Below are 144,179 nucleotides of genomic sequence, written 5' to 3'. Positions count from 1 at the left end.
ATGTTCCTCTTTTAGAATGCTTCCAGATTAATACAATTAGTTTTCCAGTTAATTAATAGATTAAGATGTTAGGAGTAGTGTTAAAAGTTCACTGTATCCAAAAAGACATTGTATTGTGGCAATGACACAATGAGAAGCGAAGAATTAAGGATCTCTTGCTGAATGTGATAGAAAAGTAAAAAAGGTAAACTTCTGCAATTCAGCATGTGGTCATGTAGTTCACAGATGCATGTTCCATATGGATAATGACTAACAGCTTTCTTGCATTTTTGCTTTGTATTTTGAAATTTCTTAGGTCAGGGTCGTCAAACAGCTAATGTGGATGCTAGCAAGAATTCATATTTGTTAACAGGACTGCAGCCTAACACTGATTACCTAGTATCTGTTGCTCCACTCTATGGACAGGTAGAAGGTCCCAAGGCCTCCATTAGGAGGAGAACAGGTAGGTGCACTTGCTGATCATTGTTTTTATTACTAATGGTACTACAGTACTACTTCTGCTGTTGTTACAATAACTACCACTGCACGTAAAATATGTCCTATGGAATAATTGTTAGCATTCCATTTATAAACTAGTTTATAGCATAGCATGTTAAATATTAAGATATCGAACATGAACATTGATTTAGGGAAGTATTCAGATTCAAGTTTAAAGATGGCATTCTGTTTATTATGTATTCAAAGGAAGGGGAGAAAATGCAACAGATATTATATGGTAATTGTAGCTGGAGCAAACGGATGTCTAGGTATCCTCATGTCAATATATGAATGTTATTTATGTAGCCCAGCTAAAGTCCATCTTTACAAAAAATGCTGGGACTTCCTGTAATAGTGAATTTGGATATAGATTGTTACTTGTTTTTCTTCTTTGAATAAATTTGTCCCATAGTGATTAAGGTTTGGATCTAAAGATTGTAATAACTGAGAGGTTATTATAGCTTTTCCTGATCATTCAGAACTTTACTATTTATTTTTGTTGCTCTTAGAAATAGCCCAGATTCTTAGGACTATCGCTGTTGACCCAACATCAATTAAGGTTGCCTGGAATATCATCCCTAATGCTCAGGGGTATCGTCTGGAGTGGAGAAAAGCAACAGGTAGGATGGCTAAATTTGTGCAATGTGGTAGAGAAGTTATAGAGATTGTGGACACCTATAAATGTGGTGGGGAGAATCTGTTCCTTTCCTAGTCAGTTTCAAATATTTCTAGGATATCCTTTTGGAGAAGTTTTTATGCAGTGTATAGCTTTCCTTTTCCTTTAAGGTAAGTTTTAGAATAAGCTTCAGTGACTTGGTATCCTCCAGCATATCCTATTATAATTCCATATCTCATCTAAGAAAGACAGAAGTGTTGGGAATGTTGGCTTAAAGAGAATGGTTGTTGCAGAATTTGATGGAATTTGGTGATCTGGATCTTGGTGGTAAATGAGACTAAAGAGATTGAGTTGGACTATTTTTGTTCCATGTTATTCTCATATATTTTGTGTTCATAGTTTGTTATGTTTCATTTTGGTGGTAAATTATAACTAATATAATTTTTTTAAAAAAAAAACATCAATTGAATGTTTCTATTTTTCCTCAAAACATATATCACAATGCCTTTTGATATATTGGGGGGCAGAATGAACTATGATTATGCCTTAATGTTGAAGAAAATTGCAAGTTAAGCAATGACTTGGCATTTATGTCAAATTAGTGAGACATAGGGATAATACCTATTTGTTTTCAAATCCATAAAGATCAGTGCTAATTTCTATCTTGTATTGATTTCAAGGAGCAGTTTCTCCCAAGACTGTCTCTCTATCCACCAATGAGAACAGCTATACTCTGAGTGGCCTGCAGCCAAGCACGGAATATCATATCACCCTCTACACTTTGTATGATGGAAAAGAAGTAGCAACCCCAGTTACTATCTCAGAGACAGGTGAGTAAGAGGAAATTCATGCTCCCTTTAATTCAGCTAGTCACATTCCTGGCTGAGGCTTTTGTTTCTCACATTGTCTTTGCTGAATTAAAGTCAAAAGTTCTCTTTTAGGGGTGGCACCTTCAGTGGGAACCATCTCCAACTTGAGGATCATCGAGACTATAGGAAACAGAGTCCGGATATCATGGCTAGGAGTCCAAGGAGCCACAGGATATAAGATCGTAGTACGCAATATGCAAGGTGAGAATACTGGAGCAGCTGGTTGATAGGAGTGGCTTGATAGTGGTGGCTTGTTGAAAATCCAAAAGTATCCATTGAGAGGAGGAGATGGAAGAGCAGAAATGTACTAAAAGGAGGAGAAGAACAAAGCCTTTCCAAGCAATAAACAGAGTATAGTCTGGAGCATCTGGTCCCTTTCAACATCCCTCTTTTTTCTGCTTTTCTGGGTTGAAGAGCATGTTCTGAAGGGAGATTTTCTTGCAAGTTATAGAATCTTGATAAAACATCACCTCTAATCATTTAAGCAGTGCTTCTCAAACATTTTCCTTTATTACTCAAAACCACTTATCAAAAAGCCCTTTTTATCCAATGTAAGTAAAATATTTTAAGTCAATTTAAATGCCCCTATTGTGATTAGGGTTCATGTGTTACCTAAAGAAAAAGTACTTTTACCAAATTTAGGTATTTTACTCAGGTTTGGGAACCACTGATCTAAAGAGCTTTAAGGAACATTTTTTTAAAAAAAAAATTATTTATATGCCGCCCTTCTCCGAAGACTCAGGGTGGCTTACAATGCGTTAAGCAATGATGCAACATTGATGCAAGCACCCTCAAAACTTGTTCAAGTTATCAGCATTGGGAGTTGAGGGAATAGAATAGAATAGAATAGAATAGAATAGAATAGAATAGAATAGAATAGAATAGAATAGAATAGAATAGAATAGAATAGAACTTTATTGTCACTTTAAATGTACACTATTCAGCATACATTAAAATGAAATTTCATTGCATTCAGCTCTCAAAGGATAACCATTAGAGATGGTACCTGAGGAATAATGGAAGTAGGAACAACACTGAGGTGATTCACACCTAAGCAGAAGAGTGTAGCAAAACAAATCTTTTGTTGAAAGCTGAAGTGATTTGTTTGTGGCAAATGAAACTCTTGGTTTATTCTCCTCTCTCCTTATCCAATGTCAGATTCCTGGCTCTTTGTAGCCTGATGCTGTGACCACAAAATCATAAGATTTGTTTTTATGAAACAGGCTTTGAATTGGAAAGCCACAGTTATGAGTTCATGTTCACAACTATTGTGGTTTCTGCTGTAGATGGCACAGAGAGGGTTCGACATATCCCAGGCTCCCAGACCACAGAGGACTTAGTTGATTTGAAAGAGAACGTCTCCTACATGGTGCGTGTGTCAGCTCTTATTGGCAACCGTGAGGGTAATGCCGTTCCTCTCAACATCCAAATCCGTAAGTGTGTTAACCCTATCTCTATGCTCCACTGCCTCTTTTGCTGTCTTGTTCTCCACACGGAATCACTTTTGGAATTATTCATCTTCTGATATTCTAATAAAGAGAATATTTTTGTCATCAGATAATGTATGTAGAGCAACACTATAGGGGAGAAAACTGAGGAGACATTGTTATTGCAATTATTTGAGTGGGTATGTTAAAAAAGGAGCCAGATGTTTGTCTCTTTGTTTCAAGAACTTACTCAACTGTTCTCTCTATAAACCCAAGCCATCTATTACATTCTTCCAGTAATCCTACTTTCTGTCTATCTGTGGCAGGACCACCGTTAGTGGGCAGTGTATCAAACCTGCGCATGGTGCCAGTGGGACTGGGTCGCATTCGGCTGCTGTGGACTCCTGTTGCCAGGGCTACAGCTTATAGACTGGTGATTGTCAACACTCAGGGTAAGGACCTTCTGTATGCCTAGATAATTCTGATTCAGGAGGATTTTCAAGCTGTACAAAGCAGAAAAGGATCTAGTGAAGAAAAAAGGGGGGAGGGGAAATCATTTGGAAGTGGGAATATAGAAGAATCTGTCTGTCTGTCTGTTTGTCTATTTATCTTCCTCCTTCCATCTTTCATATCCTGCTTTACTCTGTATCACTCAATAATGCAGACCCCCACCCCTACCCCAACAGCAACTCTGTGAAACAAACTGAACTAAACAGAGTAATTGGCCCCAGGAAGAAAAGGAGTTGATAAAAGGAATTTGAAACAGGGAGTCACTTGGAGAAGAAGCAAAATGAGAAAAAACAATAGAGTTAATTGATGTTCTTTAAAGGTCTAAGAGGAGAGAAGGGAAATGAAATAAAGGTTTAGCTGAATGATTATTGGGTGTAGCTTTCATCCAGTAAGGAATGGCAAAAATGGCATTAGTGGCCACTGACCATGATGTCTGGAGCTGTGAAAACAGTGCTCACTGTTTAAGTGCTACCATTAATTATACTATAGTTATTTGTGGTTTCATACCAGCAGTAGTTATATTTAGCTTGTATATAACTGTATATATCTATTGTTTAATTAATAGTACCTGAGTGGTTTGCATTTAACACTAAGCCACAATATAATTTAGTTTTTGTTTGTTTGCTTGCTTGCTTGCTTTGGGCTTTGCAATAACAAGCCACTGTTTCTTCAGTATAAAATAACTTGGTTTCCTATTATGTAAAAAAAACACAATTTCTGACAATCTTGATACTAAGTAATTCTCACAATTTATACATTTATCCAATAAGCAAATGCAATGTGTCTCTCCATTTCCTAGTACTGTAACAGAATTTTGCGGTATGAATGTGTGTTTGCAATCATTTGAGAAAAAAGAGCAATGTCTAAGGAGATTCTCAGTCATCCAGGTCATGGTTGTCCCAAAGGTGCTTTTTCAAAAGGCAACTGGACTTTGCAACCCTTAACATTTATGAATGTGGGAGAAAATGACCTGAGGTTTGAGGGACAATGGGGTGGAGAGAAACAGGGATGAACTGGAAGTCCAAATTGAAAATGGTGGGAAATAGTAAAAGTGCTTCAAGGACACACACACACACACACACACACACACACACACACACACACACCACTTACTTTCTTACTTGAATTATGTAGCCTTGCATCTCACATTTGTGGGTGCCTTATAATTTAAACAAACAATAGCAAAAACCAAAGAATAAAAATATGGTAATAATATAATAAAATTCAAAAAAATATAATATGAAAGATCTGAAGATGAGCATGTGACCCAGTATTGAAAAATAATGTTTTTGTCTGGCTTACAAGGAGAGATGGGGTTGTGGTGCTAACTAAAGCTTCCCAAAATCCCAGGTTGATTTTGCTTCCTTTGCATCTTGTTTCAGATCGTTCAGAGGAAACAAGAAGAATTCCTGGAGACCAGAATTTCTTTGAATTGCAAGATCTGAAGGAGGGTGTCACATACTTAGTACAAATAACAACACAGTTGGGCACCCAAGAAAGCACTCCTGCCACCCTTACTTTCCAAGTTGGTGCGTTCTCTTCTGACGCCAGAGCTGCCTCCTTCTCTTGACAACTGTATTATGACTTTTTTAAAAAAACCTCTTCAGTACAGCACAGTCATTATGGCTGGTAAAGACTTAGCGGTAAATCAAGATTTGATGCAGCAGTAACAAGGCAGGAACATGCTCCTTCTAATGTCTTTTAAAACTTAGGTTGCTTCAACTAAGGCTACTCATTAAATACTCAGAACTGTGAAATACCAGTCTTTGGCACTTATTTCTATCCTTGCTCTGCAGAAAGATCAGGATGGGAGAAGCAGATAAACACAACTGAGGACTTTAGATCAGGGATGAAATCCAGCAGGTTCTGACAGGTTCTGGAGAACCAATAGTAAAAAAATTTGAATTTCACCACTGCTTTAGATAAAGTAGGATGTTTCAGCCTCAGCTCCCCACCAAGGGCTGAAAAGAATGCCTCCTTCTCTAACAAGTTGGTTGCACAGATTCTTGAGGAAATATTCAAGAACAGGAAGAACAACTCTATATTTGAAATAATTTATATTAAATAATGGTAACCATTTTATTATTTTTCAATGGTTTATACGCATCATTCTTTCTTTTATATGCTTGACCTTGTAGAACATCAATCTGTAGGCAGCATCAGCAATTTAGAGGCAGCTCCATCTGGGCCCAATCAATTGCGTGTTACCTGGAATCGGGTTCCTGGGGCCACGGGCTATAAAGTGACATGGCGATCGAGAGAGGGTGAGTTTTGACAAGTCATAAAATAAGGCATTCTAACTGCTGAATTGTACATTTTTGGATTTTATCTTACTGAGTATTGAAGTGTGGGTGGCAACATGATGTCAAGGCAATATATGGAGGGAAGAAAACAAAATGCAAATCCTGAGGTATTTGGATGCTTCCTATTGGAGAGTTATTTACCATATTTTTTCCTAACATGATTGTGCTACTTTTCCAGCTTTTCCTCCTTAGTGACTTTTTCTTGGAAAGAAAAAAATATGGAAGAAATTGGGATAAAACACTGAAAAGTAAAGTTGTCCTCATTTCATTCTATGAATGAGACAGGACTATCTTGATGAGAAAGGCCTTCTCTGAAAGCATATTCTAATGCTACAGAGTTGTTTTAATAAATACCAATTTGGTGGCAAGCAGGCCATGTGATTTTAAAGCAAATTGAAATATCCATAAAGCCCAGTCAAACTTGGTTCTGAAACTTACAGCCTTCCTACTGGATCCTTCTGAAAGTTGTATGTTTTTAATCCAGTGCTAACCTTGGGACATAATTTGACCCTAAACTGCACTTCTGTAAGGAATTCAGTGAGAATTCCCTTCAAATTGATTTTGCATCGGGGCAGAATTTGACACTTGCCTATGAACTAAAAAATATTCTACTGAGCGTTTTTCTTTTTTTGGCTTCCTGTTAAAACAAACAAACAAACAAAAAAACAGAACAGTTGCCATTGAGGCAAGTCAATGGACTCAAAAGTTTAAGCCAATAACCTTTTAAAACTTTGCCAAAACCAAATAATTTTAGAAGAGGAAACACTAGTAATCTGATAAGATGCTAGAGTTTATCTGTGTCTCTGAGCAAGCTAATCTCTTTGCAGTTCAGAACTATTTAGGCAGTTAGTTGTCAGCTTTAAGCAAAAGGCTCTTCTTAACATTAAAATATTTCATAAGCATTCATAAGCACAGACTGGATTGTTGTCCCAATGCAAAACAAGTTAAAACAGGATTAGTGGCTTTTTCCTTTGAAAAATTTTTAAGTATATAATAGATTTTATACACATACACACGGTATATATTAATATTGTGTATAAACCCATCTGAAGATAAGCCAACTCAACTCATATTTTTAATTAAAATACTGTGAAAAATGTGCCATCTGGAGATAAGCCAACCCTCAAAGTTTTCATATCGTTTTAATTGTCACAATTTTCCACAGGTGGCACAGCTGGTTAAAAATTTGAGAGCAGCGTATCTGCATATGGGCTTCTTCACAAATAGACTAGGAATATATAGATAGTACCATATATACTCACAGATGGGCCAAATCCAATTTGGAGTTATTTTTCTTGGCTTAGTGTGTGTGCAACTGTGTGTGTTCGTTCTAGAATGAGCAGGGATGCTTATATAGGACATGCCAACAATTTTTTATAGCAACTGCATCGTTTCCTTGGACAAAATAGCTTCTCTCCATAGCTGTAGGCCACCCTATGGAAGATGTTTTTGGTTTAAGGAGCTGCTAATAGGTGCTATATGCTCCAAAGCAATTTTTTCTGCTTCAGATTCAAAATACTACACAGCCTTAATATACATAAGATTAAATATATATTTTACTTTAATATGAATAATTACAAGAAAATAATAACATTTTTCTAGGAGAAACTTGCACTCCTATTAGAGAAGGCCAGCTCAATTTCAGCTTGCTACTTTTCTGAATGCCAAAATATCTGTTTCTGTTTCTTGCACAGTGTGTGGCATATTTTAACATTATCTCATTGTTTCTTAGAAGATATAAAATTGAAGGATTTCATCAGTCCCCTTCGTCCTCCTTCTTCTCCACACCCTGAGAAATAGCATCCAAGAAATTGAGATGATACATAGATAATTTTTGCTTCATCTCTGTCAGTTCTGAATAAATTGGGGGATTATAAAATGCAACAAAAACTCAGATAGAAAAATTAAATTGGATATTTTGTCCTCAAAGTTTAGTTATCCTCTAGCAATCTGTGAAATACATTTTATTATAAAGAGGCAACAGCCTTGGTATTTTAGTCCTGTAGTCTTAAACTGTACACGTTCCATTGAAGTACAATATAATAGTTTATATTCAGAGTATGTAAAAGAATATTCCCTTCTATGCCTTCTTGTCTTTACTGTAGTAGCCAACGAAGAAATGATTTTGTATCTTGATATAGTCTACCTAGTTGATATGTTTGTATCAGGTAAAATAGTTAATATTTCATTTTCAGTTGACATTTTGAAAATGAAGTTAATGTACTGATAAAAACAATCACAGAGCATTGAATCTCATGAACAAAATCTTCTAATATTGATTTCCTGTTGTGTATGATAGCAGAAAAGAAATTAAAAGTTAGGCATCTGTGTTTTGTATCTTCTTGTGATCTGATTTTCATTATTGAATCTGTCAGGACTAAAATTAATTAGCTAACAGGAAACTCTGGGGACTGGAGTATATTAGCTGTGATTTCATCTCTCAGATCAGGAAATGTATTATGTAATATACTATCCATCACCCTGTTGCTGGCCATGTGTTGATTCTTTTTTCTTTCCATTCTGCTTTTTTGTTTGCATTCCTTAAGACAGCAGCATTCCCCTCCTTGTTTCCTCTTATATGCACATGGAACTCTTTTTTGCCCAATGAGATGCTTCATCCATGAAATTTGCATCTTGCAAATTATATTGCAAACATAATTATTTACATTTAGCCTCCCATATAATGTTTTTGGAGCATGTATAGATTGCTAGTTAGATGTGAAAATCCTGGTTTCTTAGTTGCCAGATTTGAGTAAGCAGATACCCACAGTAAATATGCACCTATTTTGTTTTGTTTTTTTACAACTTTTGAATTTTTGAAGTACAAGTTTATTCTTGGCAAACATTTCAGCAAATTTTCCAGAAACATGCATGTTGCAGATATTTTCATTTCTTCAACATGCATGTTTCGTATTCCTACAAACTCAAATAAAGGAAGAAATGGGTTAATAAAGTATACATATTATTTATTTTATTTGTTATATTCCACCTATTCTTCAGAAGCTCAAGGCAGCATATAGCCAACAAATGTGAAACAATGTTTGCTATAATTTCTGCTAATCAAGGGATTTTAGTGCACATTTTCTCCACGATATTCTGATCAAATTCTGATCAAAGAATGATAGTTTAAAATGCAAAAGGGTGATTGAATTCCAGATTGTTTTTTAGCCTGGAAGCATTGGCTGATTTTGGCACCACTCTCTGGTGGTTTTAAGATGTAAGAATTCACTGTTTTCTTCCTTGTGTGAGTAATCTGTTGCCTTCATCTTGAACACACCTTTTCTCTTCCAGGTCAAGCGATCTCTCGACTCCTACCAGCTGATATAAACTCCTACACCATTGATGGTTTGAGACCTGGAACTGTCTATTTCATTGAGGTTTCAGCCTTAGTTGGTAGCAGAGAAGGGAGCTCAGCTACCACCTCAGTTACAACAGGTGAGACCAGTTGTAGTTGCGGATGAGTCAATGCTTATCTCTCTGCCCTTTGAGGGCAGATTCTCACCTTGATTCTCACCTTGAGAATCCTATTACCAATCATTCTTTTTTTGTTCTTTAACTTGAAGGCTTTGATCCAGTGGGAACAGTCACCAGCCTCAGAGTCCTTGAATCCAGGGGAAACGTGGTACGCATCTCTTGGATTGGGGTCCCAGGGGCTACAGCATATCGAGTGGTATGGAACCAGCGTAGTGGTAAGGAAGCTGCCAAAGTTTATTGATCTTCTGTTTCTGGTTTCCTCACTGTAATTGTGAGAAGTTGTGAGCCTCTTGAAGAAAATATTTGTTTGCTGTTGACCTATAGAGTCTCCTTATTTTCATAACCACTTGTAGTCCCTGGGAGAGGTTATCCATTGGTACAGCCTGATATATTGTCAGCACACTGATGATAGTTTTAATCTCAATGATGGATCAAGTGAAATATACTGTTAAAATGTCCTAAAATGGGCTTGGGAATGGAAGCAGGGAATGCTCAAGCAACTTTTTAAAAAATCTTGCAAACACATATTTTTAATATACATTAATTCATTATTACAATGACTTAATTATTACATGTTACATAATTATAAGTATTCTATATTTTATAACAAAATAATTATTATATTATCACAATTATGCAATTGGATTTAGAGGGGAAAAAATACAGTACAAGTAATGGATTTGATAGCTAATAACTGACATCACAGTTTTATTAAGAAAATGAAGATTTAAGTATTTTTTTAAAAAATCCCTATGAATGTTAAAAGCAACCTGAATACACACACACACACACACACACACACACACACACACATTCTGAATGCCTATTACAGTGCAGACTTAATTTGCGCATCTCAGTTCTAGGAGTGAAAAACAAAGCAGTCATAAATCAAAAACACAGATAATTTTGAGGCCGAAGTTGGAGATTTTCTTGTTTGCTGAAAGGAAATGTAGAATTAGGGAAAAGAGAGGCTTCTTGTTGCTGTGATCAAACTTTATACTTATTTGTGTGGGTTACAATAATCTTGCATGGCTTTGGTCATCTTTTTCACTAGCAAAGTCACATTCTCTTCTTTTAAAGGTGGACCTGAGAGCAGCAAACTGGTCATGGGAAACGTTAATTCCTTTGACTTAGAAAACCTGGAAGGAGGAGTCAGCTACACTGTAAAAGTCACAGCGCTGATTGGGAATCGTGAAGGAAATCCTGTGTCTATTACTGTCACAACACGTAAGACTTATTCATCCTTATTTGTGTGTCAGATTCTTACTAATCTTACTAATTTTAGTTGTATTATGCTTTGGTTTCTTTGCTAAGATTTGGAGGGAAATTATGTGGCACTTTCTACTGGTATTTACCACTCTACATTGTATTGTTCCTGCACTTGTCATCCTTAGAGAAGTTCTCTGAGTGCACAAACTATGAATAAAGGAGGTTCTGCCTCTGGAATGTTTTAATTTATTTATCTTTCAACACAGCATATATTAAAAATTCATTTTCATCTATCAATTGCTTCAAAGCCGGTATCTTAGCTTCCACCCATTTTTTTCATATCTCCAGCTTTTCCCCAATTTTTAAAGTTCAATTTCCCCATAATGTCAATTTAGCATGGGAAAAGGGTCAAATCTTTTTATTGGACATTCCATTCCATAACTTTTCAACTAACATAATTGTTTCCAGGCATACTAGAGTATTAGTGTGTTTAGATCCTAATACTATCCATTTAACCAATGTTGAGATAGATGATAAATGATAGATAGATAGATGATAGATAGATAGATAGATAGATAGATAGATAGATAGATAGATAGATAGATGGATGATAGATAGATAGATATTCCAAACTTGCCCAAATTGGAAAATTAACACCATTGTTTGGCTTCCAGTATTTAATATGTGACAATATATAGCTCCAGATTCAGAAAACTCAATCCTCCCTCATTAATTGATCATTATATTTTCTGTAAAGATATCCTCAGAATCAAAGAACCTCATAGAAATTTTTCTAAAGAAAGAATTTATTTTTCTGAAAATATTTTCCAGATATACATGATCCCATCACATAATTGATTATTCAGGTATTATTAGGTAATATTTCAGTGATTATTCATGAAGTGAATAATCATCTAAAGTTAAAGTGAAAAAAATGTTTTTTACCTCATACCTCAACTGAAAGTGGAAAAACAATTTTTTTTATCTCATACCAAAGACATAAATCTTATCTATGTTTCATAATGTTTCATCTTCCTAGAGCAGTGATGGCTAACCTTTTTGCCATCGCGTGCCAAAAGTGGGGGGAGCACGGAGGGGTTGTGCACATGTGTGCCCACACCCATAATTCCATGCGCCCCGCCCCTGCGCATGTGTATGCGACACCCCCCCCCATGCTTCCCCTGTTTTTGGCATGTGATGACATGGTGGGCCCAGTAGGCCCGTTTTTTTTGCCCTCCCCAGGCTCCAGAGCCTTTCTAGGAGCCTGGGCAGGATGAAAATGGCCTTCCCCATCCCCCTGGAGGCCCTCTGGTGGCCGGAAATGGCCTTTGCCAAATTCCAGTGGGCCCAGAAGGCCCTAAAATCAGGTGGCCAGCACGTGCATGTGCACCGGAGCTGAGCTTGCATGCCCACAATATGGCTCCGCGTGCCACCTGTGACACACGTGCCATAGGTTCGCCATCACGGTCCTAGAGTATCTTTTTCTCTTTGTTAAAGATCAGACTTCCTGGCTTCTTTTCCATTGTTAATCGTCATACCTTTCCTTTTAGCGGCAATCCCAATTCAACCGGTTGGAAACCTGCGTGTGACTGACTCCTCAGTAACCCGTATTCGACTAGAATGGAGCCCAGCACAGGGGAGCACAGGCTACCGGCTCACCTGGCGCCCTGCAGGTGATCAACACTTCCTATATATACCTTCCTATATATACTTTCCTATATATATATATATATATACACCTCCTCTATTATTGCCACCCATTATCCAATAAATTAACTAGCTCTCTTACATGGGACAGGTGGGCCTGAGAGGAGTCAGCTGTTGCCAGCCCATATTAACACCTATGTCATTGAAGATCTGCAGCCAGGAGGGCGCTACGACATCCGCATCACAAGTCTGAGTGGCAACCGGGAGAGCGAAGCTGTGGCCATTGTTGCCACCACTGGTAACCCAACTCTCTGTTATCCAGAGATAGAAGTCTACAGCACAAAAGTTGCTAGAGTAGCCTCTAGTTAAATATAGAATGTAAATTTCATATGTAAGAAGAATTAGAGACCAGACAGAGATAAACCAATCCTATCTGGTTTATTGGTTTTCATTAATGGCCCCTGTTGGCCTCTACTTCTGGGGAAAGCATTGTTGTGTTTTCTTGCAGCTAAGAGACCTGCTTTAGAGTTTTGTTGTTCTTTCATGCAGATTAGAGAAATTATATTTGTATTTGATATGTAATTGTAAGGATCTTCTGTAATATTGCCAAAGATCAGTAGATATTTGGATCTCTCATCTTTTGTGATATGTAATTCCATTGGCTGTTGCAGCTCCATTTTTAAACTTAAAACTAAAAAAACCCCATCCTTTAAAAACAATTTTAAAGAACAGTTTATTGTCCTTTAAAAAAAAAGTTGAAACATCACACAAAGCAAAATGTATAATCTAAAACTGAAGTGAAGCATAAATAAAAGCATGAATAGCTTTTCTAGATATTAGTCTAACCTTTTAGAAAGAAAACTCCCAAATAAGGGTGCTATGCCAGAATGTTGCTCTTAGGCTGTTTCTTCCACACTTGTCTATAGAGCATATAAGAAAGTAGTTCAAAAAGCAGATAAAGCAGATAAGAACGTACTTCAAAAAGCAGAGTTTCAACAGTGGACATTTTTTTCAACTATGACAGTATAAATTATCTCTATTTTATTGCTTTGGTTTTTATGTACAGTACTGCTTTTCTCTGTATAATATTCAAGTCAATGTGCCACAGACAATAACACTAGTTTTGCATATAGCTGTATTATATACTACTCATCTCTGGTATATAAATACCAGATCTGTAAAATGCTTATGCACTCCACCTCAGCAATCTGCTTTAAGCATCAGAAATAGTATGAACTTTCATTTATGCTTAAAACATTGGCAGGGATGTACTCAGCCTCACAAGCATCATGACAGGCCAATCTTGCTTCAAAGAAAGTGACTTCTGCACTGTGTGGGCACAAAAGACCTCTGAAGGGCCAAAGAAGCAGCTGAAGCAAAGCATTAGGTAGAGGTAGCTCTCAACTTACAACCATTAGTTTAGTAATATTTCAAAATTACAATGGCACTGAAAAAACTGGCTTGTAACCAGTTATCATATTTAAGAGATGCATAATGCATTGTAGCATCCCTTACAGTCATGTGATCAAAATTTGGGTGCTTGGCAACTAGCATGCATTTATGACGGTTGCCCTGTCCTGACTCATGCCATCACCATTTCCCAGCCAGCTTCCAGTAAACAAACTCAGTAGGGAACGCCAGAGTTACTTAACAACCATGTGATTCACTTAACAACTGCACTGATCCGTTTAACGACCATGGCAAAAAAATGGTTATAAAATCAGGTGCAACTCACTTAATAATTGCCATGCTTTGTGATGGAAATTCTGGTTCCAATTATATTTTGTAAGTCAAGGACTAGCTAAAAAATCCCAGGTTTTTTTTCTTGGAGCAGCTATTATGGGGTGACTTGGGCCATTTACTTTCAAATGAAATCATCCCATTAAACCTTGTAAGGTTACAATAGATCACAAGTGTGATCTACTCTCTGTGGTCGTCAGTGTGAGTTCCTATGAAGAGCTTCTCTAGATTTTTCTTTCAACTATCAAGGACCAAACTACCTGTCCCATATTTACCTTTATTTTTTCAGCAGCTGTGGGCCGAGTTGCCAATTTCCAGGTGACAGATTCTCAAAAGGATTCTCTAACATTGTCCTGGACTCCAGTTCCTGGGGCTTCTGGCTATCTTCTCACATGGAAATCTCCAAGAGGTTGGTCCTATATTTGATGTACATCACACCTTTCCTCCAGGAGTTCAGTCATATAGGAGCTCTGATTTCCCTTCACAACGTTTTGTGGAGTAGTGGTCAAAGTATTGGGCTAGGAATGGGGAAACCCAAATTTTAGTTTCCACTCAGTAATGGAAGCTTGTGAGGTGACTTTACACATGTCACTCTTTCTCAGCCTAATCTACCCTTAAGGATTGTTGTTATGAGGGAAAAGACCTTACCCCATGCTTAGATATAGCAATAGCACTTAGGCTTATATACTGCTTTACAATGCTTTACAACCCCCTCTAAACAGTTTACAGAGTCAGCACACTGCCCCCAACAATCTTGGTCCTCATTTTACCGACCTCGGAAGGATGGAAGTCTGAGTCAACCTTGAGCCGATGAGATTCAAACTGCCGAACTGCTGGTAGCCGGCAGTCAACTGAAGTAGCCTGCAGTATTGCACTCTAACCATTGCGCCACCACTGCTCTTAATCTTATGTGATATAAGCACGTATCAAATAAAATACTGGGTTTCTTTATTTATACAGTTTCTTTCACTTTCTCAATCCATTCAGACTCTAGGTAGTTTGCAGATATTAATATTGAATAAAGGATATTAACAAATCATACAAAAATCTCTGGTGCTAATGACTCCCTAATCAATCCCCAAAGGTCCAGAAGTGCCAGGTTTTTACCAGCTTCCAAAAGACCATGAGAATGAAGGCTCCCATAGCAGCAATGTAATAGAGCAGTATTGTGACCAATTAACGAGCGTACAAGCCAATATAGTGTGAGACACACTATCTGCATTATTAGCCCTGTGTAAAATTCTCTGTGTTAATCCTCTATCATGTTTCTCCTTTGTTTCAGAGGGAGAAGAGGCACAAAGAACATTGCCTGCATCAGAAACATCCTACCAAGTGTCTGGGTTGCATCTTGGGGAGCAATACTCCTTTATGATTCGCCCATTGTTTGGGAGCATTTCCGGTGCTGAGGTTTCTATTTCTCACCAGATAGGTGAGGTTTTGCTTTATGGAGGAATGTCTTTACCAGGGTATCCATTCAAGAGGACAAATAACAAAGCATGTGTGATCAACCAGGTGCTATAAATTACATACTTGTGTCAGAAGCTCATCCGCAAGTAAATAATAACATTTGTTGAATTCCTCACAGCATGCTATCATTTTGGCATCACAGTAGTTTGCCATGGACACCAGTGGGTCTCTAGAGCCTCTTGCTTGCAACTTGCTGGTCAATTCACTTAATATTTGGTGGGAGAAAAGGGTGAAGTCCTATTTTTGAGAGGGAGTCCTGGGGTGTTTGTTTTTAACAATGATGATCCTATTTTAGACCTTACATTTTGGATTTCCTGATTTGTATATTCCTTGGCCTGTTTACAGAGAGATTATATGGCACTCCCTTGGTTCAATGTTGTTTGAGTAGATTTAGCTAGATCTTTCAGATTCATATGGCAAGCCATTTGGAATAAATGTTTTGCAATATTTAAAAATAAAATAGAATTGATTTAGAAAGGTTCCGGTTGAGAATTACAAGCAGCTACACAGGAAGTTAAATCTCTTCAGTTATTATTTGCATTTGGGGTGGGGGTAGAGGAAGGGAAAAATCAGACCTTTAGCTTATGTTCCCAATCCATTTGATGCCATTCTGACTCTTTCTGAAACTTTCCACTCTGCAGTCTGTCCAGATGCCCAGCGTGATGTCATTTTTCTTGTACATACAACTCGAGACAAAGCCTTCAATGCAGAGGTTGTGCAGAGCTTCCTCTCCAACATTATATCCATTTTTCATCCAGGCCCTGAAACTACCCGGGTAACCTATATCATCAAGATTTTGCAGTGCTTTTGTTCTTGTTTGATTCACATGCACAAAGACATTGAGAGTTATTTTAATTGGGTGAAGTGAACCCAATTATAACCTTGTTGATTTTCATTCTATAATTGCAAATCTATAGTTTTGTCAGTAAGGTGACAAAAGATAAAATTTGATCAAGATATGTTCTGTAACCTCCATGTAGTGGTGTTTTATTTGGCCATCCAAATAGCTGTGAATCAAAATTTTGATCCTGCAGGGATATGACAGGGATGGGATCCAGTTCTGGGATGAAACGTTGGGACTCAGAGAGAAAGGAGAGAAGAATACTGAGCAATTACAAAAAAAGATACTTGAGTTTCTGGGAAGGTAGTAAGCATGAGAAAGAAGCTCAAAACCGCACCACCTTCATTGTAATAGTATAACTTGAAGTAGATTGGGGGTTTGGTGCAGGGGTGAAATCCAGCAGGTTCTGAGGGGTTCTGGAGAACCGGTAGCGGAAATTTTGAGTAGTTTGGAGAACCGGCAAATACCACTTCTGGCTGGCCCCAGAGTGGGGTGATAATGGAGATTTTGCAGTATCCTTTCTCTGCCACGCCCACTAAACCACACCATGCCCACCAAGCTACGCCCACAGAACCAGTAGTAAAAAAATTTGGATTTCACCACTGGTTTGGTGGGCTCTCACATTTCTGGTGCAGTAGCCTAATTGCATTAAAATACATTCCAAGGTTACTAGCAACTCTTGTTTCCTAATCTTGCCTATCTTAGACGGCTGAGAAGTAAATGAATATCACTCCTTGTTTCTCTCTGTTCCTAAGATGGGGAATTTGGCTGCATGCTACTTCATCTTTAGATTCTGCTTTTATCACATTTCTTTTTTCTTTTCTGCCTACTCCAGGTGGGCATTGCAATGTACAGCTACCGAGGCCTCCCTTTACTCCTGCTTAATCGTTCCAATGATTTAGCAAGTGTCCTGCAGCACATTCGCTCATTGCGCTATGAGGAACCTAGAGGCAATGCCATAGGTAAGGGGTCGCCCATTCCTTTGATCCAAGGAACAGGGAGGGAGCTGTTAGTTCCTTGTTCAAAGAACTCAGCAGGAAGAGAAAGAAGGAATCCTGTTTCTTTTTCTTTCTTTTTTTTTAATTTGATTTATATGCCGCCCTTCTCTGGAGACTCAGGGCAGCTTACAATGCGTTAAGCAATAGCCTTCATACTTTTGTATATTTTATACAAAGTCAGCTTATTGCCCCCACAAACTGGGTCCTTAATTTACCTACCTTAGAAAGGATGGAAGGCTGAGTCAACCTTGAGCCTGGTGAGATTCGAACTTACAATAATTGCAGACAGCTGGTGTTAATCACAATGCTTTTAATCTGCAGAGCCACCAGGCCCTTTTTGAAATTCTACCTGTGACCATGATGTCAATATTCACAGGAATTGCTGATGAAAACTTGAAATGAGCAATATATCACTAGTGCTCTTACTACAGTGTATGTGCTTCTCTGGATGCATATCTGTCGTTACTTTTTCTATGAAGGAGCAGCCATTAATTTTGTGAAGAGCTACATGCTGAGCCCCACTGCAGGGCGAAGATCTGGCGTTCCAGGAACCTTAGTGATATTGGCAGATGGGTCATCCAGTGATGATGCCACTGGGCCAGCCAGGGAAATCAAAGCTGCTGGTAAGTCATCTATCCCTCATGTCTGGAATGCAACAAACATAAGAGAAGCATTTTGTCAGATGTAAATGCCTTATTCTATAATGTGTAAATAATATATGAACGGGGTATCAGGGGTTAACTTATTCTTCACTTCTTAATGTATTCTTGATTCACCACTCCCACATCTAGCTCCACCCACTGTATATATAAGGAGCTGTTTGCCCCCTTTTACTTGCTTCTACCTATGAATATTCAGTGAATATAGAATGCCTATTGTAAATAAAAGGAGATATATTTAAACCTTTAACTCTTACTAAATTTATTGAGTCTGATCCTGATAAATATTGCAACAAGCTGGTAGCAGAGGATGGTTAATTGACTCAATAAAAATTAAAAATGTCTAAGAAAGATAGGCCCAACACCAGGGCATATAGCAAAGAAATAGAAACAGAACAAGAAATAATCAACGAATCCACAAATGCGATTTCGAGAGAATCTGAAGAATACACCACTGAAGACGAAGAAATAATAGATGAAAATGATGATGAGGAGGAAATCGAAATAGAGAATAACGAACTCAGGTCAGAAATATTAAAACTATTGAAAAGCCAGAAGAATGATGAAAGCCTCATCGCGAACCTCCAAGATATGCTGAAGAACAGCGGAGCAGCGAGAGAGAAGCACATCACTAATGAAAAATCAAAAGACACCAAAATAGTGAGTGATATGACTACAGAAAATATTGTTGTGAAGAAGAAAACCGGTGATCCCGCGCGAAATTTTGAATGGCAGCCATCTTGGTTTCAACAGACCTCCAGGGTGAGCGAAGCAGAGCCAATCAGAAAGCTCAATTCAAAATTTCTGGCGCGAAAAACATCAGACAACGAAAATGAAAAAGAAGACTCTAACACCTCTGAAGAATCAGAATCGGAAAGTGAAGAGGATTCAACAAACAATCAAATAAAATCAGCAATGAAAACGCTTTTTGCTGCTTTTGGACCAAAACTAAAAATAACAAAAAAACTAACGAAGAAGCGAGCGGGCAAGCCAATGCCTCAAGACCTGCCCGCTCCCATTCTGACTACGAGAGCGACGACGCCCGAACCCAGAGAGCCCTGCCGATACCGCCCCACGCCACAGACCGAAGCAAGCACCAACGCCGTCAAAGGAAGAAGAAGAGCACCCGCCATCGTCAAGACTCCCAAAATCGAGCCAGAGACAATTCGTCTGAGGAGGAGCAGAACGAGCGAGCCACAACGAGGAGAACCTCTCACGACGACTCCGTGGAAGAAATGAACAACGCGCATGCGCAAGACTACGCAGATGGTCCGGGAAGACATGAACTGGCGAGGAGACCGTGCAGGCTCGTTGCGAGCATCCCCACGCCGTTTTGTAATTTTCTGCATTTGCGGGACCACGGACTACCTCAGGTTGTAAGTAATGGACCTAATAATGTCGGAAATTTACCCAGTGACTTCCCAAAGCTAAGGGTAGATGGCATTAATTTGCAAGAATGGTATCAGCAGCTCCAGGTTGTCTTTATGAAGGAAAACTTACTGTTTTTTATCACTAGTCCCCCAAAAAGACCTTGGACTCTAAAAATAGACTGCTTACACCATAGAGCATTTTTCTTATTAATATCTAGTGTGTCTCCTGCAATGTATCATAGCATTAAGCAAAATATGACTGTGTCAGAAATTATTCAATGCATGTTCAATTTGTTTTACAGTGACAGTGTAGCTACCACCACAAGGATGTCTAAAGATTTCTTTTCATCTAGGATAAAACCAGGGGTTTCCATAAGTGAGCATTTAATATCTTTAAACAAAATAAGAGCTGAGCTGCATTTAAGGGGGGAGGTGATTTCAGATCAAACAATGAAAAGTGTTATTATCAATTCACTTGATCCATCATGGGACAATTATATGTCACATTTAGACACAATCAATCTAGGATACTTATCCATAGAAAGTCTATCCAATAAATTAATAGCAGAAGACAATTCAAGAAGGAATCGTTCTAACAATCACATAGAACACAAAACATATAGGAAAGTAGCTTTCCAAGAAAAATATAATGAAACATTTAAATGTCATAACTGTGGATCCAGGGAACACAATAGAAGGGATTGCCCCAAAATTTCAAAAGAAAGACATAGGTCAGAATATAGAAACAAATACAATTATAGACAGTCTTCCATGGATAGACATAGATACAGAAGCCCACCAAATTACAAAGACAATAGAGGGGGCAGAGATAATTCAAAGGATAGAAAATCTGGTTCATTGAATGGATTAAATAAACAAGACAACACTAACACACAGCAGAATGAAAATAGTAATTGGCTTATTGATTCTGGAGCAACTAATCACACCACTAATAACAAAGATATATTGTCTTCATTTGTAGAAGATAAATTTGTAATAAAGGTAGCTAACCAAGAAAAGGTTCAAGTATTAGGCAGAGGGAATGTAATACTGCCAGGTCTAGGAAAAATAGAGGGGGTATTGCTAATACCTGAAATACCTCATAACATACTAAGTGCCATAAAACTAAGTAGAGATTCTGATATTAACATAGTTTTTTCTAAAGGAAAGGCGACTTTAGAGAAAGGTAAAATAGATATAGGCACTGTAATAATTAAAGGAGGCCTACCTTATCTGATAACAAAGGAAAAATGGTTACACAACATTGATTCAAATATGGAAGATGATGGAAACATTAGCAACAGTGACAATGATGAATGTAAAATATCTCATGATCACAAAGATGTACACAATGAAAAAAAACCAAAAATAGGTAAGCCAATTCATGATGAGTGTGCTCACATCTTACATAGGAAGTTAGGACATGCCAGTTTTCCTGTAGTACAAAAAATGACTGAACACGCAGAAGGTGTCAAAATAAAAAATTGTGAAAACTATTTGGAATGCTCAGTATGTAAATCTACAAAACTAAAGACTAGCCCCAGACCAAGAAAATCCACCAGATCAACCAACCAAATTTTTGATTTAGTACACATGGACTTAGTTGGTCCACTAACTCCATCAATCACTTATAGAAAACGTTACTTCTTAACCATAGTAGACGATTATAGCCGTTATGGATTTGTCTATACATTAAAACACAAAGACGAAACCTTCCAAAAATTTAAAGAATTTTATAAACGCATAGAAACACAACACAATATCAGAATAAAACAAATTATGACAGATAGGGGATGTGAATTCATGTCTAAAGAATTCTCCCAATGGTTAAAGGACAGAGGAATGTTACATTACACGTCTAGTCCATTTTCTGCGTTCCAGAACGGGATTGTAGAGAGGAAGAACTCAACATTACAAACCATGATTAGATGCACATTGGAAGATGCTGGCTTAAGCAAACAATTCTGGTCAGAAGCCTTACATTATTCCAATTACACACAGAATAGAACCTGGTCCAGCATTATAAATAAAACACCATATGAAGTAATGTATAATAGAAAACCAAAATTGGCACACATGCACATATTTGGGGTCACTGCAGACGTACACATACCTAAGCAACTGAGAAGAAAGGGAGAAAACGTGTCCAGAAGACTCAGATTTATGGGATATGAGACAGGTACTAAAGGGTACAGATTCATTGATAGTAATAACAAATTTATAGTCTCCAGAACAGCTGTATTCCATGAACAGGCCAACTGGTCTAAAATACATCTTAATGAAATATTTCCAAGTGACAACAAAGATACAAAATCTCAAGAGAAAGGGACCATAGAAAAGCAAAACATCAACAAATATAAAAACAAAACCAAAACATGGACAAATAGCCAACACAAAATAAAGACAGACACACTAACTAAAAAGGAAGCAAGATATTTGCATGATAACAATAGTAAACCTGAAAAAACAATTAGAAACACCAGAAATCAGATGCCAAATAAATATAAAGACTATATAATGCATATGGATGATGAGTCAAAGACACCTAATACATATGAGGAAGTGTTAAAACTCCCTCGTGAAGAAAAAGAAAAATGGGAATTAGCAATGAAAAAAGAAATGGAAAGCTTACAAGGACTAAATGTATTTACACCTGCAATAGCACCAAAAGATAAGACAATTATTGGTACCAGGTGGATATATAAAATTAAGAACTTAGAGGGAGGCAATACCCTATACAAAGCTAGACTAGTTGCACAAGGTTATGCACAGAAATATCCGGAGGATTACACTGACACGTATTCCCCCACAGTAAGAACCGAGAGTGTCAAAACAGCTCTAGTGGTAGCATCAGCACTTAATCTCGATGTATTCCAATATGACATACAGACAGCGTACCTACACGCAAAACTAGATAAGGAAATATATGTAAGAGCACCCCACAGTCAATACACAAACAGAAATGAGACTTGGTTGTTAAACAAGAGTTTATACGGGTTAAAACAATCTGGTAAACGATGGTATGATTGCTTAGTAAAAGTACTTAAAACCATGGACTTCAATGCCACCACTGCTGATAACTGTTTTTTCGTTAAAAAGGGTAATGATTACATGGAATTTGTATTGATCTATGTGGATGACATTTTATACATAGGAAAACATAAAGAGAGAAGAGAAACCTTTGTAACTAAGCTAAATGAACATTTCTCATTGAAATCTTTAGGTAAAGTAAACAAATATCTTGGTGTTCAAATTAGTAAAACAAAAAGAGGATTCAAACTTACTCAGAGAGATAAGATCATAGAGCTTTTAAATAAATGCAATCTAAGTAATGCCAAACCTTGTGATACTCCTATGCAAACTGACTTTCTAAGAAATACTGATGAATCATCCCCTGAGTTCAAAGATAACACATTTTATAGATCAGTCATAGGTTCACTTCTTTATATATCTAATTGGACAAGACCAGATATCGCTTTACCCCTCAATTTATTATCCAGACATGTCAGCAAGCCAACAATGTACCACTGGGAAGCTGTTAAAAGAATATTAAGATATCTGAAAAGTACACTAGACTTTTGTTTAATGTTGGAACCTAACGATAATAAAGAACCAAAGCTTACATGTTATGCAGATGCAGACTGGGCTGGAGACACATCATGTAGAAAAAGTACATCTGGTTATATATTCCTATTAAATGACTGTCCAGTTTACTGGTACACTGGTAAACAAGAATTAGTGGCCACTTCAACGACAGAAGCAGAATATGTTTGTTTATCTAAAGCTGCAAATAACCTTGTATGGTTTAATGATTTGATTTCAGATGTTTGGAAAAAACCTGCTTTACCTTTTATTATGCGTGAAGATAATAAAGCAGCTATTGAAATATCCAGATCTGACGCCATTGGACAAAGGTCCAGACACATAGATATAAAATTTAAACATGTGAGACAATTATCTCAGGATGGATTTATTAAAGCTGTGCATTGTGAAACTTCAGAACAATTAGCTGACATATTGACAAAGCCTTTACCTGCCAAGCAGCATAAATACTTAACTTCTAAATTGTATGTTTTGTACTGTCCTGAATCTGAATGTAATTGGTGTTGTATAACGAATCGGCATTTAGAGGGGGATTTGTCAGATGTAAATGCCTTATTCTATAATGTGTAAATAATATATGAACGGGGTATCAGGGGTTAACTTATTCTTCACTTCTTAATGTATTCTTGATTCACCACTCCCACATCTAGCTCCACCCACTGTATATATAAGGAGCTGTTTGCCCCCTTTTACTTGCTTCTACCTATGAATATTCAGTGAATATAGAATGCCTATTGTAAATAAAAGGAGATATATTTAAACCTTTAACTCTTACTAAATTTATTGAGTCTGATCCTGATAAATATTGCAACACATTTCTTGTAGCTGCTGCTCTCTAACAAGAATCTTCCTGTAGTTTCCAGATGCTTTTCAAGATCAGGCCCTTATAGAATGCATTGCAGTAGTCCAATAGGGAGGTGACAAAGGTATGAGTGTCTATAGAGATTCTCAGTCATCCAGGTCAGGGTTGTCCCAAAGGTGCTTTTTCAAGAGGCAACTGGACTTTCTGGTTTTTCTTTGAAGATGTTTCACTTCTCATCCAAGAAGCTTCTTCAGCTCTGAAGAATTAATCAGAGCTGAAGAAGCTTCTGGGATGAGAAGCGAAACATCTTCAAAGAAAAACCAGAAAGTCCGGTTGCCTCTTGAAAAAGCAACTTTGGGTTCTAACTGAGAAGTCTGTCATTTGACTGGGCTGAAAAAATAGGATCCCCCCCTCCAGGTATCTTTTAAGTTGCTTTGGTACAGTTTGGGTAGCCCTGGCTGAAATTTTCCTTTAGAAAATCGGCTGAGCTACTTGTGTCCTTAGTTTCTTCACCTGGACTGCACAATCTCCAATGAATAATTAACATGGAGGATCTCTTCTAAGTTTCCCTTTTGTGGACCTTGCAGGAATCCAGATTCTAGCAGTGGGGATGGAAGGAGCCGATCGTGAACAACTGCGTCGCCTTGTAACCAGTGAAGAATCACGTAACGTTTTCTTTGTGCGAGACTCAAACAGCCTGTCAGAGGTGGAAATGGGGCTTGCCAGTGCCCTCTGCAGATCATCCATGGTAGATGGGGTAAGGCACTGCTCATGCAGCAGAGGAAATAATTGCCTGCAGTTTTCCTAGCAATAGATCCAGCGGTGGAGAAGGTAAATGAGACAATCGGTATGGAAAAGCAATGGCCTCTGGCATTCAGATAGCAATCATGCTATAGAAGAAATGTTGAAGGAGGAAAGCACAATGGCTTTCTATGCTTTGCATTATGTCCAGAATTTCTTCTACAGGATGAAAATAGATAGATATACAACAAGTGGAATTCCTGCTTTGTATAATAACCTTTACCTTTGATCCAGTTACTGTGCATATCAGGGGTGTCAAACTCAATTTCATTGAGGGCTGCATGAGGGTTGTGTTTGACCTCGAGAGGCCAGAGTGGGCGTGGCCAGTTTGACGTCATTTGTGTCTAGGGCACCCGAGCGCTCTGCCAGAGAAATCGGGCTCCCGAGCTTCGTTTTTGACTGCTACAGCCTCCTGCAACCCTCTGCCAGCGAAAACGGAGCTCAGGAGGGCTGCACGCGGCCCTCCCAAGGTCCATTTTCGCTGACAGAGGCACCACGGGCAAGTTTTTCACTGTTTCCAGGGCAGCCCTGTGGGCCAAATCTAAGCACCCCGTGGGCTGGAAACAGCCCCCGGGCCTTGAGTTTGACACCACTGGTGCATATCATGTCCTGCCAAAGTGTAAAAAGTACTTTACCACTGTCCTGCTCCCTGTAGTTTCTGATGAAGCAACTTTCTCTTCGCCTCTTCACAATTGCACTAAACAGGTGGCTTATCAAGGTCACTTATCAAGGCTTACTGACCACTCCAATCCACTCATCTGATCGGTCATCTTCAGATTAGCAGGGACTCCCTTTCAAAAGCAACCACAGTAGTCAGGGTGGTGGTATACCGAGACAGGATTAAAACCTCTTCTCCCCTCTCTATATACCTTACTTTTCCTTGATAAAGTTTTCTTGCCACCTATGGTAATAGGGACTTAGTTAAAATGAACTGTGCACAGAAAGGTTTTAGTCTTTTTTTTTTCTTCTAGTCCTCCTGAAGATCCATGTGTGAGAGAAAGGAAATGGATCTGGTGGATGTGTCTGTTTTGTACTGGAGCCCTTAAAGAATTCAGCAAGAGACTTTGTGGTCTTCCCTGCCCCAAAAAAACCAGTTTCTTTTATATTTCCATGAACTCCAAAATACAATATTACTTAGCGCATGACCTGAGTCTAAAGCCAAGCCTCTAACACCGTGATGGTGAACCTGTGGCACACAGACCCCATTTTGTGGGCATGCGAGCCATCGCCCCAGTTCAGTCCCATCATGCCTGTGCGCGCGCCTCCCACCGACCAGCTGGTTTTCGGATCTCTGCCGCTCCTGCGGGGGTGGCGGGTAGCAGGCAGGGGGGAGCAGGGGGGGTGCATGCATGGGGTGCAGGCAGGGGGCGTGCACACATTGCATTATGGGTGTGTGCATGCACTCACCTTTGACACGTGACAACAAAAAGGTTAGCCATCACTGCTCTAACATGTAAATGTTTGCATTGTAACTATTTTAACACTCACCTTTTTATTCTTTGGGATTTTTTTCAGTCTAGACCAGACGTCTGTACTGTGCAGTGCCCTAAGGTAAGTCGCTGACAATTATGCTTCACAAGATTTCTACTCATAAACAGTATTTGTTCTCTCAGGTGGCAAAGGAAAGATGAAGATTAAAAACCAAGAAAAAAAAAGTCAGGGTCATTTGTAAAAATGGGAGAAATTCCTCTTATGGCCAGGTTGCCCCAACTTGTTTTATTTATGCAGTATTATTAAAAGAATATTTTTAAAATATTTTTTTAAAAAGAATATTCTATGGTTAAGACTATTTATTGAACACTAACTATTTTCAATAATGTGTAAACTGCCAGGATTTTACCAGGGCAGCTTGTAATAGATTGCAATGTGACCAAATAACATTCTAAATAATTAAAATATTAAATATAGCAATTAAAGTATGACATTAAATCTATAATGTAATAAAAGTGGCAGTAAGAGAGAATATCCATTCAAAATTGACACGTGCTATTTTCCATACCTCATCCTGAAAACGCACCTGAAACAGGACCTCCAAAAATGATCTTAGGTTATGGGCAGAAATAGGAAAAAATATTCCACCAGATATTGCAATCTTGAACTATGTAAAGCTTTAGAAATTAATACCAGCACTTTGAATTCACTTTTAGGGCCACAGCATCAATAAAATCTCCAATCTGTCTCAAATTCCCAATATAAAATACAAGCACTAAACTTTTGTTCTAAAATATAGACATGCCTGAAAAGAAAAAGAACTTTTAACAGTTATTCACAATTCCTCCCCATGGTATTATTAGAAGATTACTCAAACCTCATAAACTTAAAAGTAAAGCAGAGAATAAAGTGGTCCTTGTCTTCATTAAAATCCATAATGGTTTCCCGTGAAATGCAATCCTCTATTGCATCTCCCCTTTTGGTGTCTCATTGCCTTAAAAGTGTCTCACAACATGGATGTTGACATCATCTGACCTTTAGAGGTCTTAAGGGGAGGGTGAGATGTTAATGTATTTTTCTTTATTACTGTAATTAATGTAGTGTAGTGTAGAAAGAATCCAATTCTAATAGATACTCAAAAAGAGCTAAAGGAAAACATAGCTACTCAGCCAAGGAAACTTAAATGGGCCAATCTAGATAAGAGGAAAAGAGAAGGACATCAGGGAAGATTGCTTTTCTAAATTGGTTCAGTAGCATCTTCTTTCTGTAGCATGATCGCCAAACTCTCTTTGGTAGCTGGGGAAGAGAGATATAGACTTCCCACATATTCCTATTTTAAAACAATTAATTAAATATATTTGAGGTATCTGAAGTTCATATAATCAAGCCTACTATTGTATCTTTTCCTACAGGGTGAGAAGGGTGAGCCAGGTGAGCCTGTGAGTATCTGAGATTTATTGTAGAAGGAGGTATTTCGGATTCTTTTAAGGGAAAAATATAGATCATTCCTTGGGAATTGACCATTTATCTATCAATAATTTTGCAGGGACAGAGAGGACAAGTGGGAAATCCTGGCCCTTCTGGAAATCCGGTAATGTTTGGCCTTCTTGAGAACAAGTCTAACGTGATATGGAGGAGGTTTGGTCCTGTTTCTTGAGCTCTCTTAGTTTGATTTGACTCTTTTGTCGGGGGCGACAAACATGATTAAAATCATTGGCAGAACCTCTTTCAGAATTTCAAAGAGTTTCTATTTCATTCAAATCACCAGAAGCCTTAAATAAAGTAAGTTTTTTTAAAATTTGAGATTAGTTAGATGATTTAATAATTTATTTAATCTCACTGGTTCAACATTTATCACAGAGGAAAGATTTGAAGACTCCAAAACATTACAAGATAATAAAACTGGAAAGAGCTCTTGAAATAATAGTTAGCTTTCTAGAAATTTCTGGCCTACTCCATTTCCTCAAACTCCTTTGCAGTTAATTTGTCTTTCATCAAACCATGTATAAACCAATGGCTGCAGAAGTCTTTTTTCCAAGGCTAAATGTTTCCAAATTACATGATTTTTCAAGGAGGATTTTTGAGTTGATTGTGTTGCTATCCAAGAACATATTTTTTTAGTTCCATTCCGTATCATCCTTAGGCAGAGTCTCTGTTACATTCTATTAAGAGACAATGGTATTTGTACGTTATACATTATGTATAATGTTGGTGCATTATGTTATACCATTTCTTTAAAAAAAAACACCAATTTTTTTTCATATCCATTTGCTTTTACAAATAGGACATATACATCTGATAAAATGGGATTTAACATTACCTAAAATGGAACAGTCCTGAAACATATATGAACATACCTATAGTCTCCTATAGGAAATCAATCTCTCTGTATATATGAGATAGATAGATAGATAGATAGATAGATAGATAGATAGATAGATGATAGATAGATAGATAGATAGATAGATAGATAGATAGATAGATAGATAGATAGACAGATAGACAGACAGATAGATATAGAGATACAAACACACAAACAAAACTCTCTGAAATTTCTTCTGAACAGATTGATTGGAAATTTCAGTCATGAAGTAATTAATTCTTTATCAGAATCTGTGTTCATACATTCGCCATTTGGAGTGTTAATCAGAAAATCAAAGAAATCTATGGGTATTGTATATAACCTCCCCACAACACAGGATAATCTTCCTAAATCTTAGAGGCCTGTTATGAGAGATGTGAAAAAATAATTTAATTTAGCAGTCAATAATTATGATATTTAAAATGATAGTCATTTCAATGCCAAGAAACTACAGAGCACATAGAAGAGGGATTTTGCTGTAAGAATATTGTCTCACTTATCTGATCACAAAGAAACTTAATTAATTAATTAAATTTTGGACCCCCCCCCTTCACCTTCTCCCCTTGAGATTCGTACTGCTGCTGTTCCTTCATTTTATAAAAGGATATATCCATGAAGGATATGGGGAACTAAGCAAAGGAATCCAGCTATAAGAAATAGAGTGTACCCAATTATAAAACAAAATGATTCTTTTTTCCCCCTAGGGACGCAATGGGATCCCAGGTCCTCCAGGTCCAGTGGGACCTCGGGGTCCCCCAGGTGACACTATTGAGAGGCGGGGTGAAAAAGGAGAGAGGGTGAGTTCTCACAGCACAAATGTACAGTAGCCTGAATGAAAGAGATGGATTTTACAGACTTTCCTCTTTAAAAGGAGAAACTTTCCTTGATCCTCTTCTCTATCATCCTTTATCAAATTTTGCATCAACAATCAATGAATTCCATTATATGCATTTTATCCTTTAAGCTTAAGAGTACCTCTACTGATAAATCATTTTTGAAGCTTTCTGCCTTCTCTTATAATGTGTGGTGTAGTTCTCTTGCCTGAGTCATCTGGAACTATCTCTTCTGAAATTCTCTCTCTCTTTGCTGTTCATCTGCATCTGCTTGGGGACAAAGTGGTCTGGATCTAATTGGTGGCTTGGTGAGTAGCAGTCTTCCATTATGTGAAGAGTGGCATTTTTGGTTGCAGCCATAGATTAATTTTCTTAGAGGAACTCCAGTTGCAATCAGGTTTATTTTACAGATTTGGTGTAAATCTGGGACCTGAATCAGATTGGTGTGCTATAAACTCTATGTCTTCTGTTTTTGGGTCCTAAGAACTAAACAATTATTGGAATGATAGGTGTTGGTTATGTTTGCTGCAAATCTTCTAACATATTTCTATATTTCTCTGAAACAAGAAATTTTGGATTAATGAAGATGATCCACAAACAAAACAGTTTTGAATTTACTGTATCCTAAGGCTTCGTGTCTGTGTCTTTAATACTTCCAATTACAGTTGAAGGCTTACGTGACTAAATTTACATTAACTTAAGTAAAATTTTAGAGGAAAATGAGAAGACCAAGCTGCAGCATATTTTTCTGATGTATTAACTTTCTGCTTGTAATATTGCTTTTATACAAGAAAGCCTTCAATTGTGAGTCCCTGCCCAAAGTATGAAGTTATAGCATATAGCACTGAAACAGGAGTAGCTTTATGGGAATTAGAACCCATTTGCCATGTGATAATATTATGACTTGATGACATTAAACTAAATTTGGTAAGCATATACATAAATATAAAATACATTCTACAGTAGGTTGGAGGAAAGTTATAACTCTGTAAAGATTTGTCTGTAAAGACCTGCAAGCCATTATTTGATAATGGATATGAGTCAAGTTCTGAATTGTAAACCCAATTTTCCAGCCTTCTATGGGGATGCATTGTGCAAATAATGTAAATTTCATGCTTGTAATATTTTGCATAGTGATACAAAATGGCATCAGTAAATAATTTGTGTTGTATGCTCAACTACATTGATGTAACTGACATTTTGGCATCATCATCATTTTCATTAGATATCTTTGCAACCTTCTCCTATCTGGCCCATTCTGGATTTGTTCAACTCTTATCTTCAGATCACATGATGAAGACAGTTGGAATTTAGAGAAAGCTGAAATCCTATCTGTGTTTTCATAGCTATGCTTTTGATTCTTAAATGTAAATAATTTCTGCAAAGATGTGTCCTTAATGTTTCTATTTTCTTCTAGGGATTTTCAGGAGCAGATGGAACACCAGGGAATCCTGGTCTTCCTGGCAGCCCAGGTTCTCCTGGTCAACCGGTAATTAACCTTTTTAACATTTTGCCATGTATAGTTGCATACAAACACATTCCTATATGTCCCTAATGCTTTGCTGTAATTGAGATACTATCTGCCACCATAAGTTGGAACTTTTGAAATACATACTTTTTTTACTGAACATTTTTTTCTTCATGGTCACAGTGAAGCATGCAGTTTTGTTCTTAAGCAGAAATAAAACTTTCTAGAACTGAAAGGTTTTTGTGAAGCCTTATGTTGTTAAGCATTTTGGTTTGACATAGTATTGTGACATCTCCACCAGTACAACTCTGTACTATTTTAAAGGTGGTGCAAGTGCAAAAATCCAAGCCCCATGCTCAGTCTCGTTCTGATGAACCGAGTGCCAAAAAGAAAAAAAAAAGGATATGAATCTCTGCTTGGGACAGAAAAATATACTGGTGCCGAACACAAAGGCAAGGAGCCTCTGGTTTTATGAGTGTTTCTGCCCATCTGTACATTATATTGGTCCCCCATTTGTGTAATTCCCCAAGATCACAATGTAGATCTGGTGACTTACCTATAACTGAGATACTTCATGTACCCAGTACTAAGTTCATGTTCTAACCATATTGAATGCTAGCCTATTTTATTTAGCTCTAGGATTTATTTTCAAATGTATTGCTTTATCTTACTCTTCACCTCTCTTTTCTTATTCCCACCATAGGAAAACAAGTCCTATTCAATTTTTTTCCCTTCTCTCCACTTCTCTTCATAGGGCAGCCCTGGCCTTCCTGGTCTCAGAGGAAACCAAGTAAGTAAAGATAATATTTGCCATTAAACTCCTTGTTTCCAAGTGAAGAGCCATTTACTCCTTATCTTTTGCCTTTCAGGGGGAGCGTGGGCTGATTGGGCCAAGAGGAGAGAAAGGTGAGCCGGTAAGTGGATCTTTGAGAGTTTGACTGGGAAAAGGATCATATAGAGCAATGTTGGTGAACCTTTTCAGCACCAAGTGCTGAAACGGGAGCTTGCGCGCACGCGTGCCAGAAACCAGAAGATCAGCTACCTGGTGCGCATGTGTGCGCCAGGCAGCTGCTCTTCTGGTTTCCGGCGCATACGCCCTGGCCATTGGTCTTCTGGTTTCTGGCACGCATGCATGCATGCACACACGAAAACCAGCTGGTTGTATGCATGCACGTGCTGGAAACTGGAAGAGTAGCCCCCTGGCACGCACATGCACACCGGGCGGCTGTTCTTCCAGTTTCTGGTGCTACTGCACATATGAAGACCAACTGGCCAGCGCACCGAAGAACAACGAGCGACGGCTTGCGTGCCCGGAGAATTGGCTCTGCGTGCCATTTCTGGCACCGAAATGACCCTTGCCATAGGTTTGCCATCACAGATATAGAGTTTATTTGTTGTGGTAGGATATGTAACATTTCCATATAATGTATACCCTAGCTCAGGGGTCGGCAACCTTAAACATTCAAAGAGCCATTTGGACTCGTTTCCCACAGAAAAGAAAACACCGGGAGCCACAAAATCCTTTTGACATCTAAAATGAAGATAATACTGCATATATCATTTTTTTACCTTTATTCTATGTATAAAAAAAACTATAGTGTGCTGCATTTATGAAATCAATGAACTGCTACACAGAAAACAAATTTTTATTTCTGCATGCAACAAAAACATTTTGAACTCTGAAAAAAAAAAAAGATGGGCCGAGAAACTCAATAAATCACGTGCCGGCGGGTGTCGCACATTGGCGGTTGTGATGCATATTTTGAGCAACAGAGCCACAGCAGAGGGATGAAAGAGCCACATGTGGCTCCAGAGCCACAGGTTGCAGACTCCTGCCCTAGGTCCTCTGGTCACTCCTCCTAAGCAGTACTACAGCATCAGAGTTGCTGATAGGGAATCCTAATGATAAAAAGGGAGCATCTTTGTACTATCTGTCTGAAAGTAACAGTTGTTCTGCCATCATAAATTCAGAATGGAGATAATTATCTGGCGATGATTACATTCAAATGGGAATAAATGTGGGTGAGCAGAAGAAAGAAAGGTGAGAATACTTCACACTCTCAGCTGAAATCTGCCATCAGAATGGCTTCATCAAAATGCAAATAGAAAGCTTTGCTTTTATCAACACATCTCTGTTTACAACCTGATATTTCACTGATATTGGTTTTCATACAAATTATCACATTTATTCTAAACAAAACTGTGTGACTCTGATCCCTCATTTGGGAGTTGTCTAAAACACAGAGCGCACCTATCTACTCTTAGCTCCAACCCTCTTATATTTAAAAAAAACTCATTTTTATTGTAAAGTGATTAACAGTAGCAGGCTGTTAAGAGTTTCTGCACCATCCCATTTAATTTCTCTTTTTCATGCAATTCTTCTGTTAACACTCAGCATAAGGAAAAGTCCTGGGAAATATCAACTGTGAGTCACACTTTGTGATCAGAGGTCGACCTCGAGGCACCTCGCTTGGGGGGTGCCGCAAGGGTTGGTGCTCTCGCCCCTTCTGTTCAACACTTATGTGAAGCCGCTGGGTGAGATCATCCGTGGTTTTGGGGTAAGGGTACATCAATATGCTGATGACACTCAGCTGTACATCTCCACCCCAATGATGCCCTTGACGTGATGTCCCGCTACCTGGAAGCCGTAAGGGTCTGGACAGGGAGAAATAGACTCAGACTCAACCCTTCCAAGACCAAGTGGCTGTGGCTACCGGCATCCCGGTATAGTGATAGCTGATGCCATCGCTGTCTATAGGGGGTGAATCTCTACCCACCACAGAGAGGGCTCGCAATCTGGGTGTCCTCCTGGATGCATGGCTGTCTTTAGAAGAGCATATGACGGCCGTGGCCAGGGGGACTTTATCCGGTTCGCCTGATTCGCCAGTTTCTGGACCGGGATGCCTTGCGCACAGTCACTCATGCCCTTGTCACCTCCTGTCTGGACTACTGTAATGCTCTCTACATGGGGCTCCCCTTGAAGAGCACTCAGAGGCTCCAACTGGTCCAGAATGTGGCCACACGGGTAATTATGGGTGCAACTCGTTGCGCCCATGTAACACCTCTCCTGCGCGAGCTCCCAGTCGTCTTCCGGGTGCGATTCAAGGTGTTGGTTAACACCTTTAAAGCTCTCCATGGCTCAGGACCTGGGTACTTACGAGATCGCCTCCTGCCACCGATAGCTTCCCACCTACCAGTTCGCTCCCACAGAAAGGGACTCCTCAGGGTGCCGTCGGCCAAATTATGTCAGCTGGCGACACCCAGGGGGAGAGCCTTCTCTGTGGGAGTCCCTGCCCTTTGGAATGAACTGCCCCCGGACATACGCAGGATCTCTGACCTCCGAGTTTTCCGCTGTGCTCTTAAGACCCTGCTCTTCCGACAGGCAGGGCTAGCTTCATAATTGAGTTTTAAATTCGGAGTTCTTAAATTTTTTAGGTTTTTTAGCTAATTTTGGCCTTAAATGTAATACTTTTAAGAATTTTTAAATTTAAATTGTGATATTTGTATTGTGTTTTACCTGGCTGTACACGCCCCGAGTCCCTCGGGAGAGGGGCAGTATAGAAATAAAATTATCCTTATCCTTATCTCTTCAGTTTATGCTTATAAAGATATTTCCATGCTCCCCTTGACATCCTAGATAGGTTCTTGTTTAATTCCTAAACTGTACTATGATAAGGTAACATTAAACTTTTGTCTTGGTCAGGGGGAGCCTGGAATACCATTGAATGGAGGAAGAGGCCTTCCTGGCCTAAAGGGAGAACCTGGCAATCCAGTAAGTAACACCCTACAGCAGAGGTCTCCAATCTTAGCAACTTTAAGACTTGTGGACTTCAATTCGCAGAATTCCTCAGCCAGATTTGCTTTGCTGGCTGAGGAATTCTGGCAGTTGAAGTCCACAAGTCTTAAAGTTGCCAAGATTGGAGACCCCTGCCCTACAGGCAAATAGGAGGGAGAAGGAAGAGCCTTGGTAGTACAGTGGTCTAAGGCACCCTGTTATTAAGCTGGTTATTAAGACCAGCTGCCTGCAATTACTGCAGGTTCGAATCTCGCCAAGGCTCAAGGTTGACTCAGCCTTCCATCCTTTCTAAGGTAGGTAAAATGAGGACCCAGATTGTGGGTGCAATAAGCTGACTTTGTATAAATATACAAAAGGATGAAGGCTATTGCTGAGCACATTGTAAGCCACCCTGAGTCTCCGGAGAAGGGCGGCATATAAATCAAATTTAATTAAAAAAAAAAAAGGAAGAAAAAGAAACTGAAAACAGGATTCCCACGGAAATGGATGGGTGGGGGGAGGAAGTATCTTAACCTTCATGAGGTCCTCATGTATGTGTCATTTGCCACATGGAAATATTTCTTTACAGCATCCTATGGCTATTTCACCACTTTTGGTCTCACTTTGAAACATGCACAGCAATCCTATGGATATTTACTTCGTCATAAATCCCACTGTTTTCCCTTCATGTTTCACTTCCGTAGATGTGTGTATTGAATTGCAGGCCTAACTTTATACCTGCTCCTTTGGCTGAGTACCAAAGGGAAGCCAGTTCTTACTAAGTGTCTTTTTTCATTCTGTCTGAAGGGAAGCCCAGGAATTCCAGGCCTCCGGGGTCTTGTAGGGGATCCTGGGCTACCAGGACCTCGTGGGCCAGCAGGGCCTGCTGGCATTTCTATCAAGGTACAACTTCCTCTCCTTGCAGTGATTGTCTACTTTAACAATTGAAACTATCCATGCTCATTTCTGAATATGAAGTCAAGCTATGCAGTCCCATTTGTATGCTCATAAAGTCCCTTTGTGCACCTGCCTTCAAGTCTATTAATAGTGCCCTGTTAGCAAATTGGCTAAGTAGCAAGTAACACCCTTGTCTTTAACTTTCTCCTTCTTGAACAGGTATGCAATACCTCTGGAATTGGCCTCCATACGATTCATAGAGTTACAGTGCTTATTTTTAAACAGGTGTTCTGACTTAACTGAAGGCATTTTGAAACAGGAACATTTCTCCTATGTCAGGATACTTCCAGTAAATTTAGAACTGCTTCATATGTCTCCCAATCCCATATATTGCTTTTCACTACATCCATGTCCATTATCCTCATGTGTAAGGTGATAGACAGTTGAACAACCAAGTGTCAATAATTTTGGAAACTTAAGAAAATAATAATAAACTCTAACTCTATTACATAACAAGAATAACTTGGTATAGACTATATCTGAAGCATGTCTTTTTGTCATACTTTTTGCATAAACTCTAAAATTACATATTCACTGTATATATAGTCACTATTTCCTCTTACCCAATATTTGTGCTTTCTCACAATTCGTTTCTTTGCTGAGCCTAATGGATATGCTTACATATACTATAATTTTATTTACAGGGTGCGAAGGGCGACCGAGGTGAGCGAGTAAGTGATCCTTCCTTTTCCCTGCCTGCTCTGCTTTTGCTGAGAAATCAGTCAGTAATTCAGTTGTTAAACAGCCATATGATAGACCAACAAGGACTTCCAGTCAGAATGTAACATTCATTTCTCTGTCCTGACTTCCTGGGAGGAAGTTCCCCTAAAATCTGGAAATGTTACTTCTAAGTAGATGTGACAGAACAGCGCTACTCTGAGTGAAAGTGAGTATGAAGAGTGCAGTGTGCTTCAGGAAAGCAACAAAAGGAAACAAAGAGTTGTAGTAACTTTGGTTTTGGGGTATCTGTGAGCACATTTGGAGCGATGCAAAGTTCCCAAATTAACAGCTGTGAGGGATTTGGCCAGGCACAAAATATATAAAAACCCTGTTCACAGTCCTCTTTATGTAAGTCTGTCTTCTCTTCTGGATGCTTCGCCCTTTTCACTCTGCTCCACCCTCCTTCTGCTTTTTCTATGGTTCCCTCCCTGGGTATCCCCCCCCCCACCTTCTAGTAGATTTTTCTCTCCTGCTACTTTTTTTCTCTATCCCTTTAGGATTTGGTTCCTTCTTTCTTTGCGTTCCTGTACCCTTTTAATGTGCTTTATTTCCCAATGTGAAATTGGAGAAATGCAGAGATCCAGAGCTCACCTTCACTTTCTTCCTAGGGCCCTCCTGGATCAGGAGGTGATGGGGGTGTGGTCACAGGAGAACCTGGTATTCCAGTGAGTACATTCTTTGCCATGTTTTAGCTTTGGACAACATTTAGGCAAAAGTGGGATTTATGAATGTAGATATTATTAATACTTGAGAAATTTGTTGGAGAACATTTGTAAAACTTAAAGTCTAGAAAATAATAATATGTCTGAAACAAAAGTATTGTCGTAAGAGAGGACATCTGAATCTCCTAGAAAAATGAACAAAACCAGTAAATGACTGCTTAATTGCAAAGAATTAAAATTTGGTCTTTTGTGTTTACTTCTGTTTCCTTACTCCCCAGGGTATTCCTGGAGATCCTGGGCCCAGGGGACCTCCTGGAACTCCTGGACAAAAAGGTGATAAGGTAAGATAAGGATTTGTTCACTGACTGAAAGGGTGAATGGAGCCTAGATTAACCAAATGCTCCATTTGTTTTTGTTTTGTTTTTTTGGAGGGGGAGGGGATTGAATACCATTCAAAATTCTAGATAGAAGCCTTCTACTGTATATTGCTGTTTCTGATTAGAAGTAGTCCTCAATTTACGATCAGATTTGAGCCTGGAATTGTGGTTGTAAGTTGTTGTGGTCATAAATTGAAGTATCGTGAGATCAGACCCAATTTTTTGACTTGATTTTTTTCCCACCCATTGGGTGGTTTTTTGCCCAAAACTGGAAATACATGCTAGAAACTTGCAAAGAATATTGCAAGGCAGTTCAGATGACTGTGTGACACTGCAAATGGACGTAAAGGTGAGCTGGTTGCAAAGTGCCCAAAATATGATCACATGACGATAGGGGTGTGTGGCTGTCATAACTTTGAAAACAGGTTGTAAGTAACTCTGAGGAGTCCATCGTAACTTTGAATGGCTATTAAGCATTTGGCATTAGGCAAGGACTACCTGCAGAGGTTGTGTAACTGAGTGTATGAATCCAGAATTGTGCTGATAAAATTAATTTGAGCTGGAAATTCTGTAGATTTCACTTCCTGCTTTTAACCAGCAAACTTCCTTAAGTTTATAATGAATGGTCACTGCTTTGCTTTATGTTAAAGGGAGATGGAGAAGAAGGTTTTCCTGGACTGCCTGGACGTACTGGAGACCCTGGAGATCGGGTGAGATTTTAGAGAAAAACATTCTCTCTTCATGTTCTTAAGAGCCTATCAAGCAGAAACTATTTCAACTTAAACGAGTAAACTGGGCTGGTCTTGTACTGCCTAGTTATTAATATTTATGTGAAAAATTATTGAATGTAATCAGAAACTTTGAAATCAAATTCCATCAGTATGTGCATGATGCTCAATAATATTGCTTCTTGCCATTTAAGTTCAAGAAAGCAGCTAGGGTCCTTATGGGTTATCAAAGTATATTATAATAAGCACAGACTAAGACCAGCTTAGTCTTAACAGGAAATAAAATTAAAGGATGGAAATTTAGCCCTATCCAAATGTGATTTCAAACTCTGAAAATAGGTATGCATTGTGAGAGTGCTCTTTAATCCTCAACTTGCACAATTGTACTATTCATGACTATTTCTGAACAAATTAGAATTGGCCTTAAGTATTCATGTCTCATGTCATAGATCAAGATTGAAACACTTCAAGGCATTGTAAATGGGACTATCATAAAATTTTGTGTTGTTTCATATCAGAACAATATTAAAGAACTGAATGTGTGTGGGTGCGGGGGCGTATATGTGCATGTATTCATTCATTCATTCATTCATTCATTCATTCATTCATAGTTAAATTAAGTTATTGAGTCTAATCTTTAAAATCCAAAAATATTCATGACCTAAATTACTGAGAGATATCTTTCTTGTTATGAATTTGTCCTGCTCTTAAAATCCTGCCTGAGAAGTTTTCTTAAAGATATCTTCTGCTTTCAGGAGCCCAGCTGTTTGGCTGTGTGGGAAGCTCCCTAGATAATAATAGTACATTATCATAAGATCAGTGTAGGACAACCCTTTTTTCCACATAGCCAAACCGCAGCTACTTGGAGACAAAGCAGGTTTATTCAACATGATTTTTTAAAAGGGCCGGATGGAGAGAACATCCAAGGACAGAAATTAAGATCCCGTATTCTTCCGTTCAAAATCAGTAACTTGAATGAGTTATTAATCAGTGTCTTCTAGGTGATTCTATTAGTACATATTCCGTATAGGATTGTATAACAGAAAATGATCCTGGGTTATGGATTCATATAGGTTTTGATTTGGACATGTCCTTTGCTTAATGGAATGGTCTGGTTAGCAGTGACGAGAAGGCTGAGATCATGATACATCCATATATTTCCTTTTGTACTTGCATTTGGCTCTTTAGCAAGTGCTACAAGTAGCTGATGAGTTAGAAAAGGGAGCTAGGTTTGGCAAGACTGAAGTAAGCAGAGGGAAGGGAAGACAAAAGATAAGATGGGTGGATGAGATACAGCAAATCATTGAATATTTTTGGAGATTGATTGATTGATTGATTGATTGATTGATTGATTGATTGAATATGTACCATCAAATTGACTCCTACCGGTAATGGCCACACAGATTTTCTACCCATGTGGTCTCCCAAAGGTGCTTTTTTCAAGAGGCAACTGGACTTTTTGGTTTTTCTTTGAAGACATTTCGCTTCTAATTCAAGAAGCTCTGAAGCCATGTGGTGGTTTTCTTAGTAAAAATACAGGTGTGGCTAACGTACTCCTGAGCAATATAAATTTATCTCTTTGTCATTGTCACAAAAGTGACAATGCATCTTTCTATATCACTGCTGCCCAATATAAGTGTCTGCTAAACTATGCATTCAACTGTTCTCAGATTTAATACAGATTACAAACAATGAGCAAATTTAAATTAATTTAGCCTTAATTTTAGGGTACTTCCAACTTTTGGTTGTTCTGGTAATTTTTCAACAAAAGCAATTTCCTATCTTTTAAAATATTTCTAATCCAATCAAAGATGCACTTTAATTTTTCAGCATTTTTCCATGGCTGGTAATATAGTGATGAACAACAGGAGTCATTTCCTTATGTTGCATTCATTTGTCTGCATTAATAAATATTAATTGTTTGATTATGTATTATGTTTTATCTTTTGTTTGCTGCCCAAAATTCCATTAGTGGGTAGGTGGCTATATAAACTTTAACAAATTTATTAACAAATTAAATAATAATATGGACAGTAAACCAATACCAAAACTCACTATTACTGTACATTGTTTTTCCCATTTTTTAAATAATTTAATTTATAAATGAATGGCTAAATTGGTCCCAAGAGAACAATATGCATTAAATTGCTCATAATCCCCCAAACAAAAATGTTCTTACTATTGTCTTTAGGGCCCCAGAGGACCTCCAGGTGAACCTGGGATCAAGGTAAGTGTTGCTCAAATGCCAATGCTGCATTTAGACTTGGAAGACTAAGCCCAAAACACACTTCTAAATAAGAAAGGTGACCACAACTGTTGATGTCACTAATGTTTATACTGAATGATAAGCATTGTTCACACAGATCTTCTGCCTGTATGGGCAGTGGGCAGTTATATTCATTTCGTTTTTACTTTTGATAATACACATTTCTGGGGAAATTTTCTGCAGAAGGTTCAGCCTAATGCACTGATAAGAGGAGCTGTTTGTTTCTTTGTTTCTTTCTTTCTTTCATAGGAAATTGATTTGGATGGGATTAGAGAGTCCTTACAAATAAATCTTTAATTTTACACCTATGATTTTTGTCCCTTCATGAATTATTTGTACCTGTTGATGCTTCCAATACCTGATTTTGGTATTTTTCCCCCCTGTAATAGGGAGACCGTGGTCTGCCTGGTGCACTTGGGCCATCAGCAGAGAAGGTAAGATTTGGGTGGAGCAATGCTGTGAACGAAATTCCTGTTCATGATGGAAGATTGCATGCAAGTGGTTTGGATCGAATTTTCAAATCAAGGGCTAACTTGTATGTGTGTGAATTACATAATTTGATTTTTCTAATTTCTTATATAACAATTCATGGCCTGTTAATGTAGTTACCATCATTTTACAGTGAAGTCGAATGCACTAGTGGCATCCAGACAGATTTTTATGTGTTCTCTGAAATTTTTATGAACTAGAGTGCCTAGAATGTAATTTAGGATTTCTCTTCAGATCCATCTTTAATATAAAAAACGGTTTCGTTTGTATTCAGAATTTTTCTGATGGAGCAAAATAGGAGAATATAAAGCTCAATAAAGTCATTGCTGTGGTATGTTTTTTATGGAAATAAAATGCATTTTGCCTACATTTTACCTTTTGCAAAAATTTCTTTACTCTTCTAGGGAGAACGTGGATTGCCCGGTCCTGAAGGAGAGAAGGTATATATATATTCATTCTGAATTGACCATTATATCAAAAGAAAAAGTTCCTGGGGATTTTACTCCGCTGGTCATTGCCAAATATAGGGGGTAATGCTGATCTCTGTTTCAAGGCCATTGAGCCAGTAGTGTCTATTTCGGTGGTCATGTGGCCAGCATGACGTCACAGATCACTGTTACCTTTCCAAAGTGGTACCTATTTATCTACTTGCATTTGCATGCTTTCGAACTGCTAGGTTAGCAGGAGCTGGGGCAAGGATGGGAACTTCTGGCGTCCTGATATAGCCAGCTGACGCCATCGCTGGCTATTGGGGGCGAATCACTCGCCCCCACGGAGAGGGCTCGTAACTTGGGCATCCTCCTGGACGCACGGCTGTCTTTAGAAGATCATTTGACAGCCGTGGCCAGGGGGGCTTTTTATCAGGTCCGCCTGATACGCCAGTTACGCCCCTTTCTAGATCGGGACTCCCTACGCACAGTCACTCAGTCACTCGTCACTTCCCGCCTGGACTACTGCAACGCTCTCTACATGGGGCTCCCCCTGGGGTGCACCCGGAGGCTCCAGCTGGTCCAGAACGCGGCCGCGCGGGGGATTATGGGGGCGACGAGGCGCTCCCATGTGACACCTCTCCTGCGCGAGCTGCACTGGCTCCCGGTGGTCTTCCGGGTGCGCTTCAAGGTGTTGGTGACCACCTTTAAAGCGCTCCATGGCTTAGGGCCGGGGTACTTACGAGACCGCCTTCTGCCACCAATAGCTTCCACCGGCCAGTACACTCGCACAGAGTGGGCCTCCTCAGGGTGCCGTCCGCCAGACAATGTCGGCTGGCGACTCCCAGGGGGAGAGCCTTCTCTGTGGCGGCGCCCACCCTCTGGAACAACCTCCCCCCAGAGATACGTACAATAACAGACCTCCGGATTTTTCGTCGGGCCCTGAAAACCCATTTATTTCAACTAGCTGGGCTGGCTTGAGTTAAATTTTAAATTGATTTTAAATTGGGTTGTTTTAATTTACGGCCAAATATTTAATTATTTTAAACTGCTTTTAAATTTTATATGTTCTGTTTTTTACTTTGGCTGTTCACCGCCCTGAGTCCCACTTGGAGAAGGGCAGTATAGAAATAGGAACAAATAAATAAATAAATAAATAAACTCACCCCATCATATCACATGGCATTCAGGTCTCAAACCTGGACTGCCAGCTCTCCAGCCAAACCATTGAGCCACTGCACTGTCCCATATTATATCAAGGAATAACCTAATCCAATAGTAATTTGGATAGGTTTCTCTGGAAAAAACAGTATGGCCTAATGGCTAAAAATTAAGATTTGAACTAAGAAAGTTTTGCTTCTAAGTCTAAATTATCTGTTCAGATGATAAAATTAGGAATATTTCACATAAACTACATGTTTACAGTACTTTTTCATTTTAGGGAGAACAAGGTCCCTCAGGCCGTCCTGGTCCATCTGGCAGAGATGTAAGTGTAGGAGTTTTTTTAATCTCAATATCTCATAATGCTGTAAAATCTAGACATAAGTCAGCAGTTTGTATTTCTGGGAGACAGAAGCGTTGATTGAGTTTTGGTCTTATTGGTGAAATATTGTCTGTCTGGGAACAATTCTCCTCCTCCTATCTCTCTTTTTGAGTGCAATAGTTCAAAGATGATTTGGTGAGTCCAAAAAGAAGCAACTTGAGGAAAGGTTAGAGAAAGGATAAAACATGTTGAATTGTGTCTTGAATTTTCTGTACTAAAAATTGACTTTATTCTTTGGAATGAGGGGATCTATTGGACAATTGCAAATGATGGTGAAATATCATGAGTTGTAATGGAGAAGTAAAAAACAGGCATGGTTTTTTTTCTGCACACTTATTTTTTCTCCCAGAGTCTTCAAGCATGTTTTGCCTTTTCAGAGGAAAAACATGTGGGGACCTAGAATGCCTTCCAAAAGGAATCAGTGATTGTAGGGAGGGTTGACAAATTTCCTACTTTATATTTCTCCACTTCATCCTCCTCCTTTCCCATTTGTTGCAGCTTCTCAGTAGAAATTTAGGTTTCTTGATCTAGGTTTATCTGAAACCTGAAAATCCAAGGCCAAACCAAAAAGAATTATTTCCCATCATAAGTGACACTCAAAAAGTAATCTTAATGCTGCAGTTCAGTTATGCAATAATAAAAATATATATTTTTATCACTTTGAATCCTCTCATTACTAAGGTACACTTTTTCCTGCCTGTGTAATCCTCCAAAATAAGGACTCTTCTTAATGTTGGCCAATAATTCACTTTTATTCCCATAACTGACTTCGAGAACTCCTCCTGTTACTGCTGCCTAGCATGAGATCCATGGTTATTCTGAATAACTCTCCCCCACCCCTTTTTTTTTAAAAAAAAAAAAAATAGGGCTTACAAGGACCACCTGGGCCTCGAGGAGAACAAGTAAGGATTCTTAGACCTACGGCAAATGCTCTACTTTATATTGGAAATATGCTTACACAGCAGGGCTCTTGAATCTGAAAGGAATTAGTAATGTAACCTGCCATTCCCATTTATGTAAGAACAATATTAATAGTTGAATCCTTGCATTGCTTTTGACTGTTTCTCCTTACATTAATACTAATTTCCAGTTCTTACTACTATGAAATTGGCTCAGATTTGATCATTTGGAATATTGGAAAACTTATCTGGTGAGCCACAAATTTGTGTAGGTCTGACCTATAGAGCTCTGAATGGCTGGCGTGTATCTCTGGTGAAAACAGTTGACAATGCATTCATGTATCCAGAGCTTACTGAAATGCAAATTAACATGAGAAATGGCCTGTTCCCACACAACAATAGCATATACAATGGGCTGAATGAAATTTTACTCTCAGATTCTTAGGAGTCCAGTTTATTGATCATAACTCCCAGTAAAACTAAGATGTGGTCTTATAATGAGCGAAGGGAGTGAAGATGCAGTGCTTTGCCTGATGATTATGAGGTTATAAAGTTATCAGTGGAGATCAATAGTGGTAAATCCTTATGATAAGACTTAAACAATTTGGGCTGCCCTAACATGTTTCCTGTGTCATTTTCTGCCATAGGGAGAGAGAGGAGAGCCTGGTATACCCGGTCTGCCAGTAAGTACCCCATTGTAATCAGCCATCATAAATATCATAAACAGTTAGAGTGGGTAAAACACCTTTCATCTTCATCCTAGTTTTCTCTTTTTCTTTTTCTTTTTCTTTCTCTGGTTGCTTAATGCCTGGTCTAGAAAAGACTGTATTTCTTCTTCATCTGACCAAGTCAGCTATGGAGAATTTCATTATCCATCTGTCCTGGCATAGTTACGTTCATAATTGTATAAATGTTCATGCAATCCTATCCATTAGGAAGTGCCTTTTTGCAAGTTTGCATTTCTGGAATATGATCTGAAAAGGTCTCAGCAGTTATCTTTTTTATATTTCTTCTAGGCATCCAGCATTTCTGGAATCAAAGGAGATAAGGTAAACTGCACAGGAACAAATCTCTTGTTACAGATGTAAGAAATATACAGTGTAGTGTATTTTATTTTAATTTATATTAGTTGTAGCAGGGAAGTTGGCTTAAAGAAACTATTTCACGAGACTATTGTGGCTCTCTTTTTCCAGTAGTTTCATTTTGTAATTTGATTTAATAACAAAAAGCAATGCTCAACTTAAATGTATCACATGGGAAGTAGGAATACTGTCATGCCAATATGAAACATTGACGTTGTGATTGTTTTCCCGTTTTCAGGGAGAAAGAGGCATTATAGGACCTGAAGGTCCACCTGGACTTAGAGGAGATGCTGGGGACAAAGGAGAACGTGTGAGTATTCAAGGTTATGATGAGATATCATAATACATTGATTATGATAATGCAGCCTGATAAAACGATCAATGTAACTCTGAGATAAGGTGGGCAGCCAATTAATTTTATAAATAAATTAAATAAATAAATAAAGTTGATTTTTTTTTTCCCTGCTGAACAGTAAACTGGGATGTTGATTGCTTCAATTTCTGCCAAGGCTTGTTTTCACTTTTAGATATAGCCTGATATTACCTTATAGGACTATCTGCCTTGGAGAGCAAAAGTGAGGACCAGGCTAAGATGGCTGTGAAAGTTACTGTTGGCTTCATTATTAGAATGGGGTGATGGTTCTTCTTTGATAGAAGTGGAGAATATATTTCTTCTTTTCAAATATGGCCCTTCAGATTCTCACCATTTCATCAGATCTTTCACCAGACATATTTCAATTCATTGATGAATACCCCCCAAATACTCTTTGTGATTCAATTTCTTTTCATTACAGAACATTTTCCAGATCTTATCAATATTTATGAAGCTGATCTTAAAGATAATACCTTATTCATAATGATGGATATGAATATACATATATGAATATATGACAATCTTTTAAGTGTTTCTATTCCTTTTTTTTTTTTTTTTACTTTTTATTCAGGGACCTCCTGGTCTTAGTGTCCCTGGCCCACCCGGCCCAAAAGGAGAACAAGGAGAAAATGTGAGTCCTAAATTCATGCCATCTTTAAAGCTCTGTTTTTCTCCCTTTTTTCATTCAGACAGAAAAGGAATCCCTGTAAAATAGACCACTAGACTCCCTAGTTGCATTTCAATTTAATGAGCTGACATCAGTGCAATACTTTGGCTCCTAGCTCCATCATGTCTAATAAAAAAAGGCTCAAGTATCACTTCTCCTTGTAGAAATAGTAGATATAGGCCTAATCTGTTCGTGCATTCACTACAGAATGCAGAGCAATGTATGTATTCTTGCAGCCACTAATAGGTAATAAAACTCTGCTTTTTTTCATGGAATATTTATTAGTCCTTGTGCAACAACCTTCCTTATGCAGTTTTCCTGACTTAATCATTTGAACCATAATAATTATCCGTTTTCTTTTTTCTTTCAGGGACTCACAGGACTGGCTGGCAAAATTGGCCCAAAGGTGATTATTGTGCATTGGAGGAAGGGAGGAAAAGGACGTTGATTTGGGCTCTGGGATAGGTGGGTGGATTTTACATGGGTATAGTAATGATACATAATCAGTCTTGGGTAGGTGGACAATTTGGGAGTGTTCTTCAAGTTGTTGTTAACGGAAAGGCACAGTTTTTAGCAGCAGCAAGACACCTTACACTCAGCTATAGATCTGGTTGAATGCATTGGGTTACCTTCAGCTTAGACTTTTCATAGACTTTTGGAAGGTGTTTTGGTGGGGCTGTTACTATTAGATAGTAATTAGATAGTAATCAAAGTGGGAGTAGAAGGTTTCTCAGCTTATTTTTCTGAATGTTAGGCATTAGACTTAGTTTGCTTCAGAATTTTGCTGTATTTAGTTTATTCCCCCCCACTTGGCTCAGTGGCTAAGAGTGGCTCAGTGGCTAAGACACTGAGCTTGTCAATCAGAAAGGTCGGCAGTTCGGTAGTTCGAATCCCTAGTATAGGTCTCCTGTGTGAGGAGGGATTGGGCTAGATGACCTTCAAGGTCCCTTCCAATTCTGTTACTATGTTACCCTCCTTGGGATGGTTCACTTCCTTAGGGTGATCCAGGAGAGCCAGGGGAGAGAGGAGAGTCAGGAAGACCAGGTCCTGCAGGACCAACCGGCCCACGAGGAAAAGAGGTAAGGAACAACTCTACCTTTTCTTGGATTTGATATCTAGGTAACATAAATATTCATTTATAAACTCATACTGTCCTCTATATTTTTTAACTGTTACATCAGTAGTACTGTAGCTATAAACAGTCTTGAGTTAGAATGGTGATCCAATGGATTCATCATAAATCTTATTGCCTCACATAACTGATTGAGAGTACCTCAATCATGTCTAATAGCAGAACTGGTAAAGCTGCAAGGACACGACTTCCATAGAAACCTTTAAAAGAGTGCCATCACAATATTAGCACATCATCTTTGAGCATCACATCACTAGTGATCTCAAAACTGGATTAATTTCTTCTCAGGTCACCAGAAGATATACTCTTCCAATCTAACTTGTTTAGCAGAACTTAATTCCTGGAAGGTCAGGTTCATTTTCATAGGCGTACACGATTGCAAAGCTAGGACACTAAGTATATTCAAACACAGAGTGTATAATAGAAGCAATGGTAGGATGTAATCTTTCTGCTGTTGATCTTAGGGTGAAAGAGGTGATAAAGGAGAGGAAGGAATCTCTGTAAGTAATTGTCTCAACTTATTTATTATCCACTCTGATGCTACTATTTATTTTATTTTATTTTATTTTATTTACTGCATTTTCTTTTTTCCATAGGGTGAGCCAGGCCTATCTGGGAAACCTGGAGAGAAAGGTCCACGGGTAAGTATTACACAAGCACAACCCAAGAGTTTCTGTTAAAATGAGAAAAGGAAGTATAAGCAGTGTGGTAAATTCCCAGAGGTTGGATAGCATTGCATTGCTTCAGTGTATGGGGCTGCCTTTGGAGGCTATTTGGAAATGATATTTTTGAACTGATTATGTATCTGAGTTTATGAGTTCAAATATCAAACTTAATATTTTATGTATTAAACTGCCAACTTTTCAGTTTGGCAGTAAAGTAAATGACTTTTTTTTGTTGTTGCTTGAGCCTGAGTCTGAGTCAGAAACTAAAGAATGCTTTCCTCCTCTAAAGTTTTTGTCTGCATCTAGCTTGAAAGGGTGCTGGTATCAGCAGTGTGCAAGACTTGTTTGCATCAATAGTATGGATTGACATTGCTCACAGGGGCTAAACCTGTAGACCAGTGGTGGGTTGCTACCAGTTCTCCCCAGTTCTTGCAAACCGATAGTGGAAATTTTGAGTAGTTCGGAGAATCATTAAATACCACCTCTGCCTGGCTCTGCCCTCAATCTATTTGCTGCCTCCCGAGTCCCAGCTGATCAGCTAGAAGGAAAAAATCAGGGTTCACTTGACAAAGAAGAGAGAGAGAAAAAAAAAAGCAAGACACCGTAGCTTTAAATTGAGAAGCCAAGAAGCCTCCCAACTGATAGGCTAGAACCGATCCGCTCCTTGTAAACCACTCGGTGGTGGTAGATTGGCAATTAAGGCCAAGCTACCTGAAAGCAGTTTCCGATCCTCTCTGTGGTGGCAGAGCGGCAAAAAACTGTTTAAACTCTTGCCAGTGCGCTTCAAAGGGTCGCCCTACAGCTGATCAGCGGTAAAAGGCAGTGTGGTGGTAGACTAGTGCGCTCCAAAAACAAATGGGTATACCGGTGTACTCAAAAAACAAATAGGTAGACCAGAACGCTCCAAAAACAAATGAGTAGACCGATACGCTCTGCAAGCAGTTAAAAGCCTGGTAGACCAGTACCTCTGCTAAATCCTAAAGAATTGTTTAGTCAAAAAACTCACAGTGACTCTGAGATAATCGAACAGACAATGGCTGAAAGCCAGATCTGCTAGAGATGTTTCTCTCAGGCCGACTGAGTCGAAAGTGGACCTGAGAGGAAGAAACAAGGGGCGTGGTCAAAAAACTATGACTCCCCTTGACGTGAGTGACATTGAGTTGACCACGCCTACCCAGTCACAAGACCATCAAGCCACGCCCACAAAATAAACCACACCCACAGAACCGGTAGTAAAAAAAATTAGAACTCACCCCTGCTGTAGACTGTCAGGTGCAAAGTATCAGGGCCATACCTTAAGTTGCCGTTCGAAAAAGATTTATTGCTCAAGCCTATACACAGGAATTCAGTCAACTCACAGTCAATACTAAATTGGTACTACATAAGAGTTAATAGAATTTGGAGTGTGTGTGTGAACTTGGATTGTATGTGGCAATGCAATGATGCCAGATGGATTACTCTCTTAACTCCACCACATGGCTCTGCTTCTTCTTCTCCTATATAGACTGAAAGTTTATTATAATCTACTAGTCCCACAATCTTGTATAAAGTTCGATTATTTTCTAGCATTATTTTTTCAAGCCCCATCCTTGACTAGCCAATTCCAAAAAAGATGTCTCCATGTATGAAATTATCTGATTCTATAGGTTCTTCATTTCTATTTTTTATTTCACAGGGTCCGCCAGGCATTAGAGGCCTTCCTGGTGAGAAGGGAGACCAGGGAGACCCAGGTGAAGATGGGAGAAACGTAAGAGCTCATTCCCATTTTCAAGTGTCATTGCAGAGTTTGACTGCTGAACATTGTCCAGTTTACAAAAATGTTCTTTTCTTTTACAGGGCAGCCCTGGACCATCAGGGTCAAAGGGTGATCGAGGGAGTCCCGTAAGTCACCATGCCACTTTCAATGAACCTTTTTCTTACTCAAGTTTGTTCTTCCCAGTCTATATCTACTATTTGGTTTCCAGGTTGCTATATATTGAAACTGACCACAAATATAGAACCAGCCTATTCTTGAAGGTAGTGTCTGTTTTCCTCTTAACCAGGTTGCAAGGACTGAAGCTACAAGTTGGGAGCAAGTGATTCCTAGGCAAGAAAGGACAGTTTGATAATAATGATATTTAAAGAGGTATAAAGAATAGACCTCTGCAAATTGAGAAGATGCTTCGCTCAAAAGCACAAAGCCCCTCTGCATCCATCCTTGAAAACATGAAATACAAGGGCAGGAATTCATTTCTGTTGGGCAAAGTAAAGTTTTATGGACCTCAAAGCATATCTCTCAGAGGCCCACCCCCTGCTGAGAAACCCCAGGCTCCAAGTACCCATCCAGAGTGCAGGAGTTGAGAGCATGAAAGAGGAAAACATATGGTCACACACCTACTTCTTCTCTACCATTGTAGAAAAAAGCAATTTCTCTGCAGATATGTAATAGTCATCCAGATTTTTGTAGCTTAGGTATAGTATATGCTTATTCTAGTTCACACAAAATGTGGAGGAAAACAAAAGGTAGTGTGTGACCGGCAACAATTACTGGCTTAGATTCCAAGAACCGTGGTGGTGCAGTGGTTAGAGTGCAGTACTGCAGGCTACTTCTGCTGACTGCTGGCTGCAATTTGGCAGTTCGAATCCCACCAGGCTCCAGGTTGCCTCAGCTTTCCATTCCTTCTGAGGACCCAGATTGTTGGGGACAATAGGCTGACTCTGTAAACTGCTTAGAGAGGGCTGTAAAAAGCAGTGTGAAGTTTATATAAGTCTAAGTGCTATTGCTATTGCTATTCCAAGGGCTCTGTAGCACCTACTTCTGTGAGGCAACAGCTGACCCAGAAGTCATAGAGGAGGAAGTAGTGGTAGACATAGCAGTGTTTCTCCACTCCATCCATGTTGTTCTTTTTCTGTGCCTTCTCTTGGGTTCCTGTACTTGGTTTACTATGTCTGAATTGCAAATACCTGGGCAATCACTACAGATTGCAGAAAAAAGATATTTGAGGAATGTCTCCAGTGATTTTTGGACACCAAATAAGAACTAGCTATCTTTCAATTTATTAAATGTGTATAATGCCATCCATAAGGAAAAAAGAAACATATTACAAGCACTATAAAATTCCCTCTTCTTATTTTAATCATTGCTGCTTTCTTGTCCTCTTTTCTCTGCAGGGAGAGCCGGGTCCTCCAGGCCAAACTGTGAGTGCCATATTTTTGTTTCCAATGTGTTGTTTTAAACCTTGATTCTGCATATGCCTGATGTACTGTTTCATTTCTGGTCTACAGGTTGGTGTGGGACCTGGAGAAGGAGGGCAAAAAGGTGAAAAGGTAATCCTGCTATAAAATCCCAATGTGGATTGTATTTCATCTTATTTTACCAGTTGTTAAGTAAGCAATTCCTACAACACTGAATTTACTTTTACAATTCTCCTGACCAAGCACTCTGTCAGAGTTTGTGGCAGCACACACAATCAGACACAATTAAATAATTCTGCAGGATTCAACTACATAAGAAACATCTTTATATACAATACCATACAGCAGAATTCAGCATACAAAATCAGCAGAATTCAGCATACAAAATCAGGAACACAGAAGCAAGTCATTACAGAGTAGAGAGATAGAGAGGCTAATATATTGTACAGAGGTCAAACCAACTCTTATATACAATTCAGCAAGTTTAAGCCACACCCAGACTCCAAACTGTCTCTTATGGCCCCATACAAACAAAATAGAATAAAATAGAATAGAATAGAATAGAATAGAATAGAATAGAATAGAATAGAATAGAATAGAATAGAATAGAATAGAATAGAATAGAATAGAATAGAATAGAATAGAATAGAATAACATAGTTGGAAGGGACCTTGGAGGTCTTCTAGTCCAACCCCCTGCCCAGGCAGGAAACCCTACACCACTTCAGACAAATGGTTATCCAACTTCTTCTTAAAAATTTCCAGTGTTGGAGCCTTCACAATTTCTGCAGGCAAGTTGTTCCACTTATTAATTGCTCTAACTTTCAGGAAAACTAAACTGTTCTAACTTTCTCCTCCTTGGATGGAGATGATAGGGCATCTGAACTAAAAAGAGAGCACCAAAGTGCATTAAAAGTGGTGATTCTGTCTAACCCACATTTTTCTACTTTATCTAGTAGTAGGTTATGGTCTACTTTATCAAATGCTTTACTGAAGTCCAAGTAAATTATATCGACAGCATTCCTCTGGTCCACTAATTTTGTCACTTTGTCAAAGAATGCAATAAGATTAGTCTGGCATGATCTGTTTTTGACAAACCCATGTTGGCTTTTGGTTATTACTTGAAATTACTGAAATATTATGTTTCAGTTTCTAAACAGTCCCCATTGGTTGACCTGTTACCATGTCTATCTAAACAGTCCCCATTGGCTGATCTATTCCAGTCTATGAATATTCATATTCTGACCACTCATCCTATCTCAAAACTGACTATAATAGCATTAGCAGAAGCACAGTCTTATACACAGCTGTTTTTGCTTCTTTCAATACACTTTCATTCCACACAAGAACCTACAAATTGCCTCACTATCTTCCTATCAGTTTTGTACATCTTACAGTGTCTTCATCCACTGGCTTTTCTTGAATAAACATTCTAAGAGGGAATTCAGATTCAGCCACTCTGTCTAGTTTCTCATCGTCTATGTATAGCTTGCAATTAGTCATGCTATTTTCCTTGCCAAAAACAATATTGGTCCTTAGTGACATTAATTCTAAGATCCACGCTCCTCACTTTGATTTGTAAATAAATTATATAGGATTTGTTTTCTTGACATGTCTTGTTTGTCATTTTTAGTAACTTTGATGATTTAGGTAGAGCCTGGACTTGTTTTGTTACAATTTTTCTTTTTCACCATTATGTCTTCTATTTTGGGGTAGCTTGACTTAAATGCTATGCTGCTTAGAGTGTCATGATTGTTTAATTATGTACAGGGGGCAGTAAAATAGGCAAAATTGGCCAGCGAAGTAAAATAAAATAGAATATGAAGAAAACAAATAAAACAGAATAGAATGAAACATGGAGCAACTAGATTGTCCTATAGGTTTATTGGTACCATTTTTCCTGCTTCACTTGTTACTACATTTTAAGGACCTATTATTTGCTTCAAATTATCTAGGTTCACTACAGAACAGTCTTATCTCTGTACATAATTAAGTGTACATTTACATCTCTAACAACAGACTTATAACGTTGCTTCAAGCATTTCTCATACATTTGTCTATAAATATATTAAACAAGGCATTATGGTCTTAATCTGGGCTCAATATTGATTGATTTGCTAAGCATTCTATTTATTCTCATACTTGGGAATATCTTTCCCTTTCTATAATATGCCGTTCTTAATCACTTCCAATAAACAAACCGTTTATGTTTTTACATTTCTCAGTGATTTGCTAAAGAGCAAAAATATGATCAGCACTGTCAACAAAAGCTGCACTGCACTTTTGAAATGTTGTTCCTTCATACATTTTAGATCAGAATTCTACCATATGCCTTCCCAGACAGCACACTTGATCAATTAATTCCCATGTGGTTTGTGTATTTACTCTGCTACTTTTCTTTTGTATAAGGGAAGAATAATGGCATTCTTCCAATCATCAGGCAAAGATCCAGACTTCATATATAGATTAAACAAATCACACAGCTACTCCAGAAGCAAAAAAATCCATATTTTAATCTTTCTCCAATTATATCATCATTTTTCAATATTCTCATGGCATTTATTATTTATTTTGCATGGTATCTATCTCAAATATGAATGTTTATAGCATCTCAGTTCCTTTCTTCTGGGTATAGTTATCATTCTTATGCAAATCTCTCTAATATCCTTCCTGCATTATTCTACTTCAATTTTATCCTAAATTACTTTTAGGATAAAACCTCATTACAATTTTTGAGACTTCATAATTACTCGTCTTTGCCCACATATAAAAAATACATTTCCAACAAAATTTTCATGCATTTTAATTATTTTTAATGTTAACCATTCCTTGTCATTTTGATTATATTCTTTGCAAAAATATACATATTTTTATGTATTCATTTATTATTTTAAGTTCAAGTTGATCAACTCCTAGCAATGCTAGGCAACTTGTAAATAAAAGAATTAAAAGACAATAAAGTGTATCAAGAAGAAGAAAAGTCATTTTTCTCTTATCATAATTTCTGGCAGTAATCATTTTCTGGCGTGTATTCTTTCTCATCAATAACCTTGTCACCTCATTTTTCTACCAAGCATCGGTTGTTCCATTAATATAAATCCATGTACATCTGTGTGTCTCTGTAATATAATTCTTTGTATTCTGTTGCAAGCAGCTTCCAGATCTTCTTTTGCTTCATTCACTACCAATATATTCTGTATGAGAGATTAAATTATTTTCCTAGAGGACTTCTCTTTCCTCTTCTTGCAATCAATCTACATTCCTTTGTTTCCTTCATTTCTTTCTTTACACATTTTTCCTAAGATCCACTTTTTACATACCAAAAGATGGCCAACCCCACATTCAGAAAGTCTCATCACCATTCCCTTCACTGATTCTCCTGGTCTTCCATCATAAAGAATGAGATCAGTCATGCTTTTAGATTTATAGTCATTCATTTGCCAATAATAGACTTGAGAACATATTTGAAAGCAACCTTTTTCTAAGCTACGGTAGTTCCTTGTCTCTGGTTCCTTTTACTTTTCTATACTCTTTCATCTCATTCATATCCATGCATTTGTGTCACTCATTCAATATGGTATATATTTCCCTAAATCATATTTATTCAGAACTCTGCATAATTTTTTCCAAAATTAATCCAAAGTTCTTTCCGTACACACTATTCATTTGAGTATATGTAGCTGCTACCAGCCATAGATTCCTACTTTCATGCATAATCATACTAATCTACCATTTCACTATTTCTCAAATTCTTTTCAATTGTTTCATTTATCTTTGCTTCCCTGTATGCAGTGATCAACTCCACAAGATCAGATAACTTTCATTCAGTTTTATTACGGTACATCATTCATCCTAGCTTCACAACATAATTAGGTATTTTTCCAGCCCATTCAGTACTTTGCAGAATTCTTACAGAAAAGAGAAAACACATCAGTTTTCCCCTCTGCCATTGCCCCAGTTCAGCTCCACCGCGCATGTGCCTCCCACTGGCCAGCTGGTCTTCAGGTCTCTGCTGCGCATGCATTGGGGGTGGGGCACATGCAGTTGGGCCACGTGTGCATGCAGTTGGGACGCACGTGCATGTGTGGGGGCAGGGCGCATGCAGGGGGCTGCGCACACATGCGTGGTGGGCGAGACATAATGGGTTGCAGCTATCGGATCCCTACCTTACAGCAAATGGGAGGGAAATATCCCAGTGTGGAGTGATCTTTCCAGCATATCCTGTATACTATTCTGAGAAAATATTACTCATTTCTCAATCTGGACATTTTTATGTATTCCTATAATAACTCACTTTATATACCAGTTTTCTGAATCTAAATAGTTTGAGCATTTTAAAATAATATTTTAATTCTTTCTTTGCACTCCTGCTTAATTTGTGATACTTGTTAGGTATTTTTCTTCACCTGCTGAAGGAATTTAATAAAATTTGCCCATTTGTGTAAAAATGCATTTAATGTCATATCTAGTTTGGGCCTCAAAGAAACTGGGATTCTTTGGATACCTTAAAATTAGTTTCTGTGATTTAGTTTATAAAAAAAAATAAAACTACTTGTGTGCTAGTTGTCTTTTTCCATTTTAGGGGGAGCCAGGAGACCCTGGAGAGGATGGCATGAAAGGAACAAAAGGAGAAGTTGGTTTACCTGGCCTGCCAGGAGAACGGGTAGGTTCCAGCTGCCACGCTGCATCTTTAAAGAAGGAAATATGGTGCCTGCTTCAGCTATTCTAGTCATGCAGTTAAACATGGAGGGAAGGAATTGGCACTTTTAATCCTTCCCCCTTTCTAGCATCACTCCAGGATTTGAGATGGAGGTAAGCTTTTGAAACTGATAATCTTCTCTGGTATTGAAAGAATTTCTTGTAATTGAGAATAATCATAATCAGGCTTCAAACTCAAATAGACAGAGTAAGCCCTCTGCTTCTGAAATTCACAGAAAAGAATTCACTAATTAGGAAATGTGATATGCTGGTAACTATCAATACACTCTTAATGCAGTGAGAGAATGAAATATGAAGAGCACGAGATGAAATTACGGCTTGACCAAGTCCTTTGTAGTATAAACAGTAGTAAGGGGAGATGGTAAGAGGTTTTGGGAAGGCTTGTAAGTCTACAATCCAGGGAACTAGTATCAACCATTCCTTTCTCATAAGAGAATTGCAGAGACATCTTTATCCCCTCTCTTCCAGGGAATTGAAGGTGCCAGAGGGGTCCCTGGAGTTCGTGTAAGTCTTTTTTTCCCCCTTTTTTATATGCTTCAGAAGGAAATGTAATGCTGTTGCTTCCTCTGGGATTATTGAATAACAGAGGACCCAGTCTGCATAATCATTTTTTAATTAGATGGTCTGTCAACTGTCTCATTTTTCAGGGTGACCCTGGAGATCGAGGCCCAGTAGGAGAGAAGGTAAGAGTTTTGATTTTATCATTCATTAGAAGATATTATGAAAGAAAAGACACTGGTGAAATCCCTAATAGCCCACCAAATATTTTTATAAACCTACAAGATCTGATATTTCATACAGAATTTAGAGAGAACCTTAGTGTTTTTTTTTCTTTTTAAAAAGAAAAACAAAGTAGCCTCCATTATTGCAGATAAAAGTGGATTTTGTCAAAATTATTGAACGGTCGATGTCCATGGTCTCATGAGCAGTAATTTCATTAATTCCCACAGCTCTTACTTGTTGCCATGGTTGTTTTCTCATTCATTTATTCATTTAAATTTTTCCTCAGGGTGATCGAGGTCCTCCAGGCCTGGATGGTCGGAATGGCTTGGATGGAAAACCTGGACAAATAGGTCCTTTAGGCCAAAGAGTAAGTCTGATACTTGATGCCTTCAGGTATATCAGGACTGCAGCTCTTAGATTTAACAGTTGTTAAGCCACAATGATGCTGCATTACTCTTAGCAAAGTCAGCTGTTTATGGGAAGCTGCTGCTAAGTCCAAAGGAATATTTTGAACATTTTGTACTGATACCAATGCTCACAATAAGGGAGTCACACTGAGGATCATCTTGTTAGTTCCAAAATATAAAAGTTAATTATCATTGGTCTTTACTGGAGCATATTAATTGATTTTATATATGCAAGTTTTATTTTCATGGCATTATTAAGCAGAACAATATAAAGAAATGATATTTTTGATGTGTTGAAGCTTGGATACTACTGTACAAATGTTATGTAAATTTTATGGGATCATCACTATAGCCATTTGTCACTATTTGTCACCTAGAAAAAAGGAAGTTTAATAACCTCATTTAGGAGATTGAAACTGGGTTCATATAGCACACTGGACCACAATGTGAGGTGCGTTGGGTTGGATTGGTGAGTGAGGTGCACAAATTTAGCAAATATATTTAAACAAATATTTTGGGGAACTGCAGGTAAAAGAGAATGACATGAGCACAAGGCACAGTTCAATCCCTGACTTCTGATTGCATCATTGCTTTATTTTCTTAGGGTGATCCAGGAAAGCAGGGTGACCCTGGTCGAGATGTAAGTATAAAGAAACCACTGACCTCTGACAAGCCTAAATAAGATAAGCGGCTATTTTCCTCACGTTTAATTGATTTCTGGATAATCTGCATAGAGCTTAATTAGCATTCTTTCTCATATTAGGGAGCTTTTTCATATTCTATTCTGCATATCCACAACTGTCTGTTTTTGTTTTTGTTTTTTTGTTTTTTAAAAAATAGGGCTTGCAAGGTCATCGTGGAGAGCAAGGTCCTCCTGGAGCAATTGGCCCACCAGGATCTCCAGGACTGCCTGTAAGTGAAATGGTTAAAAGACTGATGTGCATCCACTGCCCGTATGCAACATATGGGGCTGAAAGCTAATATGCATATTTTCCAGTAGGAACATTTGTTAAGTGGGCGGTCATGTCTGCACTAATCACCACAGCTGGCCTCTGCTAGTGGGTAAATTGCACAGTTCTAGTGAATCAATACTCAGTTGACTACAAATGAAGGCAAATTGACTTCTCAGTTGACTAACTCACAACTGTATATACCGGTAGTACTGTATACCTCAGCCATAAAATGTAAAAACTTAAGATATATATTAGTTCAGTTTTCCATTTCTGCTTTTTAAATTTAAAAAAATATTTAGGTTGACAACTGGAGCAAAATTAGTTAATAGAGAGTGATCTTGGGCTAAAGTGATTGGTAATTAAATTCTATTCAATTCTGGATTCGTGTGGTGATCTTGGCAATTGAATTCCCATCTATCAATTTAGGCTTATAATTTAACAGGATGCAACATACACACACCCACACACAGAGAAAATGTGGGATAAGGAGGGAGAAAAATAAAAACTCTGGCACCAATTATTAATACTATATAGATTTTATAATGTCTGTGGATAATTAGCCACATGGAAATTTATAGTTGTCTTGTCATCTAGAATGCAACAAATTCCAAGGAGGAGAAGTCCAGAATGACTGCACTGTCAACCAGACCAGTAAAATAATTCTGTTTTCTGTCCCACTCTTTGATGTGGTCCAATGGAACAGCTGCTGGATGAGAGTTTTGGGGAAAGACAAAACCCGATGAAGATGTCTTGTTAACAAGAATCTAACTGAATTTCACTTCACTTGAGTTTACTTCACTAACTATTGGTTGCAACAAAGTCATATATTCTGTATGGATTCATCCATCCTGTGTGTTCCTTGAGCCTTATGCAGGATCCTTATGCTTGTTGCAGTCAAGCTGGTGAGAGCTGTCTTAGCTGGCTGATCTCCTACATTTTTTTCCAGGGCAAATCTGGTGAAGATGGCAAACCTGGGCTGAATGGGAAGAATGTGAGTGTGGGGTCTGATCCCTCTGACCTGCTAGAAGTGGGGCTTCAGGTCTGACAGGCAAAGCCTGTATTGGGGTGGGAAGAAAGCAAAGAGAATAAAATGTGCTGTTTTCTTTCGTTCGTCTAATAGTAAGAGTATCATAGCATATGCTTCTAAACTAATCTGGAATACAAATGTGAACAAGATGTTTACTTTCCAGGGAGAAGATGGGATCCCAGGAGAAGATGGGAGAAAGGTAATTTCCTCTTACATACTTCCAGCATTTCAACTAAACTTCTATCTCTTAACTAGAAATTAGAACCAAATTTCTTAAGAAGGGTCCCTGTTTCTCCTCCCTATTTCAATAACAGTTTTGGGCTATGTATAAATTTAGAAAATGCCATCAGAGGCACCAGCTCTATTCCTTGTTTTTCTGAGAGCTACATACCAATCCAAATAAGCCTTTCTTAGGAAAATTGCTTTTAATTCCACCACCACCCAAAAAGAAAGTAGGAATATTCTTTAGAGATGCCAGTCTCAATTTCATTCCTTGTCTCACTCCATTTTCCTTCCAACACTGAGCCAGCATTTCACACTTGGCATATTCAGTCTTTGTTGCCCTTTCCTAAAAATAAATAATAAAAAATAAATATTTTTGTAAGTGTTGAGCAGGCCAAGGAATTAGCTTAAGTACCTGTCTAGAGACATAGGAGAATGATTCTTTTGCGAGCCAAGAACCAGCAAATCTAAAAGAGACCTAATTTTGCTCTCTGTCATAGCTTAAGTTGAATAGCAGATCATTGTTGATTTCTTCACTTCATAAGTGGTCATTAGAAGATAAGAGTCATTCCTTTTAGGGCCATAGTTTTGTTAGGCAATGATACAATAAGGAATTGGCTCAGCACACATCTACGGTAGGCCATTTTGGCCCTCAGCAGTATCCAGAAAGTAGTCCATTTTATTGATTTCCATCTCAGTAGAGGAGTGTAACAGAAAAGTCCTCTCAGCATATTCCTTTTAGGGCCATATATAGCAGGGGTGTCAAACTCACAGCCCACGGGCCAGATGCATCACGTGCTGGCCACCCTCACCCCAGTTTAGCGAAGGGGAAAAAAGTCACATTATGTCACGTGATGATGTGACATTGCAATGTCACGAGTTTGACACCCATGCCCTATAGGGTTAGGTGACTATCCTTTTTGGATGGTGGTAAAATTCAATGTGATGGATGTTAGGATCCAAGAAAACTTTACTATTTATAAGAAAACTCCAGAATGCATACAAATAGAGTTCTGATTTTTTTTAAATGTGTTTAGGGGGAGAAAGGTGAATCTGGAACACCTGGCAAAGAAGTAAGTACTTTTCCATAACAATGAGTTTTCTTCGCAAGTTTGTTTTTACCTTTATTCTATTTTTTTTTAAGTAAAGGCACTGCCAGGGTTATCTGCCTGAAAAAGTAAGGTAATCAGCATTCCAGATCACAGCGATCCTGCCAAGTATGAGAGTAAATTGTTTCAAAGTAAAACATATGGAGGTAAAACACAGAAAATGCTATGCATGCAAAGAATCATGCTAGATTCTGATATAATTCAGAATAGCCCCATGTAAGTCGTGAGAAAGGAGAGATTTATCTTCACCCCTTCAATTCTCACAGCTTACCCCTTCCCAAGCTGTGAGAATTGGCACATGGGTAAAGTTTAAGGTAAAGAAAAGTTTAAGGTTAAGAAAATCTCTGGTCAACTTGCCTGGTCTTTAAATTGTTTTACCTTTATGCAAACATTTTAGAAAAAGAGAATTAGATTTAAAGTAAAGGGCTTTATAAAGTCATAAGTATGTAGGCTACCAAGAAAAGGAAAACGGATAGTATTTAGAAACATGGGGGCGGGGGAGATTGCTAGCAAGTTATTAGAGCCCAGAAGTTCTCTGCAGAGAAGAATTTACAACAAAGTCCTTGATGTCTCCTGTTAAAAGGCACTTCAGAAAACAAGGTTGGATAAGATCCTTGGCTCAAATTCTACAAAGCTGTTGCCAGTTTTAAAAAGACCGCAGGAAAGCTCCCTACAAACGATATCTAACTGTATTTGTCTTTTTTTTTTTGACAGGGTCCTGAGGGTGTTAAAGGAGAGAGAGGAACCAGTGGGCCCCCAGGGCCTCCAGGACCATCAGGTGTTCCTGGCGTGCCTGGACAAGTTGGTCCACCAGGCCAGGTAATTTCCTCCTCCTGCAGAATCTACAATAGGAAATGATAAATTACAATAGGATATGAACATTAAGCCTCAGCAGAAACTAGCATGAAGATGGATAAAGGCTGAAATTCATTATGGGGAACATGTGTGCATGTTCATGTGCACATGTGTGCATATGCAAAAAGAAAAGAAAAACATACCCTGTTTCCCTGAAAATAAGACATCCCCTGATAATAAGCCCAATAGGGCTTTTGAGCACGTGTGCTAAAATAAGCCTCCCCCTGAAAATAAGCCCTTCCCAAAAATATTTAAACGCAGAGCTGGAAATAAGACGGAAAGAAGAGGCCCATCTTGCTCCATGCGCCCCAAAATAATAAGATCTCCCTGAAAATAAGGCCAAGCGCTTATTTTGGGGTTTAAAAAAATATAAGACAGGGTCTTATTTTCGGGGAAACATGGGTAGAACTGAAATTGAAAAGCCAATGAGAGAAGCTGAAACAACAGAAAGAAAGAAAAAAACTTTGGAGCAGGATAATTTGCATGTACATGCACATATATATATATAAGTAAAGAAAAACATACGGTACATAAACCTTTTAAATATGCATTTAAACATTTATGTTCAGAATCATAGTTATATAGTTAAGGACAACATATTAAAATATTGCTTATATAATCAGTAATTAGTATATTGAATAAACTTATATTTTCATTTAGAGTTTTTCAAACCTTTTTATATGCTGAATTAGTTTTTTTAAGCAGAGCAATTTTCTACACTCTCAATATCACTAATCTGCTAGAAGAAGTTACCTTTGAAGTGTTCTGCAAGCTTATCACATAAGAACATGATGAATGTTTATACTGTATCAATATTTATTTATTTATTTATTTATTTATTTATTTATTTAGAAAAAGTGGCAATAGGCCAACAAGCTGGATTTGGGAACAAAGATCGTTTGATCTTTGATCAAAGATCTCCCCAATATTTTCAAAAACTTTCAATCAGACTAATTAATTGGGAATTACCAGTGAAGATGGTGATGAATACAATATATTTTACAGTCAGCAATATAATTTATCAAGTTTGCAGCTAATATGATGCCATTTAAATAGATTATAATCCCATCCCTTCTCTTCATGATCAGTTCCTGTTGACTTGGTATAAAAATAATTCTATACAAAAAAAAAATATCATTATGGGAGTCAGTCAAAATCTTAGATCATCTTTTCAAGAGAACCATTTGTAATTAATAAAATAATTTTTGTGAGAATTGATAGTAAATAAATATGCATTGCATTAATCAGGAAGAATTTAAATTTCTAGAAATCAGTTTGAAAGAATAATTGGTGAATTATGCTTTGGCTTTGCCAAAGAATTTATCTGAAATGCTCATAAAGAATGTTTATTCTAAATGTTTTGGTATTGCCCATGTGGTTTGCTATTATCTTGAGTTTTCTATCCTTTCTTAGTGGCTGTTTAGGGAACATGTTGGTTGGTGTCAATAGGATACAGTAAATGTCTCTTTCTAGTTCTCTAATAGTACATTTTGCTATTTTCAGAGTTTGCCCGGCCTCCCTGGAATATCTGGCCACAAGGTAAGCAAAAATCTACTACACATTGTATCACATCAGTAGAATTGTAAAAAAAAAAAAAGTCAGATGGCACTGCAGTTCTCACTTCTGTCTCAATGGCAGCTGAATTCTCTGTATAACTTTGCAGAATTTTTTTAAAAAATGTAGTTTCAAGCCCACACATGAAGGGTATAGTTATTGTTTTGGGAACAACACAATATATATGTGTGTCTTTCTATGGCTTTTTTCATCCCAGAATCTATGAGTAGAAGCAGATGGTATGTGAAGGAAGCATATTATACGTAAGCTATATCAGCCTTCCACTTATAGTAATGAATTATGTTATCCTATCTTTCACAATTCACCTGATATTGGAATCTGGGACATAAATAACTTTGCATCTAGATCAGGCATCCAAAGTATCTTTCCTCTAGAGCAGGATGTTTCATTCTACTTCATTTTAATGGTAAAATATTTTTTTAAAAAAATACAAAAAACATTACCTCACCAATAGAGTAAAAAGATAAATAGGGATTATAGTGAAAAAAAGAAAATCTAGACATATTATAGTGATTAAAATAAATGTTTCAAAAATTATCAGAAAAAAGATCCATACAATAACTAAAGATAACAATATAAAGTTTATTCATCTGTTCAGTTTATCAAATCTAGATTGACAGCAATATATTGCATTACATTATCATTTTAGAACACAAACATTTTGCAAAAATAGTAAACACATATCCTAGTTAACCATTAGTTAAAATTAGGAGAGTAATTTTTTCCCCAGTTCTGTAAAATTCTTTGACATGCTTCATGTTATTTGGGAGATAATAATTTTCATTTTTTGGAAATATTGGTCAACATCACATTGAGATCATTTAATATAATAGTTCTTCCCAAAATTACATTGATGTATATAGTAATTTGAAAATGAACAAGATTATAATTGGACAAGACCAGAGGCATTCTTCTTGGGCATCATGGTATAACTTCAGAAGATTAGAGATAAAACCATTTGCATGATGGTAACCCATATCTTCATAGAATGCACCTCATAAATTCAGTCTGGACTATATCAAAATCTGTTTAACATTCATCAAAATTAAAACAATTTACTTCAATTTTTTTGTTGCAATACTTACAATAGAAATTACAAAAAAAATATTGACAGGTATTTATTATTTATTTCAATTGATAAGACTGTTCATCTTGATCTCAGCAAATAAGAGATAAAAACATAAAACAATAACATCACCATAAATGCAAATTAGCAGCCAGGTCAAAAAATATATAGGCAGCTATGCAAGCATCTCGTAGATTGGACCACATTTCCAACCCTAATACGTACCTATTTTTTATAAATCTAGATTGAATTATAGATGGTATTACCATATATACTTTCAGATAAACTGAGAATTTTAGCTCCCAAAATAAACCCCCAAATTGGATTCAGCTTATTCATAAATATACATAAAAAGGAATACTTTTTAAAAGCACCCATATACACTCATGGATAAGCCAAACCAAAATATTATGAAAAGCATGCTACCGTGAGTAAGCCAATTGTGAAAATTTAAAATGGAATCTGTTCTTGAAAAGATTATTTATTGATGCAAAATATTAAAACAAATGAAGTTTTTCAGAATATAGTGACAAAAACACTTGAGGGTTGGCTTATCCATGGGTGGGGCATTTTTTCATGGTATTTTGGTTAAAATTTGAGGGTTGGCTTATGCATGGATGGACTCATTAGAGAATGTACAATATATGGTATTTTCTGTGGCTTCCTGGAAAACTTGAATATTTTAGCATCCACATTAAGCAGAGATATTGATCTACAATAACTAGGAGGTCTTTCTCAGACTTTAATATCTTCTAGAGCAGAACTGAATTTCTTTGTAATTCTCTGCCCAGTGACTTCTCATCCTGTTCTGTTTTAGGGAGAAAGAGGAGAACCTGGATTCAAAGGAGATCAGGTGGGCATTTTTCCCCAGGAATTTAATAATTCAAAATCAATTATTTCTAGAGGTTTGAAACTCATTATGAAGGCTTTCATGACACAAAATTTGGTCCAATAGGAATCCCATTTTATTGAATATGAATATGACTTTTCACTGAGCCCATCTCTTCTTTCTTTTAGTTATTTAACAATGAGATCTTCAGTGAGGTTTGATAGACCCTAAAGCACAGTAGAATCAGGTAATATTGTATGGCACAACTATTAGCAGATCAATGGCCACTGATATGGATCATCTGCAGTTTATGCCAGGTGTACCATGCATTTGGAAAGCTCCCCAAGTTATCATCCAACGTAGCAATCCATATATTAGTAACTCATACAGTATGCCAGAGACCTCTCAATTGTGCATTCCAGTGGCTGGTTTCTGATCTGTTTTATCACTATGATGAAAAAGACCCTGGAAGACAATGATTCTGGAGTGTAACTCAATGATTAATTTGGAAATTGCTATAACAGTCATAGCATACTGAAACTTTCCATAAGAAATTAGTCAAATAATTTACTTCACCCCTGTCATTAATAAAAAGGAGTGACAGGATGCTGTGCAAGATTTCCTAAAACACTTTGGATGGTGTCCTTGCCTCTTGGAGCTTAATCTCTGTTTCTAATCCGGAGAAACATCTGCTTTTCTTCTGTCTTTTAACTCTGATTGGATTTTGCTTCTGAAGTGTATATTGTATGGCAAAATCCAGATGTACACCTTGTCATTTGGACTACTTTCATTCTATTTTTTTTAATTTTAATTTTCTTTCAGGGGAGAAATGGTGAACCTGGGCCACGAGGCGAACCTGGGACAGCATCAGTGAGTGAGCAAAAGTATTATTTCATCATTTCATCTTGAAAGCCTAGGAAGGATAATTTACCCCTGTAAAAGTTTATCAATCAATCAATCAATTTTACTACAGTCATAGACCAGTTGTCCCTGTGAAAGTTTTAATTGAGAAGAGTGAACAATTTTATAAGATAGGGAAATTATTGAATAAAATGTTGGAGTAACAGAGCTGTGAAAACTCACTAATCAGGAGTTTTCTTTCTCAAGAAGCAGTTCACATACATGGGCATGACATTAAGTGATCTGTTAAATTTGGAATGAGTACAAGGAAGGATCCTAGCCTACATCAGGCAACTATCATCTTATTCCATTATGTTTGATGTTTATTTCCAATAGTCTATTTTTGTTTTATTTTATTTTATTGCTCATGGTTCCCCATTTCTGTTTGTCTAGAATGTTGAACGCGCCCTAGAAGCACATGGTATTAAGGTAGGAATTCAGTTTCTATCCTCCATCTTATCTCTGTACTGTACATATCACTGTCCCTCCCTCAGAACTCCTAGCTGGCTCTGTAAGTGAACATCTTGAAAGAGATAAGTGCTTCCAGCCTCAGGTCATATATGTATATATTAAAAAGAACTATCTTCTCTGAAATTATCTGAGTCATTAGATGGACCTTGGAGGATCTGTTTGATGTCTCATTACAGTTAGTCATAAGGATGGTAGACCCAAGAAAGCAAACCTTTTAGCATTAGCTTCTAAATTGTGGAACATTCTGTCTCAGGAAATAGTTTTAATTATTTATTTTTTGGTGCTTGTGTGACCACTTGAACAAGTTGTTTTAGAATTCTGATAACCAAACTAACGTAACTTAAAGGTAAAGGTCCCCTTGCACATATGTGCTAGTCATTCTTGACTCTAGGGGCGGTGCTCATCTCCGTTTCAAAGCTGAAGAGCCAGCACTGTCCAAAGACGTCTCCGTGGTCATGTGGTCGGCATGACTAAATGGCAAAGGCACACGAAACGCTGTTACCTTCCCACCAAAGGTGGACCCTATTTTTCTACTTTGCATTTTTTACGTGCTTTCGAACTGCTAGTTTGGCAGAAGCTGGGACAAGTAATGGGAGCTCACCCCGTTATGTGGCACTAGGGATTCAAACTACTGAACTACCGACCTTTCGATCGACAAGCTCAGCATCTTAGCCACTGAGTCACCGCATCCCACTCAACGTAACTTATATACAGTTTAAAGTAAAGCATGGGAGTCTTGTTTATGTCTGAGCCAAATTTCCTCAGTGCCATAATGGAAGTTGAATTAGGTTGGTGCCATCATTCTCTCTCATTTTTAAATAAGTTTAAGGAATATTAGTTTATAAATGTTTGCATTTTAGACTGTGTTCAGTGATTCTTCTTTGCTTCCTCATAGATTTCCCTGCTCCGAGAGATCACTGGTGCTTATGACGGCAGCTCAGATCAGCTACTGCCTGTCCCTGACCGCCGGAGAGGACTGAAGGGTGAGAGAGGAGATCCAGGAGAAAGAGGGCCACCAGGGAAGGAGGTAAGGCTGAGTTCTTCATACATAAGTATTAAGTGTATGTTTTGTTGTTCTTTTTAGTCTAGCTGGAGAAAGCTCTTCACACATATACAAACAAACCTCTAAACTCAGTATACATAATATTTTCCTGAATATTGTGTCCTAAACCCAAATACCATGGTGATGATGTAGACCAGGACCTGGAGCCGCATGTGGCTCTTTCATCCCTTTGCTGCGGCTCCCTGTTGCTGGTCGGCACAACAATTTTGAGAGGAGCTTCCAGTCGGGTGGGGTGGAAAGCAGGGCTTGCCAGGAGGAGATTCTATGGCAAAGGGTGGGTTTTACGGTCAGCTCCACAATTGATAGGGCTTTCAGTTAGGACTGGTAGAGGAAAAAGAATGCCGCACTAGGAGGAGACACTATGGTGAGGGAACCAGACTTCCGGTCGGCTCCAGAATTGAACGGGCAGCTTCCAGTTAGGACCTTTGTGGCTCTTTGAGTGTTTAAGGTTGCCGACCCCTGATGTAGACAAACGGATTCAACATCGATTAATGCTTATATGTTAGTATTCCTATAGTATTATTTAGAAAAAGTTCACTGAAAGTGGGGCAGAGACCTCAGGCAACCAATTCACTACTTTCCTAAATGTCTAAATTCTGTGATAAAAGGCCAGTTTCAAATTGAGGCTCTTAGATGTGAATTACAATGTTTGAAGAATAAAATATGAAATAGTAAGTTGCAGTACAGCAGACCTGGGTGACTTCTGTGAAGTTGAAACTCAGCTTTGCAATTCTATGGAAGGCAGCAAAGGTTTTTCATGGCCCTCACCAGATGGGTGTGCCCGAAAGTTTGCATGGTTTGGGTAAGTTGTAAGACATAAGAAATTCAAACTTTTAGTATTCATTGCATCCCAGCAGCCAGTTTCTCATAGGGTTCTTTACATACTTCCATAACTGAAAAAGAACCCCAAATCTAATCCACCTTTCGTTTCTTAGACTTTAAAGGATGATAACAATGAGCACATTGAATCACACTTGGAAGCCTCCAGGTGTCCTATTTTGCTCAGTTAAATAAGGTGAAGCATTGGATTGAGACACCTCTAATACCTCTCTCAGAATACCCTTTATGGAGAAGGTTGTTTTGCCTAGGTTACGCTCTGTATTGGAAGGAAGAGCTAAATTGACTGAGACAAGACTGATTTACTATATTTCTAATGCTTAGATGTCAACTGGTCTCTCCACTAAAAATGAATGGCCTTCATCTGCTTCTCATTCATAGGTCAAGAATGATTTGAAGCTTATATGTTTTCTGAGGTTTTCGCGGGTGTTTGTATGTAGGTCTTTGGTTATTCGGGTTTTCTCCCGCGTAAAATTGGAGGTGTCTTGGCAACGTTTTGACGAAGTCTCATTCGTCATCTTCAGGCTGGTGTTTTCGGCTTCGTGCTTCTAGGAGTCTGCGATCACACACATTGCTCCTAGAAGCACGAAGCCGAAAACACCAGCCTGAAGATGACGAATGAGACTTCGTCGAAACGTTGCACTTATATATATATATATATATATATATATATATATATATATATATATATATATATATATATATATATATGTCTTTTTCTTTTTCGTAGGCTTTTATGTGCATATTCTTTCTAGCCAGGTTTTACCTACGTAAACTAAGTTGTTTTGCAGCTCTGGTTGTGTGAAATCTCATTCACAAGCTTCAGGGCTTTTTTTCTGTTGACAAACTGCAACTCTGTGTTGCTCTCTGGGAGACTCAGATAGCTATTTCTGCCTTATAAGGCTTCGTCGGTGAGCCACACCCACTTCTCAGATATTCCCCCTGTAAAGGTATAATGTGTCTTTTTCTTTTTCGTAGGCTTTTATGTGCATATTCTTTCTAGCCAGGTTTTACCTACGTAAACTAAGTTGTTTTGCAGCTCTGGTTGTGTGAAATCTCATTCACAAGCTTCAGGGCTTTTTTTCTGTTGACAAACTGCAACTCTGTGTTGCTCTCTGGGAGACTCAGATAGCTATTTCTGCCTTATAAGGCTTCGTCGGTGAGCCACACCCACTTCTCAGATATTCCCCCTGTAAAGGTATAATGTGTCTTTTTCTTTTTCGTAGGCTTTTATGTGCATATTCTTTCTAGCCAGGTTTTACCTACGTAAACTAAGTTGTTTTGCAGCTCTGGTTGTGTGAAATCTCATTCACAAGCTTCAGGGCTTTTTTTCTGTTGACAAACTGCAACTCTGTGTTGCTCTCTGGGAGACTCAGATAGCTATTTCTGCCTTATAAGGCTTCGTCGGTGAGCCACACCCACTTCTCAGATATTCCCCCTGTAAAGGTATAATGTGTCTTTTTCTTTTTCGTAGGCTTTTATGTGCATATTCTTTCTAGCCAGGTTTTACCTACGTAAACTAAGTTGTTTTGCAGCTCTGGTTGTGTGAAATCTCATTCACAAGCTTCAGGGCTTTTTTTTTTCTGTTGACAAACTGCAACTCTGTGTTGCTCTCTGGGAGACTCAGATAGCTATTTCTGCCTTATAAGGCTTCGTCGGTGAGCCACACCCACTTCTCAGATATTCCCCCTGTAAAGGTATAATGTGTCTTTTTCTTTTTCGTAGGCTTTTATGTGCATATTCTTTCTAGCCAGGTTTTACCTACGTAAACTAAGTTGTTTTGCAGCTCTGGTTGTGTGAAATCTCATTCACAAGCTTCAGGGCTTTTTTTCTGTTGACAAACTGCAACTCTGTGTTGCTCTCTGGGAGACTCAGATAGCTATTTCTGCCTTATAAGGCTTCGTCGGTGAGCCACACCCACTTCTCAGATATTCCCCCTGTAAAGGTATAATGTGTCTTTTTCTTTTTCGTAGGCTTTTATGTGCATATTCTTTCTAGCCAGGTTTTACCTACGTAAACTAAGTTGTTTTGCAGCTCTGGTTGTGTGAAATCTCATTCACAAGCTTCAGGGCTTTTTTTCTGTTGACAAACTGCAACTCTGTGTTGCTCTCTGGGAGACTCAGATAGCTATTTCTGCCTTATAAGGCTTCGTCGGTGAGCCACACCCACTTCTCAGATATTCCCCCTGTAAAGGTATAATGTGTCTTTTTCTTTTTCGTAGGCTTTTATGTGCATATTCTTTCTAGCCAGGTTTTACCTACGTAAACTAAGTTGTTTTGCAGCTCTGGTTGTGTGAAATCTCATTCACAAGCTTCAGGGCTTTTTTTCTGTTGACAAACTGCAACTCTGTGTTGCTCTCTGGGAGACTCAGATAGCTATTTCTGCCTTATAAGGCTTCGTCGGTGAGCCACACCCACTTCTCAGATATTCCCCCTGTAAAGGTATAATGTGTCTTTTTCTTTTTCGTAGGCTTTTATGTGCATATTCTTTCTAGCCAGGTTTTACCTACGTAAACTAAGTTGTTTTGCAGCTCTGGTTGTGTGAAATCTCATTCACAAGCTTCAGGGCTTTTTTTCTGTTGACAAACTGCAACTCTGTGTTGCTCTCTGGGAGACTCAGATAGCTATTTCTGCCTTATAAGGCTTCGTCGGTGAGCCACACCCACTTCTCAGATATTCCCCCTGTAAAGGTATAATGTGTCTTTTTCTTTTTCGTAGGCTTTTATGTGCATATTCTTTCTAGCCAGGTTTTACCTACGTAAACTAAGTTGTTTTGCAGCTCTGGTTGTGTGAAATCTCATTCACAAGCTTCAGGGCTTTTTTTTTTCTGTTGACAAACTGCAACTCTGTGTTGCTCTCTGGGAGACTCAGATAGCTATTTCTGCCTTATAAGGCTTCGTCGGTGAGCCACACCCACTTCTCAGATATTCCCCCTGTAAAGGTATAATGTGTCTTTTTCTTTTTCGTAGGCTTTTATGTGCATATTCTTTCTAGCCAGGTTTTACCTACGTAAACTAAGTTGTTTTGCAGCTCTGGTTGTGTGAAATCTCATTCACAAGCTTCAGGGCTTTTTTTCTGTTGACAAACTGCAACTCTGTGTTGCTCTCTGGGAGACTCAGATAGCTATTTCTGCCTTATAAGGCTTCGTCGGTGAGCCACACCCACTTCTCAGATATTCCCCCTGTAAAGGTATAATGTGTCTTTTTCTTTTTCGTAGGCTTTTATGTGCATATTCTTTCTAGCCAGGTTTTACCTACGTAAACTAAGTTGTTTTGCAGCTCTGGTTGTGTGAAATCTCATTCACAAGCTTCAGGGCTTTTTTTCTGTTGACAAACTGCAACTCTGTGTTGCTCTCTGGGAGACTCAGATAGCTATTTCTGCCTTATAAGGCTTCGTCGGTGAGCCACACCCACTTCTCAGATATTCCCCCTGTAAAGGTATAATGTGTCTTTTTCTTTTTCGTAGGCTTTTATGTGCATATTCTTTCTAGCCAGGTTTTACCTACGTAAACTAAGTTGTTTTGCAGCTCTGGTTGTGTGAAATCTCATTCACAAGCTTCAGGGCTTTTTTTCTGTTGACAAACTGCAACTCTGTGTTGCTCTCTGGGAGACTCAGATAGCTATTTCTGCCTTATAAGGCTTCGTCGGTGAGCCACACCCACTTCTCAGATATTCCCCCTGTAAAGGTATAATGTGTCAACCTTTACAGGGGGAATATCTGAGAAGTGGGTGTGGCTCACCGACGAAGCCTTATAAGGCAGAAATAGCTATCTGAGTCTCCCAGAGAGCAACACAGAGTTGCAGTTTGTCAACAGAAAAAAAGCCCTGAAGCTTGTGAATGAGATTTCACACAACCAGAGCTGCAAAACAACTTAGTTTACGTAGGTAAAACCTGGCTAGAAAGAATATGCACATAAAAGCCTACGAAAAAGAAAAAGACACATTATACCTTTACAGGGGGAATATCTGAGAAGTGGGTGTGGCTCACCGACGAAGCCTTATAAGGCAGAAATAGCTATCTGAGTCTCCCAGAGAGCAACACAGAGTTGCAGTTTGTCAACAGAAAAAAAGCCCTGAAGCTTGTGAATGAGATTTCACACAACCAGAGCTGCAAAACAACTTAGTTTACGTAGGTAAAACCTGGCTAGAAAGAATATGCACATAAAAGCCTACGAAAAAGAAAAAGACACATTATACCTTTACAGGGGGAATATCTGAGAAGTGGGTGTGGCTCACCGACGAAGCCTTATAAGGCAGAAATAGCTATCTGAGTCTCCCAGAGAGCAACACAGAGTTGCAGTTTGTCAACAGAAAAAAAGCCCTGAAGCTTGTGAATGAGATTTCACACAACCAGAGCTGCAAAACAACTTAGTTTACGTAGGTAAAACCTGGCTAGAAAGAATATGCACATAAAAGCCTACGAAAAAGAAAAAGACACATTATACCTTTACAGGGGGAATATCTGAGAAGTGGGTGTGGCTCACCGACGAAGCCTTATAAGGCAGAAATAGCTATCTGAGTCTCCCAGAGAGCAACACAGAGTTGCAGTTTGTCAACAGAAAAAAAGCCCTGAAGCTTGTGAATGAGATTTCACACAACCAGAGCTGCAAAACAACTTAGTTTACGTAGGTAAAACCTGGCTAGAAAGAATATGCACATAAAAGCCTACGAAAAAGAAAAAGACACATTATACCTTTACAGGGGGAATATCTGAGAAGTGGGTGTGGCTCACCGACGAAGCCTTATAAGGCAGAAATAGCTATCTGAGTCTCCCAGAGAGCAACACAGAGTTGCAGTTTGTCAACAGAAAAAAAGCCCTGAAGCTTGTGAATGAGATTTCACACAACCAGAGCTGCAAAACAACTTAGTTTACGTAGGTAAAACCTGGCTAGAAAGAATATGCACATAAAAGCCTACGAAAAAGAAAAAGACACATTATACCTTTACAGGGGGAATATCTGAGAAGTGGGTGTGGCTCACCGACGAAGCCTTATAAGGCAGAAATAGCTATCTGAGTCTCCCAGAGAGCAACACAGAGTTGCAGTTTGTCAACAGAAAAAAAGCCCTGAAGCTTGTGAATGAGATTTCACACAACCAGAGCTGCAAAACAACTTAGTTTACGTAGGTAAAACCTGGCTAGAAAGAATATGCACATAAAAGCCTACGAAAAAGAAAAAGACACATTATACCTTTACAGGGGGAATATCTGAGAAGTGGGTGTGGCTCACCGACGAAGCCTTATAAGGCAGAAATAGCTATCTGAGTCTCCCAGAGAGCAACACAGAGTTGCAGTTTGTCAACAGAAAAAAAGCCCTGAAGCTTGTGAATGAGATTTCACACAACCAGAGCTGCAAAACAACTTAGTTTACGTAGGTAAAACCTGGCTAGAAAGAATATGCACATAAAAGCCTACGAAAAAGAAAAAGACACATTATACCTTTACAGGGGGAATATCTGAGAAGTGGGTGTGGCTCACCGACGAAGCCTTATAAGGCAGAAATAGCTATCTGAGTCTCCCAGAGAGCAACACAGAGTTGCAGTTTGTCAACAGAAAAAAAGCCCTGAAGCTTGTGAATGAGATTTCACACAACCAGAGCTGCAAAACAACTTAGTTTACGTAGGTAAAACCTGGCTAGAAAGAATATGCATATATATATATATATATATATGACTGTTTTATTGCAGATACTGGAAAATTGTCCACAAAATCAGCAGCTGGTATATGTAAGTCTCTCTCTCTCTCTCTCTCTCTCTCTCTCTCTCTCTCTCTCTCTCTCTCTCTCTCTCTCTATATATATATATATATATATATATATATATATATATATATATATATATATATTTTCCAGTATCTGCAATAAAACAGTCTTTAAAAAAAAAAGCTATGTCCTTGAATCTCTGCCTAATAAGCTTTCTATTCCAGAATCGGCCTAAGTAAAGCCTGACTATCTCTTGTAGGGTCTCATAGGCTTCCCTGGAGAAAGAGGAGCAAAAGGAGATAAAGGGAATGAAGGACCACAAGGACCACCAGGACGTGCCATTGGAGAGCAGGGGCCAAGAGGATCACCTGGGCAGTCAGGGGAGCCTGGGAAACCTGGAATTCCAGGGCTGCCAGGCCGGGCAGGAGAACTTGGAGAAGCAGGGAGGCCTGGAGAGAAAGTAAGCAGAAGTATGAGCCACGACTGAAAAGCTAAAAAAAAATCATTAGGAGTAGTAAAATAGTCTTGATTTGCTCTTTGTGTGAATGTATGCTTTGATTTTATACATTTTGACGATCTTGGCTTTAGAGGGAACCTCTTAAATGGGATTGTCTGTTATAAAACACATCTGAATACTCGTTTATTCATCGCAGAACCTGCATGTATTTATTTATGTCACTATAAAGTTCTGTAACTGACAAATACAAAACAATATACATAATAACAGTAAAACCATTTAAAGTACCTATAATAGTTCCTCACCACAATGGAGGAAAAAAAATCATACGATAACCTGAAGTTCCCTAGAAAGCTTCATGAAACCCCCTCCCCCCAAAAAGAACCCACTTTACATTTCTAAGCTTAAACTGAAATTAGAGAGTGTGAGAAGTCATGCGGCTATATTGATTGTTTATCTCTTTTTAAAATGTTATTTTCGTATTTCAGGGTGACAGGGGTGAGCAGGGTGCAAAAGGAGAACAGGTGAGTAGGAGAAAAAGTCCTTTTGGAGTAGGGATAAAACACAGCTCTTTGTGACTTGATAGACCTATGTGATTGTTTTGGCAATAGTATAAAATTGATTTTCTATTGTCTTCTATAATATTTTTAATTCTCCTATCTAGTGGCTAGTAGGAGATTCTGGAAAATTGAAATACTAGGGATGCTTGTGTGCTCTGTACTTCACTAGATCCTGGGGTTGTACTGACAGGGGCATTTTCTGCCTTTATGGACAATCTATCCATCCCGCCCGAAGATATGAATGCCAGGCTGCATAGCAGGTCACCCTGGCTCAATAGAAAGCCCTTGCCCTATGCAGAAATGACGATTTGAGAGTAAATTATAAGGACTTCTAGGACCTGTCACAGTTACCAGCCTTATAGCCAATTCCAGCAGCTGGAATTTAAGTTCTAGAACTGCATACACATAGCCAGGAGAATACTTATATCAACCCACAAAAGTTCTCCATTTGCTGGAAGCAGTTTTGCATCTTACTCCTACCCTGTGCTCTTGACTTAGACTGAACTACTGCAGCTCAGAGTTAATATATAGAATATCATTTTCCGTGTTTCATTCCTGAGCCATGCTTCACATCTCCACTTTCATCTTCAGAAGAACTCTATGAGTAAATGCACACACAATGATCTCCTGTCCGTTGCTATCAATACTGGCAACTCCACATGCAAGTGCACGCATGTTGTCTGCCTGGCTCTTTGTGCTGGCAACTTAGTACATACCTTCATTTACTTATTCTTGAATTCTTCATCACTGGTTGTTGCATGTTACATGCAGCTAAACCATAAAATGCCGTAGTGTTCTCTAGTGGTCTCTTTAGATATGTAAACTTAAATTTTCTTGAAATGGAACAATGTAGAGAACTTTGCAACATTCTATTCCTGCTTTAGATCATGTTGATTCCAGTGTTCCAGATATCATGTTCTAGGTAGAGGCACATCCCTTAAAATATGGTACCAATATTTTTTTTAAAATTGAGTGAACGATCAGTGGGAAAAGGATTTCCATATGTGTTTCTAGATCTATTATGTGTCTGCTCTGTATTACCCCCCAATTAGTTTTCACACCGATTCCCACACAGATGTTTATAGTCAGATTTCAAGTAATCATAGTCCTCTACATATGTATGCACACACATACAGTGTGTGTGTGTGTGTGTGTGTGTGTGTGTGTGTGTGTGTGTCCAAATCATAAATTGACATTTAGAGCCCTGCTCAAAGCAATGTTTCTTTGAGGAAATTGGAAATTGTGAAACCCCCTTCTACCATTGCTTTTCTAATCTAAAATTCATTGACCTAGAAATCACTTGTCTTGAATCTTTTCACTTGTTTTTTAAGGTGTCTAGATTCTGTTATAGTTTTTTGTAAGTAAACTGCAGTTAGTCTGAAAAATAACTCATGATCTCTGATCTTTTCTCTTTAAAGTCAACATAGAAGGTTTGTAGCTGCAACCCATGGAGAGGCAAAAGAGAAGTGACCTCTAGCAATGCTGCATTTTGTTGATTTTTACCTGTTATTTCTTGTCCACAGGGTAGAGATGGCCCACCAGGTCCTCCAGGCCCACCAGGACCCAAGGTCTGTTGGATTTAAAATAATTTGGCTACCAAATTACAAAAAATTAAGAAGTTAATGTTTTGATCTTTAAGAAGAAGACTACATGACCTATTATATTCTCCAATCCTTATATTTTATAATTCTATGGAAGGAAACTGGTGGACATTTGAGGTATATCTGTCTTGAAGAGACCAAGCAACCATGAGACAGCTATTCTTTTGTGTTTTTTTCCCCTGGAAAGAATGGATGGGTTTACGACATTACTATGAATTGAGCTCAGCTTGAAGTATATTTTACTTTATCCTAAGAAGTATTTTCCTAAACTGATAAAATTTATACAAAAATGGCTGTTTTGCAAGCCATTCACTTGTCAAAATGAAACAGAAAAGAGGGGCTCAGTGTGATGCCTCTGTTTATATTTCATGTCATATTGAACACTGCCAATCTAGTATTTAATGGCTATGTCTAAGAATTCTGCCCATTTTAGTTAAGGAGGGCATTTGTGGAATAATCATTCCAAGTTTCATATGACGCTAGTATGAACAATCTTTTTTTTTATTATCCATAGGATTGAACTGGAATTTGGGTTGTTGCCTAGGAAAATTGATAGATTCATCAAGCACGTGGATTTTTCAATATTTATTGTTTAAATATGAACAATCCCAACTTCAGTTACTATATATGTGTATGTGAAAGCCCTTGATATATGATAATCATGCACTTTCTGGGGGAGAGTTGAAATGTCATTAAATCAGAGCAGTTCTATAGCTGTGTTGAGAATGTGACTTTTGTTGATAATATTGTGGTCACAAACGGGAATCTATAGTAGTTTGTATGAGAGAGAGGCAGAGGCTGTCAGACAGGCTGATGACAAGACTGACATATTTATGTGCTTTCAGGTAGATTCAGCAATAGAAGGGAGCGTCTCTGGATTTCCTGGGGAACGTGGACCTATAGGACCCAAGGGAAGCAAGGTTAGTGAATGTCCCTCCCCCCTTTGTTATTTTTTTCAATTGAATTATCTTCCTATATAATGTGATTGGGAAGCATCATTTGTTTAGTCTATGGGATTGCAATGGAAGGATTCAACATTTCTGTGATCTTGCAATCATATACTACCTTCTAGTTGCTGTCTTTGTTTTAAAATGTGTATATAAATGGGCAATGGTGGCGGAGTGGTTAAAATGCAGTATTGCAGCCAATTCAGCTCACTTCCAGGAATTTGATCCTGATCAAGGATGACTCAGCCTTCCTTCTAAAAAAAAATGAGGACTCAGATTGTTGGGGGCAATAGGCTGACTCTTAGAGAGGGCTGTAAAGCACTGTGAAGCAGTATATAAGTCTAAGTGCTATTGCTATTGCTATATAAACCATATTCACTAATTAATTGCATGACTAGTTTGACCTTAACATTTTATATTTATTGTTGAGAAAAAAGCAGGTGTTGTATTTTTAACAGAGAGATTCTGCTCTCTTCTGTGAGCAGAAGCTCTTTTGGTCGTAAATGGGTTATTAACATAGCGTCCCAGCTACTGAAAGTCTGTTGATGTTTGTTTTGATGATTGTTTTGATAGCAGGACATTTCCCCCATCCTTTTGTTTTAGTAAAACCCTTGTACTTTAAGGCTTGGAGGTAATCATTCCCTTTTTTATTCTTGCACAGGGAAGCCCAGGAGAAGATGGTGTAAAGGGCTCCAGAGGCGATAAGGTCTGAATGTAGTAAGTTTCTCATCTCTGCACTTCTCCAGCTGTCCTTGTGTCTGTTCTGTGCCTCCACTTGCAAGAGGGAACTCTTCTTTCCTGCAAGTGTTTGACTTGATCTTGCTTTAATATTATTTTGTCCCTTGTCTCTTTCATTGTCTTAATGAATAATTCAGCAGTCCCAAGGGGTCTTTTATTCACAAAGGTGAATAAAAAACACATCTGCTGTGGCTCAGAAGTTCAGCCTATTTGAAACCCAAATAGCTTGCTTCCACCAGGTTTCAGCCAGGGTGTTATGGGGCAGGTATGGCAAGGCTGGTGCAACTTGTCCCTTTCTCTCTTTCTTCTCCATATGGCCTGTTCACCAAGCCACCTAACCAATCTTCCCAGTGCTTTCCTTCCCCTGTTCCCAGTTAACAATTGCTACGTATCACTGCCCTTGAATGAATTATGCTATATCTGACTAACCTGCCTAACCTCTCCACTATCTCATGCAATGATTTGCACAGCTGTCATTTTTCACCATCAGAGCAATGGTGCAGTGAGTAAGAGTGAGATAGCTTTGTCCACCAAGATTACTTATCTCCTTTGATTGTATTGCCATTTCTATTAGTGACCATGAATTTTCTGCAAGAATCTTTTGCCATTGGTTTACATTATGCTTTCTTTTGAAGCTGAAGCTGAAAATGTTGTGGGGTTTTTTCGTCTGTTTGTTTATAATTACAGACCAATTTTCTGTAATCGGACTAGAAACTATGTATTGGCTCCATTTCTGTCTGAAACATTTAAAATGCTATGAAATGGTTATGTCAAGATATTGACGAAGGAGTCAAGGAAGAGTTAAGTAATCTTTTTGTGGCAAAACCCACAGGGTTTTGCCACAGGGACAGTGGCAGAGGGACAGGGACATTATTCACAATCACTTATTAAATTTTATGGTTGTTAATGGTATTGTTTACTTGTTGCTTGTACGTCTTCCAGATTCACAATTGCTTAAGTTGGGAAATCATAAACATTTCATAAATAAATAATCACATCATGGAAGTGGTCTCCTTTTATTATTATTTTTTAAATTATACTGGGTTTTTATTTTATTTTTTGTGCTATTTTGCATTTAAGAAACACCAAGGAAGAAATTATAGTTAAGGATAATACACTAATAGAAATTCCTTGAACCTAATATGTAGTTAAAAGCATCAAATCCATTGCCTTCAATAAAACCTAGGACTTTTATCTTTTTCAGAATTGCTTCCAAGGAGTATACAGGAGATCTCAGCCTTTTAGTGGCCTTTGTAGAAGGCAAAGGAGAAAGGCAGAGCTCTCCTTGGCTTGGCAGGCTTTCTACTTTTGGTTGACCAGAGCCAGGGGTGTCAAATATACAGGCATCACCAAAAAGAGGACAAAAAGCTACACAAATTTCCGTAGAAAATTATTAAGCTTATGCATAAATGCAAAGTTACAAATAATTACTAGTTGAAATATAAATATATTTCAACAGAACAGGAACATCTAGAGCAGGGGGGTGAAACTGGCGGCTTGCGTGCCAGATGCGTCATGCGCAGCCCACGCCCACCCCAGGTCCGCAAAGGGGGAAAATGTTGTGAAATGTCATGTGACAGCAACATGATGCGGCAAGTTTGACACCCATGATTTGAGCTAACCAGTAGAAATTAAACTAGGCATTATAGTGCAATCGGTGATCCTGGCTTGTGTGATATGGGGAGCTGACACCATAAAGTTGCCAATTTTCCTTTTGTGATGTCATGCCATCTTGGGTTGCAGGGTGAAGATGGTCAAAAAGGGGAGAGAGGTGAAGCTGGTGAAAAGGGCAGGGATGGCACTCCAGTGAGTATCAATGATGCATCATTGTCAAAATGATGACAGCTGTTGAAACAAAGCAATTCTGACGTAAACATTTATTCTGTTTTTTAACAATGAACGTCTTACTTTCAGAATGGGCCCGTTCCATTATCATGTATAGTTATTATTGCATTATACCACTTTGGCTTTGTTATCTGCTACTTATTCTCCATCTTCTACAGGGACTTCCAGGAGAGAGAGGCCTTCCTGGGTCAGAAGGGAAAGCGGTAAGTAAAAGGTTCAGCCTTGGCAGAGAAAATCCTATGGTACAGGGGAAAAAAGAGAGGCAGAAGAAGACAGCAAAAGAAAAGGAGTATTGTTGGAATTCTATATGAGATAATGTGACAGGGAGTTCAGTGAAACCCACAAGTCCCAAAGAAAAGGTACGCTTCCTATATCCCACAAGACGACAGTATTTAATGGAGGGGACCTGCTGAAAGGTAGGGTAGAAAGGTGGGCAGAAACAACTGGAGACAACTTGTCTCTCCATGAAGAACATTCTGTTTATTAGAACTACAATGTCTTAGCACTGAGAAACCAGGATACATTTTCTTTATGAACCACGTTTGAAACTAGTTTTCGCGTGTTTCATTAATAATAATTAGTTTTAAGTGTAAATCATTTCTAGATCTCTTCTTGCTAAACTCTTGTATAATTGGATCTGATATATTGTTTGCTTTCCAGTGCCTTGGTAGACCATATTCAGCTTAGAAGGCCTCATTAGAAGGGTTTTGCTTACTCTTTGTCACTTATAATTATGGTTGTTTCTTACATATGTCCAGTACACCTATAAACAGACATGTGAGTTATTGTTCAAAATCTATAGAAATATTCAAGCATCTGAACAAGAGATATAATATATTGGAATCAATCAACTATTCTGTGATGACATTTTGTTTCTTTTGTTTGATTGTTTTTAAGCCAGTTTGGTCAAGTGGTTAAGGTACCAGATTAAGGTATCAGGAGCCAAAAAGCCAGGACCTCAAGTCCCACTTTAGCTATGAACACTAGCCTGGTGATTTTGGGCCAGTCATTCTCTCAACCCAACCCACATCACAAGATTGTTGTGGTGGGAAAAAAATAGGACGAATTTGCGTTGGATATGTTCACCACCTTGAGTTATTTTTAAAGATAATAAAGCCATGATATAGATGGATGCATGGATGGATGGATAGATTAAATTAGATAAGATTAAATTAAATTAAACTATTTAATTTAAATTAAACTAAACTAAATTAAATTAAAGACTTAAATTATAGAATGAAAATGTTATCATAACATTGGAGTTTATGAATTTGTTTTAGGTATCAGAATCGGCTTAAAATCCTTCCATTCAAGAACCACTTTTGGTTACCCCGAGTTTCCATCATTTCAGAGAGAAACAGTGGCGGGGGAGTAGTATAATGAATGGCAGTTATTAAACAGATAAAAATTGGACAATTCTGCAGAACTTGTGCAGAACATTGAAATATTTGCAGTCGGCTCAGTTGCCAACAGGTGTGCATGTTGCTCTGAAGTACCTTGTTGTATTATTGTTGGTGCCTCCACATCCTAAACATGCATTTTTCTGGGGTCCCATTGCTAACGTGCACAGCTTCCTCCAGGAGATGCTAGTGGATGCAGCAACGAGAAGGCCCTCCCTAAGAAAGTTCTTTCAGATGACAACAGTCCATCACGCTTCCTTGTGGTTGTATTTTATATAGCTGGTTCATGTGTCTGTATATGTTCTTGCCTCCATCTAGGGCTTACAGGGTATTAGAGGGCCCCCCGGCCCAGCTGTAAGTAACTTTTATACCTAAGCTGCAGCAGCCCTGAGTCCTTGACTGTGGTTGGCTTTCTCTGCCCGCTCGCTTTCTTTTTAGCGCAGAATGAACTGCTCTGCCTTGCCGTTTTGTGAGGCCATCCAAAGCTTGCTTCAGAGATTGCTCTGGGTCTCACTAACTCTTTGGGTCTTTGCCTTGGATCTTTGCAGGGCTTGCCAGGTTTCCCTGGAGTTCTGGGCAGACCGGTAGGTGCTCCTTTCCCCTTTCCCTCTCCTGTATCTCACCCACATCCCACCTTGCATGTAGCACAATGCGTCTTCTTACTAATCACAGGGGTGGGAGGATGAGGTTGCATTGCAGGGCTACTTAGCATGGTCAGCTTTGCTAAAGGAAGAGAGAGACCTTGGAATGGTGACCAAACCTGAGTTCAACAGAGGGACTCAAAGGAAAACACTTAAGTTCTTTTTTCATTTGTCGAATGCAAGATGTAATAACGAAGCTCTTGTAATATTTTTAAATCACTTTGTGAAAGGAATGAATGTATAGTATCAATAGTAATAAAATATTATGAATTACACACCAGTGTTTAATAATAGCAATAATGCAGCATAATATATGTGTGTATGTGTACATTTATTTCACAATATTTTAGTATTTGTATATTATTTTTAGAATTTAAAATTGAAGGACTATAGAGCAAGGAAATGGCAGTCAAGTATTGCCCCAATGTTTCAACTAGCTGTCTCCATCATCCTATTATATCCAGAAAACTGACATTTGGACAGTACAGCTCTGCAAAAGTATTGCTGTCATGTATGCAAATCATTGTGACATATCTGTATGTACCATAATTTCCCACGCTATATTCTCTCTATATAGAAAAAGATAGATGTCACAGCAAAAATGAGTTGATAAAAATGACCCTGAACTTGCTCTTAATGGGGAGTTCACCAGAACAAGATGTAAGGAGGCTCAAATAATTAATTACTCCAGACCTGTTATCAGCTGATACTATCAGCTGATATTATTAGATTGTAACAATTAGACTTTAATAGGCAGTACTATTTAAAATTCTAGAATAAGCAACATTTGGTTTTTCAGTGATCTGGATTTTTATGGAATGGGTAAAGATCTCATTTGAAGTCAAGCATTTTGACAAATCTATTTTATGGTCCTTCAGTTCTAAAAAAAAGAAAAAAAGAAAGAAAGAAAGCTACCTCAGATGTGTATCAGTACCACATCTACCACTGAGAATGTCTTTTCATTTCAACAGGGAAATTCAGGGGATCCTGGATCACCAGGCCCTCCTGTAAGTAAACCTGGTTCTTTTCTTTAAAAATATTACACCACAGTATCCATCTCGTTGAGTAGATATAAGAAAGTTTATAGAAAAATTTGGATCTCCCAGTGTATTGGATACTCTTATAAGACTTTGGAATAGGCTCTTAATAGCAGATAGCAAACCCAGTTGGTTAAGGACAGAATGGCATGCATTTTATGGATGATTTCTAATTAAGTTGTCTTTGCAATTCTACGCCAGTCTTGTCATTTTCTCAGAATTGTTGGGCTAATTTATCAATGCAGAAGCGATGGATAAAAGTTGTCTTCTTATCACTAAAGATTCATTGAATTCAGAACATGGATTATTTTGGTTTAAGGTTTGTTAGTAAATGAGGTTTTGAGGTTTTGTTCAGGTCAGTAAATAGGCAGTTTTGATTGAAGTTCATTTATATAGAAATGTATATATCTTAGGGTGGTGGGACTTTTTTTTATAAAAGCAACCTTATCTTCAGAAAATGCCAATAATACAGTAAAGACAAGTTAGCATACCTTATACAATATTTGAGTTAACTCAGTCATACTTGTGCTTTGACTATTGGAAATAATTGTCTTTTGTTTTCCTTCAGGGTCCTATCGGCCCACCTGGCACTCAAGGCATACCTGGAATAAAGGTATGTGACCTGATTTGATTGCTGGCTAGGGAATTCTGGAAGTTGAAGTCCACAAGTCTTAAAGTTGCCAAGATTGGACACCCTTGCTCTAAAGCTTGTGGAATCTTTCTTCAAACTGGTAGCACTGAAAAGACAGCATGCCTCTCAAAATTTCTAATGTTATGCTATGTGATTTACCTACATTATCTTCTGTAGAAATTGAAACATTCGAAACTCAGTTTTCTCTCAAACACGAGTAATAATGTGAAAGTTTCAGTTTTTATTTGTTATTTACAGGGAGATGTAGGAGAACCTGGGTCCAGCACACGAGTAAGTAGCTTTTTAGGTTTCCTAAACACACATTGTAGTAACTCAAAAATGTTGTGGCCTACAGCTATTTCAAGGATTTGTTCATTGTCAAAAAATTACAGATAGTCCTGAATTTAGGACCACAATTAGGACAGGAACTTCAGCAATTAAGCAAAGCAATTGTTGAGTGAGACATTACATGATTGCTTCACTCAACAAGCACAATCCCGGCACTCCCAATTGCACTCATTAAGTGATCTTGTGGGTCATTCAGTGTTAAGGACTCTCCGGTGCCTCAGAAGAGGTGGGGAAGCCCCTGTGGGTCTCCACTCAAGAGCTGAAAAGCCTCCCTGCTGAAATCCAAGCAGGATTTTCAACCTGGAGCCTCAAATACACTTGCACACAGCCTGTACTGGATCTTCCCAGACCTCTTCCATCACCTGAGGCATCCCGTGCTCTTTTCCTTACTGTGCTTTTTCTGTGATCAGGAGCTGAAAATCCTCCCTGCTGAAATCCAAGGAAGATTTTCAGCCTCTAAGCAAAGAGAGACTCGCGTGCAGTCTGCACTAGGCATCCCTGGGCCTTCCCTACCTGCCTGAAGCACTCTATGCCTCTCCACTTTCTGCTTGAATTTTGGCTCCCTCCCATCTCTAGGGGCTGGCTGAAAGAGCTGCCTGCCGAAGGAGTTCATTTCCTTCATGTATGGAAGGAAACTCTAGCAGGCTGCATGAACTTCAGTATTTGAGCCCCATTTCTGCACTCCATCAATGTGTTTAGCTCCCTTGCCAAGCAGCTCTCTCGGCCAATCCCAAGAAATGAGACAGGGTCTCTCAGCAGACAACAGAAGCTTGCAACCCTTTCCTGCCCCATTGACTGGCAGGAAAACTGGCAGAGAAGAATGCAAATGGTGTCACATGATTGTGAGGCACTTGGTAACCAGTTGAACAGATTACCAAGCACCCAGCTCGTGATCAGCTGAGCAGAGGTGTGATTTTGCAACATTTTTTGATGGCCAGCACCCTTTCTGAGCCATTATATTATTGGACCATCATTACACAAATGATCGTAAGTCTAGGAGTACCTGCATAGATGCATTTTGTGAATTTCCCTGCTAAAAATTGATATTTCCAAGGTCTGGGAAAGGGTCAGGATGGGAAAGTCATGCAATAGATCTGATTGGATGCCTGTTGATAACTTTGATCAAAGTGGGGGTTTTTTCCCTTGTAGGGTATGCCAGGCCCTCCAGGAAATGTGGGATTCCCAGGACCAACAGGATCTCCTGGGCCTGTGGTAGGTTGCAAATATCCTGCTTTAGTTTGAGAGAAGTATTAAATTCCTGAACTGATCCATGCTTCTTCTTGGGCTGCTTTTTAGGGTCCACAGGGCCCTCCAGGGTTACCAGGACAAGTGGTAAGTTGCTTCTGCTCCTTCTTCTTGCTTGTTCAGTTTTCCATGGGTCATCATTTCATACTCTGTATCAAATTACTGTTTCTTCTTAATGAATCAGGCTTTAATGTTCCTATGAACTGTAACTATTCACTAGGGTGAGCCAGGGAAACCAGGTGTACCAGGAAGAGATGGAGTGTCTGGAAAAGAAGGGGAGTCTGGACTGCCCGGGAAAATGGTATGTTGCCATGTGAAACTGCATAATTCTTCTCCATGCATTTAAGCAGTTTGGAAGCTATCCAATTCCATTAGATTAGGGTGGCTTTCAGAGTTAAAAGGTAATAAAATATTGAAGCGGGCAGTGAAAAATACAAACCATGCCTATCTGAAAAAAAGACAATTCCTCACACAAATAAAATTATACAGGAGCACACCCATTCTTATCCAAGTCCTGGGAAAAGAACTAGGTTTTCAGAGATCTCTTTAACATCAGCAGGTTGGGAACACACAAATCTCGGGAGTGGGGATGCTATTCCAAAGAGCAGGCATCCAGCAGAGAAGACAGAGTTCCTGGGTGCCAATATATTACATTATCTAAGGGAGCAAGACTACATTGACTCTGCCTGATAGGCAGAAAACATTAGACATAAGCAGTCTTGCAACTTCACTTTTAAAACATGAGCGACACTAAAGATGATCTCATATCTCACCCAGGGTCATGGGATAGAGAAAAGGGTAGCATTTAATAAATGAATCTGAATATAATGGGACATGTCTCTAAACAAACATGCATAGAATTGCATCGCCAGTGTGGGATGCAGCAGCCTAGCGTAATCTGTGCTTCTGTCTTCCTAAAGAAAAAAAATGTTTTTGTTAATTGCTTTGTAGGGTATTCCAGGGCCTTCAGGACCTGCTGGTCCTAAAGGGGAGCCTGGAGATGCTGGGTCCCCAGGACAGGTGAGAGGCAACCTTTTTTTTTCTTTATTCTTGATAGCTTACAAGTTTTCTTTATGCTCTCTTCTCTGTTTAGTAAGTTTTGAAAAATACATTTTTGCTTTTAAGTTTTAAGTGATTTAAAAAACCCGATGGCCTGTCAAAACAAAACAGGTGGTCCTCTATTTATGACCATAATTGAACCCAAAATTTCTGCTGCTGAGCAAGGCAGCTGTTAAGTGAGTATTGCCCTATTTTTGCCATATTAGTTAAGTGAATCATTGCAGTTAAGTGAATCGTGTGGTCATTAAGTGAATCAAGCTTCCACCATTGACTTTGCTTGTCAGAAGCTGTCTAGAAAGGTTACAAATGGTGATCATGTGACCCTAGAACAGGGGTGGGCAAATGTGGCCCTTTTACAACCTGTGGACTTCAATTCCCAGAATTCCTGAGACAGCCAAGCTGTCAAGCTGTCTCAGGAATTCTGGGAGTTGAAGTCCACAGGTTGTAAAAGGGCCACATTTGCCCACCCCTGCCCTAGAACATTGCAGCCATCATAAACAAAATACTAGTTTCCAAGTGCTCAAACTTGATTACGTGACCATGGAGATGCTGCAATGATTGTGTGAAACCAGTCATAAGTCACTTTTTTCAGTGCCGTTGTAATGTCAAATAGTCACTAAATGAATGGTTGTAAATTAAGGACTACCTGTAATTAAAGTTTGCTTTTCAAACCAAACATGTTTTAATAGCTCTACAATAATAGAAGAGCTGTTCTATAATAGACCAAAGCCTGTCAATTTTAATATTCTGTTTCAACATGGCTTGGCCAGTTAAATCCTTGTAGGACATTTCCAGCAGGAGATAAGTACAATACTCCTGTTTCCCAATAGTGGCTACTGAGAAGGAATATGACAGTCTTGGCTAATAGAGATGACATAAATATCACAATAGCTGTTATCCTCCATATTTATATTTTTATTAGTTGTCTCCTAAGACAAATTTCATAAGCATCATGCACTTGAAGAATTGATTTTTTGCAATAGTTGAGTTACATCATAATCTAATCAAAGTCATCAATCAGTATATATCTTTGTTCCTCTTAATCTTTTCTTTTGGTATGCACTATATATGTAATTATGTCAAACAATACAGGCCTCTTAAACATTTTTTTTAATATTAGCTATGTGCTACTTTGATTAATCCTAAAATATGTTATTTAGCAATTGCAATAGCACTTAAACTTATATTCCTGCTTCACAGTGCTTTATCGCCCTCTCTAAGAGGTTTACATATTGGTCAGCATATTGGCCCCCAACAATCTGGGTCCTCATTTTACCAACCTCGGAAAGATGGAAGGCTGAGTCAACCTTGCCTAATGTCCATTTAGCATGGACATTATAAAACTACCTTTTTATAAGGCTCAGGAGGAAAGAATATATAGTGTGTGGAAACTGACAGCACATTATCAAAACAAATCTCTGAAACAACCATGAGATTCTTCGTTTTTCAGGAGGTTATATAAACTAAGAAGGTACTGGATAATGTTCCAAGTTTTCCACACTGACAAAATATGTTTTTTCAATAAATAAATAACCTGGAAGCTTTCTTTAATGGTGAATGTTGAAATTTATTTCAGGCTAAATATGATGCAAATACCATGTTTCCCCGAAAATAAGATCCTGTCTTATATTTTTTTGAACCCTGAAATAAGCGCTTGGCCTTATTGCCATGCGCTCAAAAGCCCGATTGGGCCTTTTATCAGGGGATGTCTTATTTTGGGGGAAACAGGGTAGTTTTTAGAATGGAAGAGATATATGTTTCTTTATTTCCAGTGATTGGCATTCTTTAGGAGAGATTATAGAACCATTACATTTTGTGAACAACTATATGGAATGTATTTTTTTTTAACAGTAACATTGTCATCCTTTGTTTTTCGGACCATTGTTTGAAGTATGGAATGTCAGCTTTGGAAGCCATATTAGGTCGGAAGCTTCCATGCTGCCACCTTCTCGTGTGTGGGAAAGTAGGAGGGGGGATTTAGTAGAGAGGTTGTCTGTAGACATAATAGCATTCTTCCTGTCGGTCAAGGTCAGACCGATCCTGCATCTGGAGAAGGAGTGGTCAGGGGCATTGATTGGAGCATGTGATTGACTAAGGAGAAAGGTGATGGTTTTGGGAGCTTTGACTTACTGAAGGAAAACCCAGGCTTTTCAGATTCGGGTTTTCCCAGATGTGCCAGTTTACCTATTCTAGTAAAGAGAACTTTGGAAAAATGCTTGCTTCTGCGTCTTTACTTGGAGTTGGGGTTTTTCTGGAATGCTGATAGAAAACATGATAGGATCTTAGGATTTCTTTTTCATTATTATATTGCTATTTCTTTCCTTATTAACATAATGATAAGATTTAAAGGACAGTACTTTATTATTAATTGCAAAAAAAAGTAGAAAAAGTATTTCATCCTTCATTTTCTATTGTCTTAAACTATTTAGCTTTTCTTAGCTATATATCTAATTTCTGCATTCATTTTTTAGAATAAAACTTTATAACAAAGTTTTGATATCATTTGTTCCTGTTAATCTTTCTTCTTATTCTGATTTATTATTATAGACTATAGTAGGGCCTCCTGGAGTGAAAGGTGAAAAGGTAAGCTAAAAATCCACATAAATAAATACAGAAAATGAATATAATATTATTCGGGGCATAAGAACTTACAAAAAATCAATTAAATATTCATTAGTTGCTTCAAAATTTCCAGATTTTGGCTCACAACATCCTGAAAAAATTAGTTCTTAATATTTATAGTAATACTGTTAAAGATTATAATTACAATAGTACAAACTGAAAAAAGATAGAAGAATATAAAAGAAGAGAAAGTACAGAAAAGAAAGAAAAGAAAAAAACAATACATTGGAGAAAAAGAAAAGAAATATATAAAGAAGTGATTTCTCACTTTCATCACAAGTATAAACAATTTCAATAACTTATCACCTCTTAAAATATAACAAATACTGTATTCTTTTCTTCTCATTTCCCATCTGTTATCTATAAACAACTTCATAAAGCCACATCATTTCAGTTCTTATGTCAGGAAAAATCCAGCAAGGCTTAACAAAGATAACAACATATCTATTTTAATCTTGATCAAATAAATCAGTGTCTGCTCCACTTTTCAAAGCTATCTCCATTCTGCCATTTCTTTGTCCAGAAACCTCCAAATAGTAGCCCTTGAATGAAAATTTGATTTTACAATGTAAGAAAATTGTGCTAGTGTATCTTAGTGTAATGTAACCCAACAGCACAGACACAGACTTCAGAGGATAATTAGAACTGCAGAAAAAACAATTTCTACCAACCTGCCTTCCATTGAGGACCTGTATTCTACACGAGTCAGAAAGAGGGCTGTGAAAATATTTAGAGACCCCTCACATCCTGGACATAAACTGTTTCAACCACTACCCTCAAAACGATGGTATAGAGCACTGTACACCAGAACAACTAGACAGAAGAACAGTTTTTTTCCCCGAATGCCATCACTCTGCTAAACAAATAACACTCCTCGACACTGTCAAACTATTTACTGAGTCTGCACTACTATTAATCTTCTCATTGTTCCCACCACCCATCTCCTTCCACTTATGACTGTATGACTGTAATTTTGTTACTTGTATCCTTACGATTTATATTGATATTGTTTCCTGATTGCTTATTTGTACCCTATGACTATCATTAAGTGTTGTACCTTATGATTCTTGATGAACGTATCTTTTCTTTTATGTACACTGAGAGCATATGCACCAAGACAAATTCCTTGTGTATATCCAATCACACTTGGCCAATAAAAAATTCTATTCTATTCTATTCTATTATGTGAGACAATAGCTTGCTTTTGGCAGGTTTCCCTAGAAACAACTTATATTCTGTGAACATCTGGCAAATAACTGAATTCTGTTAAATAAAATGTTGGGTTTTGTACACTTTCTAGAAAAGCAAGATTAAGCCCATTTAAGGTCATTAGTATATTGATAAATTATCTTCATGGTCTGTTTTAGGGTGAATCAGGTGATTTTGATGAGGAACTTCTGGAGAAGCTAGTAAGTTGGCTTTTTGTATTTTTTTCCATGCTTATTTCCTCCCATTTCCATGCAACTGGTTCCCAGGGCAAGTATTGAGGTTGGTCTTTCTTCTTTGCAGGGTCTCAAGGGTGATCGAGGCATACCAGGTCCTCGTGGAGAGAAAGTAAGAAAACAGTTTTCCAGACAGGACCCTAAATTCTCATTCTCCAGCATCTCTTAGCTTCACAGAAATATTTGTCTTTAATTCATTCTCAGTGTTGACCTATCTAGATGATTTCTGTATTTTTATAATAGGGTAATCTTGGAAGTTCGGGGATACCTGGAGATCCTGGAGAAGATGTAAGTAATTTGGAATATACAATATAATAATTGTTTGATTACCAAATCTACAATGACTTAGTAGAAATGTAATACCCCAAGTGGGTTTTGATCAGATGAAAAGACGTGAAGAGTCATGATCTAAAAATGAATAATCATTTTTAATGGAGGATGTCCTAATTCAGTCAAATACACTAAAATATGCTTAATATTAAATCCCTGCCTCAAGAGAACTTTCACTGTTGTTTTTTAAATTTCAAAATAGAAGCTAGACTGCAATATACTGAGATACTAATATTCCCAACACTAAGACTTCATGTGCCTTCTTCTATCTTTACATTAATATCAACCATGGAAACAATAATCTATGATATGTTTCTGAATTTTAATAGGGAGCCAAAGGATCACCTGGGATCAAAGGAGAAAAGGTATATGGTGATTCTCATATATTTTGTTCCTGATTCTATAGAAGATGGGTTTTTTAAGAAGATTAAATAATACACAAGATATTAGAGTGTATGTTTTAGTCATTAATTCCAACATAGCATTCTGAGAAATTCTCAAATCATATCATTCAAAGTATCTATTAGTGGGTAGGAGATCACAGCGTAGAGAAGAATGCCTATAAAAGAGCACTGAGGAATCACTGTATTTTTTCAGAAGTATGTCATGAACCTGTTGTGTTTTAGGAAGAATTATAGGAGTTCTCAGGGAGTGCAGTCTGTGAGAAATGTTCCACCACTATGCTATATTCACATAAATTACATAGCTATGCATTACATTATTTTTTTCTTTCACTGTACCATTTAGGGTTCAGTTGGAATTGGCATCCAGGGACCTCCTGGACAGGATGGACCTCAAGGCTTAAAGGTAATTTCTTTTTCTGTGCTACTGTTCCAAAATAACTTCTAACTTCTCATTTCATGATACACTTCTAAGGACTCCTCACTTCTAACTTTTTCAGTACTGTTGTTGGTGGACAGTTCCTGCCAAATTAAACTGGTGATTCTATACCAGTGATGGTGAACCTTCTCAGCACCGAGTGCTGAAAAGGTCGCGCGGAAACTTCGTGCGCGCACACATGTGCTCGTCGGGGCTGTGCTTTGGAAAAGCTGAACTTCCGAGTTCTAGCACACATGCATGTCCAACGATCAGCTGGCCAGCGCGCAAGTGCAGGCTGGTTTTCGGCACTGCTGCATGCGCAAAGAGATCACACTCTGGAAAATCCAAACTTCCGGGTTCTGGCACGCATGCATACTCAACAATCAGCTGGCTGGCGTGCATGCGCGCACCGGTTTTTGACACTGCTGCGTGCAAAGGACAGCTGATCATTGCACACGCATGTATGCCAGAAATCCAGAGGACAAACACACAAGGCTGTGTGTGCTGGCTGACCGACATGGCTTCGCATGCCACTTTGGGCATGCATGCCATAGGTTCGCCATCACGGTTCTATACAGTAGGACAGTGGCTCTCAACCTTTTCTTCACCACGGACCTCCTTTAAATATCTTTTGTGGCCACGGACCATGGCCATGGACCTCCAAGACTTAACTCAAGATTTAAATCATAACATTTCTTCAAGCCTTCATGGATCCCCTGTGATGACATTGCGGACCCTCAGGGGTCCACGGACCACAGGTTGAGAACCACTATAGTAAGAGAATCCTGAGAGTAATTTCTTAAAACATAAAATAGATTGGAGATTTAATTTCTCAGATTAACCTTTAAAAGTTAGAATTTCTTGTTTCATTTTTGCATTCTATGTATATATCAATCTTCATTTAGAGTTTTGGCCAAGTCAAGAAAGAAATTTTAAAGTCACTGAATAAAATTTGAAAATGCTCAAAATGGGGAAGTGTATCCATACATTTGTAATTCTTTCTTCTCAAATAATTGAGGAACAACAAAAAATGAAAGAAGTGCTGCTTCTTAATTTACCTATTAACTTGCCTATTCCAATGCTTTATTTTCAGGGAGATCCTGGTTTACCTGGCCCACCAGGCCCACCAGGTTCACCAGGTGCAGTTGGAACTCCTGGACAGCCTGGTCTGAGAGGAGAAAATGGAATGACTGGCCAACCTGGACCTCCAGGAGAGAGGGTAAAGCTGATAATTGCTGTTGTCAACCAATCCCTTAGCCTGGTGTGTTCTCTGAATAAATGAACAACAACCGCTAGAACCCACATTGAATTAGTATTCCATCACTGATCACTCCCCCTTTTTATGACCCTTTATATTACCCTCTTCTTCTGGATTTCTCCATAATGGCGAGTAGTCTTCAGATTTGTTCTTTGTCTGAGCACTCATCCTATCTCTAAAGACAAATGTCACATTATTTAAAACTGATTCACTGGGTTTTACGCAGATGGGAAATCCTGGGTCCTTGGGGTAAATGCTGAATTCCAATTAAATGTTTCCTCCAATCTTCATCCCCATCTTGACCTCAATTTTAAATTTGAAGAAACCGTGTATAACTGATAGAAAGAGAATGCCTGATGTAAATGATTTTTTTCCATAATGTACCTTCATATTGAAGATGGTATAGTGTACCAGTATACCAGTATGGTGATCCATACTGGTATGGACCACCAGTGTGTCACTCTACTTATACAACTGGAATGCAGACTCCAGTAGATTTCATTAGGAGTACCATGAACAAGGCTTTTCCAGTCAGGACTTAAGCCTTTGAGTTGACAGATATTTTCCTTATTAGGGTTTGATTGGCTTCCCAGGGAGAGATGGTACTGCAGGGTCACCAGGACCTCCAGGACCTCCAGGGTCACCAGTAAGTAACGAGGTGGTTGGAAAGTGGTTTAATGAGGACTGTATGTACAGTCTGAATCAGATCCTCTGTGTTGCATTGCTATATATACATGTTCTTTGCTGTCTAAAATATTAATCTATTTTTTTTTATTCTCTCATGATCGCTTTATTGTAGGGTACTTCAGGCACTCCAGGAGTAAAGGGTGACAAGGTAATCACATTTGTTTCTCCAAGATAACTTATTCTAATTTTTGCTCATTCTACAATCAATCATTTCTTGCATTCACTATTAATAAATGGAGTTTTAACCCTCAAAATATAAAGAGATTAAAGGAATTATAAGGAACCTCTACTATATAGTATAACTATTATTTCTAGAGGGCTATATCTCCTTTCCTTTTCTTTTCCTTTTCCTTTTCCTTTCCTTTCCTTTCCTCATTCAATTTTGATAAAGCTTATGTGTCTAAAAATTATTCAAGAAAGATGCTGAAAATATTTAACAGATTAACAGAGTTGGAAGGGACCTTATAGGTCATCTAGTCCAACCCCCCACTCAAGCAGGAGACCCTATACCATTTCTGACAAATGGCAGTCCAATCTTTTCTTGAAAGTCTCAAGTGATGAAGCTCCCACAACTTCCGAAGGCAAGCAACAGGATCTACTGATAGGCTTTCCTTTGTCATATTATGCTTTTTAGGGGGACATAGGTATTGGACAACCAGGACCTAGAGGAGAACGAGGAGATCCTGGAACTCGGGTAGGTATTTTACACTGACTCTGGAACTATCTTAACATCATTATCTAGACATAGTGACACTGCAAGGTATGGGTGCGTAAAATATTTTGCTTTGAATTGTTTGAATGCAAAACTTCATAAAACTCCTCATTTCAAAATTAAATTTATTCGAGTGCAAGATAGCCTTTTTTTCTTTTTTCTTTTTTTCTTTTTTTTTTGAGATGGAGATGGAGTATTCCAAAGTTCACACAGTTTTCAGCTCTGAAAATTACTTAAGTTTTCGAAGGCAATCAGTTTCTCACTCAAAAGAACTGTTTCAAACTAGAAGAGAAACTTTGACAAATCAAAGCCCGAAGGTTTGAAACATGATGTGTTGCATACTCTTATGCTGGAATTCTAATCATATTTGACCAACAACAAAAGAGGAGTGCACAGAACTAACTGTGCTAGATTTTGCATGGTTCGAAGCAGAATATATTTAGCAGTACTGTAATATCTGGCTTTTCCTCCTATTAAGGCAAAGGATTAGATATCTAGATTTTTGTGAACTAAGATTGATTAGAGATTCTACCTCCCAATATAATTTTGGACAAATTATATTATATTATTAAAATATTCAGAAGCCATTCTTCATAAAAGCATTTCTCCATTCAGAAAAGGACTGCAAAGTTTAATATAAGTGTTAGTGTGGCATTTTGGGATTTATCAGCTGGCTGAGTTTTATGGGAAATTGTCAGCTTTAACTTGATGCACAGTTGTCCCCCTCCCTGCCTCTGTTATTCTTTTGTTCTATGTCAATATTTTATTTGTCTTTCCTCAGGGTGAAGATGGGCGCCCAGGTCTGGAGGGAGATCGAGGGCCTGCTGTAAATATCTCATTCAATCTTCTTTCCTCTGTTTGTTTAGTTTTAAGCATAAGAATTTTGCATTTAAGCATTCTATTTTGTCTTTAGGGCCCTCCTGGAAACAGAGGGGAGAGAGGTGACAAAGTAAGTAAGAATGGGGTGGGACAGTTACTAGGAGGAATAGAATCTTCCTGCTCTGTCCTATTTCTAACACTGAAAAATAAAATCATTTTATTAATATAGTTCTAGCTTTGGAATGAGTGAAGAAGTAACTAAATTTCTGGCATTTCCTGTTGCCAAGCACCTGTTATGCTGCAAAACTGAATTCTGTCAAAACACCTTTGGGGATAGACAAAGAACCAGCCTGTAAAATATCCATAATTCCAGTGTCCCCTTTCCCTTACATCACTTATCTAGTCCCCATAATAAATTGGCTCATTTATAAGCAAGCACCCAGGCCACAGTGAAATCAGATGAGTTTTCAAAATATCCCTATCAAAGTCTAACTGTAGATTCCTGGAAGCAAGGGCCTATTATCTTACTTTCTGCTGTGGAGTGCCATGCATTATAATTATTATCCTTAATATTAACCATCTGTATATTTATAATCTAACTGATCCAAGAGTGTTAGATCATTGACAATAATAAATTATGTAAATTAATTTATAATTATACCTTTTTTTCCCTCTTAGGGCGACATTGGGCTTATGGGGCTGAAAGGAGACAAAGTAAGTATCCCAGTTTTGGAAAGATTAAGTTGCATTAGCTGGTGATACCTAGGCAGTTGCAAAATAAACTTGCTTGGCAAGCCTTAGAAAATACATGAATGAATGAATGAATAAACTCTTCAAAGCAAGCCAGCATCTATACCTGCATTATTTGAAGGAAGAAGGCATTCAAACTCAATCACGCACAGATTTTGCAGGCAAAAGTTGCAAGGTTGAGTCCTGGGTCTCTCCAGGTAGGACCAGCAGAAATTATGATATGAATCCCTGATCATTTCTTAGCTGTGAGATAATTGATTACTTTTCTCAGAATTGGTTTATGGGTTGGTTTTTGCCATGTTTCAAATAAAATATTTTATTATGGAACAGTTGATGTTTGCATTACAGAAAAATTGTATTAGTTCAGAGCAGAAATGGAAACTAAACAATTGGAGTATTTAGATCCTTCTTGATTGTTATATTTTCTCAATCATAGGGAGATACTGTCATTGTGGAAGGCCCAGCAGGTCTCCGAGGGAACAAAGGAGAACCAGTAAGTAATATGACATACAAAAACTCTTAATTTCTGTTGCATTGCTTGCATCGCTCTTCTTTTTTAAAAAAAGAATATTTTTATATACTTCTTAAAAATTGAGCCAGATGCTCTTTCATAATAGTGCTTCTACTTTGTTTTTGATTCTCTTGCCAGTGATTTTTTTCCCCTTCCACTCAATTGTGTCTGATTCTGCCTGGACAAGTCCTTGCAGTTTTCTTGGCAAGCTTTTCCTAACGTGCTTTGCCATTGCTTTTTTTTTTTTTTTTTTTTTTTTGAGGGCTGAAAGAAAGTGACTGGCCCAAGGCTACCTATCTGGCTCAGTGCCCAAGGCAGGATTAGAACTCACAATCTCCCAGTGTTTATCCTGGAGCCATATCAAAGTGGCTTTCATTAATTATTTAAAAAGTATTTTTTTTCTCTTGCATTTTTCTAGGGAGAACGTGGCCTAAAAGGAATGGAAGGGGAGAAGGGTGACAAAGGAGATCACGGAATCATTGGAGAGAAGGTACAGGAGCAGATCTTTGGGTTGCATTTATCACGATAGGCGAGGAATTTGGATTGTGCCAGGCAGGTAAAAGAGCAGACAAAGGCCCAAGTATTTCTGTATCCTGCACAGATAAAGGAAGATGCTGGCTCATCAAAAGAGCTAAAATTCTTCCTAAAAATCCTGCACACTCTAGAGGCACTGACAACTAAGGGAACCAGTATCTGTATTAGAGTGCAGAAGATAGAGTGAAGGAAGTTGGTAAGGTCAGTGTGATCTCTCTACATCACCTGAAAGCATTCCATATTGAAGCTTTTCATCCTGCATTTTCAAATGCCATAGCTGAATTTTGTAACTTTTTTTCATTGGAGGGGGGATCATGGTCAAAAGGCAAAATTAGATCTTTAGACCTTTTCAAAGTTGACACCCACTCTCTGTAGCTCCCGACAGTTCTGGTGCTGCTGCAGAGTTTTCTGTTTGCTCATTGTGTTTCTGAGTTATGAAAATCTGCATGTTGCCAGATATTTATCAAACTATATGAATACTGTATTTGTAGATCACTACTGAAAAAGGCAGTCTCTATATTTAAGTGTATCTAGTCCATCCATCTACCAAAACAATAGGACCTTACTGGAATACAAGAGCACAAGTCAATAGAGAATCCACTGAAAGCATTATGCCAACTTTCATATGAAGGAGAACTCTGCTTACAGCATGGAATAATTATGAATACTTTCTTTTTTTTTTCTTGAGCACAGGATAGGCATTTATTTCTCTCTCTCTTGATCTGACACTCATGTTTGTCTGTAATTTGCAATTTTAATTTAGGGAGTAAAGGGTGAACAAGGTGAGAAAGGATCCACAGGCTTCCCCGGTGCACGAGGACCCAGTGGGCAAAAGGTAAGAGATTATTTCTTCATTCATGGTTGAATGAATGGTTGGATGGTTTCATTTTCCTATCAGGTATTTATATACTGGCTGTTTTCCTTTACATAGGGAGAAATTGGTAAATCAGGAGAACCAGGAGAGCCGGTGAGTGCTTTTTACGTGTTGCAGTTTCTGCCTACAATTGTGCAGTTCCGTGTCAGAGAATCACAATGCCTTCATCTTTATTTCTCCAGGGTCAATCTGGGAAGGATGGTATTCCTGGAACCAGAGGGGAGAAAGGAGAAATGGGACCTATTGGAATGCGAGGCCCAAAGGTGCGATCTACCATGGTTATTTTTATCTTCTTATAAATTTAAGAGATTCCCTCTGGGTCATATGGTACTGATCTCTATTACAAAGATTTGTGAAGCTGATGCAGGGAAGGTATCAAAAGAGAGGAGCACATTAGCTCAGAAAAGAGCTACTTATATGATGGAGTTAGAAGCTACACAAAAGCATTGGTGCCGTGGTTGTGCAGTGGTTAGAATGCAGTACTGCAGGCTATTTCTGCTGACTGCCAGCAGTTCGATTTTCACTGACTCAAGGTTGACTCAGCCTTCCATCTTTCCGAGGTTGGTAAAATGAGGACCCAGATTGTTGGGGGCAATATGCTGATTCTGTTAAACCACTTAGAGAGGGCTATAAATCACTATGAAGTAGTATATACTGTAAGTAATTGCTATTGCTATTAGGTTTAACTGCAAAAAGAGCAGCCTAGCCCTTATATTGACAAGGAGGTTAGATCTCTGCATGCCAGTTTGCATCATATTTCATAGGAGATAAAAACTTGGACAGAAGTTCCAATCTTTTTAATCAGGCCTTTATCTTACCAATTTCTTATGGATTTCAGAGTATTGTTTTATTAATTGTCACAGTAGTTTTTGCTTTTTTAATGTTGCTTGTGTTATATTTGAGTAGGGGTTTTTGTTTCTTTGCTTTTCCTCTCTTCATGTTTTTAGAAAAAAAATTCTAAAAATAAGTACAATTAATAATTGGGGATGCGCATCAATGTTACATTTATTTGAGGTGCTCATTTTATATCTGTTACAGGGTGATCGAGGAATGAAAGGAGCCTGTGGCCAAGATGGAGATAAGGGTGAGAAGGTGATTGCCAGATTTACTCTTTGATTTCTTTGCATTATGAGACATTAAGTAAAAACTAAAAAGATTGCTTGGGGAAGAAGTAAAATACTTTGACAGACATTAAGGCAAAGGAGCAGAATTTTTTTTATGAAACAGAATGGTTCTTACATCTTATACTCTGATAAAAGAAGCCACCAATAGTAGGGATTTAGAAAAGAAATGCATCTTTGCTTGAATATATCCTTGATGACCGAGATGCAAAGTATTACTTAGGACCACTTGGCCAAGAAAATTTGTGTATGTAAGAGGAGACTGGTATGAACATCTCTTCAGTGATTATTTTTCCAGCGGTGCTCTCTATGGGAAATTTCTGGCTATCATTGTATTTAGAACACACTGGCAAATGTGTGCAATGGAAGAATTCTGGGAACACATCGAGTGGCACTTATATATTGACCTTAGAATCATTTTTATGAACTCACATAAATTATAAGGCAATGTTGGGTCTGATAAACAAATATATGAAATGGCTCATAAACACTTCCTTGTTTGTTCAATTAAGAGGAACTTGCAAAGCATTTCTTACATGCCAGTGAATATGAGTGTTGGGAAGAGAATTCAGTTACTAGGTTTTTTGACCGCACTGATATGATGGGAGCAGACACAGAATAGAGTTATTTACTACAACTAGGCAGATAACAATAGACAAAGTTATAAATCAGGGTCTTTGCAAAGGGTGCTTGCCTGAATAATTCTGTTTGAAACTCAAGTACCAAGAGCATGGTTCAAATTCATTCCAGGAGTCAAATGAGGCAAATGGAATAGTCTGCCAGTCCAGTACTCAAGGATTCAAGAGCAAGGAAACATAGGAACATAAGTCTTTAATTGGAATTCCAAACAACCAATGAAGACTGAAGACAAAGTAGCAACATAAATCTACCTGCAAACAGCTGGTTGTGATTACTCAGGCCTTGCCCTTTGCCTAGCAAAGAGCCTCATTGAGTACCCTTGTTCTACTCACTGATGTATGTGTCAAGACCCGGGGTTTGGGGGTTGTACCTCATCGTCCGATTGCTCCAGCTGATCGGGAGATGTCTGAAGTTGATCACCCTCAGATTAATCATGGTTTGATGATTCCTGAAGCTGACGATCTACAGACTCAGTTACAGCAATGTTGTTAGCATCAGAGTCAGATTTGGTCCCATGCCACAACTGTTCACAAGACTGTCCTGATCACATATTTAAAGGATCTAATTTAATCTCAAAAGTAGAGACTAAAAGAAGGGAGTTGAATTATGTATTATTTATTTTACCTTACTTCTTTTGGATCCATCTTTCTGTCCCCAACTTCTGTTGAGCAAGGCTGACAGAAATATGCTTCAAATTATGAAACAAATCAGAGGCAAGGTGAGAGCTTATCTCCTCTTATTTATCTTCCTGATTTGTGGTCAGAATTGGAGTGCCTCTGTTTCTATAAATAAATTGGGGCAGGGATATTTGGCTATATCGAATGCTATTCTGTCCACTTGCTTTTTGAGAAGATAACTTTTGTTTGTTTTTAAGGTGTATAATGATAATTTGGAATATTGTAAAAAAAAAAACATAATGGAAGATGAGAATTGAAAATATACAGCCCTCTGAAGAGAGAATTGAAATCAACAGTAAAAAATAAATATATTTTTTTCTTCCACCAGCTTCCCTCAGGTTACATACAAGACTCTCCTTCTTAAGGGCAGAATTCTGGACATGTTTAGAATTCTGGACATTTTCATAATCTGTTCTGGGATAGATATATAATAACTTGGAGAATCTTTATCATAGCAAAGACCTTCACTAAGCCTGTTGCAATATTGATGTTTACATTTTCTTTTGCCTTCTTCTTTCCAACTAAACATTTTTCCCTTCTGTTCTAGGGAGAGCCGGGATTACCAGGCCGAATGGGCCTTATTGGAAAAAAGGGTGATCCTGTAAGTATCTCAACTTTTTTTCTAATGGGGCAGTAGAGCTGCCCATATATTTGGACAGAAGAGCCTATACCTTTTGTTTTGTTTTCCTAGGGAGAGATTGGCATGCCTGGGATACCAGGAATCCCTGGGAAGGAAGGCCTCATTGGTCCAAAGGTATAGAATAATGAATAAATGATATAATAACGTAGTAAAAATACATCATAGAATACTATAGTGCAAAGCTGACTGGAAAATTCTGAGAATTGAAGTCTGCACTTCTTCACGTCGCCAAGGTTGAGAAACACTGATATAGAGTAATGAGCTTATATGGGAAGAAAAGTAAATGCTAGCACCACAAACGAAATATACATAACTCTAAGGAGCTTAATGGCTGATGTCAAAGATGCTCGTACTGTGGATTTTGGGGGAATAGAGGCAGCCCAGATTTGATGTACATACTTAGTATATACAAAGTGTCAGTAGATCAGTACTGAAGTATTGTTGGGGTGTGTGTGTGTTTCTGAATGACTTTTCCCACATCCCAGAGAGGCTTCCTTAGCACCTACAGTTCAGAGATTGGGGTTGCCTTGCAATATTGTTGTCTATGTAAGATTTTAACTTGGGGAGGAGTTGGGAATGGTGCTGTCTCCGTTTTGATTGGTTCAACCAATCACTAATAAATCAGCCTTTATGAATTTTTTTACCATGAAGTAAACTTTTTATTTATTTTTTTTGCATATGTAAGATAAATATACACATACTCACACATGCATACATAAACACACATACACACACTGGGTGGGGGAGTGGAATATGACTACATGATTTACTTCTATACAGATCTCACCATTTATATATTTATTTATTTTCCCCATAGGGTGACAGAGGATTTGACGGCCAGAAAGGATCCAGAGGCGATCAGGGAGAAAAGGGGGAAAGGGTGTGCTATTCTTTCACTTAAGAGTAATGAAAAAACAAATTGATACAATAACATCTGTATACTTTAAAGATCTGAAATTCAGCGAAATGCCATGCTTTTAAAAGCTGTACTTATAGAGATAAATAGATATAGATGATATATCTAGTTATGGGTATAGATAAATGAATAAATAAAATCCTTACTTTGGATGAATTCATCCATTTAATTTGCAGTCAAAGCAATAGAAATTCACCTATAAAAAAATAAATCTTTTGGTTTTCTACTTCAAATTGCCTAGATTTCAATCCCTTTGAGGGCCAGTTCTCACAATAGGAGAAATGCTTGTAACCAAACTTGTCCCAAAGCAAAACAGATGGAATTATTCTTCCTGCCCCAAAACATAGTAGTTTGAAACCTCGATTTCATTATAATTAGGGCTTGTATTTAATACATAGCAGTTGCTGGAATTCTTTCATAATCATTTTATTAGTCTCAAAAACACATCTTCATATCAGAGTTATGTGTCTTTGAACTTTTACTTGCTCCAGTTGAAACGTTCTAAAAAGCAGTTTAAATTAATTGTGCTGATAACATATCCTCTGAAACCTTGCAGTTTAATTTTCATAACATAATTAGTTTTCCAAAATTTTAAAATGGTCCACTTGTATGTTTATTCATCATTAGAGAAACATATGCAGAAACTGTTTTAACCCTATTCGTTGTGCAACCTCAGTTAAGAACTTTACACTTTATAAGATTTCTGCTTTTGGGAAGATTGCCAGGACTTTACCTTTTAAAACAGATCTAGGCTTATGTGCATAATGAGGATAATATAATAAGTAATAGTAAAAGTATAAGTAACAGTAACAGTAAACCTGGTTTATTGAATTACACAATAAAGGAGATAGCAATAGCACTTAGACTTATATACTGCTTTACAGTGCTTTACAGCCCTCTTTAAGTGGTTTACAGTCTCATCATAATGCCCCCAACAATCTGGGTCCTCATTTTACCCACCTTGGAAGGATGGAAGGCTGAGTCAACCTTGAGCCTTGTGAGATTTGAACTGCCAAATTGCAGGCAGCCGGCAGTCAGTAGAAGTAGCCTGAAGTACTGCACTCTAACCACGGCACCACTGTGGCTCAACACCTCTCAAAGAAGTCATAAATGAGTATTTATATATATAATCCTTCTTACTGGATTCATAGAGATACTAAATTGAGATTACTTTTCCTTACGTATAGTCTTCTGCCGAAATCAGAAAAATTCAACAGGATTGACAAGCTAAAATTATCTTGAACAGTTGTCCTCAAATATTTTTTTGCAAAAATACGTTACAATAAAAAGAAAATTGTTGTTTTTAAATATTTAGAAACAATTTTAACAAGATTGAAATACTCCATTCTGCAAAAATTAATCAGATGTTCAAAAAGAAATTCTATTCTAATTCTATACAAACTCCTACATTCCAACCAAGTTAGCAGAATATTGATCCATGCAGAAGCAGGATAATTAAATTTCTTCGCAAGTGAAATCTCTATGTAAGAATTCTTCAAATCTCTATTGGTAGGGTACTCCAGGGATTATAGGTTCCCCAGGACCTGTGGGAAATGATGGACCCCCTGGGCCACCTGGGCCACCTGGCAACATTGGCCCCAAAGGTCCAGAAGGAATTCAAGGGCAGAAAGTGAGTATTCACCATTGGACTATTTGATTGTTATTGTCAATACTCTAGGTCAAGGTTTCCCAACCTTGGCAACTTTAAGAGTGTGGACTTCAGCTTCCAGAATTCTCCAGCCAAAATGGCTGGTTGGGGAATTCTGGCACTTGAAGTCCATGTGTCTTAAAATTGCTAAGCTTGAGAATCGCTGTTATAGATTATCCTGTGCAGAATTGCCTGATATAAGATTTTGTGTCCTGGTGCTTCTTGTAATCAAATAATAAGCAAATATTGCATTTTAATCTCAACAAAAGAACAGGATGGCTGGACTGTGCTTTGTGTTTTCCTCTTTTTTTTTTTTTGGTCATTCCTTTCCATTTTAGGGGTGGGACATAATCCAACTAACATTCAAGTCCAACCTTTAGTAGCCTGCTCTATGCCAACCTTTAGTAGGAGGTAGATTCTTAGGCTCTTGGTTAATGATATCCTGGGCAAAGTGTAGCTCTCGACGTATAGGTGCTACATGGAAGACCATCAATGCTTGAGCCATTGCTCTCTGGATCAGATGAGGCTTCCAAGGGATCTTCAGGGGCAGCCTGCATAGGGTGGAGTCATGCAGATGGGAGATGATTGAGACGTGAGCAGCTGTATGAAGAGCCCCCCCCCCCCCAGTTTAGAACTGGTTATAACTGGTGCCACCAGATGTAACTGCAAAGCCATGTGAGTCACAGCTGTCATCTGCTCCTTGAACAGGTGCTGCTAATCCAGAGCACTTTGAATTTACGAATCATTTCTACACAAAGGCACATAACATACTAATCTCAGTTCTTTTTAAAAAGTAGCAGTCCCTAACTTTAAACCCATTTTTCTTAACTTATTTTCTTCTTTTCCATTTCTTCCAAGAAACAGAAACAAGGCAGATTGCTGTATTGAAAGCAATAAAACCTAAAATTAAACAAAACCATTAAGTGTCAAAAATAACCCAGAGACCGTTGGTATTATGATATATCATCACTAACATCATTAGCATTATTCAACATGAGTGGTGCACAGTGGTACAGGTTGATAAAATGTACCTCTTCAAAACACTGTTTCTGGGAAGGGAGGGAGGGATAAAGTAAGGAAGGGCTAGAGGGGGTGTCTGGCCCTATGAAATGATTCCACTTTGAAGATCCTATGTGATGATATGATAGATGTGCTTGGTTTCCTCTTATAGGGTGAAAGAGGCCCTGCTGGTGAGAGAGTTGTAGGAGCTCCAGGACCACCAGGCATAACTGGAGAAAGAGGAGAACAGGTTTGTAAATACATTGTGAACTATCTTTACTTACCAGAATGCTTTCTCCCTCCCTCCCTCCCTATTTCAGAAATTAAGGGGGGTAGGAGCAAACTCTTAACTCAACAGCTACTTGGATATACTTGAATATATTTCCAAATATGTCCTGGCTATGCTATAGTTTGACTGTTCTAAATAAATTGACCAGAAACTCTTAAGTTCACATATTCATTGATGGCCATCCAGTTTGACAGATTTACTATGGTTGGGCATACTATTTAAACCTATTGTGATTTATGTAATAATTCATGGCTTAGCCCTTGGTGTGAAACCAGTCTAAATCGGAATGATGTCAAACTCATTTGCTTTTGTTGTTATCCAATTTTACTTATAAATCATATACACACTTTTTAAACAAATGAAAATGTGTATCTCAGATATTCTTCCAAATGAGCATATTTTTTCAGCTCCAAATGCTTTAATAACTTTGGTTATTTGTTTGCATGTTGACAGGGAAGTCCAGGACTTGATGGCTTAAGAGGAGAAAAAGGAGTATCTGGCATGACGGTGAGGGAAAAGGCCTTTCCAATACATTGGCCTGAGGACATTTGTTTATTGTTTTTGCCAGCTTTCTACCAGTGAATGAAACTGAAGCCTAGTAACATTCTGAATCAGAATCCTGAGACAGGATTGGGATTTGTGTATTCCTAAATTCGTTTTAGGTGGCTCCAGCAGCAGTTTTTTTTTCCTTTACAAAAAATTACAATTAATTAAGCACTCTAGTTGATTGCTCACATTCCAGACTTTTATAAGTCTCTCTTTTGTATTTTGCTTTGACCTGGATGCTGCTTTGGAAGGTTTTGATGAAGAAAATGGAAAGGATTATTTCCCACATTTATAGGAGGCCTAGACACAGTGCTGGCTTGAGAGCAGACCTTGCCCTTTGAAATACCTTCTCCTTGAGATTCAGCAGACCCCTACCCTCCTCTCCTTCTAGAAAGCATTAAAGACCTGGTTCTTCCCACAAGCTTTGTGGTACAGTGAGACTGGAGCTTAGTAAAGTTGTATATTGATGGGGGGGGAAGTATTGTTTAGGGCAGGGGTGTCAAACTCGATTTCATTGAGGGCCGCATCAGGGTTGTGTTTGACCTCGATGGGCTGGGGGGGGGGGTCCGGTGGCGTGGCCAACTCGACATCACTCAAGGCTCCGTTTTTGGCCACAACGGCCTCCTGCAGCCCTCTGCCAGCGAAAATGGAGCTCAGGGAGGCCACACACTGTCACGGCCAAAAACAGAGCCTAGGCGGGCTGTGCGTGTCCTCCCTGAGCTCCCTTTTTGTTGGCAGAGGTCTGCAGGAGGCCATCGCGGTTGAAAACGGAGCCCTCATGAGCTCCGTTTTCACTGGCAGAGGCACCGCAGGTTGGTCCTTCGCTGTTTACAGGGGGGGCGGCCTACGGGCCACATGTAAGCACTCCACAGGCCGGATCTGGCTCCTGGGCCTTGAGTTTGACACCCCTGGTTTAGGGGGACAGTGGGAGTTTTCATTATTTTTTAATGGTTTTTTAAAGTTTTGTTGCTATTTCTAAGCTGCCTGGGTAATGTGCATAATATATATGTAGTAGATAAATAGTCATAAAGTAAAGTAATATTAGACTATAAGTCTAATAAATAAATACAATATTATTGCTTTATAATTAACTGCTGAGAGTCCATTTGGATTGTGGGTGGGATATCTGCACTCAATAAATAAATGAATGAATGAAGAGCAATTAATTCAGTATTATTTGCTTTGTGCTTTTTTGCAGGAAGAAGAAGTCCGCCAATTTGTCAGGCAAGAGATGAGTCAACATTGTGGTAAGGCCTCCCCTAAGGCTAATTGGACCCTTCAGCCCTGCCATTTTCCCTCTAGATTCTTCATATCCATATTCTTATTTTCTTGTAAACAATTCAATCAGGGGTGAAATCCAGCAGGTTCTGACAGGTTCTGGAGAACCGGTAGTGGAAATTTTGAGTAGTTCAGAGAACCAGTAAATGCCACCTCTGGCTGGCCCCAGAGTGTGGTGGGAATGGATATTTTGCAGTATCCTTCTCCTGCCATGCCCACCAAGCCACGCCCACCAAGCCACACCACACTGCACCCACCAAGCCACGCCCACAGAACCGGTAGTAAAGAAATTTGGATTTCACCACTGAATTCAACTCATAGCTGCCCTGGATGGTGCTAAAACATGGTTATTCAATGAAACGGCTATGCTTGGTGCTTTTCATATGCTCTGTTTAGGAGTATGCTATTTGATCCAAATCACTCAGTAGGTTAGAAATCTGGGGTTAGGATCTATTTCATCTTTTTTTAACTGGATGTGTGCTTACTGGGGAAATTGCAGATATGTTTGCAGCAGTGGGGAGGATTTTGGATGTTACACTGTTTACTCCAGGGCTTTTCAAAGTACTGTCCCATAGGTAGATGTTTCTGAGGAAAAAAATATCCCTAGGGAAAATAGTTTGGGAAGTCAAACATGAAGTTTTTCGCAGGACGAATAATGTTTGTAAAGAAAAATCCTCAAACTGTAACTTGTAAGAAAGTACTGTTGAGGCTGATACTTGTGTGAACTTTATTCAGGAACAAACATAATGATAGGAAAATCTAGGTTACTAAAATCTATCTATAGCTAAGTTCTTTTTGTGTGCCCCAACCATTATGGAGAAAGAACAAATTATTGAGAACCTGAACTGCACAAATCAAAGTCAAAAGAAACCACGACATGAACTGAAAAACTACTGACAGCCCTAATTGCGTCAGTCTAACCTACTGTTTCTTAACGTCAACAACTTTAAGATGTGTGAACTTCAACTCCCAGAATTCCTCAGCCAACATGAAGTTGAAGTCCACACATCTTAAAGTTGCTAGCATTGAGAAACATTGATCTAAGCAATAGGATGCAAGTTGGACCTGAAAGAAGATATCAGGACATCTACTGTATCGTCCTGGTTATAAAAAGTTGGGGCATTAAAATTGCAACAAAACTCCAGCTTCCACGAAATTCCTCTGAAAAAAATAGTGACCCTTATCCCCCACCTAAAATTGTATTTCTGTTTTAAAACTGCTGGACAGTCTTATCACAAAATGAGTGTCCTGGTGAATGGATTGTTTCTTTGTTTTTCATTTCAGCTTGTGGAAGCCAGTTCTCTGTTTCTGAACGGCGTAAGTATTTTCTAATTGTCTTCCTTTCTGTAGTTCTTGTAATCTGAGACATTAATAAAGAGGTATTCAATATATCACTCCCAAATATACCAGATATGTAAAACATTTCAGGAATACAGATTCAACCGAATGAGACGAGGAAGTAAACATTCTCTGGATGGATGGCTTTCTTTCTCTATCATAGCTATGCTATTGAGTCCTGGCATCTAACCCATTCTGATTTCTTTCTTTCATTTGAGCAAATCATATTTGTCTAGAAAAAGGTTCCATCCTGTCTTTGATATTTACTATTTATTTATTTATTTGTTTCTTTAGCTGTTTTAAAGCTCTCATTCAGCATGACCACAATATTATGAAGCAGTCAGGCAAACTGATTTTAGAAAGAGGACCTGGAAACTGAATTATATGTTTTAAAGATTAAAATAGATGTTTGTGAGACCCTTCTCTCTACCACACATCTGAAAAGTATTATGATTATTGTGAGGAGTGAAATAGAAGAGTAGGAATACCACTTTACCCTGCCCTCTAACCTACCATGGCATTCGTGCACGTAAAAGACAACAGTAGATAATAGTAATTAAGGGAAAGTTACAACTGAAAGAAGGTTAACTAACCATCCTACCTTTGCTATTTTTTTGCTTTGGGTTTTAGATCTTCTTGCTAACTCTGCTTTTTCAGTGCTCCACAAAGATTCAGATTTCCATTTCCAAGTCTTTTACTTTAGACTTAGTTTGGTGACAAAAGAATTGAAATTCATAATTTTGTAGTTTGAAATACAACATTGCATCTGGGGAATTACAGTAATTATCAGACTAGAAAAATTGGCAACAAATCTCTGGGGGAAGGGAGGGGGGAACGAGGAAAGAAGGGAGGGAGGAAGGGAGGGAGGGAAACAGGTGCATGAGAAATGCATGCAGCAAGCAGAAGAAAAAATAACTCCGTAGACGTTCAGTTCTCTAACAGCACAGATGGCTTAGAAAGCAGAGGGAGCTTATCTATTGTATAGGAAGATGTGAACTGTTTACAAATATTTACCACCTATGATTATGCATGAAATCAGTATTCTTTCAATCAGTAATGACAACAGAGGCAAACTTTGGAGAATAAGTGTGTTGTGCTTATTTGTTTCACTAACTTTAAATTTTAAAGTTTAAAACATTCCAATTGTACTAACCAAGAGGCCTGCATTGTGCATTAGTGTAGTGTTTTTAGCCACTCAGATTTGCCTGCATCCAATATTTTTCCATTCAAAGACAGGTAGCTTAAAATTCATCCATAAAGACTGTTCTGATATCCAGGATATGATTTTTTGTATTACTGATTACATCAGCTTTATTTGAGAACTCTCTCCTCTCTACATACATAATTATTGCTCACTTTTACTTGTCCCAGCTTCTGCCAACCTAGCAGTTTGAAAGCATGTAAAAAATGCAAGTAGAAAAATAGGGACCACCTTTGGTGGGAATGTAACAGCATTCCATGTGCCTTTGGTGTTTAGTCATGCTGGCCACATGACCACGGAGACGTCTTCGGACAGCACTGGCTCTTCGGCTTTGAAACAGACTCAAGACCCCCTAGAGTTGGGAACGACTAGCACATATGTGTGAGGGGAACCTTTACCTTTACTTAACTTTTATAGAAAAGTTCAAAAGGAGATATGTTTTCTGAGGGTTCTTGAACTTTGGCTGGAAGTTTCTTCTCTTGAGGTGGGGAGGTCAAATATGTGCCAATTATTTTTATGGCAGTTATGTGCCTATTTAGGTTTGCATTGTGGCTTCTCCTTCCCAGGTAATCTCCCCAATGATCCATCCACCCACCCATACCCATCTGTTAAAGGTCAAATAATCCCTGTGCTTAAACTGTCTCATGCTGAGGAAGAGGAAGGTGAGTCTTGTTTCTTAGTATTTTTTCCTTTTTTTTTTCCTTGAACACATTGTACGCTTCTTGATGTTATTATGCATAAAATAATAATTGCTGTCACACTTTCCTTGCAAGAATCAAGTATTTTCACCTTTCCTTTCAGTCCACTTAGGAATTCCAAAGTAAGGTGTACTTTGCAAGCCAGGCGTTATCAATTTGACAATCTATTTTTCTGTTGGAAACAAGAGGCAGGGTATGATTAGCTTTGTTTTACTTGGAACAAAATAAGGACCCAGATTGTTGGAGACACAATGTTGACTCTGTAAACCACTTGGAGAGTGCTATAAAGCACTATGAAACATTGTACAAGTCTAAGTGCTATTGCTATAATAGCTTATGAAAAGGAAGGGGAATTGCATATACTATTCTATAGATAAAAGCAGTGGTGGGATTCAGCTGGTTCTGTCCGGTTTGGGTGAACCGGTAGTGACGACTGCGGGAGGCTCTGCCCACCCGCCTGGATGTAATGTGCGAGCAAAGAGCATGTGCGGAAGGCTGTGCGCATGCGCAGAGGAGGCCTGTGTGCTCACATTTGCGAACTGGTAGGGAAGGTAAGTGAATCCCAACTCTGGATAAAAGCAAGGGGAAATAATAAGTTGTGGTAATGTAATATTGCTCAATTCATTTCTTTAGTAATGAGTAATTTAGTAATGCAACAGATAAAATATAACAAATAATATGTCAAATACAATAATATAAAATCAAAAAGAAACATAAAAATGCAGAAAAAAATAGCCATCAAGCTAATTGACATTCATAATTTATAGTGCCCTGGAATCATCTGGAAGCACCTTTGAAAATCACTCAGAAGCTGTGGCTGGTTCATAATACAGTAGAATGGGCAATACTGAAAATTTCAATTGGCTTGATGCTTATTTTTTCTGAATTTTTATGTTTCTTTTTGATGTTATATTATTGTATTTGACATATTATTTGTGAGTGGGCCCTATCTCATGGACTCAATATATTTGTTGTTCCTTCTTTCTCATCAAGTCTTCCTTACCTGAGATTTTTTGAATCAGCCATCTCTGTTTTTTAGGGAGCCAGGAACGAAACATATTGAAAGCGAGCAGGCCTGAGTATGAGTATATCTATACAGAGGAAGACTATGAAGAGGGCCTGATAGCAGATGGAACGGAGAGTCCTATGTTGAGGGATGGTGAGTTACATCAGTCTCTGATGTGTTTGAAGGATTGGCGCATGCCTGTGGTTTTCTCTGTTGATAGTGAAAGGTTGGAATCCTTTTGAAACTTGTGGAAGTGATTAATAAAAGTGCAATCATTCATAGACTACTTGGTAACCTCTATGAAATAAGTAATAGCTTTAAATCTACCCTATCTTGTTGGCCTTGGCTGAATTTGAAAAAGATAAGCAGATCAAATATGGGACACATCAAACACTTTAGGCCAGGGGTGTCAAACCTGATCGCATCACGGGCAGTATCATATCGCGACATTTTTTGCCTTTGCAGAGCCGAAGTTGGGTGTGGCCTCTGCAGGCCGTATCCAACCCACTGGCTACCAGTTTGACAGGCCTGCTTTAGGCATTCTGGTTTAGATTGGAAGAAGTTCAAAACAATCCCATGGATGGGCAATGAAAAACCATGTCCATACTGTTACAAAGAAAATTAGATGGATGCTTCCATGTGGTTAAAAGGAGTGATACTCAATCAGGGTTTTTACACAAAGGATAATTTTATTATAAGCTATTCTTTTTACATATTAGGTAATTATTTTACAATATTTTTAGATTATCTCAATTGCAAAACTCGAAGTGGTTTTCAACAAAAGCAGGAAAACAAAATAACAAGAATATTTCTTCTTCTTTTTTTAAATGTAAACATAAATAGTAAAACAAGTGCCCACCTTCAGTCATTTAGGACCAAAGGCATAAGAGGATGAATGCATTTTCTGCGTTATAATACTATATGCAAATTGGGAGGGGCCCTTGCTTATCTCTGGGGAAAGCCTGGAGCCAATTATGAGAAGGGCTATTGTTTAACCCAAGTCCTATATACACTAGCTGGCAATCTTGGATATATATTTTTTTAAGTAATAACAAGCTGGTGATGTGGTCTACTTACTGGAACTTAAATTCTGTATTGGTGCAACTACCAGCACTCTTTCTTCTTTCCAACCTATTCTTGTAATATCTGACAGTAAAATTCTATCTAGAGCATTAGAGAGAATGGGCCACATTTCTGCTGAATTGTAGCTAAGTGTAATGCCTAAAGTAGCATTGTTGCATCTTAGATAAACTAATGCCTTGGCCTGTTGCATCCTCACTGTTATTTTTTTCCCAGCTGACCTGTGCACCTTGCCTCTGGAAGAAGGCGGATGCAGCAAATTAACCCTAAAATGGTACTATAACCAGAGAGTATTGGAATGTCGGCCCTTTATCTACAGTGGCTGTGGAGGAAATTCCAACCGCTTCAGCTCCAAAGAGGACTGTGAGCTTTACTGCAAGCCCCAGGCAGATACAGGTAGGAGCTGTTGACAGAGTATCCCATGAAGTGCCTTCACCTTCACACCTTTAATAGTTCTGAATATTGTAGTTTTCCATGATGTTTCACCATCTCTCTCTCTCTCTCTCTTTCTTTTGGCAGTTAATAGCGCAGTGGATAGAAACAAAACAGTATAAATGCTGAAGTGAGTTTGGAGAACTAATGTACTGAAGAAGAATTGCAGCCGTTTGGACTCTCTGCCATTCTTATCATGCATAAGGTCTTAGGTATATATCTGGCAGTGACCTGTGACTTGAGAATCACCTTGCTGCCATTTGTACTGCCTGCAACACAGCTGCTTGTGGGTACATATGTCCATAGGAGTGTGTATGTACGCGTAGATTGTTTGTGTGGGGCTGCTTCAGCTGGAGCAGAGAAATGGTGCTATTCTTCTTTTTTTTTAAACAGTAGCTTTGTTGCTCTTGATTTATTATTTTTTTAAATTAAGGTGCTTTTTTAATCAAATGGGAAATATATGCATACCATCTATTATGTATAATGTAAAGAAGAGACATATTTTTTAATTAGAGTTCTTTAACTTATTTGATACTGGTTAACTAATGACGCGTGGAATGTATTGTGGCCTGACCAAGTTCTGATTCTGCCTGCAACTTGCAGGGTTATAGATCTATATATTATTCCTCTAGGAGTAGATTAATAAGAAGCCAACTAGACAGTATCACCCAGGCTAATCCTGAGAGGCTAAAATGTCTTTCCAGTCATAAAAATACAAGTCTTTTGATTCACAGGCAATGCTAGAGTTCTTTCCATAAATTGATTTCATTATGAGCAGAAGTTATTAAGGAACACTCCCCTAAACTGTTTTTTTCATAACTTATGACTTTTTATTGTTAACAAATAAAGTATGGGGAATGCCAGTTTTTTTCTGAGCCTGAGATGTCAAAAATAAAATTGTCACACAATGGAATATCTTTTCCCAAAGCATTTTCTTTTCCCTGCCATCAGTTTTCCAAGGCATTTAGAATACTAGAATCCCTTAATCTTTCAACTCTTGAACAAAATAATGTCAGCTGGTTGGATTTAGTTCTGAATTGCTTTGTGCCCAAATTTCATGGATTAAAATGGTGGCATGGCTGGCAAAATTCAAAGTTGCAAAGATTCATATATTTTGTATTGTGAAAAATAACTGAAAAATTAAATTTGAATATTGAAAAAAATTCATTGTCCATTTCCAGGAGCAGTAGAAGTTCAACTTTATGATTAAGAATTGTTGCATCCTGTGAATGTGCCTAATACTTTATTATATTAATTGAAGCTAAGGTAGATCATCATATCCATTGACAAAGAATGCCATATGCCTTAGAGAATATTATTTTTAATGTCTTTTGAAATACTTGGAGCTCTAGGACAACCAGAGGTATTCTATATATGGCTGCACTATATAGTTATAAAAAAGCATTATTGTTTTCCATTTTTTTCCTTACAATTGAACTTACTTTGAATTGCCACTATCTATAGATAGTCCTTGACTTACGACCACAATTGAATCCAAAATTACTGTTAAGTGAGACATCTGTTAAGTGAATTTTGCCTCATTTTACAACCTCTCTTGCCACAGTTGTTAAGTGAGTAACTGCAGTCGTTAAGTTAGTAACATGGTTGTTATTTGAATCTGACTTCCCCATTGACTTGTTTGACAGAAGGTCACAAAAGGGGATCACATGATCCCAGGACACTGTGACCGTCATAAATATGAGGCAGTTGCCAAGCATCTGAATTTTGATCACATGACCATGTGGATGCCGCAAAAGTTGTAACTGTGAAAAATATTTATGTCACTTTTTCCAGTGCCATTGTAACTTTGAACTATAACTAAACAAGGTGTTGTAAGTTGAGGACTACCTGTAGTCTATTGCTTCTTTTCCCTCTTTTCAGAGCCACTTGTAGACATTTGGTGCCCTAGGAAAAGTTCTATTCTGGCGCCCCCTAAGGTCTGGATCATCTTCTGATAGTTAGGAATTTCAAAAGGGCACCCTCTTGCTTGCTTGCTTGCTTTAGATTTTCAAGCCCCTTATGATTTTCAGCCCCAGACAATTTTTTTCTTTCCTTAGGCATTGATATCTTATTTACACTGCTGAACTATATTTAATCCTCAAGCAAACACGGTGACTCACAATGTGAGCGGTTACCACTTTTAAACTTTTTTATTTTGTTTTTTTAGAAGTCTTTTCAATTTTGGTGCCTCTTAAAATTTGATACCTCTAGGACAATACCTACTCAGCCTTAACCTAGAGCCACTCCTCCTTCTTTGGAAAGGCATGAACATGTGGATTTTATCTTGAAGTGGCAAAGAGTGTTTCTACGGATTTCAGCATAGATTTCTACATAGATTTCTGTTGTTTCAGAAATGTTCTGTAGAACCTCATCCACCATCCTGAATGTCATCAGAAGGGTAATTCATTTAGCCTCTTGCAAAACTGGTCTTTAAAGATTAAACATCAGTTATCTACTCATCCACATTGTTAAAATGCAGCAATTCTACCCCAAATGTGGATGATAAGTCCAAGTAAATTACAATAAACTAACATGGGTCATGTCTATTTTCTTCTCACCAATATGCTTAAAAAAGCAAAAAATGTTGGCCAAAGAGAGCAACCTTGGTGTACGTATATATGGTGCTATAGCTATTTATCACTGTTGTATTTTCAAAATATTGAATGTACATATCACTGCAGAATTTTTCTCTGCTATATGTAAGATTCTTCTAGTAATGATATTATGGTGCAAAAGTCTGAATGTGCTAATCAAATAAAAGTATACAGTACCTCATTCCTTCAAGTGTGTTTATTGACTTTGTTAGGCCCATCACAGATATTTTCCCCTACCTCTCAGCCCACACATCAGACTGCAGTGTTTGATCTGTAGCTTTTGGTCTGAAGAAGCTGCAGAATGCTTTTTCTGTGGTCCCACCATCCATATTTCCCAATACTGAAACACACTTTAGTGGAATACCTACAGGACGGTTTTACTAACATCAGTGCAATAGCTGGAGTCTGATAGCTATAAAATGGACATATTTCTACATTCATTACATTTGAAACTTTAGGTGACCTGTATAGTTGTCCCTTGTTCTTTTATTTTTTTATTTTGAACTTTTTTTTAAAAAAAGTGCAAGAATACAAAAACTAACCAGTACAAAAGGGCTGTGAAATACTAAAAACGATAGTTTTAGCCCTCAGGTTATCAGATTGGGGAAGACTGCAGTATATAGCCAAATTCGATTCACTATCTCCTGTTGGGTACAGAATCAGCCTTCCATCCTTACTGATTAGATTCTGGAATTTCAGGTGAAAAGAGGCTATATCAGAAAAGCAACTTTAAAAGTGTCATCAATTCAACCAATTGCATTGTAATGGGAATTGGATTTAATTCTTTCCCTTGAGCAACTGGTCATGCTCTCTAAAGATATTCAGCTGCGGAAATAATACCATATACGCTCTTGCAAAGAAGTAAGAATTGTCACCTCCTTTTACTGAACCCTGATTCCAATGTTTTAAGTACTTTGAGATAACAGTGGCTGGCAGTTTGGTGCAAAGTACACAGAGCATTTACATTGTGTGCTTAAAGGACACAGTAAGAAAAGGCTCTCCTTATAGCCACTGGGATTCCTCACAGGGTTGACCATGTTCTTTGAAGACAACTTAAGATATGGTAGGTGTCTTTTTCTTGGGGTATATTCCTCTTAATGTCAAACAGCAGTGGTGGAGGGAGTGTTTGCAAGGGTTGCCAATCAGTTTCTTTACTTTTCACAAGAACAATTGGCCACCACAAGGAATTATCATTACCATGTCATTTAATACTAATAATAAAACTATAATAAATGTTGAACCTATCCATTAGTGAATGCATCATAATTATTCAGAAAGCAAATGCTGAAATAAGTTTTGTATGATACAGGCAATTATTGTGCTGGCTAGATGAGCATTTTCACAGCATACTAACCATATGTTTTCAGCAGTTGTACTGGTACTGAGAATTTACTGAACTAGTTTAGAAAAAAATATGGAGTGCATCTTTTAATTCCTTCAACTGACAATACCCTTTTGTCTGATCAGAGAAAAAGGAACTGCAGCAATTCTTTTAGTTTGCCCTTAAGCTTAGCACAAGAAAAAAAAAACATCTTAATGAATATGCTAAACATAAGAAGGTTCGATGTAATGCAGGTGTGTCTGACCTGCGGTCCATAGGCCACATGTGGCCCTGAATGGGTAATGTGGCCCAAGATTGTAAACCTTTAACATTGTTATGTGATTTTTGGCAATAGTTACTATATTACACATTTTGTATAAGGCTCAAAAGTATTCCTCTTCACTCAAGGCAGCCCAGGCAAGACAAAAGGTTGGACATGACAGTGAAGTGATTAAGGCAACAGGCTAGTAACCAAGAGATTGAGTTCTAGTCCCACCTTAAGCACAAAGTCAGTTAGGTGACTGGGCCAGTCACTCTAGGAAGCAGGCAATGGCAAACTATGTCCAAAATCTTGCCAAGAAAACTACAAGGACTACATCAGGTAGTGACCAGGCAACAACGATTCAAAAATCACACATACGCAAGCACCAGCAAGACTACAGTATCAGTACGTATCTTGTAAATTTGTTTCTGGTGCTAATTAACTTTGAAATCGAAAACAAACTCTAGAACATAGTTCTAGAAGAACATATGTGCATTACAGTCTCATCTTCCTATGTATCAGGACAGCTGAATACCAAATAACATCACTCATCAATATTTCATTATTTTAAAAGCTGTGCAGTTGCAAAAAGCTTAGAACAGCCTTCCTTAATTCCCTAATGTCCTACATATGGATTTCAACCAGCAGAGCTCTAAGGAAAGGATAATGATGATTGGAAATTTTGGGAGTTGAAGTCCACTCTTGTGGAGAAGTCCTGAGTTGAAGAAAGTAGGCTTGGAAGTAGGCTTGATCAGTTAGGATTCCAGGCAAAAAAGTTACTCAAGCAGTCTTTGGACTGGAGTCTTTGGTGCTCCCTGAGCTTGGTAGTTTGCTTGCAAACATTTCATTGCCTGATTAGTTAGGTAAAATCATCAGTGCTACCGAGTGTGGACTTTTCTCAGTTTATAAACAGTAGCTTGTCCAGCCAGTGATGGTGGGTGTGTGGTTTTCTTCTTGTAGTTTCCTTGATTAAGTTGTTTTCCGCTTGATTGTTGTCTGGCATTAGTCCTTGTTTATCTGGAGGAGGAGTTTATGCTGGAGAATATGTTATGGTCTTTTGTTTTTAGTTTTTTTTACTGTCTGTTTTGAATGGTGTGTAAAGTGGTTTATCTTTGTGTCTGGCTTTAAAGAGCTTTCAGAGGAATTCTCTGTCAATGGTACCTTCAGGCCCAAACTGGTTCAAATCACAAGGATAGCAAGCAGGTTTCAAAATTGTCCATTAGCAGTGGATTAGTGATTCAGCAAATTGTGCAAAGTCAGGTCACTTAATTGCCATAATCCAGATGTCCCTGTTCTGTTGAAATATATTTCTATTTTACCTAGTAATTATTTGTAATTTTGAATTTATGAAAATTTTAGGGCATGTCAAATTTTTCAACTTTCAATTTCCAAACATTAGGGGTGCTCAAAAGTTGTGACATGCCTTGGGGATAAAGATATTTTGGTTACTTTAATATAATTTGAAGGGCTTGGTAAGTACGATAACTACATAAATATAACTTTTTAACACTTTGTTTCATTGCATAAGCTTAATAATTTTCTACGGAAATTTGTGTTGCTTTTTGTCCTCTTTTTGGTGATGCTTGTATAGCAGCCCTACAAATTTGTGAGCCCAGCTACTTTCAAGCAAATCATAATACTATATATGCAAAAAGATAGCCATCACACTATTCCCTTTAGGGTCAGCAACAATATGCATAGAAAAGAAGACCAGAAAAAAATGTGACCTAAAAAGAGAGACGTAGTTTTATTTTAGTTAACACCACCATTCATTATTTTTCTCTATTATTTTCTATCTTTGTAAACCATCCTTTTTTCTATCATATCCATATACTATTTCACTAATTCTCTTTTATTCTTTACATTTATGTCTCTTTGTTTGAGGTTCTCTCAATTCCATCATCACAATTTTCTTGGCCTGCCTTTTCTTCTCAATCTATTAATTCTTTGTATATTTGTTTCATGAATAAATACCCATTTATTATCTTTGTATGCTCAAACCACCTGAGCATATTTCTTTTATCAGTCACACTTGTATATTCAATTCACATTAATTCAATACTTATTTATTTTTGATCCTCTCGTTTCATTATGCATATTTCTGATGTATCTGATGCCCTGCATTCATCTTACTTTTGTTTGTCCTGACATACCCGGATTTCATTTTCATAAAACAAAACGAGCAGAGCACATCTTACATACAGCTACTGTGTTTTCCCGAAAATAAGATCCTGTCTTATATTTTTTTGAACCCCAAAATAAGTGCTTGGCCTTATTTTCAGGGAGATCTTATTATTTTGAGGCACGTGAAACAAGATGGGACTCCTCTTGCTGTCTTACCTGTTTTCCAGCTCTGCATTTAAATATTTTCGGGGAGGGCTTATTTTCGGGGGGAGGCTTATTTTAGCGCATGCGCTCAAAAGCCCGATTGGGCTTATTATCAGGGGATTTCTTATTTTCAGGGAAACAGGGTATTATCATTTCAACAAGTACTCTTTCATCACAACAGTCTGCATGTCAACAAGTACTCCCTTTCTACCAGCATGTGAACATCTCTCCATCCATTTCCCCATCTTTGATAAACATTTTACTAAGCCACTAAATTCACCTTTTGCCCTAGAGTTTTTGTGAATAACTAGCAATCATTTATTCTATTTCATTGTTAATCATATCTCCTTGGTCTTTGACACATCCATTTTCAGAGCCATACTTTTTATTGCAATCTTTAAATCAGCAAAAATACAGCAACAGTTCTCATTTCAGGCACTTTTGAATGGATGGGTGAACAAAAGCAATGCCAGGCAAATTTTCTGCTGTGAACAAAAGCAATGCCAGGCAAATTTTCTGCTTCATATAAAGTCACAGTAGGTTTTCAAATTTTGCTGTCACTGCTTCTATCAATCATGCTAGCTGGGGAATTCTGGGAATTGAAGTCCATGCATTTTAAAGTTGGCGAGTTTAGAAAGCACTAAATTAAACCATTCTGGAGAGCTGGCCGGCCTGTTTCTTAAAGACCTCCAGAGATTTCCCCATCCCCTGCCAGGTAATGGAAATGTAAAACGGTTGGAATCTTGTTTATTGTGCAAACAATGAAACTTTTTCAGGAACACAAAAATAGGTAACAATAGAAACGGAAAAAAGAAGGGGGGGGAGGCTATTTTGGGTCAGAACAATAATCAAGGTACCCCTCCCCTCCCCGCTGCAGATATATATATTTTTCCTGGAAAATAATTCCAATGAGCATCCAGACCAGCAGCTCCAAAAAATAGTAAAGAAAAGAAAAAAAATCGAGGTTTTCAAAAAGATTGAAAGATAAAAGATGGAGATTGTCTGGAAAGAAACCTCCATCTCTTCTACACCAGCAAAAAAAAAAAAAAGCAACGGTAATGTAATCTAAAACAGTATAAACGGGAGGCGGTTTCCCTGCTTGCCTCCAACGCACAGAGTGGTGCAAAGCACAACCTTCCCTGCCTCTCCACTTCCGCCCTTTGTCGCCCTGCCCGAGATGGGCTGCCAGTCTTCCTTTCCGGCCTGAAGCGTTGCCTTCGATCATTGGCTTGCAAGGCCCATGACGTCACGTCCCGCCTGTTTCCCGTCGTTTCCGCCTTTCTCCTGGCAGCTACGTTAGAGCTCTCTCCAGCCCGCGAATGCAGACGAGTGCGCCTGCGCGTCACTGAGATGCTGAGCTGTCTCAACTTTGTCTTGCTGGCAGGAAGTGGCGCCTGTGCAGGAAGTAGAGATTTCCACGCAGATGCGGACTGTCTACCTAGCGCTGTCGTTTCCCGTAATTTCTGTTCTGTCTGTCACGGCGTCTTCCTTCTTCCCTTCCCTTTCCCCTGGGCTAGGGTGAGGTTAACCTGGGATCTTCTCCCGCTCCTTCTTCTTCACCCGGTTCTGCACCTCCGCGGACAGGATGCTAAAGAAATTTGACAAGAAGGATGAGGAGTCAGGTGAGTCTATATAGACCTCCAGATTTGATGCGTGGCTACTCCCTCCTCGCTACTCCCAGCTTGCAAAGAGCTACCCCATCCTGGCTGCAAAAATCCGGATAGTAGCAAAAAAAAAAAAAAACGTTTCGGACTTTTCTATAACTCCCCTTGGCTTCCAGCTAAGCTAGCAGCCGTCAGGATATTTGCAGGATCTCCAGCGGCTGAAATTACAGGAGCTGCAATCCAACATATCGGGGAATGAGTAAAGTGCCCTAGACTAGGAAGGGAGAAAAATACAACCAACCTATTTTATGAATGAAATGTTACTGCATCAGAGGGGTGCGGTGTGTGGTGTAAATTATGAATTGCAGTTAATAAGAATGTACCCACTCTTGTCCAATTCTTGTTAAGAGAAAGTACTACAGGTAGTCCTCGACTTGAACTGAGAGATTAGGTTCATGACATCTACATCAGAATACAGGTAGTCCTCGATTTACAACAGCTCATTTAGTGACTGTTCAAAGTTACGGCGGCACTGAGAAAAGTGACTTATGACCGTTTTTCACAGTTAACAACCATTGCGGCATCCCCGTGGTCATATGATCAAAATTCAGATGCTTGGCAACTGGTTCATATTTATGACGGTTGCAGCGTCCGGGGGTCGTGCGATCTCATTTTGCAACCTTCTGACAAGCAAAATCTATGGGGAAGCCATATTCACTTAACAACCAGGTTACTAAGTTATCAACTGCTGGGATTCACTTAACAACTATGGCAAGAATTGTAGTAAAATGGGGCAAAGCTCACTTAACAGATTCTCACTTAACAATTTTGGGCTCAATTGTGGTCATAAATCAAGGACTACCTGTAGTGTCTCTTGATTGTGCTAAATACAGCATAGCATGATTTCTTTAATCTAAGAGAAAATGACATTATAACACTGACAATTAGATCTTATAATAGCGCAATTTTTCACTTTATGGGTAACCCTATAAAAGAATGAATTTTCTATAGAAATATAGGAATATTTAATCTTCTTTTCATTTCTTAAATTGCTATTAAAAACAAAAGAAAATTTAAATTTAATTGTACTGTAAGCTTCCCAGAGTCACTTTTCAGAGTGATGTGGGTGACATATAAATTTAAAATATAAATAAACTCTTCCCCCTGAAACAGAGATTAGAAGTTATTGGGTGGTTACTCTCTCAGCTCAACCCAATTCACAGGATTGTTGTTGTGGGGGAAATAATGTACAAGACTATTAGATATGATTGCTGTCTTGAATCATATTTAAAAAAGGTGTGATATAATAATTGAAGACTGCACAGACTGATTAAAAAGTAGCAACAATGGTGCATTGAAATATCAGCAAGAAATACCATTTGCCTGCAAGCAAGAACTAGTTGGATTACATAGACATAGTAACAGAAAATGAAAAAGCAAAAGTGCTCTGGGATAATTCTTTAGAATTCAAGCAGACAAGGACTTGCCACATAACATCCCAATCTTAACAATTGTCAATAAGAAAGACAAAAAAGTCTGGATAATGGTCACGACTGTACCTGGAGACAGTAGAATAGAAGAGAAAGAACTGGAGAATTAAAAAAAAAGACATAAAAATTGAAGTAGAACAACTTCAAAGGAAAGCAAAGATAGTACCTATAGAAATAGATGCCCTGGGTACAATCCCAAAACATCTGGAGACTATTTGAACACCATTGGCATTGACAAAAATCACCATCAGTCGGTTATAAAAGGCAGTTTTACTCACAACAGCTTACATCCTATGACAATACTTTTAACACCATCAAACAACAACATTGTCTATCCCAGGTCCTGGGGAGGGGGACTCGATAAGTGGATAAATTGCCAAATCCAGGCTAAACAACTGCCTGACTGTACAATCAATCATAATCATCATAATAAAAAGGATTGATGTTGGGTTAGTTCCATCCAATAATTGACTTTACCATATAACTTTGAAGAAAGATACAAACATCACAGTGGAGATCAAAATTAAGGAGCTGAAGATGAAATTACCATAATCTGCTCAGTACATCAGAAAATGATATTATAACTTGAATAGGCACAGAGATGGCGATTTACCTGGTTAAAATGATAGAATAGTACCTAAAGGTTAAAATATTTGAGGATCTTCAGCTGTGGGGGTAGAAGGAAAGTCAGGGAATATAACAGAAGTGTTACTTTTTCATAATAATTAAAATTTAAGTCATAATGAATGGAAGGAATATCACAATAAGAAAAAAGAACTATTAACACAGACTTTTGTTAAATCAGATAATTTGTTTATCATGAAAGTGATGGGCGTCTATTTGGACAATTATAAGAGAATTAACACGGAGAAGAATGATGTTAATAGCTGCTGTTTATAATCGCTACTGTATAGATAATTCTCAATTTATGACCACAATTGAGCCCAAAATTTATGTTGGTAAGCAGCACAGTTGTTCAGTGAATTTTGTGAATTGTTGAAATTGTTGTAATAACCCAGTTGTCAAGTGAATCTGGTATCCCCCATTGACTTTGCGTGTCAGAACGTCACAAAAGATGATCTTATGAACCTGGGACACTGCAAGCATCATAAATACATGCCAGTTACTAAGCATCCAAATTGAATCATATGATCCTGGAGAGGCTACAAGATCATAAGTATGAAAAATAGTTTGAAGTCACTTTTTTGGGTGCTATTGTAACTTTGGTCATTAAATGAATGATTGTAAGTCAAGGATTACCTGTATGCTACCTCCAAAATCAGGGACTACATGCTCTTGTAGCCCCTGATCTTAGAGAGAGCATACAGGTAATCCTTGATTTACAGCCATTCATTTAGTGACCAAAGTTATGCGGTATCTGCAGGATGGTATCGTCATGTTGATGGCGTCTTATGAGATCTCCAGGACTTTTGTAGAATGCAATGCTGAGCTAGATAACTCTTGGTTCCATTCCAGCACAATTTTATGGCTTTTTTAAAACCAACCTTATCCCTGTCATGTAAAACTTCTCTGTATCTTATTCTTTTTCCTTTCCCTACTTTTCCATCCTCAAATGCACATACTCCATTCTCAGAATCCTTGTTTTATAACCCAGCTTCCCCATATCGAGAAACATGAGCGGTGTATCAAGATGCTAAAGAAGTGACCAATTAAAGCAGCAACTGCAGCTGACTGGAAGCTGTGTGCTTCTTATATGGTAGTAAAGAATGTGCCTCCCTAGCTTTTAATTTCTCATTGTTGCATTGAATATCCTTTTAATAATAAAAGATCATTATGTTTGCGAGTTGCATTGTTCCTTTCTTACGTATTTTTTGCATTGCATATGAGAAATACAGAATGATACTTGTCCTTTAATCACAATTGGTCCCACTTACTGGTAATTGCAAGGCTAAGCTAATATTTTGTGACATTTCAGTTTCATTTGCACTTGAAAAGGTGAATAATTGTTTAGAATGACTGCATTTCTTCTTCTTTTAATCACTCCAACTTTTATTATTTATTTATTTATTTATTTATTTATTTATTTATTTATTTAATTTGTATACCGCCCTTCTCCAACAGGACTCAGGGCGGTGAACAGCCACGGTAAAACACAACATATAAAATTAAAAAGCAGTTTAAAAGACATTAAATAATTTTGGCCATCAATTTAAAACAACCCAGTTAAAACCAATTACAAATTAAAACAGCAAGGATGGGATCAAGCCAGTTATTAAGTTTCTTTCAGGAATGTTAATTTTTATTAAGGGGCAAATGAACCTGGACATTCTCAATTGAATTTAATTTTGCCCATGTGAAAACCTTAATCATTAATTAAATTGACTATCTTACATTACAGGGGGAGGTTCCAATCCATTCCAACACTTGGAAAAAAGTGCTGTGCTGCAAGAAGTAAGTTCCCAAATAATGCCTCTCTTTTCTTCTAAGGCGAAAGCTCCTGAATATGTCCCAAAATTCTTATGTCTACATTTCTCTGTCCTAGGCCCGAGTATTCAATGAGACACCTATAAATCCTCGGAAATGCGCTCATATCCTCACAAAGATTTTGTATCTCATAAACCAGGTAAAAGGGAGATTTTATTTACAAGGGCTTTATTATACGGATTAAACAATCCTGCTCTGCTTGCCAATATTAAAGCTAAATTGCTAGAATTCCTTCAGTTATTTTTTAAATAATAAAGGAGCTAGCAGTTGCATCAAAGAGCTCCGGCATGGTCTGAGGCAACATGAAAGGTGACTCATTGTGGTGGGATCATCGGCTCTCACTAACTTTGCCTCTCAGCTGGGTTAACTCTAGTCATGAGCGTCTCTTGGCTAAGTCTTCCCCACCTACTGGCACAAATACTAGCCAATGTGAGGTTTTCCTTCCATTCTAGGGAGAGCATCTTGGTGTGATGGAAGCCACCGAATCGTTCTTTGCAATGACCAAACTGTTCCAGTCCAATGATGTAAGTCTTTCATTATGCATTTTGGCATTTACTTAGGCTGGAAAGAGGGTGTAGGGACTCTGTTTGGAAGCTCCATTGTCATGGGTTTTTCTGGGGATAAGATTACACAGATGTACAGGATAAGCTTTTGGTCCCAAGTATGATCAGTTTATTACTTAAATACTAATTAAGCACTTTCTTGGAAAACTAACTTGTAAGTATATTTGAAACTTATTCTAGTACATCAACAGTGTCTGTACTTTTTATGGGTGATGCTTTACTCTTACCTCACAGTTAATTTATACCTATTAACAATAGTTTTTCCTTATTGCTGTATGCCTATTGTTCTTATACTTCTTTCCATAAGCCTACGTTTTTAGTTCTGTTTTTAGTTTTTAGATATCCTTTCTATACATACTTTATTTTCCAATTTGAACATTTTGTGCTATTGAATCCCAGTTTTCCTTTGGAGATAACCCATCCCCTTTCTTTCCCCCTTGCATGATCTTTTAGTTACAATTCCTTCAAAAGGGACTGATGTTGCCCCCTCTGGCTTTGGTAGCTGGCTGCCTCTAGTCTAGTCAGAGTTCTGCTAGGCCTCTGAATGGGTGGCCTTGGTAGTTTGCTGAGCTCGCTAGAGATTGATTTCACTGTTGGGATGACAACTTTGGCATCTCGCTCTCACGATGGCTTGATGCCAGGCTCCATTTGCACGTACCATGTGTGTCTCGACAAAATATTTCCTATTTATTTATATCCTATGTTAGCTTCTCAGTTTCGATTTGTGTCATCCAGATGCAAGATCTATAGGGACCTCATCTTTTCCTGCAATATTGGCCACTGTATATATCCTGTCAATATTTGTACATTCTAAGTCTGTGGTTTGTTCTCTGTGTTAGCCAACTCTCCGCAGAATGTGTTACCTGACCATCAAAGAGATGTCTAGCCTTTCAGAAGATGTCATTATAGTAACAAGCAGGTAATTTCCTTCTTGAATCAATCAAACTGTATAACATTTCAATCATGTAAACTGTGGGGGAGGAGCAGCAGTACTAAAAAGAGATAATGAAATGAGTCATTAGCAAGTAAAAATAAATGGTAGCTTTAAAAGGCTATTGAAATGCTTATATAAAAAACCCTCACCACTTCATTGATTTGAGTGATCCAAACACATATACAGCAAGATACGGATTGATATGTGTTGCTCTCCTTCTCTCTCATCTCTTCTCAAATGTTTTTGCTTTTTAATTATATTTTATAATTAATAATTATAAGGAAGTAAGGTTAATAATACATTAACCACATTCAAAATATTAAAGGGATGCCTACCAATGTTAGTCAACAATAACTCTTGAATGTGTATGTGTGTTACATACATGTGTGGGTTGTTTCACTTGTCTTAGCATGTGCTGCACACCCAACTATTGGGATCTATGAAGCAGGGTTAATGATTTAGTGCAATGGGTGAATCTGAGCTCACTCTCTCAGTGTTTATACATTGAAATACTACATTGATAATATGCATTGTGTATGTCTATGTGATATACACAACATCTCTGTGTTGAAAGACATGCTCCAATTGAGATGCCCAGGGAAGCCAATTCTTGGAGTCTAACACCTGATATAATAAATACATAATACTAACATCTCTATTCCGTTTTTGTCCAGCTTAACAAAAGATATGACAGGAAAGGATGACAACTATAGAGGCCCTGCTGTGCGAGCACTCTGTCAAATTACAGACGTACGTATGACACTTTTGCATCTTCTGCAATCCTTGTCATTTTTTTTACACCTTCCCATCATTACCTGCATCTTCCTTTGTTTTGTTCTTCCTTGTTTTGTTCTTCACTATGATCACAAATCACAAAGATCACTATGGTCTTTGTCTATTCTTGGAAGTCTCGGCAGATGTTCTTCTATGTCCTTTCCAACCAGCCTCTATTGCTCTGGTTTCCCTGCAGACCACCATGCTGCAATCTATTGAGCGCTACATGAAGCAGGCGATCGTCGACAAGGTTCCCAGTGTGTCCAGCTCTGCCTTGGTGTCATCTTTGGTACGTAAGTGCTTGCAGAATTTATGAAATAGGCGAGAAATTTTAAGTGCTCATTGTCCAACAGGACACTTTTTTAAAAAGTGCAAAATTATGACGGAAAACCTCACCTGGCCCAGGCATAGAAAGAATTGACAGATGAATAGTTCTTTCTCAATTCTGTGAGTAGTAGAATGGTGCACAGCCATTCTTAATTGTTGGAGCAAGTTGTCTGTTTGGAAAAAGCAAAGATGTGGCTGTGTGTTTGTTTTTGCTAAATTATTTTAAAGGCACAAACTGTATTTTAGATCACGAATGAGAGAGAAAGAGAGAATAGAAAAATGATGATATAATGCAACTCCTGGCCATAAAACTTCTAATCTTTTTGGAACCATTCTATGCCAATTGCAATGTTTCTGTTTTACATTTGAAGCAACTTTTTGATATGTTCTCTGGCTTTCTTCCTTTACAGCACCTTCTAAAGACGAGCTTTGATATAGTAAAACGTTGGGTGAATGAAGCTCAGGAGGCAGCATCTAGTGACAATATCATGGTCCAAGTAAGAGTTTTAAAGCTAATCCGGAGTGTATAATGCTGTGTGGTCTGATGAATTTATGTGTACAAATATAGAAATAAGGTTGACAGATTATCTTCCTTTGCTACCATGTTGCAGTATCATGCTCTTGGCTTGCTGTATCACATTCGTAAGAATGATCGCTTGGCTGTCAACAAGATGCTAAACAAGTTCATGCGTCATGGGCTGAAATCACCTTTTGCCTATTGCATGATGATTCGAGTCGCCAGTAAACTGCTTGAAGAAGAAGCTGGAGGGTAAGAAAAGGACATTTTTCTGTCTTCAAAATATGTATGTATGTGTGTATAGTAGGTCTATAGCATGGGTGTCAAACTCATGGCATCACGTTGCCGTCACGTGACGTTTGCGATGTTTTTTCCCTTCACAGAGCTGGGATGGGTATGGCCTGCATATGACACATGCAGCCCATAGGCAGCCAGTTTTACATCCCTGGTCTATAGAGCCAGTTCAATGTAAGTGATTAAAGGCACCAGGCTAGAAACTGGGAGATCATGAGTTCTAATCCAATACATGTCCTCCCCAACCACCACGTGTCCTCACCAACACATATCCAAACCACACCCCACTAATACATATCCAAACACTTATTCTGTAGTTTTTGGCCTCCAGTAAAACCACAATTGCATAATCTGCCGTCTATTTTATAGACATATCAACAGAGATATTAGCAATCTGTTAATTTTCTTAAACTTGCTATTCTCACAAGACAAAATTGAGCAGGATGAATTATTGATGATTTAGTAATATTTTATAATCTGCAATTGTCTGTTTAAATTTAAAGAATGCTGGTGTTTGTACTATCTGATCAGCAATTTTAACCAATACTTTTAAACTGAACTTCAGTCACAGAAAAAAGAATCAGTCATCAGTGTTTAAATGAAGTGGGTGATAATGGATGTCTGAATTTAATATTTCTTTTTCTTGTGTTTTTTTTTCTTGTCCTAGCCGGGATAGTCCACTGTTTGATTTCATTGAAAATTGCTTACGGAACAAGCATGAAATGGTGGTCTATGAAGCAGCATCGGCCATCGTTAACCTCCCTGAATGCACAGCTAAGGAACTAGCACCTGCTGTGTCTGGTAATTGTGACATTTTTTTTAATGATTTCATGCTTAAAGTTTGCTGAGTTACATGACATGCATTGGTTTGGTTTATTAACTCTAAGTGAAGTTTTACTGGCTGCAAAATGAACTTTGTTGCTGTGTTTCTGTAAGGTTATTAACACTTTCAGCCATGTTGCTTCATGTTTAGATGTTGGACTGTATTGCAGAGTAGTATCAATATAGTGACAACTCATAGAGCAACTCATTGTTGCTCTATTGAAATATATATATATATATATATATATATATATATATATATATATATATATATGCATGTGTATGTATATGTGTGTGTGTGTGTGTGCGCGCAATATACTTATCTCTGTCTAATGGTCTCAGTGAAAGAGCTTCATCTTGTAATATAGTAAAAAAAAACCAGTTTTTCAAAAGAGGAAAGAAGCTTAATGAGGGAAACAAATAAGGAACTGAAGCAGATACTACTTGTAATCCCCAGTGGATAGTTTATACATTATTAAAGTAAAATGTAAATTTATGCTTTCTTTGGGGTCTTTTTGAATGATATAAACTGGTCTTTTCTGCATAATTTTCCCATTTCCCTGGTATTTTATGTAATGACGCTGCTAATAATGGATCTGAATCATCCTTTCATAAAATGGTGGGATTAACGTCTTATAAATGTTACCTTTCCTAGTGTTGCAGTTGTTCTGTAGTTCACCCAAAGCAGCTCTTCGGTATGCAGCCGTCCGAACCCTCAACAAGGTAAGATGGATCAAAGAAATTGAACCTGAAATCTAGAGCATAGCCTTAGCGATTGCTTTCTGAAGACTCAAGTTTGGAATCCAAGCATCTCCACTCCGGCTGCTGGGTATTCTAAGTTCCTCATGTGAGGCCCAATTTCTATCCTTGTGGCAGTGTAGGTAGATCAGGAGATCAATCCTTGCTTTGTGTTTACCTATGAAATTCTCTTCATGAGGGAAGCTTAACTTTCTTATACTTTGCTATCTTTTTGGATACTTAGCAAATCTTATTTTTCCAAATAAAAGCAGAATGACTTCTGCATTTAAAAAAAAAGAGAGAGAGAGAGGGGGGGGGGGGAGAGAGATGTAGATTGAAGATCCTGGTGAGTAAACTGTAATTTTACTAAAAAGAGAAGAATTTGGATTAGTGGAAATTGTGGTCTAAAAAGAATAGAATTGAAGGAATGAAGACTGAATGAACCAGAAGCAAGCAAAGGGGTGGGGGAATGAGGAGGACATGGCTAGACACATTCCAGGCTTAATAGATGTATCTGGCTCATTCTCTCCAGATACACATTAAATTTATGTACATTTAATTGTATATCAATGCTGTTGAGGTCACCTGATTTGCATGAGGTGAATTCTACTTTGTTTTCCCTTTATTAGGTTGCCATGAAGCACCCGTCTGCTGTGACTGCCTGTAACCTTGACTTGGAGAATCTCGTGACCGACTCCAATCGCAGCATTGCTACCTTGGCCATCACAACTCTACTGAAAACTGGCAGTGAGAGTAGCATTGACCGTCTTATGAAGCAGATCTCCTCATTCATGTCTGAAATCTCGGATGAGTTCAAGGCATGGAAAATTATTTGTGTTAGGCCTTCATCGTGTTTCATTTTGTGGGATGGAATGGCTGATGGGGACAATTCTAGTTGTTCATGGTTCTTGTTTAATTCCCCAATTTCATCTAGGTTGTGGTGGTTCAGGCTATCAGTGCCCTCTGTCAAAAATATCCACGCAAGCATGCGGTCCTTATGAGTTTCCTCTTCACAATGCTTCGTGAGGAGGTAAGCTTGGCTGCTTGACATATTGTCATTATTCTTGACTCTTTGTTGTGCAGAAAAACAAGAGCTATCCTTCCTTATTTGCTTGCTTTGAAATTTAAAGAGAACTAATCACAGAGCAGTTTTCAATTTCAAAAGGTTATAGCAAAAACAGGACATACTCTCCTTCAGTCAATGTTCTTGGTGACTTTGACAAATCAAGGTATCTGCACCTCCAATACTGTAGAGTCAGATAGGTGGCTAGACCAACCCTGTACCACTATATATTTCACAGGGAGATAGGCTGCCGGTGATCCTCTGGTAAGTAATAATTGATGATCTCAGCCTGAACACACAAATGTTTAGGCATATGGGATTGTGTCTATAGTAGAAGTGTTAGCTCCATTTCCAGAAATTTCCTTTCATTTCCTAAGAAACGGATAAGCATACCTCTATGTGCTGAAGGCCAGTTCCCCAGGCTGTAGAAAGAGAATAAGTCAGTGCCTATTTACAAAGACATGAAGCAGAGTGGAGTAAGAAATGGACAAAGATTGTTCAAAGAAAAATACAATGATTAAACCTGAATTAAAAATTAGCAACCAATATTTGGTAGGAACTTTAATTGTGTGTGCTAACAGGCCAGTTTTCTGGAACTACACAGCATAGTTAGATTTTTTACTTTTCACCATTCATTTGCAGACAAAAGAGTTCACATAAGTGGAGATCTTTCTAGAAAAGTAGGACAGAAACGTAAATTCTTCCAAGGACAGAAATACAAATTGATCCACAATATCTTGGGTAGTTTGATCAGATGTCTTCTATGTAATTCTTGCAGTACCCTTTTACCATAAGATCAAGTCATATGAAAAAACATGAGTTCATACAGATTTTAGTCTGGGCTTGCCTAGACGTGTCTTCTTTATAAAATAATGAACTAGCACGTGAGGAAGGAAAGCCTAATCTGTCATTCTGATCCATTTTCCTTACTACTTAGGGTGGCTTTGATTACAAACGAGCCATTGTTGAATGTATCATCAGTATCATAGAAGAAAATGCTGAAAGCAAGGAAACCGGCCTCTCTCACCTGTGCGAGTTCATTGAGGATTGTGAATTCACTGTCCTGGCCACCCGAATTCTCCACTTGCTGGGCCAGGAAGGGCCAAAGACCAACAATCCTTCAAAATATATTCGTTTCATTTACAACAGAGTTGTCTTGGAACATGAAGAAGTCAGGGCAGGTATGTGCACTAGAAAAAAACATGCTGTAAGAATGTTGGAAACTTAAATAGGTTATTGGTCTACCTGTTTTCACCATCACCATCATCATTTCTAACTATTGGCAGTTTTCTGGTGTGCCCAAGCAAGGATTTTTTATAGTCACGCTTGGGAGATCCTGAAAATTGGATATTAGACCATCTGCTTGCAAAGCAAATTGAGGCACAGCTTTTCTCCTTTCGATTTGTTGTAACAATTGAACTCTTTTATCACCAGATTATAGACAACATTTTTGAAATAACCACATTTTACTTAATTTCTTCTGAATTTCATCCACATGTAGAAAAGAGTTGAATGGGTTCGGAGAATTGCTAATTGAGCTAAATGGGGATCAGATACTAGAATACTAGGACATATTCAAATACTTTAAAGAATTCTACCTGTTAGCTTTTGATAGGTACTCAAATCCATTTAACCTTGGAACCGTTTTAATAATGTTTTCCTAACCATATTTGGTGCAGTAAATTATATACAAATAGTTAAATAAATTATATTTAGCTATTTGTATATAATGATATACATATCATGTATAAATAATGATATAAATATCTTCCTTGTCTTTTCCAATTAATCACTCCTTCTACCTTTTTTCACTTGTTTGCAGGTGCAGTGAGTGCTCTGGCTAAATTTGGGGCTCAGAATGAGGAAATGCTACCAAGCATCCTAGTGTTACTGAAAAGGTGAGCTTTGGGCACAGCAGCTTGGCCACATGGCAAATTTGGAAAACATAAAGATGCCATGTAAAAATGTAGAGTTAGTGAAAATTGGGTCTGTACTGAAGCAACAATAAGACACTAAGACAGGGTTGTCAAACTCGATTTCATTGAGGGCTGCATCAGGGTTGTGTTTGACCTTGGGGGGGGCAGGGTGGGTGTGGCCAGGGTGGGTGTGGCGAGCTCTACATCACTCGTGTCAGGGGTGCCTGTGGGGGCCCAAGAGCTCTGCCAGCAAAAACGGGCTCCCGAGAGCTCTGTTTTTGGCTGCGCTGGCCTCCTGCAACCCTCTGCCAGCAAAAACGGAGTTCGGGAGGGCCACACGCAGCCCTCCTGAGCTCCATTTTTGCTGGCAGAGAGTTGCAGGGGGCCAGCGCAGCTAAAGTTGGAGCTCAGGAGCCTGTTGTTGCTGGCAGAGGCATCACGGGCCAGTTCTTTGCTGTTTCTAGGGCAGCCCCATGGGCCAGATCTAAGCACCCCGCAGGCTGGATCCAGTCCCCAGGCTTTGAGTTTGACATCCCTGCTCTAAGATGATTAGTTTCTATATCACTGGGGCACATTGTGCATATTTTTGTGCATATTTTTGATCCATTTTCCGATTGTCTTACATGGCCAGTGATTGGGATCTGATCATAATTTCTAAAATATGTTAATGCAAGTCTATAAGTCCTCGACTTATAACTCAGCGACTGTTCAGACTCCCCAGATGCTGCTCATGACCTAGTTTCAAAGTTATGGCAGCCGCAGCACCTCTACAGTCACTCATCCACCAAAGGGAGATCAGGCCACCTCTAGAGGGGGAGAATCAGCTGGGGCTTGCAAGCCCCTAGCTTCCTTCCATTGCAGGTACAAAGTATCTTGTCCCACTTTTATGTAAGAAAACAAAATTTCTGCACACATTTTTATCCTGTTGTAATGTGTCATGTTTTGTTTCTTGATTGGTTACACTGATTTAATGTTCTAGATGGGGGGGGGGGGTCTAAAGAAATATACATTCCTCCAATTGAGCAGAACCCTCTTTAAAAAAAAAAAACTTCAGGTGTGTGATGGATGACGACAACGAAGTCAGAGACAGGGCTACTTTCTACTTAAGTGTATTGGAGCAGAAGCAAAAGGCCCTCAACGCTGGCTACATTCTGAACGGTACTCTAAGTTCATTATTCATTGCTTTTTTTAAAAAAAAAATTAAGTCACTCATTGATGGACCTTCACACATAATAAAACAAATAAATCTTGAAAATTGTTAAATGTCCTCAAACTCCAAACAACTCTGACTGACTAATCAAGGATTTTGATGGAATAACAATTCCAACCACCCAAGGGAACAAACCCAGTCTTCCCCCTCTCCCTCCAGCTCAAGTGATGTTTGAGAGACAGTAGAAGATACTATTAGTCTCTAGCAGGGAAAAGGCCATAGGCGAGAATGTTTCTCCTTGAAGTCAATTCTTTATGCCCATCTCCATTCTGTTTGAGGGTTGGGTCAGGAAGCTCAAGTGTTGTGACAGCCATTTAGCCAGGTTGTAGGTAGGGTTGTAGCACTGCAATAGATCTGCGGGGGACTCCTATTTTGGGGAGTCTGCAAAATCTCACTGGGGCAGCGTCAGTTCCTCTTATTTTCCACCATTCCTTCTCCATTATACAGTTGTTTTGTTTGAGTTGGCTGAGATAAGCATTCACTTGTGTGACCATCGTTCTCATCTCTGATGTCTCTGCTGGTCTGTATGCTGAGGGGATCATTGAGCAGGGCGAATGCCTTCACTTCATAATCTACCGTATGCATCTCATCCCCACTGTTGAGCGACCTCAATTCTTTATGTTTAAGACACAGCCATCAATTTCTTCTTAAAAAGGAACAAAAGGGAAGAGTGAATGCATGATTTCCTATTCCCCTTTATATCTCAGTAGCTGATACATTTTGGTTTAGGGCAACATTCAGAATTCAAATGCCTGCTGGCTGGAAGTCTTCCTTTGATTGATGACATTGATGGTTCTTTCTGAATGCCTTGTGGGTGAACAGACATGGCTAACACGGCATGAAGAGCAAAGGAGGCGGGTACCCTAATTTCCAGCTCTGCTCTTCTTTGGTAGTAACATTTGCTGTCTGAGCAGACTCTACTTTGATGCATGGCAGAGCCCCCTTGTCCCCTGTGTTTGAGCCTTAAACGGAAACAGATGTATACCAGATGTTGCTTCTCCTCTAGGGATTAGAGGTTTCCAGAAGTAATCTTTTGAGGATATGCTTGAAACACACACATTCATTAGGCTAAACAAATAGATGTCACTACATTTGGAAATAGACACAAGAAATGAAGCTGAGGGGGGAGGGCATTTCAACTGGTAAAAACCCAAACTCTTTTAGAAGAAGGAACCATATGGAATTACAGAAGAATAGAGTTGCCTGTCCTCTGATTTAGAAGTTGGCAAAGACCTGTCTAGTTTCTTGCATTTTGCAAGGGCTCAACACTTCTCTTTTCCAGGATTGACAGTATCTATCCCTGGCCTAGAGAGGGCTCTGCATCAATATACTCTGGACCCCTCTGAAAAACCCTTTGACCTCAAGTCCGTTCCCTTGGCAACTGCCCCCATCATTGAACAAAGAGCAGGTAAGAGAAAGCAATAGCAATAACACTTAGACTTATATACTGCTTTACAGTGCCCCCTTTACAGCCCCCTCTAAGCAGTTTTATAGAGTCCACATCTTGCCCCCAACAATCTGGGTCCTCATTTTACTGACCTCGGAAGGCTGGAAGACTGAGTCAACCTTGAGCCACTCAGAATCGAACTCCTGAAGCGAGCAGTGAGTTAGCCTGCAGTACTGCATTCTAACCACTGCGCCACCACGGCTCTCATCTTAGAAAGGAAAGCCGTTTTCCTGGTGTAGCATAGAATCCAGCTTTTTAATCCTTATCAAAATCAGGGGTGAAATGCTCCCGGTTTGGACCGGATCGCCTGATCCGGTAGTGATGACGGCAGGCAGTTCGGAGAACTGGTAGCAAAAATCCCTTCCCACCCTCCATGCCCAGCTGAGCCCCGCGATCATCAGAGGCTTTTTTTTTTTTACTTTTAAAAGCATTTTTTTGTTCGGCTGAAAAAATGCTTTTAAAAGTTTAAAAAAAAGCCTCTGATGATCATGCACTCAGCTGGGATCGTCAGAGCCTTTTAAAAGCATTTTTTAAACATTTTTTTACATTGTAGAAAAAATGCTTTTAAAAGTAAAAAAAAAAGTTGGCCACGCCCACCCAGTCACATTACCCCCACCACCACCAAGCCACGCCCACAGAACTGGTAGTAACAAATTTTACATTTCACCACTGATCAAAATATTTTGGGTTTGATTTGAGAGGGGAAATTTTGGCAGTAACATCTATGATGTTATGAACTGTTTGTCTTTCATTTTATTGGACGTATTTGAGAGTACTTCATTTCCCCTTCCATTGCCAACTGATTTACATTTTACCACAATGTATTGCATTATTATTGTTACAGACCTACTGGCAGTTCCAATTATCTCCCATTCCTTTTGCCCCTCAGCGGCTTGCAAAAACAAATGCTTTGTTGCGGGAGGATTTGCATCCCTTTTGAATTACCACAGCATACCTTTCAGTCCCGTTTTCTCCATTTTTATACTATTGTTGTGTTTTTCTTTCCCTTCCACAGAAAACACTCCCACCTCTGCAGTGAAGCAGTTAGAGAAAATAGCAACAACCCGACAAGATATATTCCAAGGTTTGTTTCTATTGGTGGTTGTATAAAACGAAGTATAATGCAAGATATTGTTTTGTTCTACCTTCAACCTTTTTAATTTCTGGAATCTTACTTCCTTTACAAAAGTTTCTAAAATGAGGATTTTCCACCTTTACTTTTGGTTAAGAACTTCTATATTTAATATAGATTTCAGTCCATAGCGGGGGTTGGGGTGGGAGGGTTTTTTCCCCATATTACTAATTTCCAACAATAGGAAAACTAGTTTGATTAAGACACCAGACTAGAAACTGAGAAATTTTGAATTCTAGTCCTGCCTTAAGAATGAAGCCAACTGAATGACTCTGAGACAGTCATTCTCTCTCACCTTAGAAACAAGGCAAGGGCAAACCACTTTTGAAAAAGGTAGCTGTCCAGATAGTTGCCATAAATCAGGAATAACTCAAACAAGAAAATTCAAATAACCCCAAACAAAAAAATCCCAGTCAACAAAGTCCTTTTAGATCTTAAAAGTTTTTTTTAAATAACTGCTCCAATTTCTTTCTAATTGTTTTCTTACTTTGAATCAGAGTCAAATCTAGACCTTCAATTTTTAATAACTATATTCAGAGTAACACAAAGTACTACCTCAAGAGTATATAATGCAGTAATGACATTAGCCCAGAAAGAATTAACTTAGAAAAACCAGCTCAGATTTGGAGACAGTTCCTCAATATACTTTCCTGGGAATCCTGTATTTTTTTTTTTTAAAAAAAAGTTACTGTTTATTCATAGGGAAAAGTCTTTCTACATTGAACCTACCAGATGTAATGTGAAAACTTTCTCCTTTTACATTGATCTCTATAGAAATATAGTCATGACATTAAACAAAAACCTGTGTATGTTTTTTTGCTCACTTTTAGAGCAATTGGCTGCTATTCCAGAGTTCCAGGGTCTTGGCCCACTGTTCAAGTCCTCTCCTGAGCCAGAGGCACTTACAGAATTAGAAACAGAATATGTGATCTATTGTACAAAGCACACGTTCTCCAATCACATGGTGTTCCAGGTAGGTGGTGTTGAAAAAAGCATTTGCACAGTTAATCTCACTGATATGCTGGATATACTGTAGGTACATATATCATATCGAATAGCTTTTGGTACAATATCAATAAGTTAATTATTTCTTTAGCTACACTTTGTGCATTGTATTGCACTTTTGTATTCTTTTGTATTACCTGATTGTAACGTTGCACAACCAGCTATTGTTATAGGAATAAAACTGAGGCTCACAGTAATTCTCCAATGCAACTCTAAAAGAAAAATTGAAAATAATTCTGTTTTGTTTTCATCTAAATGTGGTTACTTGAATCATCCAAGGAAAGAGTAGGGTTTAGGAAAAACCAATCATATTTTTAAACTCTGGTTTATTTCCTCAGGTCCTGTTTACTTTTAAATGCAGCATGTCCAGGATTGTTAAACCCAGATTTTAACAAAAGGGAGTCAAGTTAATTAAAAATGAAAACGAAGGCTATCAATCTTCATTGCTGTCCTGAAGCAAAGGGACTATACAATATTGTATGAATTCTCAGGTCATATTAACTCTTTAGCATTACACTTTCTAGAGTCTGAAGATCTTCTTTAGCTTGATAGGTTAAAACTGTGACTAGAGGATTAAACCAGTTGACAAGCAGAAGTTCTTTTTATAGCCTTGTGATACCCAGAGGCTTTAATAAGTGGAATTTCTTCCACTGCAGTGTTTCTACTAAAGCGACTGAAAGTTTTAGCATTATTCAAATGCAGATATACCTAAAGAAATGTGCCCTTCTTCAGTTCAGCTAATAAATATAGAGAGTCTGAAATTATATTGATTGTAATAAGCATGCTAGGGCAAGAAGACATCATTCTGAAAATACTATTAAACTTCACTGGAACACTTGTTCACTTAGAAATGAATATACCGCAGATTGAACACTTAAAATTTTTAGTTATACTGAAGAAATGCATCTTCTCCTGGAAACTGCCTTCTAGAAAGATGTTGTAAACTGAGGATTTTCAGATGAATATATTTAATGCCTTAAAAGATCATTTTGGAAGTTGTACAGACTATATACAGGTAGTCCTCGATTTACGACCACAATTGATTTCAAAATTTATGTTGCCAAGTGAGACACTTGTTAAGTGAATTTTGCCCCATCTAACAAACTTTCTTGCCACATTTATTAAGCGAATCCCTGCCATTGTTAAATTAGCGACACGGTTGTTAAGTGAATCTGGCTTCCCCATTGACTTTGCTTGTCAGAAGGTTGTGAAAGGTGATCACGTAACCCCGGGACACTGCAACTGTCATAAATATGAGTCAGTTGCCAAGAGTCTGAATTTCGATCACATGACTATGGGGATGCTATAATGGTCATAGGTGTGAAAAACAGTCATAAGTCACTTTTTTTAATGCCCTTGTAACTTTAAATGGTCACTAAGTGATCTGTTGTAAGTTGAGGACTACTTGTGTAGTACTACAGGCAAACATAGCTTGCTTCCTTTTTTTAAAAAAATGAGCCCTCGGTTTCCTGTCAGAAATCTTGTTTTATGCTCTAATGTGCTTTCACATTTTCTGATAGTTTGACTGCACAAATACGCTGAATGATCAGATTCTGGAAAATGTCACAGTGCAGATGGAGCCAACGGAGGGATATGAGGTCATTGCTTATATACCTGCCAAAAGCTTGCTCTACAATCAGCCTGGTACTTGTTACACATTGATTGCTTTGCCTGAAGAGGATCCCACAGCAGGTAACAATATTTTATCTGTTTCCTTAATTTACCTGCCCCTACTTAATATGTAATATGTAGCTAGGTCCATTTCTAGAGGGCCAAAGTTAATGTTGCATTTTTAAAAACTCATTTCAAAAACCAAGGGTTAATCTTTTAAAAAAGAAAACTCACTCTAAATGAGATTGTTCAATTTTTTAGACACCTTTCAATAAACTCAAAAAGAGATGGTAATTTGATCAGTATGTGTCCATAGAAAACATAGATTTTACAAGCAAAGATTGCTGCACGATGGGTTGGTTTTTTTTTTTTAAATCAATGGGAACAAAATAGGCCTAGGTCAGGGGTGTCAAACATCAGGGTTATGTTTGACCTGGGGGGGGGGCGTGGCCAGAGTGGGCATAGCCAGCTCGACATCACTTGTGTTGGGGGTGCCTGTGGTGGCCTGAGCGCTCTGCCAGGGAAAATGGGCTCCCGAGCTCTGTTTTCAACTGCCACCGTCCGCCAGTGAAAACGGAGTTCCATTTTCACTGGCAGAAGGTTGCCGGAGGCTGTGGCAGCCGAAAACAGAGCTTGGGAGCCCGTTTTCTCTGGCAGAAGCACCGTGGGCCGGTCCTACGCTGTTTCCAGGGCAGCCCCGTGGCCAGATCTAAGTACCCCGTGGGCTGGATCCGGCCCCTGGGCCTTAAGTTGACACCCCTGGCCTAGGTGGTAAGCAAGGAAGAACAGTTATTTCTAGAGTTCACAATGGTGTGACACCTGCTTTGTCCTCTTTACAGTGGCTTGCACTTTCAGCTGCATGATGAAGTTCACTGTGAAAGATTGCGATCCAAACACTGGTGACACTGAGGAAGAGGGTTATGAGGATGAATATGTGGTAAGACAGAACTTCAGTATCTGCAGGCTATATGGACTCTTTCCACAGTCATCAAGTAAGGTGATACCCAGCTTGGTGTCACCATACTGTGAAGTGTGAGCCACTGGATAAAATATTTTATTTCATCAATGGAGCCCCATAACATGATCAGATAAATGATTTCATTATTTACACCAGGAAATAGTTCCACCTCATACACCAGTTGGTTTTATCTGGGCCAAAGAGTGAACTTAATGAAAACTCTGAGCTTATAAGTGGATAAATCTCAGCATGTCCAGATGGCTCTGAGTCAGAGCTGGAGCTTCCTGCTGGAGCTCTGCCTGACAGACTTGGTTAGTAGCCAGCTGATTTTGCAGACATAATCTTGAAGGTCCTTATGTCTCCCTCAGGGTCATGTGCTCTAAGATAGCCATAAATAATATGGCTTGTTCCAATTGTCTTTGCATATAAGAGTTTGAGCAGAATATTTTAGAAACAAAATTCCTTGTCACTTAAACTACACGTTCAACTAATGTTTTTCTTTTTCTCTCTCTTTCTGTCTCCGAGATAAGAATACATCATTCTATATTTTCCAGAAAATGTCACTTACAAGCTGAGTGTAGAGTAATGACGATCACTAGATTTATTCCTGCGTTGGAGGCTATTGATTTATTGTTTGTTTTAGGTACAGTGGAATTGCCACTGTGAACTCTTAAATTGGAAATACAGGTATTGGTTTGCTCCCAGCCAGCATATGGAAGCACAGGACTCTGCAGGTTCTTGCAAAGCCACGATGAATTAAAATAGACGACTTAAGAAAAATCCAGCTTTATGTAAGCTGATTGGAGCTTTCCAGAGTCAAAGTGCCTGTCAAGTGTATTGGTTTAACCTTAATGGTGATAAGGAACTCTCATCAATCTGAAATGTCAGTGGAAAAGCAACACTTATCAATTAGCCTATTTTGAAAAGAAGATGGGAAGGCCTGGATCCACAATAGCAATAGCACTTAGACTTATATACCCCTTCACAGTGCTTTACACTTTAAAAGCGGTTTACAGAGTCAGCATATTGGCCCCAACAATCTGGGTCCTCATTTTTACTGACCTCGGAAGGATGGAAGGCTGAGTCAACCTTGAGCCTGGTGAGATTCAAACTGCCAAATTGCAGTCAGCAGGCAGTCAGCAGAAGTAGCCTGCAGTACAGTACTGCAACAATTGTCCTTTTCCTGATCAGTCTATTATAATTACAAGGTTTCTGCAATGTATTCGAGTGGCATGGTGGCCTAGTGGTGAAGACATTTGCCTCCCACTCAGAAGGTTGAGAGTTCAATCCTAGCTAGTAGCAGGTATTTCTCTCTTAGGGCGCAAACAAAAAATATCTGCTGTGAACTCCGCATGGCATCAGGAAGGGCATCTGACCAGTAAACACTCAGCTCCATCCAGTCACCCCAACTCTACCCCAAATGAAGGGATTACAGGATTGTAAAACCCACAGATTGTAAACCTGTGGGTTTTTACTACTTTCATCAAAATGACAAAAGCAAAGTTGTACTTTTGGGGCATATGCGTAATGGTATCTGTAGAATATGGGCATGGCTCACATTGCAGTGCTGTTCTTCTCAACATGATTCTTGTTGCTTCTGCAGGCAGCACTGTTTTACCACCCTTTATCAGTATTGCAGCAAAGAATAGATGTTTTCAAATAATTATTGTTGCTTTAAAATCTGGTCAGTTTTCTAAAGAGCTCACTGAGAAGCTCAAGGGTAATTTACTGTCAAATGTCTTTATTAGCTAGAAGATCTGGAAGTAACCGTAGCAGATCACATCCAAAGAGTTTTGAAGCCAAATTTTGGAGCAGCCTGGGAAGAAGTTGGTGATGAATTTGAAAAAGAAGAGACTTTCACATTGTCTACTGTTAAAACACTGGAAGGTACGTAAACAAAAAACATTAGTGCACAGCTCTTGATTCCTGTGCCTTTAAAAAAGTTAATATTGTAAACTGAATAGTTACATGGTTTCCTGTAAATATTGGGAAGCCTTCTCAATCAGGCATGATCACAGGGAAATGTATTTTGGGATAACATTAACTAAACATACATGCCATTCAGTTTGAAAAGATTTACTAGTGGCAGGATGAAAAAAATCTACAATGATAGCTCAGAATTCCCTTGTCTGTTAATATGATTACAAAAGTAAGTCAAAAGTAATTATTTTAGAACCAGCACTTCTAGGAACCACTGTGGAGATCTCAGTAATAGACTGTTTAAAAATTTATAGTAATTATAGACTGCTTGAAAAGTTCCATCCTAATCCTTTGAAATGGATAAATGACTGTTTTTGACAGGGGAGAAAATTGAATCTTTGATTTTCATGTTCATACAAATTGATGTTTAAAATACTTGCTGATTCCACCAAATTAATACAACTGAAGATGGTGAGACCCCAGCCTGCAAGACCTCTCGCTGAAGTTTCACTCTTTCCCAGGACTCAGAGCGTATGAGTTATTGAACTGGCCACAAGTGAAGTCACGTGGTCTCTGTACCTTACCTTTTGTTTCTTGGAGAAAATGACATCTACTTTCTCTGAGAATAGGAAACCTAATAATCTAGTTACTGTATGTCAGCAATATTTTTATTTCCACAGAGGCAGTGGGCAATATTGTGAAATTCCTGGGAATGCAACCATGTGAGCGGTCAGATAAAGTCCCGGATAACAAGAACTCTCATACTTTGTACCTGGCAGGTGAGTTTTTCAGTGTCCTATCTGCTGATCTTAATCGGATCTTTTTGTTTTTGGATGCCTGAATCAGTGTTGACATCTGGTGACTGCTGGACAAATCCCTGCAGTTTTCTTGGCAAAATTTCAGAAGTGGGTTGCCATTTCCTTCTTCTCAAGGCTGAGCAAGAGTGACTAAGTCACCCACTTGGCTTTGTGTCTATGCCAGGACCAGAACTCAGTCTCCCAGTTTCTAGCCTGGTGCCTTTAAAGCAAACTGACTCCTCTAATTGGTTTGTTAGTCCATTCTAAGTGTCTGAAAAGCAGTTTTCATATTATCTTGATGTAAATTTAGTCCTTTTTCTCAGTGAACTATACAGTCATCCAGTCTACCTCAATATCAACTTAGCACACACTTTCACTGTTAGGAAAGATATTTCATAATAATAGTCCTACAGATGAGGAAGCAGTATCATAACTTTTCTTCAAGCTTTATTATTCTAATATATGTGGATATTTGTAAGAAATATGCTAGTGCCGGAGATCCCAGTGGAATGAGATCTCTATCAATACATAATATCAGTAGTATTTCTATGAATCTACTTCCATTATTTGATTCATGAAAATAGTGAAGGGGATCCTTGGGTGGAGTTCAAAGTTGTCCCAAATTCTGCAAGGTGGTTTCCCCCTTCTTCATTATAATCCCATTTAGGAAAAGCTGAAGAGATAAATCATCACAAAGTGATCTAAGTCACAATTCAGTTGTAAGATGATTTGGCCATTGACCAAAACACCGTCAGTGTTCTAAATATTCTTAATGATAATATAGGACAGTGATGGCGAACCTTTTTGGCACCGAGTGCCCAAACTGGAACCCGCGCATGGGCGACGGAGCGATGGAAATCCGAAGACCAGCTGGCTGGTGCGCATGCGCGCGCCAGCCAACTGGTCTTTGGGATTCTGGCAATGCACACCCTGGAAGCCAGAAGAGCAGCTGGCAATGGCGCGCATGCCCACAAAGAGGGCTCTGCGTGCCACCTCTGGCACACGTGCCATAGGTTCGCCATCACGGATATAGGAGGTTAATTATCTCCTTTTTAAAAAGAGCATTTAGTTCGGTAATTTACTTTAATTCCTTCAAGAGTGGAAATATAGTTCCAGCCATACATGCTGATAAAAGTATTACTCTCTTTGATCTGCTACAGGTGTATTTCGAGGTGGTCATGACCTCTTGGTCCGTTCTCGCCTTGTCCTCACAGAAATTGTGACAATGCAAGTCACAGCTCGGAGTAAAGAAGAACTTCCCGTGGATATCGTCATGGGTTCTGTTGGCTAAGCTCACTTTCTGGCTGCCTGTTTCAGACCCCCAAGGCTGAAGGGAGAATTAGAGGTCTCTTTCTACAGCTCTGGACATTGGGAGAAATATTAGAACGTTGGCATCAGTTCTTTCTCTAATTAGAAATGAAAGCTATGTGTGTAGGTTTATAACCACAAGAATGTTTCTGTGAAATACTGAATTGGTTATTTCTTCATGTTTGCCAGGCTACTTCAAAAGAACATCCCTTTTATACCAAGGTGCCTAATAACACTAAAGTAGTTGGCTCTAGCGCCTGTTCTGGTCACCATATGTCAGATTCATTATGTGATTAGCCAGAGCCTTTACAACTGGGGCAATTGTTATATTTTATGACCTTTCTAGACCCTTACATATAAAATAAAAATATGGATTTTATGCCACCAACGCAGCTACTCTCAAGAATATGAAAATAAACACATTTTATCTCTTGCCCAAATGGTATTGAAAAGATACTCACAACACACAGGTCTAGTTGATTTGGTTGATTTATATCAAACTTGCCTTCATTTTCAAATTGTTAATATCATTTGTAGGCAGCCTGATTTGAAGAAGTGCTAGGGTGAAAAAGTATCAGGAATATGAATTTCACAAAAAACTGGCAGGTAATCTAGAGTAGAAAACCAGAATGAGAAAATCCTTTATTTCAAATCATGTCATTTTGTGTATTGATATTTAGAAAAGGGGATATTTAAGGAAATTGCTCATTTTCATATTGCTTCACGTTTCTAAAGTCATTTGTTTCAGTAAAACAGCCTAAATTCTATGAGTGGGCATCTATTACTGTGGTTGATTTTGATTTTGTAAAGGCTGATACTATGCTTTATTCTATTCGGACTAGATTTTATACATAAATGTTGTGCCATATAATGAAAGAATAAACAATGTTTAACATTCTTATAATTTGCATAGCTAATTATCAGAATTGTGATAAAATGTGGTGTATACTACTAGATTTCAGTTCTTCATGGTTTTAGCAAAAATAGATTAGGATGGTGATATAAGATCATCCATTATGCTAATAATATACATTCAACAAAGTTTTAATCCAGTTTCTCCAGCCTGATATCCCTCAAAGTGTAAGGACTTTATAAATTTTGTACTAGCTATAGAATCATATAAATTAA

General features: G+C 38.4%; 2 protein-coding genes and 2 long non-coding RNA genes across 4 annotated transcripts; all 4 read left to right on the top strand.

Moving 5' to 3' along the window:
- The first annotated feature begins 29,326 nt into the window (after nucleotides 1–29,326).
- Nucleotides 29,327–31,698, top strand: LOC139312283 (uncharacterized). Its single transcript, XR_011599987.1, has 3 exons — nucleotides 29,327–29,403; nucleotides 30,857–30,928; nucleotides 31,662–31,698. It is a non-coding gene; the product is annotated as an uncharacterized lncRNA (long non-coding RNA).
- A 6,348-nt stretch (nucleotides 31,699–38,046) lies between these two features.
- On the top strand, nucleotides 38,047–41,322 carry LOC139312282 (uncharacterized). The gene is made up of 4 exons (XR_011599986.1): nucleotides 38,047–38,108; nucleotides 40,318–40,353; nucleotides 40,782–40,826; nucleotides 41,286–41,322. It is a non-coding gene; the product is annotated as an uncharacterized lncRNA (long non-coding RNA).
- Nucleotides 41,323–41,478: 156 nt separating this feature from the next.
- On the top strand, nucleotides 41,479–112,881 carry COL7A1 (collagen type VII alpha 1 chain). Its single transcript, XM_070934364.1, has 75 exons — nucleotides 41,479–41,496; nucleotides 42,751–42,795; nucleotides 44,399–44,434; nucleotides 44,768–44,800; nucleotides 45,072–45,143; nucleotides 45,778–45,837; nucleotides 46,244–46,279; nucleotides 46,872–46,952; nucleotides 47,470–47,505; nucleotides 47,602–47,646; nucleotides 49,346–49,417; nucleotides 49,507–49,551; nucleotides 50,821–50,847; nucleotides 50,935–50,976; nucleotides 55,426–55,506; nucleotides 56,031–56,066; nucleotides 56,210–56,245; nucleotides 56,572–56,652; nucleotides 57,297–57,332; nucleotides 57,533–57,604; nucleotides 58,592–58,636; nucleotides 58,836–58,871; nucleotides 59,932–59,967; nucleotides 60,718–60,822; nucleotides 62,362–62,397; nucleotides 64,317–64,352; nucleotides 65,151–65,198; nucleotides 65,622–65,657; nucleotides 66,595–66,726; nucleotides 73,556–73,756; nucleotides 74,242–74,277; nucleotides 75,837–75,881; nucleotides 76,760–76,834; nucleotides 77,523–77,567; nucleotides 79,343–79,405; nucleotides 79,603–79,647; nucleotides 81,163–81,198; nucleotides 82,457–82,492; nucleotides 83,091–83,135; nucleotides 83,412–83,444; nucleotides 84,651–84,713; nucleotides 84,798–84,833; nucleotides 84,967–85,047; nucleotides 85,698–85,766; nucleotides 88,353–88,388; nucleotides 89,795–89,836; nucleotides 89,937–89,981; nucleotides 90,113–90,157; nucleotides 90,529–90,564; nucleotides 90,947–91,006; nucleotides 92,112–92,237; nucleotides 92,851–92,922; nucleotides 93,076–93,111; nucleotides 93,598–93,657; nucleotides 94,457–94,501; nucleotides 94,589–94,624; nucleotides 95,173–95,208; nucleotides 95,681–95,737; nucleotides 96,174–96,245; nucleotides 97,053–97,124; nucleotides 97,221–97,256; nucleotides 97,346–97,426; nucleotides 98,202–98,255; nucleotides 100,148–100,201; nucleotides 100,292–100,354; nucleotides 101,058–101,120; nucleotides 102,670–102,786; nucleotides 103,976–104,053; nucleotides 104,546–104,599; nucleotides 105,837–105,885; nucleotides 107,201–107,233; nucleotides 109,022–109,117; nucleotides 110,193–110,312; nucleotides 111,456–111,635; nucleotides 112,853–112,881. The coding sequence occupies exons 1-75, from the start codon at nucleotides 41,479–41,481 to the stop codon at nucleotides 112,879–112,881; spliced, it is 4,392 nt and encodes a 1,463-aa protein (XP_070790465.1).
- A 6,625-nt stretch (nucleotides 112,882–119,506) lies between these two features.
- Nucleotides 119,507–143,955, top strand: COPG1 (COPI coat complex subunit gamma 1). The gene is made up of 24 exons (XM_070936920.1): nucleotides 119,507–119,798; nucleotides 123,630–123,682; nucleotides 123,774–123,854; nucleotides 124,168–124,239; nucleotides 125,118–125,197; nucleotides 125,887–125,962; nucleotides 126,183–126,275; nucleotides 126,724–126,810; nucleotides 126,925–127,082; nucleotides 127,792–127,925; nucleotides 128,602–128,669; nucleotides 129,314–129,502; nucleotides 129,619–129,714; nucleotides 130,685–130,928; nucleotides 131,570–131,645; nucleotides 132,718–132,821; nucleotides 134,156–134,281; nucleotides 135,336–135,404; nucleotides 136,283–136,425; nucleotides 137,978–138,149; nucleotides 138,908–139,005; nucleotides 140,775–140,913; nucleotides 141,627–141,725; nucleotides 142,904–143,955. Exons 1-24 carry the CDS (start codon nucleotides 119,762–119,764, stop codon nucleotides 143,032–143,034), a joined length of 2,625 nt encoding a protein of 874 aa, XP_070793021.1. The 5' UTR covers nucleotides 119,507–119,761; the 3' UTR covers nucleotides 143,035–143,955.
- The last annotated feature ends 224 nt before the right edge of the window (nucleotides 143,956–144,179 follow it).

This window comes from Pituophis catenifer, unplaced genomic scaffold (assembly GCF_029215685.1).
Source record: "Pituophis catenifer annectens isolate HBS135680 unplaced genomic scaffold, rPitCat1.0.hap2 SCAF_2, whole genome shotgun sequence".
Lineage (NCBI taxonomy): Eukaryota > Metazoa > Chordata > Lepidosauria > Squamata > Colubridae > Pituophis > Pituophis catenifer.
Note: the sequence above shows the minus strand (reverse complement) of the source record. Positions and strands in the feature narration are given on the sequence as shown.

What these genes read in the sequence shown, in the direction of transcription:
- COL7A1 (XM_070934364.1), top strand. An exon ending in CTGGATTCAAAGGAGATCAG is followed by an intron (nt 64,353 to 65,150) that starts GTGGGCATTTTT and finishes ATTTTCTTTCAG; the next exon opens with GGGAGAAATGGTGAACCTGG. An exon ending in TGGGGCTGAAAGGAGACAAA is followed by an intron (nt 95,209 to 95,680) that starts GTAAGTATCCCA and finishes TCTCAATCATAG; the next exon opens with GGAGATACTGTCATTGTGGA.
- COPG1 (XM_070936920.1), top strand. Translation starts at nt 119,762, where the DNA reads ATGCTAAAGAAATTTGACAAGAAGGATGAGGAGTCAG. An exon ending in AAAGTGCTGTGCTGCAAGAA is followed by an intron (nt 123,683 to 123,773) that starts GTAAGTTCCCAA and finishes TCTCTGTCCTAG; the next exon opens with GCCCGAGTATTCAATGAGAC. An exon ending in ATCCTAGTGTTACTGAAAAG is followed by an intron (nt 131,646 to 132,717) that starts GTGAGCTTTGGG and finishes AAAAAACTTCAG; the next exon opens with GTGTGTGATGGATGACGACA.